Source organism: Thunnus thynnus, chromosome 7 (assembly GCF_963924715.1).
Source record: "Thunnus thynnus chromosome 7, fThuThy2.1, whole genome shotgun sequence".
Taxonomy (NCBI): domain Eukaryota; kingdom Metazoa; phylum Chordata; class Actinopteri; order Scombriformes; family Scombridae; genus Thunnus; species Thunnus thynnus.
This window is the reverse complement of record NC_089523.1, coordinates 7,537,013-7,675,059: the sequence shown is the minus strand read 5'-3', so window position 1 is coordinate 7,675,059 and position 138,047 is coordinate 7,537,013. Positions and strand designations below refer to the sequence as shown.

At 39.5% G+C, this 138,047-nt stretch overlaps 15 protein-coding genes and 2 pseudogenes across 19 annotated transcripts; 13 read left to right on the top strand and 4 right to left on the bottom strand.

Moving 5' to 3' along the window:
- Positions 1-17,548: 17,548 nt before the first annotated feature.
- Positions 17,549-21,557, top strand: dmac2 (distal membrane arm assembly component 2). 2 transcript variants are annotated; one of them, XM_067594066.1, is made up of 6 exons: positions 17,549-17,654; positions 18,437-18,627; positions 19,046-19,126; positions 20,085-20,224; positions 20,409-20,571; positions 20,677-21,557. In XM_067594066.1, exons 1-6 carry the CDS (start codon positions 17,637-17,639, stop codon positions 20,849-20,851), a joined length of 768 nt encoding a protein of 255 aa, XP_067450167.1. In that variant the 5' UTR covers positions 17,549-17,636; the 3' UTR covers positions 20,852-21,557. The 2 variants fall into 2 exon arrangements, with proteins under 2 accessions (XP_067450167.1, XP_067450168.1); XM_067594067.1 differs by lacking the exon at positions 17,549-17,654 and adding an exon at positions 17,700-17,834.
- A 736-nt stretch (positions 21,558-22,293) lies between these two features.
- sirt2 (sirtuin 2 (silent mating type information regulation 2, homolog) 2 (S. cerevisiae)) lies at positions 22,294-28,491 on the top strand. Its single transcript, XM_067594065.1, has 16 exons — positions 22,294-22,489; positions 22,632-22,678; positions 22,857-22,899; positions 23,049-23,159; positions 23,303-23,344; positions 23,473-23,579; positions 23,958-24,014; positions 24,179-24,247; positions 24,335-24,464; positions 24,572-24,631; positions 24,765-24,820; positions 24,926-25,002; positions 25,112-25,163; positions 25,283-25,350; positions 26,234-26,300; positions 27,218-28,491. The coding sequence occupies exons 1-16, from the start codon at positions 22,474-22,476 to the stop codon at positions 27,356-27,358; spliced, it is 1,143 nt and encodes a 380-aa protein (XP_067450166.1). The 5' UTR covers positions 22,294-22,473; the 3' UTR covers positions 27,359-28,491.
- Positions 28,492-28,641: 150 nt separating this feature from the next.
- On the top strand, positions 28,642-40,983 carry rinl (Ras and Rab interactor-like). Its single transcript, XM_067594064.1, has 11 exons — positions 28,642-29,965; positions 30,243-30,408; positions 33,914-34,025; positions 34,648-34,720; positions 35,087-35,175; positions 35,374-35,456; positions 36,090-36,321; positions 37,159-37,845; positions 38,022-38,339; positions 38,453-38,584; positions 39,366-40,983. Coding segments are annotated over exons 1-11 (2,289 nt in total). The 5' UTR covers positions 28,642-29,963; the 3' UTR covers positions 39,761-40,983.
- Positions 40,984-51,018: 10,035 nt separating this feature from the next.
- Positions 51,019-63,255, bottom strand: meis3 (myeloid ecotropic viral integration site 3). Of its 2 annotated transcripts, none has more exons than XM_067594063.1 (13): positions 62,598-63,255; positions 62,101-62,202; positions 57,596-57,735; positions 57,081-57,255; positions 56,935-56,985; positions 56,790-56,840; positions 56,453-56,602; positions 56,139-56,247; positions 55,502-55,647; positions 54,781-54,857; positions 53,797-53,855; positions 53,600-53,686; positions 51,019-52,256 (listed from the first exon to the last, which is right to left on the bottom strand). In XM_067594063.1, exons 2-13 carry the CDS (start codon positions 62,110-62,112, stop codon positions 52,057-52,059), a joined length of 1,257 nt encoding a protein of 418 aa, XP_067450164.1. In that variant the 5' UTR covers positions 62,113-62,202; positions 62,598-63,255; the 3' UTR covers positions 51,019-52,056. The 2 variants fall into 2 exon arrangements, with proteins under 2 accessions (XP_067450164.1, XP_067450163.1); XM_067594062.1 differs by having other exon boundaries at positions 62,101-62,199.
- Positions 63,256-70,671: 7,416 nt separating this feature from the next.
- On the bottom strand, positions 70,672-78,643 carry prss16 (serine protease 16). The gene is made up of 13 exons (XM_067595882.1): positions 78,254-78,643; positions 77,490-77,839; positions 76,593-76,727; positions 75,932-76,061; positions 74,731-74,854; positions 73,447-73,524; positions 73,098-73,145; positions 72,892-73,011; positions 72,557-72,721; positions 72,154-72,295; positions 71,855-72,034; positions 71,469-71,623; positions 70,672-71,234 (listed from the first exon to the last, which is right to left on the bottom strand). The coding sequence occupies exons 1-13, from the start codon at positions 78,316-78,318 to the stop codon at positions 71,163-71,165; spliced, it is 1,764 nt and encodes a 587-aa protein (XP_067451983.1). The 5' UTR covers positions 78,319-78,643; the 3' UTR covers positions 70,672-71,162.
- Positions 78,644-79,707: 1,064 nt separating this feature from the next.
- On the top strand, positions 79,708-81,407 carry LOC137186705 (lysophosphatidic acid receptor 6-like). The gene has a single exon (XM_067595759.1). The coding sequence runs from the start codon at positions 80,131-80,133 to the stop codon at positions 80,977-80,979; it is 849 nt and encodes a 282-aa protein (XP_067451860.1). The 5' UTR covers positions 79,708-80,130; the 3' UTR covers positions 80,980-81,407.
- A 4,806-nt stretch (positions 81,408-86,213) lies between these two features.
- On the top strand, positions 86,214-88,098 carry LOC137186703 (lysophosphatidic acid receptor 6-like). The gene has a single exon (XM_067595757.1). The coding sequence runs from the start codon at positions 86,413-86,415 to the stop codon at positions 87,271-87,273; it is 861 nt and encodes a 286-aa protein (XP_067451858.1). The 5' UTR covers positions 86,214-86,412; the 3' UTR covers positions 87,274-88,098.
- Positions 88,099-91,989: 3,891 nt separating this feature from the next.
- Positions 91,990-93,489, top strand: LOC137186847 (lysophosphatidic acid receptor 4-like). The gene has a single exon (XM_067595881.1). It carries the CDS (start codon positions 91,990-91,992, stop codon positions 92,869-92,871), a length of 882 nt encoding a protein of 293 aa, XP_067451982.1. The 3' UTR covers positions 92,872-93,489.
- Positions 92,990-94,634, top strand: LOC137186846 (lysophosphatidic acid receptor 4-like; annotated as a pseudogene).
- Positions 94,635-94,960: 326 nt separating this feature from the next.
- Positions 94,961-95,913, top strand: LOC137185731 (lysophosphatidic acid receptor 4-like; annotated as a pseudogene).
- A 1,417-nt stretch (positions 95,914-97,330) lies between these two features.
- On the top strand, positions 97,331-98,393 carry LOC137186702 (lysophosphatidic acid receptor 4-like). Its single transcript, XM_067595756.1, has one exon. The coding sequence runs from the start codon at positions 97,437-97,439 to the stop codon at positions 98,292-98,294; it is 858 nt and encodes a 285-aa protein (XP_067451857.1). The 5' UTR covers positions 97,331-97,436; the 3' UTR covers positions 98,295-98,393.
- A 3,708-nt stretch (positions 98,394-102,101) lies between these two features.
- Positions 102,102-103,375, top strand: LOC137186701 (lysophosphatidic acid receptor 4-like). The gene has a single exon (XM_067595755.1). It carries the CDS (start codon positions 102,144-102,146, stop codon positions 102,945-102,947), a length of 804 nt encoding a protein of 267 aa, XP_067451856.1. The 5' UTR covers positions 102,102-102,143; the 3' UTR covers positions 102,948-103,375.
- A 1,079-nt stretch (positions 103,376-104,454) lies between these two features.
- On the top strand, positions 104,455-106,774 carry LOC137185730 (lysophosphatidic acid receptor 4-like). Its single transcript, XM_067594060.1, has one exon. The coding sequence runs from the start codon at positions 104,856-104,858 to the stop codon at positions 105,759-105,761; it is 906 nt and encodes a 301-aa protein (XP_067450161.1). The 5' UTR covers positions 104,455-104,855; the 3' UTR covers positions 105,762-106,774.
- A 1,552-nt stretch (positions 106,775-108,326) lies between these two features.
- itm2ca (integral membrane protein 2Ca) lies at positions 108,327-113,450 on the bottom strand. Its single transcript, XM_067594059.1, has 6 exons — positions 113,134-113,450; positions 111,364-111,507; positions 110,891-111,076; positions 110,084-110,194; positions 109,702-109,852; positions 108,327-109,520 (listed from the first exon to the last, which is right to left on the bottom strand). Exons 1-6 carry the CDS (start codon positions 113,224-113,226, stop codon positions 109,429-109,431), a joined length of 777 nt encoding a protein of 258 aa, XP_067450160.1. The 5' UTR covers positions 113,227-113,450; the 3' UTR covers positions 108,327-109,428.
- A 1,580-nt stretch (positions 113,451-115,030) lies between these two features.
- Positions 115,031-126,470, bottom strand: cab39 (calcium binding protein 39). Of its 2 annotated transcripts, XM_067594058.1 has the most exons (10): positions 126,257-126,470; positions 124,702-124,766; positions 122,957-123,112; positions 122,652-122,816; positions 121,666-121,784; positions 120,839-121,007; positions 118,984-119,043; positions 118,331-118,396; positions 117,479-117,622; positions 115,031-117,118 (listed from the first exon to the last, which is right to left on the bottom strand). In XM_067594058.1, the coding sequence occupies exons 3-10, from the start codon at positions 123,068-123,070 to the stop codon at positions 116,930-116,932; spliced, it is 1,026 nt and encodes a 341-aa protein (XP_067450159.1). In that variant the 5' UTR covers positions 123,071-123,112; positions 124,702-124,766; positions 126,257-126,470; the 3' UTR covers positions 115,031-116,929. The 2 variants fall into 2 exon arrangements, with proteins under 2 accessions (XP_067450159.1, XP_067450158.1); XM_067594057.1 differs by lacking the exon at positions 124,702-124,766 and having other exon boundaries at positions 126,257-126,469.
- Positions 126,471-127,853: 1,383 nt separating this feature from the next.
- LOC137185725 (C-type mannose receptor 2-like) lies at positions 127,854-132,379 on the top strand. Of its 2 annotated transcripts, XR_010928903.1 has the most exons (6): positions 127,854-127,946; positions 128,615-128,998; positions 130,049-130,375; positions 130,488-130,582; positions 130,899-130,980; positions 131,231-132,379. XR_010928903.1 is itself a non-coding variant. In XM_067594055.1 (5 exons), the coding sequence occupies exons 1-5, from the start codon at positions 127,916-127,918 to the stop codon at positions 131,354-131,356; spliced, it is 963 nt and encodes a 320-aa protein (XP_067450156.1). In that variant the 5' UTR covers positions 127,854-127,915; the 3' UTR covers positions 131,357-132,379. The 2 variants fall into 2 exon arrangements, 1 of the variants encoding a protein (XP_067450156.1); XM_067594055.1 differs by lacking the exon at positions 130,899-130,980.
- A 921-nt stretch (positions 132,380-133,300) lies between these two features.
- Positions 133,301-135,410, top strand: her8.2 (hairy-related 8.2). The gene is made up of 4 exons (XM_067594056.1): positions 133,301-133,763; positions 133,901-133,996; positions 134,087-134,165; positions 134,664-135,410. The coding sequence occupies exons 1-4, from the start codon at positions 133,701-133,703 to the stop codon at positions 135,032-135,034; spliced, it is 609 nt and encodes a 202-aa protein (XP_067450157.1). The 5' UTR covers positions 133,301-133,700; the 3' UTR covers positions 135,035-135,410.
- The last annotated feature ends 2,637 nt before the right edge of the window (positions 135,411-138,047 follow it).

Below are 138,047 nucleotides of genomic sequence, written 5' to 3'. Positions count from 1 at the left end.
TATTTACATTCCTCAGATGGCCAAAAACTCTCACTGAATGTTAATGTTGCTCTATATCTGCTGAATGACTGAGCAGGCAAACGTTTGCTAACAAGTTTAATCCTAAAAGGTGATATTATGTCAGCGGTGTGTTTCCACACATTAAAAAAACATCATTTAATGTAAGTTTGTAAGTTTGTTTCCATTGCTGTTGGCCAGGCTGAATTGAATCTTTCTAACATTTCAGATGAGAAGTTTGGATTTTAACAATGTATTCATTTTTATACATAAGGTGGTACAGAACTCATTTTTGAAAGGTGCAACATAGAAAATATTATTATTGTATATTATTAGTAGTTACTCACCAACAGTGATTCATAATGTTAGCCACAGTGAACTGGAAATCTCTCGGCTAGCTGCTGATCGACTGTTCAAAAAACAACAGCAGCTAATATTGATGAACTAACGTAAAGAGACTGAGAAGGATTTAAGCAATATTTTCTGTTAATGTTGAATTAAATGATGTCCTGTAATGTGAGGCTGATATTAAGAACCAACACGCTCTATACTTTATGACACTTAACTAGTTGAACTGTTAGAACAAAACCACGCTACTGTATGTATAAAACCCTGGACAGCTACTCTCAACACATGAGCTTGTTAGCAAAGCCACGGCAGGCAGATATTTATTTTTAGGAGTTAAAAAATTGAAATGAGGAATAGTACCCAAAGTGAATATTGTACTTACATTTAACAAGTGCTCATGCCTCACATTGTATTTCTACAACTACAATATATATGATTTAATATCAATAAAGTGTCTGAACAGCAGCTTTTTTCCCTGCTAACTGCTAACTGATGTTGCCTGACAGGACACTACATGCTCGTTCAGCACTAACACTCTTTTTCACAGAGGAAGGAAGGATTTAACATGTCACAGGTAGAAAAGCATAGATGTAAATAATAAAATGAATTATTACTGAATTCAATTTAGCTGCTTACTGACTCACTGTGATACTGCCATAGCCATCATCAATGTTATTAGTAACACCTGTGCTTTTCTTAAAATGTCTGCTGTGACATGGGCCTATTTTATCCTGTGAGTTAGTTAACTTTTAATGTCCTGCATGGATGTTTTCAGTTATTGAGGTTGATTAGGCTGAAACTGGGTGGATTTGAGGGGACCAAAGTTCACGTAAGAAAGAAAGAAAGAAAGAAAGAAAGAAAGAAAAAAAGAAAGAAAGAAAGAAAGAAAGAAAGAAAGAAGGAAGGAAGGAAGGAAGGAAGGAAGGAAGGAAGGAAGGAAAGAAAGAAAGAAGGAAGGAAAGAGGATAAGTACTGTGAGACACAGACCAACACCACATCAGAAAGGTTAACATATGCACGGTGGTATTTCATATCATGTATACAGAACATTGTTGAGACTATGTCATGCACAGGAAAACGTGAGGCAGTGACTAACATTTTATTATGTACAGAGGATGTGATAGTAAAAAAAAACTGTCGGACACCAAAGACTAAACTAAAGGAAGTTTGTGCTGACAGTGGCAACATTTAATAATTTGTGACGAAATAACCAGAAATTCCACTTCCACAAATAGTCGTAAAGATCGGTCAGCAATATACAACCTGTTCATCATGGAGCAGGAACATAAATGTATCCAAGACAACGTGCCAGGTCCCATCACACTTTCTAAACACTATGTAAACCACCAGGAATACCTTCTGTTGTCACATGGAAGCATTGTGACTGTGATTTCATTTTTTTTTACTCATGCTTATTGGCCTAAAGTTTTGATTTGCATACAGACTTAAAAACTATACCATAATATTCACACTGGATATGAAAGAAGTACTTTAACTTGCTTATCCCATTAAACCCCCTTATGCAACCTTCAGGGTCTTATATAGGCTTCAAATGGCAGGTTGTAATGCATTGCACAAATATGGCATATTCAACCTGACATGCCCTTTGAAACAGCCTGATTCTAAATGTCTCCAACAGGCCCTTATGATACATACTGTTCAAGTCATGAACATGAATACATTTCTGTGATTTATGAGCTTTTTCTGGTCTTATTTTAGAGAACTGACTCTACACTGCTTTTAAAAACAATAGATATTTGACAATAGCCATAATTATGATCGTTCAACTGACGCCCTGCTCTCTATGTCTTCAAATCATTTCATTATAAAAAAGTGTTTCAGTGAATTATTGACCATGTCCGAGGGAGTGCATCTATCATATTGGCTGTAATGTCACCACTCCTCAGACTTAAGATTTACCATTTCTCCCCTTTTGTGGACTTTACACAATGGGCCTCACTGATAAAATGTTATAATTCATGCTTATAATCTCAATCAGTCCCAGGATAAGAATAATTTAAAAAAACTCATCATGTGATGGTGATTTAAAGGAGAGAGCTAATGTAATTTACAGCTATGAATGGCAAATTAAGAAAAGGCTTTTTAATAGACTTTTGCAGTGCCTTTGATCTTTTTACTTCCCACACTGTTTCCGGGAGCCTTTGCACTTCCAAAAGCTCGCAGTACATTATGTTTACAATTGATATCTTTTTTGTCATCACAGTTGTTGAAATGATTGCACAATGAAATCCAGGATAAAGTCAAAGAGCATGTTTTATAAATGAGGCCCCAGTGTTTCCTTACATAATGCCCAGGAACAGAGGGACAGTGGACATTAGACAGGAGCTCTTTACAGGGCTGCTGGACTGTGTCTATAAGTGCTTTCAGAGAGACAGCAGCAGGGTGATTTACACTGACAAGCACACATATACAAGCGTACACACAGACATACAGTACATATATATATATATATATATATATATATATCTATGTACAAGTACACGTGCATGCACCCATCCCTGTCCCCATTGAATGTACCCTCCTCCCTCTCCACACATACACAAACCAGAGAGATCCACCATCCATCTACACGACACACTCTCCTTATATAATCCTCACCACTAGAGATCATTACAGAGATTTTAAACCTCCAATCCGTCACTTTAACAGCATCTCGAGCCCCTGCCACTTTGTTTAGGGTAAGCTGAGGGATCTGGCACAGGCAAAAAATCTTGGAAGCTGGTGCTACTGACTGTGCCAGGAAAAGTTGCTCTCATGACATTACGCACACAGTGAAGTTTAATGCATTACAACCCTGAGTGAGAACAAAGAGATGAAAACCTGAAGGGTAATCTCTCATCACTGCATATTTTAATTACAGCATCCCATCAGACCAATCAGAGTAAGTTTTTTAGCAGCGCTAGCTGGCGAAGTTAGTCAGTTGGACTGTTGGATTTTGATCCAGACTAAAATATCTCAATAATCATTTAATGGATTGCCATGAAATTTTGTAGAAACATTAATGTTCCCCTGGGGATCAATCCCACTGACTTTGGTGATCTCCTGACTTCTCATCTATTTGAAGGGTTTCCTTTGAATTTGGTTCAGGCTTTCATGTTCCTCTCAGGATGAACTGTAATAACTTTGGTGTTATATGGTGTTGGTATGTTTGCAAAAATACTGACATTCCCATCAGCCTCAACTGAATGAGGATGAATGCTAATTATCAAATGTTAGCATGATCAATATAAGATGGTGAACATGGTAAACATTATACCTGCTGAACATCAGCACGTTAACATTGCATTGTTAGCATGTTAGCATACTCTTATGCTGGTATTATGCTTATGTAGGTGAATGTGCACAGGGATCGTTCTGAGATGTTCGCATGGTTGTTTATTTAATGCTTGTATTTAATATGTTTTCATTTGTTTTCGTCGTCCTACAGCTACCCATAACACCCTTCTCTTCATAGGTTCACAGAGATGTTTACGTGCATCTTCAGAGAAGCGTAATTTCAACTTTATTCTTGTTAACATCAAAGCACAGAGCCAACATACAGATCTAATGGTGTCATCAATATGAGAGTATAGCTGTCTGTGGTGTCACCTGAAGTATTACATTTGAGTGATGAACACAAGTTTTTGCATTAGCCCCACATTCATAACAAAATGGATCAAACTTTCACAGCAGATACCTAGCAGTTATGTATAATCACAAAGAAACTATTGACTTGTCCTGATTTATTTGAATAATTTTGTTCCTAAAGTGGTTGGTTGTGAATGTTTTCTCCTGAAAATTTCAAAAAGTAAGGACACCAGTGGTGTCTTTCTTTCTCTGTAAATTCACAGTTAGTCATCTGACTTTGGATGTAGCTATAAGCCAAACCACTATCAATAATTCTTCCCTTTTAGGGCGATATAAGTAAGACTGGATATGAAGACATGGTCAGATGAGTCAGCTGCCTCTTCAACAGGAAAAAGCTGAATATCAGGAAGAACTGGGAGAGCTATTAATGATATATGTCTGGGGTTGACCTGAACTCTGAGATGATGAAGGTGAAACAAGTCCATGTAAATCACTCATGCAACACTCAATCTGTCAGCATACATTCCACACACGTTATACATTTATACATATTCATCTCCAAATGCTTGTCAGACCTGAGGATGATTCAAGAGTCACTTCAACTGAACAAAAATGACACTGTAAACGCACTGGACACGTTGCATTACATTATATCAGTGTGCAAGGTATATAAATATATTCAGTATTTAACAGATACGGTAATTTGAAGCGGCAAGAAATGATTGACCTTCCTACTGCAGTCTGCTCCAGCATATGCTGGCCTTCCATCCTCTTCTGAATCACAGGGCACACTATAGGCCACCAGCAAGGACAATGCAGCACCACAGTCTGACTCTACTGTCGGTCTGTGGTACACATCTTCAGCATGTGTCTGCTCGTCCAGCAGATGGTGTGTGTGTGTGTGTGTGTGTGTGTGTGTGTGTGATTGTGTTTGTGTGTGTATGTGAGGTTAAAGAGCTGGAGATGTGGGAGTATATGCATGGATGCACGCACAAGCATGTGCTGTCATCTGTGTGTGTGTGTGTGTTTGTGTGTGTTGCCTCATGATTATTCTTACTCAGTAAGGTTTGGTTTTGCATTCACCATTTATAATATTGTTTTTTCATGAATATTTTATACATTTACATCACATTTCGACTTCGAATTTCCCCTCGTCATGTATTATTAACAGAAGTGATGTTCTTAGGATTCAGCTTGGTTCATTTTTAAGTCACTGTATATACTGAGTGCACTCTTGTTTGACACGAAAAGATATACTGACATATTAGATAGACTACATCATCTGTGGAGTGAGTGGGCAGCCATACCCGCATGGCTTATGTTCGTCTAATTGTTTAGACTGTGTGAAAGTTGCAGGGACAAGTATAAGGGAAATGCAAGGCTCTGGCAAACTTCAATTTTAAACTGTGACAATACATATGTATGATATGTGGTACAATATCAGGCTGTTTCTATTGCTGTACATACATACATATATGTGCTGGATGAAATTTGTTTTTCAGTGATATTTGAAATTGTAAGGTAAATATACTATTTGCTGCAGCTGTGGCCAGTGGTGTGGTGGGCTACAGCTATCAAGATGAGGGTGGCTACGACGAAACTGAAGGGAAGTCACAATAGCTTCTTATGGAAAACAATAAGAAATCAAAGAACAACAACACTAAGAATTAATCAGAAAAAAACCTGTTTGAAAACACCAGTGAAAAACAGGAGAAGAGGATGGGACTTACACTATACCACCCCTTGTATAATGCAGTTTTAACGGTTAAAGCCGATAACGGTGATTCTTACAAAACAATTTCACCTATTGCATGGTCAGAGAAAATAGGCTGCCTCTGAGAAAAGCAATTTCCTCTTCTATGTAAATTTACATCAAGCCACATATGTTTAGAGGAGACAAGCATCCATTTAAATCAGCGGGGGAGTGTGCTCCTCCTTTTATTTTATTTCTCTCTACTGTATGAACACTCTGATGGCTACTGTGAAAAAAGGTTGAATAGATTTTAGCTCCCAGATTGACATTAATAACCAAATCAATAGCCAAGTGCACAGAGAGAGTTCAAACTGTAAAAGACAGCCAACACTGATCGGCTGTTTTTGATGTTTTTCCCCCTTGACTCCAGGTGGTATATAATTCAATTGACCTTTTACTTTTTTTTACAAGGCCAGTCACACCTAATGAGAGCCAAGCAGGTCATTGTATGGTCTTTGTTTAAAAGAGTGCACAGGGATAGAGAATCAGTCAGTTTGCTATATGTGTTTGACAAGCAAATAGCATCATGTGCTCGTCCCTGCAGGAGAGAGGGATATGAGATGAGGGAGCTGGGAAGAAATAGATGATAAGCAGAAAAAGGGACGATAAAATCACAAAAATCAAAAAGCGGATCAACTCAGACCATCAGAAATCATCCCAAGGCCAATGAAAACCAGTTGGAATTAATTATATTTTGGGAAAAGCATTTCTCCGTTGTAAAACATATCATCATAAAACTTATTCTATTTTCTATTGTGCGTATGAAGCATTGTTATAAAGAGATTTGTCTACAAAATCAGCAGAAACCCCTCAACATAAAACAGGTGGTTAAAGTCAGCTCATGTCTTTTCAGGTTTATGGAAAGCAGGAAGAGTGGAGGAAAGAAGTACAGAGCACAGAACTAATGTAACTTCTAGAGACAGGCAGGACAGGAAGGACAGATGGAGGTGACGGGAGATCGGGATAAAGCGAAGGACGACAAAGATGAGTAGGAAGGCCGATGGCTGCAATATGTGCTTCCTCCGTTCTGCTGTCCAACTCCTAGCTGGTGCTCGCATGACATGATGATCCTCGCTGAGCATGTATTACGTATGAGCCTCATTAATTAGCTTTCAACCTCTGTGCTTCAACATGATGAAGTAGGCTCTGATGGCACGCATGGACGGAGCATGGGAGAGACGGGAATAAGAGAAGCAGAGCAGTGGTGAGGGGGAAAGAGAGACAGAGATGCTGTGCAGTGATGCTGAATTTGCAAGCACAAAGCTGTTTCTTCACTTCTGTGTTATGACTTTAATTGAACTCTTGAACTGATTTTTTAGACATGCTTGCGCTACTATCTGATTTCAATATGAAGAAGTGAGGCAGGGAGAGTAATGAAGAAGAGGGTGAAGCAGATTAGTAAGGTTGAACTGCATGGATGGATGGGTGCATGGGTGGGTGAAGGGTGAAAGAGTAAATTGAAGAGACATTATGGATATGTCAGAGGAAATAAATGAGGAGAGGAAGAGGAGAAAAGGACGATGATAAAACTGTGAGGTAGGGGTACGAAGGACAAAGAGAGGCAGATAGAGAGTGATATTGAGAAGTGGGTCTGCGCCATAGATAAAGATTGACTTTGTTTGCATTGCAATCTGTTTGCACAAGTCCAGTCGTATCCTGCAACCATCATAATGAGCAATGTTGCGATGCAGAGTTGTTTTTAGTGTCAGAATAAGAATAAGTATGAGATAGTCTATATAATCTAGAAACATTAATTTGATGTATTATGTTTCAGAGAGAGTTCACCCAGAAGTCACACAAGAATCAGTGAATCACAAAATGACTTCTTGAAGAGTAAAAATAACAAATTGCTCTCCTCCTGGCTAATATTTTCTCTCCTTCCCACTGTTTGTCTTTCTGCATTAAAAAACAAACACACACAGCAGTATCTCAGCAGTATATGAACTGTAAATCCCCTACTGATTTCTTATCCCATGAACTGAAGATCAAGCTCTGAATGAAAATAGACAAGATATCATCAGGCTGTGAATGGATTCACTTGAGGCCAGATCTAAAGAGTTAGGCTAGTCTTAGTTTAGACTTCTTGAAAGTGAGTTGCATCAAAAGAGACTATTTTTAAACAAGGAGCTTTTCTACCCACAGTGTAGGACTATCAACTGTTTCTATCACTGTCGGTGGTTGTGTCTCAAATTACATCCAATTTCAGTAGAAAATCACATCAGAGTGAAGTGGATTTTGGAAAATAAAAAATCAGCCGCTCATATCAGCAGACATTATCAGCCATGCAGTCACACCAGATAAATGGAGCTCTAGCCTAAATTATCTTTATAAGTTGTAGTGTTGTTGTAATATTTTGGTCACCTAAAAAAGTCTTGTTCAGTGTTTGGTTGTACTAAAAGACCCTCTAAGGAGTCGGATATTCAGTTTTTCTGGTAAGTAGGCTATATTTTGTTTTGATGGTTTTAGGCCTGTTTTTCGCTAGCGAAAATTCACATTAGCATTATCATAATTTAACCATAGATGTTAAATGCACTGTGCTAACCATGCTAGCAGCTAGCGCTAGAGTCAGCTCTTCCTGCTTGTCCAAATATGGTCACTTCTGGCTCCAAAAATCAAAGATGGCGACAGTCAAATCGCTAAACTTGAGGTCTCAAAATGGGAGCCCACAAACCAATAGGTGACATCACAGTGACTATGTCCATATTTTTTGCAGTCTATGGTCTCACCCCAACTCTCATCAGTAAAACAGCTCTGATAAACCCACAGAAAACTACCTGCCCAGCACCAAATGACAGACAAAGTTAGCAAAGAGCTGGTGAACGTGGTGAAGTATTTAGCATCTAAGGAGCCAGAGCTTTCCCTCAGGAGTTGGGAGGAGAGCAAAACTGAGCTAAAAGGAGAGTGAATGTTGGACTTACATTCCCTAAATGGCCAGGAACATGACTCCAAAATGAATGCTAATGATGCTCTGATGCTCTGTTTGCTAACGTGTTCGCCATATAAACTTTATAAGATGATTATATGTCAGTACTTTTTATAGCTTGCTCCACTGGCCCCATAGCGGCCAAAAAAAAAAAAAAAAAAATCATGCAGGTTTAACAAGTAAAGCCAGGTTCAAACCCAAGCAGCAACTATTACTGCATGAGGCTGAAGTTAATGTGGAATTACCTGAAAGTGTAATGCCCCTGATGGCCACACCGACCATAAGCAGCAACTTTGGGCTTCAAACCAACTCCAATGCAAACCAGATGGTGATGTCACACCTCGCTACGTCTATCTTTATATACAGTCTATAATTTAAACAGTACATAGCTGATTTTTAAGTAGCTGAATCAATTGTATCAGTGGGATTTTATTTAGCTGAAACTGCCAGCAAAGGTGGCTTTGCATCCATGTTGCTTCAGGTTATTTGACACTTTTAGTAGGTTTTTTTTTATGTCTTAGCTTTGAGAAATTCTTGACCTCTCTTACTCAGAATTACAGCTGAACCAGATGCTTGCAATTTTGGTCCGCATGATATGTCATGAACCTGGCATAATAAAATGGAGTGAGACATTGATGAGTTAATGGCCCATGATACTGTCATCACATCAGCAACATTTAATTCCAAATTTAGGCAGGCTACAGTACAAACATAACAATAATAAAGAATTAACTGTCAAACTGTCAACATTTGTTGCTGTGAAAATAGTTACATTTATATCTCAGGGGACTCTTCACAGAATTGTCATAGCGTAGAAAATTCAACTGCAATAAATTAATCTAATTACCTAAACATTCTGATAAGTCTTTCTTATCGTTAGTGTACATAAGTAGTACATGTCAAACTTACTCATCAGCTGCAGCTGTGTTTACCCTTCTGTGACACTGTGAAAAGGGTCTGTTAGTGTGGAAAAGCAGAAGTGTACTGACATGTCGAGTCAGTGTTATTTATAAAGCCCAAAATCACAAGGTTGTCTCAGAGGGTTTACTGACGTCACTTCCAGTCAGTGAGCAAAGATCTTGTTGCTTTTACATTATGAGTGATGGAAGGTAGTGATGGGAAACATTCAAACAGTTATAGCTCAAACATTTTTGCCATTGGATTGCTCCAGATGGCGAATGCCAGATTAACCTTCGCAACTGAATGAATATTTATTAAGCTATGGCTTTGCTGCTGGTCGTGTGTATGTATGAACTGTGGTTAGAGATACACCCAGTAACACTGCTAAGCTGTTGCAGTCAGCTACATTATGTCTGGATATTTACCCAACATACAACTTGTTCAACAACTAGACAGTTTTGTGTGACCAGTAAATATATTTGTGAAGTCACCTTTAAGCCGTATATCTTAATGAGACCAACCTTAGGACAGAATAACAGTATTATAATGAATATTTTATGTTATCACAGGCAACAAATGCCAGTTTAATCTATAAAAACAGATGCAAAAAGAATTGCTTTATTCTAGTCATCTCCAAGAATTTATTTGATGTCATCATTAAAATGATTTTTTGGAAAACTACAGCTGGATAATCTCCACCAGATTTTCTCAGACTTGTGTGGAGTAGACAGCAGAATCAATCAGTGTTTCAGACAGGGGTTCGGCTCAGCTTCAACAGACCTCCCGCTGTGACAAGAGGTTGTCAACTCAGTTGTAATCAGCTTATCACCTGAGAGAGCAAAGGGTCCCGATTTAGGTGAGGGGTGGGGGGTTATGGGAGGAGACAGAAAGATTGGTAGATTATGTAACAGCTCACAGTCTCCCCAGAAGAGATTTAATGCATTTATCAATGACAGTTTCAATGTTCATGACTCTGATCACATTTTACCATAAACACCAGCACAGCTCCTACTTGTTTCTGGTTCCTCTTACTTATCAGTTCCCAGTACTCAGAAATAATCAGCTGGTCTCAGGGCATTTTCACATTGTGGTCTCTTCCTATTGAACATTCATATAGATCCTTCTCTGGAAGGCCAGACGTAAAACTGTTTGCTCTGTCCTACAATGTGTTGTAACCTTCCGGTTGGTTCAAAAAATGGGTTTGTTTTAACCATCTCTTGGCATGCAGTTGGTTTTATTCTTATTGTTTTCAATGTCTTATGTCTGTTTTATATCTATTTCAATTTATGATTTAAATCACTTTTTTCTTTTCGTGTTCTGTTGTGTGTGTTGAGACAATTTTGTGTTATAAAGAAATCTTGACTTGACTATCACCAAAGTTACGCTTCAAAGGTTTTATTGTAAAATTAGATTAAAAAAAATATAAAATTCAGTGGTAGGGAGTGGAGACTTGTGGGTCTAGAGCTGAGTTTTGGTGTTCACCAATCCTTTTCTCATTTTGAAATCTTGAGTACTGTAGATTCACAATTTACATTTTAACTTGTCAGAGCAGAAAAAGCACAGGTGGCATTAATAAAATTAACGATGGCACAGTTCTATTAAAGTGCCACTGAGCCGTAATGCACGTGTGGTCCTGTAATAGGAAAAGCTAATGCCTTCATTAATATTATTAATTACACATTACGCATTTTCAGCTATGCCATGTCTAAATCCACCTGCACATATTGGGCCTAAATGCTTGTGGTATCATTTAGTGTGCATATACAATAACAACAATATAGTACATATAGTACAAAGTTTTCAAAGCCAAAAAAACTACACATCACAATTCAGTATTACACATATCTTTTAAAAGATGTTAAAAGTTATAAGATTTTACTTCACAATCACTTATCTTGGTCAGTATTTGGGATATCTCTGAAGTCAGGCTTGAGAAACTGCAGCAGTGTGAAGTATATCACCCCTGCTTGTAGCAATGAAAAGGCATTTATCAGCTAGATTATATGAAGGAAAACACAGGCCAGAGTTAGTTGGGCTGCTCAGAGAGGTTATTTAATCATAGGTTGAATGGAAGCAGATATTGCCTGGTTGACATGCAGCCCAGAGTCCATTATCAGCTTAATGAAGCTATAGCTAGCAGAATGAAGACAGGGCCGTGATTGATGACAGCAAGAACCGACAGCCAGAATATGAACATGTTATTAGTTATTCATGATTTGCAGCTCAATCTTGGAGTCGTTTTTAAACGGTCTCTTCTCTTTCCCGCTCTTGTCTTTTTGACATTCAAGCACTCATGTATGTATATCTATGTGTGTTTGTATGTGTGTGTGTGTGTGTGTGTGTGCTTTTGAGCTGAATGTGTGCTTATACGCACCACAGACTCATCTGAATATTCTGCTGACAAAGACAGAGAGAGCGAAAGATTAGGGAAGAATGTGAGCGGAAATGATAACAAATGAGCTGAATTTATACATAAAAAACCTGACTCGCAAGTGCTGTTAAAGAGGGAGGCTGTAAAATACAGATGAAGGAGGAAAAAGATCGCTCTGGGTATGAAGGTGAAGAACAACAAAGGAAGAGAGGAAGTTTTTTTTGTTTTAAAGGATGTGGGAAGCGAGGGAAAATGAGAGAAGAATGAGCTGGAAAAGAAAATCCTGACAGGATATAAAATTACTGAAATGTATAATAGATTAACCCTTTTTTAGATACATCTATTTATAACCTTGATGTATTAGACGTTCATTATTTTCTTACAACAGTGAATGAATGTATCATACAAACTGCTACATTACGTGTAATATAATGGTTCATAGATTTTCAAATTGGCCTATACCATCTTGGTAATCTCTCATAAATACACTTATATTTACTTCCAATTAAATGAAATTACTCATCAAAACGACCCATAACACACACACAACAGATGCCTATATGTGAATTCAAAGTGTCATTCAAAAGTCGAACAGAGATGGCAAGTCAAGCAGAAGATTTGAGGTTAGCGTCAGTTTACAACTTGCATATGATGTATCATAGCTCATGTAGCTGCTGTGCAGAAAAAGGCCCTTTATTTCCTTTGCATTATTCATCTGCTGCTATGTAGCTGACACTTTGAAAACTCTCTCCAACCTAATGGGAATACTCATACAGTGTGTACATGTGTACAGTCTCTGTCTTACAGAGAGAGAGACAAGAGAGGAAGGAAAAAGATTCAGAGACCTCTTTTTATGTGAGGGTTTATATACAGTCATTATTTTGTAATTATTTCAATAAATTTAACACAGACTGTGCAATTTACAGTGTGTGTGTGTGTGTGTGTGTGTGTGTGTGTGTGTGTGTGTGTGTGTGTGTGCCTGTGTACACATCAGTATCTTCAAAGGATTTGGAGCAGCAGGCAATAACTTTTATTTCTGGAATGAGGTCTCAGAGGAAAATCCAACCCTAACCTTGCTCTGGTTTTTTTTTTAATGGTCACACATATGGGAGAGTGCTGATCTCCAAAACAGCAACCTTTAATGGTGTTTACACCAATGTCCGCATGTGCACAAGATCAATTTTGTGCCTGTCCAGTATGTATGTCCTCAACACCACCTGATGATCTGAGTGAACAGCTGTGATTTCAGGTGTATCAGCATTTTCCAGTCAAATGCAGTTTCTATGCTCTGACATGCGTTGCCAGCTTATGCTATTTTTGGCTGAAGTGCTATTCTGAGTGACGTCTCCCTACAAGATAATGGTGCTGTATAATTGAGCGGCATGTATAAGGATGGGCCGGGTGAGCGTGCTGTTCGTCACCATGGTAATTAATTCTGTCAATGGAAATTAGCTCAGATGTGTGGAAAAGAGAGATAACAAGATGATGATCATGAGCTCACATGCAGGCACATGCTTGCACGAGCACATCCGGTATACAAAGGTGTTTGAATAATGAGTGAATGTACAAAAGATAAGAGGACACACATCACATTAATAGTCCAGCATTGGTATGCACATTTAGCCGGTCTGGCCTGACAATTCGTTATGCTACAAACACTGCATTGTGTTTGTAGATGATGAGGAATGAGACGAGGACAACTGCTGTTTATTCTCTCAGGTGCTGTGTAAAATACAGAAATTGCCACTGGTGGGTTGGAAAATAGCTTTTAAAGAGACATTTTAAGTATACAATCAGAATGAGATGATATTGTTTTACTGATTTAAAGGAAAACTGAATGCAGTAAATGTAGTGGCACACAAGTCATACAGTCTTCCGGCTACAGGCCCTGCTGAGGAGATGTCATGTGAAGTTGCTGTACTGATATTATTGTGTCTTATAGAGCCCCTTAGAGAATAAATCTCCTCCGGCTGGAAAGACAGCAGTTGTCCCCGTCTCATTCCTTATCATCCACAAACACAACGCAGAGTTGGTAGCAAAATGAAGTGTCAGGCCAGACTGGCTACACACACTTAACTACAGAAGACATGTGTGTGTGTGTGTGTGTGTGTGTGTGTGTGTGTGCATAAAGCAATTAGGCTATGCTGTGAGTAACTTAAGCCTCAGCATAGGAAAATTAGTTCCTTCATGACAGCACTGCACCTATTAATCCTATTAAATCATATCAATTTGACATCACATTTTCCATGAAATTCAATTTCAAGCAGGTCAACAAAGTGTTTGCACAAATCAAATCAAGAAAATCATTTTTAGTTTGCTTGTTATGCCCTTCAGTGCCCTCCAGTTGCCCTCCCAGTGACTGTCCCTGTCCCTGAATGTGAGCATTAAGCAACTGGCCCAGTATGACCGCCTACTAATGGCTTTCCTGCCAAGACTGTAGAGATTTACAGACTCCACTGGCCTTATGGGAACTGGTCAAAACAAAACAACCCTGACAGCCGCTAACCGTCTTGGGAATACTGCAGTAGTTGTGCATGTGTGTATGTGAATACGTGTGTGTGTGTGTCTTTAGTAGGTCTCTGCAGAAACAGGGGGAAGAGGTGGGAGCAGAGAGAAAGAATGAGAGAGACAACCAGTGGCTAATGGCTTTCCCACAGGGCCATCACTTACTGCAACTCACAGTAAAAAGTGGGGAGCCACAGGGGAGCAGCTATTAGGAAACATCAGACTTCATCTGCTAACAAGACTGTGGAAGTAGCTCTGCTTTTTCTGCTTAAGAGAAATAAAATAGTCTTAGTGATGAGCATATAACAAGAGCGGGCTAATATCATCTGTTCATAATTGTTTAAGCGTTAAGCTCAGCGTGGTGTGATGCTGCCAATGTGCCTCCACTGACGCTCAGCAAGCATTTGAATGTGGTTTAAACCAAAAACTATCAAATAGAACAGCAAATCCTCATAAAAATTGATGTTTGATGTTGACTGATGAATTTCTGGTCAATTAACTGATCCTAAACTAATCGTTTCAGCTGTAATATCACCACCTGAAAGCCTCATGTCCAAGCAAAACTACCTGCTCTCGGTCTGCTCCTATTTAACCAAGTAACAAGATACATTTACTCCAGTACTACACTTAAGTACAATTTTGAGGTATTTGCGCTTTATTTGAATATTTCCATGCTATGCTACTTTATATTTCCACTTAACCTCATTTTACAATGAAATATTGTAGTTTTTACTTCACTACATTTATATATTTAACTATAGTTAATACTTTACTTTTCAGATTAAGATTCTACATTAAAAAAATCCTATGATCTGTTTGTAAAATAGTATAGAAAATATTATTAAAACTCCACATCAACATGAAAGTGCTGCTGACATGAGTACTTTTACTTTTTATACCTGGCATACGTTTGTTGCTAACTATTTTCACTTAAGAGCAATTTTAAATGCAGGACTTTCACTTGTAATGGACTATTTTTACGGTGTGCAATTGGTACTTTTATCCAAATAAATAATCTGAATAGTTCCCCGCCACCCCTGACCTCACTGTGGAGGGAAGAATGAGAAAGATCAGCAGAGCACAAAATGTACAGCCATTTTTAGAAACAAGTCACGATCCTCTGGTTTTGCTGTGTTAACAAACCCCTAATTGGGTGGTTTTGAGGAACTGGATCACTGCTTTTGCATTGGATGTGGATGTAAGTGGGTAATCCTTTAAAGAAAGAATTTAACCCTCTCAATGCTTTGGGCTCAGTGTTAGTTGTTTACTTAGGAAAGGATAGGAAAGCCATATCTGATGTTATTCCCCAATTCTTTGCTTTTTAACAATACTGTTAGTGATGTTTAAGATGTTACAGTAAAGTTACAGCAGCAGAACTTTTTGCTTAACATTTGACAGACTACTTTCTTTATTCTGCAGAATAGCAATCTATGTTTGTAGACTCTCCGCTTTGTTGACTTCAAACTTCATGCTACTGCATGGTCATGGCTTGCTTTTCAAAAGTCCATTAAGGCGCAATCAAAAATTCATGAGCATAAACAAACACATGTGGCTATGAATACAGCACATCAAACCACATATAAACGATAGGAACAAAAATGCCATCAATAATACAGGAAGTTGAATTTCAAAGAGAAATACTTTTGATCTAACAGCAGTAATATTCTTGAGTGTTGATAAAATAAAATAAATTGTCATCTCGTGCTGACAAAGACTGATCGGTTTAGAGGTGTTCCCAACCAGAACTGCATACGGAAAATTTAATTTTTCAAGCTCAAACAGATCAGAATCGATGATCATCAATCTCAATGTATAGAGGAGTCAAGACACACAAAAACACCCAGAAACATACCTGTACTCACACACACAGGCACACACACACGTACACAAACACACTATAGGTACTATCTGCTGCTGCTGTTAAACCATTAAAATTCTAGTCCAGTAAGCAATCCATCTATACCACAACCCATCCCCTAATCAATTCATTCATCCCCTCTGCCACTTATTCTTTACTTCATTGGTCCATATGTTCATTCAACCAACCCTTCAGTAATGTGATTTGCTCAGACTCCACAGACCGCGCAGACCTTGGTTCTTTCACTGCCTCTCCCTCAATCTTTCCATCACATTGTCAATAACTCCAGCTAATACCAGGGAAGTAGTGAATTGTTAAGTTTTCTTGACTTTATATTTGCCATGTTACTTTTAAATGTCATACAAATCTTTATGGTTTTTCAATAAAATATTAACATTTTTCTGACTGTGTTTACTTTATGTTGGTTACTGTTGCATTATATGGCCTACTCACTGGGAACACATTCAGAGTTTAACATTGTGCATATACGTGATCACTATACCAAACGCCTCTGTTTTGCTCACCATCCAATTGCTGCTTCTTTTCTCTGCCACTCTTCTGCAAACAAACATGAGAAGTGTGAGCCGTGATCTCATTTGCTAATTGTTTGTACTAGCAAGTGTGAGCCGTCTGTCACATCACACTCGGTGTGAGTGTGGGAGCTTGGGGAGGTCTATGCATGTGTGTGTGTGTGAGAGAGAGAGAGATAGAAGCAGGATGGGTGTGGTGTTGGTGTGCTTGTTTTTCAGTGACACATCTGTCAGATAAGTGGTGTTTCAACCTGTCTTGTCTCCCAAAGGTATTGAAGAGAAGGTCCAGATCATGCTTGAAGGAAAATTGAACAAACAAGCAATATGGGCCTAGAGATGTAATATAAGATTTTAAAAAAAGGCAGCAGGCGAGGGCTACAACCTTATAAGAGTTGACTGATTCAGTTAGTGCATGATATTTATTGTGCTACCCCAAATAAAGCTGAAATAAAATTATTTCAGTAGTGGCATGTTAGTTGTTGTGTTTACTCTGAATCTATAGGCGCCAGATGATCATCTTTATGATACAGGTTATAGTCTTGACCATGCTGAAATGCCTTTGAGCAAGACACTTAATCCCTACCAGCTGCTTGGACAGTATTCATGACTGCTGACCTTTCCCTGTGGAGGAGAGCAAATGAAAAGAGAATATTGATGCTGACTTATTTAAACTACAGTACACAAACACTACTCCACTTCATCATAATAACCAAACCAGATCAGGATAGATCAGGTTCACCTGGTCAGGATCAGAGACGTGCGTGGAGAGACACCTTGTGGTGAAAATGATGAACAACAACTGACGTACTAAATGCGCAAGGAGGACGTTTGTCCCTTACGGGTTACTGTTGAACGGCGCTATCATGTCGGCACCCTTGGTGGTAAGTTACCCTTCAAATTTTGACAAATTACTTGAGTAACCAGACGAGTTAATAACAGTTAACGTGTCTTTATTAAGTGTCAGTGTATAGTCTGTTACATGGCAATGTTTACAGGCTCCAGCGTTTACTAAAACGTAACTAGTGTTAGCTTGAAGACTGTATAGATCCAGCATGCTGAAGGTATCATGCTATTCGTTAATAGTTAAAGTTTAACGACATATTTTTATTGGATGTTTTAGTGTGTATTTTTTAAGTGAAAAATCAATAACATCTATTTTCAGACATTCGTTGGTATAAATCAGTCTCTCAAGGCTTTAGCATCGACTAATATCTGTTTCTCTGACAGGATTTGTTAGAATAAAAGGGTCAGACAGGAGCACCGTTGACATGAGGGCTTGAATGTTTTTACAGATAGCTGGTGACTCCTGTATCTTATATTTTCCACCTGGACTTTACCTGACAAGCGCTGGGAGACAGTATTCGCCTTTATCTGTTTCTGTTTCTGTCCTCTCCTCTTTGTCTCTGTCCCCCCTGTTTCTGTCTTCGTCTCTGTGTCTCTGTCCTCTCTTCTCTGTCTTCTCCTCTGTGTCTCCTTCCTCTCATCTCTGTCTCTGTCTTCTCCTCTGTGTCTCCTTCCTCTCATCTCTGTCTCTGTCCTCTGTGTCTCTGTCCTCTCCTCTGTGTCTCTGTCCTCTCTTCTCTGTCCTCTCCTCTGTGTCTCTGTCCTCTCCTCTGTGTCTCTGTCCTCTCTTCTCTGTCCTCTCCTCTGTGTCTCTGTCCAGTCTCTACGCAGGTGCTGCGAGCGGTCAGCTCTCCTCCTTGTTGCTAGGCGACCATGGAGCTCCAGCTCGGTGAGCCCGCCTCCTCTACACACCAGACTCCTGCTGTTCCTCACCCAGCGTTTCTATGACGTAGAGATGCTCCTGAGCTGGAGGTCCAAGCTGAGGAGTAGAGGGCTTCAGAAGAAGAACATGTAAGAAACATTATGGCTGATTCGATTCAAGATATGAACTCATATCACTGCTGCTGGTGTCTGTTGCAGGGTAGACTCTAGTTGAAACAGCATTAATGAAATGGATAGCTGCAGTCCTCAATGCACTAAAACAAAAGGTTCCCATAAGCATCATCTATTGCACTACAAAAAATGTATGATTCTTAAAATATAATGTTAATAACAGAAGAAGCATGCAAAGTAGACTGAAATTATTCTATTTTTCTGATTTAGCAGACGTATAGTCTCTAATGGAAACAATTGTATATATTTCTGTCATCCAGGGGTCCTTCACTTCTGGTCTATTGTAAATCAAAGTGGATTAGTGTGGGTTATCATATAATATATCTTATCTGAAACCGTCAGGGACCATCACTGACTTCCCTTCTGTCTTTCACAGTTACTTTGGCTACACTCAGAAGTTTTATGGAGCAGACATAGCAGCAGCATATTATATCTTGAGTCTGAAGGGAGGATTTAGGTAAGTGCCCTCTTCACTGGCCTCTACATATTTTGTCATATGGAGCACAGCAGATTTAAGATGATTTTTTCTTTTTAAAATTATTGTTCATGTCAGCTGTCAGGCTGCACTTGGAAATATGGGGTGACTTGTTTCACCCAACTTATTTTACGAGTCTTAAAGTCTTAAAGATATCATGACAAGTACAAAGGTACTGCTGTACTCCTGTTGTTTATGGGTCTGGTATTGTTTTTCTGTATAAATTCTGATTATTTTCAGTATCTTCGGATGATAATCTTGATTCATTAATTACATAGCTGTGTGGTTTATAAAATGTCCAAAAAATGAAAAATATCCATAAATAGGTCCCAGAGCACATGGTGACATCTTGAAATGTTTTTTTTTTTTTTTTGAAGAACCGTCCAAAATCCCCCAAATTAGAATTTACATAACAGCAAAGCTGCAGATCGAATAAACTAATCTTTGGAGTTTTTGACTAACAAAATGACTTGAATGATTAATCAGTTACTAAAATAGTTTGAACATTTTCTGTTGATCAACTAATTGGAAAACTTTCTACATTCATGATATGTGAAAACCAGATTGGTGTCATATATATAAACTTACACAGGACTTGATGACATATGTGTTGTGACAAACCAACCAGACTAAGATTTAGAGCAGCAGCTGAGCTCCGAGGGTCAAGGTGGCAGAGTTGTGCAATAGTTCCTACATAATACGTTACTTTTTTCTTTGTAACTTTTCAGAACTAAAGCCCCAACCGACTGACTTCCAATATACTTTCACATACATAAATCCATATATTTTTCATATGCAGCATCAGTGTCTTGTAACATGTTTTCATATAATCTGCTGTGATGCACTTTAGATGTAAAGATGACATTTTCAGAGTCATGTTCCAGATGTGCTGCTGTGATCCAGTTTTCATGTGATTGTCTATGCTGCATCATGTCCTCAGGTTTGTTGGCCAGCCAGCCTGGTTCCGCGCAGACGAGAGGGGCAGGTTCAATTGGGACTTCTTGAATCACAAAGATACCCCTCTAGAGGAAATAGACATGAGCTACACAGTCATCAACTACACTGGACTGGGGAACCTGGGTACTGAGCTCCAACTCAGACTTGTTTGTCTTTATTTCAGTTTCTTTTTTTCTTTCCTCTCAAAATCACTTTCTCCTGCTGTAACTTAATTTTCTTACTCTGTCAGACACATGTACTGTTAATTCATTTCAATCATATTCAGCACAGGAGTCCAGTGTTTTTCATCTGCTTTGTCCTCCCTCAGAGAACCAGAGATCTTTACGGAGTCTGTCCCTGCGAGGATGTTCTGAAGTGGACGACTGGTTCCTGGCCAGGCTCCACATGTTCCAGGACTCTCTGGAGGAACTGGACATATCACATTGTCCACGCATCACCACAGGCGGTCTGGCTGCCCTGAGAAATCTCAAGTAATTCAATTATCCAAACCTTCACAGCGTAGTCTAGTTGATGTCACCAATCGCCTCTGTTGTATTAAGTTCTCCCTTTTTGTGTAATGTGTGTGTGTGCTGTAGGGGACTGCGGCGTCTGGACATATCGTCCCTCCCAGGGATTTCCAGTCCTGGATTGGTCATCATCCTGCTGGAGGAGATGTTACCACAATGCCAGATCACCGCCACTGGATACGACCACAGCCTGAGGCAGGAGGAGGGAGAGGAAAAGGAGGAGCAGATGCAAGCACAGAGGTAGGGCATGGACCAAGACAGGAATCAGAAGAATCAAGGGATACAATGCAGAAAGAGGAAAAAGTCCTCTAAGAGAGCTCTGCTGCCTGATCATATACTAGTCTGAGAGAGAGAGGGTGATGATGGAGCAAAGAGAGGTGCAGAGGACACAACTGACATGAAAAGAAGAGAGGCGATTCTCCTCTGCGAGTCTGATTATTGCAGCAATTCAGCCATCAAGGATCTTTTTTCAGTACTGTACCAAGCCAAGTTTAGGGTTATCACACAGAAAGTCAAGCTAGCATTTAGAATTTTACATCTGCATCTGCAAGTCTTGGCACACTCCTCCAGAATGAGCCTTTTATATACCCAAATTGGACACTGGAAACGTCTAACCAGATATGAACATGGGAAAAAGAAAAAATACAGCAATGTGGAAGAACAAATGTACTACCTTAAATTTGTGGGATTATTTGGCATAATCCTTCAAAGTATACAGTTTGTTATCACAGTCTGCTTGGTATAGTGTGTTGTTTTCCCATCAACTTGCTGTCAAGAGTGCGTACATTTATAATATCAAATGCACATTCTGAAATATTTACAATGCAATATCATGTCTCTGTCTCAAGCAAAATGCACATTGTCTGCCTATGTGGCAGTAATTTTATTTGTTGCCGAAATGTAAATATAATTGTAAATGTTGTGAATAAAGATTTTATTGTTCAGAATCACAGTTCTTGTAAATTTATGACATTTACCTGTGAATCTTCAAGCCATGTTTAACACAATGAAAACACATCATAGTGTCTGTATATATTTCTAATCTTCAGTGTAGAAGCTTATATGGGGAAACGTAAGCCCATAATCCTGTGTGAGCCTTGTACTGCTGCAGTGTCAGACTTCACAGAGGGTAGATGAAGACACCAGTTGGACTCAGAGAAGAAAGTGAATGGGGATGAAGGAATCACTGCAGCTTTTGTATGTAAAGACACCATCTACATTGACTTCGGTGTTTGTTTTAATGAGAACAGGACTTACAGGAAATCTATGAGCTATTTCCACACCCCACGTTGGATAGCATTATTATTGCCTAACTTTTAGTAGTAGGATAAATGTTATTCATACATTTCTTATGTTACGCATATTTGTTTTCAACGTGTATTTATTTACAATGCTCAATGGACGCTGGAGCATGCTCACTAGAGACTTCCGCCGGCCGAGACGACTAACTTCCGGTTTAGCCCTCCGGCTAACTTGAATGGGGATAAAACAGTTCGATCGTGCGGCTATAGACTTTCCAAATGTTGTCGGACCGAATGGGTCAAATTCTGATAGTGAAACGTGTCATTTTGCGGGGTTGTGACATTCAAAAAACCGGTTTGGCCACTATGTCAAATTGGCTTCAATGCCCGGCGCACTTCCTGAGGGCTCGAGTAAAACCAAAGAAGAAGAAGAAGAAAAAGAACCAATCATGTCACGGGAACTGGGTCACAACAAACACGGACCGTGTTTTTGACGGACAACAACAAAACGGGCCAGTTGAGTGTTAGCTGTGTAGCGAATACCTGTCACAACTTAGTAAAATAACGAAATTAAATACGGTGCTAGTTGGACCCGTGTGTTTGAAGGGTGTCAGTAGACGGATAAATGTCTGATGCATCAGGTAGGATGACTGTCTGATGTCACTGAGTCACAACTGTGTCACAATTTGACGGTCTGACTATGCTTCACCACTCTAGCTATGTGACATTTACACGGAGAAACATTTGTTTAAGCAGACTTGTGTTTGAATTCTGCATTTATAGAACTCCCTAAAAGAGAAGAAGAGGACGAGGTTACTCCTGAACCGGAGGTAAGGAAAAGTGTTTACATAGAGCAGCGAGTTAATTTTAGCAGGTAGATGCTGGCTGTCAGCCTGGTTATTACACAACAAACTCAACATCTGTCACCCTTTGACACAGCACAATGACTTTGCACTGCTGCTCAATATATGGACACTGATTACATGTCGGTATTGTTTCCTTTTGTAGGAACAATCCGACGACAGCAGTGAGGACGAGGCTGCGGGAGAGAGTACGTGAAAACAGCAATAACACATCTGTAACATCATATATATGATAATAATGATCCTGAATGGAGTTTGGAATTATTTTCTGTCCACATATGAGTGAATTATTCATCTTCCACTACTCTCATCTGATTCTCCTCTGTGTTCCTGCCAGTGGACTTCCTGCGCAACCTCTTTTCCAGCACCCTGGGCCTCGGCTCAGCAGAAAAAGTTCTGGATGAACTAACTCTGGATGGAGTGGCACAATACATCAAGAGTGGCAAATGTGAGTCTTTGGCCGCTTCTCATGCTGCATCCATTCGGCTCATCTATCAGGGCTGACTATGGTGGATTGATTTACTGCTTACAAGCCTGCTGTCATACTGCAGTTATATTGATTGAGTCAAAAGTTGCTCTGCTTCCACACAGGTAAAAACATCCTCTGCATGGTTGGAGCAGGTATATCCACATGTGAGTATCACAGCCTTAACATCACAGTACAAAAAAGTATTTCAAAGTATCAAACAACTTGTACTGTCTTTTTATGTTTCTAAATTTGTTTTCAAACCTGTAACTCTGAACATCATCTCTCTCCACAGCGGCTGGGATCCCTGATTTCCGCTCACCTGGAACTGGCCTGTATGCAAACCTGCAGAAATATAACCTGCCCTACCCAGAGGCCATCTTCCAGATAGATTACTTCAAGGTTTGTTAAAGATTAAAGGATGATACGGTATATAAAGGTTCTTTCAGGGGCCTCAAAAAACCTTGACAGTTTTTTAATTATTTGAAGTTAAATTATATTGTTAATATTCGAACATTAATTGTATCCTAATCAATCAAAAGTTTAATAAAGAAGTGAGGTCTTTTGGATTCATACTTTTCACCAGCTTATTGTCACAAATGAACAGTTAGTGTCAGCTCCACATTAAATCAAAGCCCATATTTCAGTCAGACAACTGTAATATTTTGTACAAGTCTACCTCTTACTGCCATAAGAAACTAAGGTTTTATGACCTGTCAGCATTACTTTTCCAGTCCTCACTGCAACCTCTAAAATGTTTTTCTCCATCTTCTATCTCAGAAACATCCGGAGCCGTTCTTTGCCTTGGCCAAGGAGCTTTACCCAGGACAGTTTAAGGTATGATACACTTCCTGCTGCCAAGTAGGCCACATATTAAATGTTGAAAATGTATTCGCATTAAAAGCATATCGCAACATTTTTGTGTAAAATGTAACTTCATGAAAGAGTGAACTGCTTCACATGTGTTTGTTCTCATGTGGTTGACTTTTATTGGTGTTTAGCCGACAATCTGTCACTACTTCATGAAGCTGTTGAAGGACAAGGGGCTCCTGAGACGCTGCTACACACAGGTATGAAAAACACACAGCCAGACTCTCTGCTTCACATACTGTACATAAAGTCACTCGACATTGACGTCTGTGTGTGTGATCATTCAGAATATTGACACCTTGGAGCGTGTGGCCGGGCTTGAAGGAGAGGATCTAATTGAAGCTCACGGAACATTTTACACATCCCACTGTGTCAGCTTCTGTTGCCGCAAGGAGTACAACCTGGACTGGATGAAAGGTGTCTTTTGCGTTTGTTAACGTTTACATGTAACAACAACAGCCTGGGATTATTGAGCTGTTTTTTCTTGCCATTTGGGACTTTAACATCCTCCTTCTGCCCTCTAGAAAAAATCTTTTCTGATGACATTCCCAGATGTGACAAATGCAACAGTCTTGTCAAGCCAGGTCAGTCACACCATTTATTCTCTTTCTTCCTTAACAAACCCAACTGCATAATATCAGTATTACCATATACCTCAGTGTTATACAATCATCATCATATCACCATCATCTGTGTCCCTCACTTCCGTTCACCCAGATATCGTCTTCTTTGGAGAGAATCTACCCGTCCGGTTCTTCACTTCGATGAAAATGGTGAGCAAATTGTGGTAGTTTGAAAGTATACATGTGTGTTTGGAGGGGATGTGATGTAATGTCTCTGCAGTAATAAACTCTGTTCACTCTGCTTTTAACTTTCAGGACTTTCCTCGTTGTGATCTTCTCATCATCATGGGGACGTCTCTGCAAGTGCAACCGTTCGCAAGTCTGGTCAGCAGGTACCGCAGATTAAATTTCATGTTCCTGAAATCTACCGCTGAGCACAGACAGCTGAGTTACTAAAATATCGCGTAAATGATTGTGTGTTTCTGTTTTTGTGGCATTCAGGGTTTCAAAAAGTTGCCCCAGGCTGCTCATCAACATGGAGAAGGCCGGGCAGGTAAGCTTCCAAGCCTCCATCAACTAATTTATCTCTCATTTATGTTCACTCCTATTTTCTGGTGTAGGTGTGTTTCTTGGATTCTCTGTGCAGGATTGTGTCTGTGTTTGTCTGTGCAGGCTGACCCTATGCTCGGGTTGCTTGGTTTTGGAGGAGGGATGGACTTCGACTCAGACAAGGCTTACAGGTGATACAGTGATGCTGCTACTTCTAATTTCCAGTTATATTTATCCTCCCGTTGCAGCTTTTATCTTATGTGAAAACAGGTCTGTATTCAGATGATGAGAGATGTGCCAGTGCAATATACACAATATAATGTTTGCCAAATACACTGGATCACATATTGGGGGGAAAAGGTTAGGTCTGTGATGATGAGAAGTTTTTAAAATTGATAAACTGGGTCAAAATGATCAATATTATTTGATATATAAACGTGCATGCTTATATGCACCACCAGAGGGCGTCTAATCATTATCCATGACGCTGATCGAGCAAAATACTTTTATTCTATCCTGCATTCTTGCGACACTTACCATTGAACTTAACTCATACTTAAAGTAGTTGCTCAGTAACTTACTTCAACTTACTCAATAATTACCCAATCACTCAAGAGTCATCATGATATTCAAAAATAGTTGTTGCCAATTCATGGTAGCAATGACAAACTGTCCAGCCATTTCTGAAAATATATGTCAGTAAAATTCTTTAAAACCACCAGGAAGTTGAAACTGTTAATATGCAGCAGCACTGCAGTTTTGGTGCTCAAATATGTGTCTAATGTGATAAACATAACAGCACACTAAATAAACTGTAGCTTTGAACTGTAAACATGTCACTACAGTCCAAAAAAAATATGAATCATATTTTTATAAGGCTATCTTTAGCAAAGTGCATATGACTGGTGCATTAAATGGTTTTAAAGAGGAAAAAATAAAAATGAGATTTGTATCAGTTTTGGCGGTCAGTCAGTGTTGAGATATTGGTATGTGCATCGGTATCAGAAATGAAGTAGTAGTACAGTATGGAGCCTGTCCAGATTCTAACACAGTGGTCTTTACTTCTGTCTCCAGAGATGTAGCTCACATCAGTGCATGTGATGATGGTTGTTTGGCTCTAGCTGACCTGCTGGGATGGAAGGTAAGTTACAGAATCATCTTATGTGAATCCTGTGCACATTTAGGTTGACACTTCTCTCTTCGTTGCTTGGGCACAGTCTACATCGACCATATCGACTACAGGCGCATCGCACGGTTCAGTAGAGCAGTTAATACTGTCGTCACTTCTCAGTCAAGAGTTAATGAGGCCAAGTTAACCATTGCAGTAATTCAGTCACAATAGAATATCACAGTTTTCCTCATGGGAGTCACTTAAATTTGAATTTCCTTACAGATACCACATCATTAAAACATCATTTAATATTTTCTTATTTGATCCTGCACATACTTTATAAAGTATGTATGATTGAAATGAAATATGTTGTACAAATTAACATACAAACAGGACATCTTAAGAATTTCTTCCATGTAAAGTTGGATTATTTTTTCTGTAAACCAAAATGTAGTATTGTACTAGTATTTTACTGCTGGTAGATTTATTGGACACTATATTTGGCATGAAAATTGAAAATATTTTTAACTTATTGAATATCAGTATTAAGTATTGGTTATTGGCTTTGTCTATAGAGCTCTACTAAGACGTCAGTGCAAAACCACACTCATAAACCTTTATATGAAGGAGACAGTTTAACACGTGTCCTTTGCTGCATGCAGAAAGTTTTGTTTGTACAACTGCAGCAGAAACAAAAAGGTGAGAGATATGAAATGTGAAGGAAGCCTATTTTTGATTTTCCTGTGTGATATTGTCATTGCATGTGAGGTCGTGAAAGGGCTTCTTCTAAATGCACAGCATGATCTTTTTTACTTAAATCTTTTTTTTTTTTTTTTTTTTTTTTTTTTTTAAACCATAGCCATGCTATCACCAGTCTGTCCTCCATCTGTCACACATTAGTCACGTTCTTTGTTTTGCCTTCTTTCCTCTCTGTCTCGTCTCTCCAGGCGGAGCTGGAAAACCTGGTGAAGCAGGAGCACGCCAGGATTGACAGTCAGGACAAGGAGGAAAAGGCCGGCGACAGCAAAGGAGCTGCAGCCAAGGCGAGCTCCTCATTGGTGGCACCAGAGCCCAAAAAGGAAGAGTAACTAATTTAGAAAGCTCCCTTTTTATTAAAAGCCACTATTGTGATGTCACAGCTTGGAGACAGCCCTGAAAGGGAGAATATGATACCAGAGTTTGTGTTTGCAGCTGAAGCTTCGGGTGCTGGGTGTCTGTGAAACAGAGAAAGACGCTCATTATTCATCAGCGGACATTTAATTCTTCTGAATAAGCACATGACATCTGACATCCCATGATTTTGTTTATATCAGTTATTTGCACTTTACAGACTTTAATATACTTAGATGTTTCTTTTCACAAGCACACATCAATCTTTGTCTGAGGCAGTTAACTCTGTGCATGGGCAAACTTTGCTGCAGTAGACTGTGGCATTTTTTAAGTATATCTACATTTCAGCCTTAGAGAAAAAATGTCATCAACAAAAGTTTGCAGATCTCGCTGAGCGGAGGTGGTGGTTATAATGTCTAAAACCTCAGCAGCGTGATCATGAATCTGCTGCGTTGTGGGCAAGCTGGCATATTACCTCCAGACCAATTGAGTACAGATTAACTCATGAACAAGCTTCTTCAAAAGATAACCAGGCTGTATTACATTTAAAAATCGATTTGCCTGATTGGCCAGCGACCAAATTACATTAACATATGTACTAAAAATGAACTTTCTGGTTGGTAAACTAGAGGTAGTTGTAAATATAACAGTAAGTTAATATGCGAGGGGTTATGTAGAACTTTTAAAATGTCTTGATTTTTAATTAATTGCTTTTCATGTGACCTTCTACTCCTGTTTGAGTTCATTTGTGTAATTTCCTTTAATACAATGTTCCCAGATGTTTATGAAACAAATGATGTTTTCTTAATCTTATGGAACAACAAATTGTACATGATGCGAAAAATAACCAGGTGAAAACATTGGTCATTAGTTAATTTTGCCGTTTAAATCTTTGGAGATACATAAAAAGCTAACAAGCACGGAATGCTGAAATTTGGGGTAACTTAGTAAAAGTCGCTACAGTTTCACTGGAAACTGTGCAGACTTAATGAGCATGAATTGTGGCATCATCAAATAAAAAATACTGGGGGTGGACACAATATTACTAACATCTGTATAATACTAATGGACACTAATGCAAAAGTCCTGCAATAAATTATACCTTTGTAAAGCTCATAATGTTTACTTTTGTTGAAACTGTGTCAGAGAGTTCATTTATCTTCGTGTAAGACCAACATTTAATGAGTTGATTCCTTTGAAATTTTTACTTGTGACTGGTAGCTACTGTACCACCATCTGAAGTGATTGCTGTCATAATTAATCCCCCATATTTTCCCTCTTAGAGTGGTTGCACAATTGAGAAGTTGAGTGTTAATGGCCACTTTGGTGCTACTTTGCAGCTGTATAACCTACTTTTTGCACATTGAAATGTGCTAACAAAGTGTTTGCCTGGTGACAGGTCTTTATTACATGTTTTAAATTGTATTTTCAAGTCAATGTGTATTTTACATCTCAATCTCATTTTTTTAAAATAACGAACTGGTTGCAACAAATGTCATAAAGAAAAAAATGGCAACAAAGTTGTTCACCTCTTCAGCTCACGGATTAAGGCCTGTGATTCCAACTAATATCATGTTTTTCCACTGGTTTTATTAATTTTAAAGTGATCATTCCTGTCCAACACTTCAAAGGTTAATAGTTGGTTCTGGTTTGGCTTCTTGGAACCAGCTGTATTGGTTATTGCCCTCTGTTGATAACATTGTTGGCAGAATGTGGTTCAAACAGAAAGTGGAACAGTGCTGCATGTAAAAGGAAGACCATGACACTTGTTGCCACGGAAATGTTGACCAATCATCAACACCTCTAACTGTGGTTTCCGTGATAGGCAGGACTGTTGGACAGTCAGCAAACCAACCTGCAAGTGCATGCGATAAAATTAAGACATGAAACCCCCTTCATGAATACAAGACATCCAACTGTCTCTCTGTCTCTCAACTCATTTTTCTGTGTATTTACACCTCTAACTGATGGACTCAAATTTGCATCTTTGTGTTTTTCTACAGCTGCAAGATAAAATCTGCAACACATGAGAAACACAGATAATCTCAGAGTTGCATTTTCAGGACCGCTGTCTGATCTCAACTTTGAAGTCTTTACCATTCATCATTTCAGAGTAGAAGACAGACGGCGCTGCAGAGAGAAAAAATAGGCACTGCTCTGTCTTTCCATTGTTCATAATGTGCACAGAGCTGGGTTAACCACATGCACACTTGAGGGGAGGGCGAGGACTGCAGTGATCAAAGATCAGCTGAGCAGTTTCACATGAAAATTGAAAGTGCATTAAAAGCCAGCATGTGCGGGAGATAGATAGAAGGAGACAAACGTGGCATCCGTACAGCAGTGACCTGAAATGTGAAATACTGAATATTTTAAAGAATACAGAACATATAACAGTGAACGCCTTGGGGATGTTTTTGAGGAACATGTGAGCTTCCTATTTAAGCCCCATTTGAGCTCTTAAGCAACTTTTTGTGCCGCGCAGAAAGCAGGAGTTCAAGACAGACAAGATTGCAACATGTGGAGAAGTTTTCACATAGTGTAGAGGAGAGAAGGAGATTCACATGAACTGAACCAGCCCAACACATGTAAGTATCAACCATTGTCATGCCATCCATTAGCTTGTGTTGAGTGTTTTTTTAATTTATTTTTTGTTATTATTAAAAATGAATGTCCAAAAAAGCCTAATCTTAAATGAATCTATAAACTTCTACCTACCTGATAAATCAACATTTTAACCCCATGATTTTTTGTCTCAAATCATGAGGGCATCAGCAGTTTTATTCTGTTTTGTTGCTAATTGGCTACTGTTTAAGTACATGTGGTTGTACATGAATGTAAATGTGTCCATATGTTTGTGTCCAGGGCGGTTCACAGTGCAGTTAATGGGACGACAGCCATCCCATGGAGGAGCAGCAGGAGGAGGCTGACCCTCCTGGAGCAGCTGAAGGGCTGTCAGGAGGCCTGGTGTCCTGGGCCACCCTGGGACAGAGAGGCGGCCCACGCTGCTATCTGTGGAACACCTGCTGGGGTGAGCTGTCCTCCTCCTCAATACAAAGATCAATCAATCAAGGAGTGTTACCCTTGACATGATAAATTATGTCTAATGCCGTTTCACTACTTTAGGGAATTCATTGAAATGAGTGAGATCACTTGATCCACACATTCAAGTGAATTCTTGGCTTTTCCAAACTTTTGCCTTTAAATTTAGAATTTTTAAGATAAATTAGCTGGTGAGTGGAATATAAAAATTGATCTTCAGTGTCTGAGTTTTCACACACTTGAGGGCATTTGGTAGAGTTCAAACCTCCTCCAACACTGAATAATTCTCAGCTTTTTAGAAAAAGGTGCAGCCTACACGCTGGGTGTTTTCTATCGCAATCCAGTGAAGTTGCAGATTTTGGGTTTTGCCTGAACCACGAAGTATTATGACCAAAATTCCAAATTCAGATCATCATGGAAATCTAATGAACTGGCCTTTGGGCTAAGGGCTCACTGTCCACATCCAATCTTTCTACTTTCCCATCTCTCTGTGTGTCCTCTTTTTCCTCCCTTTTACTTTCTCACCCTGTTCCCTTCATTCATTAAATTTATATCATCCTGTCATCGCTTGGTCAGTTTGCTACTTATCCATCCATCCAGCTGTTATATGAAACTAAGAGTCTCAGTTACATTTGCAATCCTTATTTTTCAATCAGCAAACATATTGTATGGATGTCTGTGTGCTTCACTTCAATTTTCTGTAACAGCAGATGTGCCCTTAGTCTGACTGAGTGCTGACATGCACATATCTGCGAAACAAAACTAGTTCCTTTTTCTATTTGACATCTGACAATGAAAAAAAAACACTACTTTTGGGGCTAAATGCAGAAGTAGTTTAGAATAAAAGCGTGTGCATATCAGGGAAATGACATTACAAAATGAACTGCAAAGTGTGAAAAACTCCCGCAAAGAGAGAACGTGAGTAGGAAAGACAAAGGTAGATTGTGTATATACTGTATTGATGATGCTTTTTTTTGTTGATTTGAAAGCGTGACACGCAAATAATTAGCCAGAAATGCAAAACTCTAACTGGCAGAGTTAACACATTGACTTGGGAGTATGTGATCACAGCGAATGGGAAAGAGTCTGTTTTTTAGTGCAAATACTCTCAAAGGGAAGCTAAGAGTTTTAACAATGTCCTTATGTACATCACAGTTGTTTCAGTACAGCTGAGTTTTCTGAGTTCAAATACTAAGCTAAACAAAAAAGTTCATTTGTTCATTTCTGCTTGAATGGTTTCCGACACGTCTTCCTATTAATCGAGTCTATGAGTGACTAAAAGTTGCCTCTATGAGTCAACGGAGAAATATTTGTTCGTATAAACATGTTCAGATGCCATGATGTGTTTCTGTGTGTGTTCAAAGTTTGGTGACTTGCAGTGAACTTGTCTCTATTTCTGTGCAAGCTGAGCATAAAAGCCACTTCCTCTGTTTGTGTATAAATGCGTGCTGGTGTTTGAGAACACTCTGAATTCAGTTGTGGTGATGTAACTCTATGAGTGAGCCGTTGGTTTGCTGTACTTTGGATTGCATGTGCTTTGTTTTACCCAAGTTAATTATGTCTAAATTTACAGTTTATTCTGTTTTAGTCGCCGTTTCCAAAAAGGCAATCTGATAAGATCATGATCGTGTGAAGATATTCAGACCATTTGACTTCAAAAACTCAGATAAGAATTGATTGATGTCGGGCAACACACCCAAACGACCCCACAACTGTCATTAGATTGTAATTCAAATGTTGCAAAATTGAGATTGGTGCATGGAAACATGTGACTTTTTTTTTTCACTTTTTTCCAAGTGAGCTCCTCCCACCTCAAACCTGTGTGAAGAGCACAGAGGAAAACAAAACCAAAGAGATCTTTCATGTGAAATAACCAAGTGTTGTAACTTTGACAGAAAATTGTGTTATTGTGTTTTCTTGTAGAACCCCGTCACTCATAGTAAGATGCTGATTGAGAAAATAGATTTTAGGGGCCTTTTATTTAAAATAGATTAAGTTTCTTCCTATATCTATATCCAGATATCTAAAAATATCTATTTGGAGTAGCCCTTAATTATTCAGTGAAAACATTATTGCAAGAATCTTTGCAAATGTATTACAAATTGAAGTACAGATGCAACCATGCCAGTGGCTTTGTGAGGCTGTATTTAGATACAGTGGTGCTTTGAGCTCAATACTAAAGTCAGCATGCTAACATGCTCGCAGTGACAAACAATTTGATGTTTAGCATGTTCACCATCTTAGTGCTTGTTAGCATGCTAACATTTGCTAACAAGCACTTAACAGAGGCTTATGGTATTTGTTCATAAACCATAGTATTGGACAAATTAAAATGTTGACCTGATGATGGCACTAGATGAAAACTTAAGGTATCATTACTATTAATTCTGAGGGGAATGTTCATTTCTGTAGCAAATTTCATGGCAATCCATCCAATAATTGTTGAGACATTTCACTCAGAACCTCAAATTTCAAACTCATGGTGGTATGAGAGGAAAGACAGGGGAATCACCAAAGTCAGTAGGCTTCTTTGACTGGAGACCATGAATGTTTGAACCAAATTTCATGACAATCCATTTAAGTAGTTGCTGAGATATTTCAGCCTGGACCAAAGTAGCGGACAGAGCGACCGGCTGACAGACTGATATTGCCACCCCTGGAGCTAGCATGGCTAAAAGCAGGTACTGCTGATTTCATAGTTATAACCATTCCTAGCAAGCATGCCGGCAGCGTGGCAATGGGGATGCTTCTCAGCAGCAGGTATCAGCCAACCGGTTACAGATTTGGTAACGCTGAACAGAGGAACCCTAAAAAGACTCAGACTTTAACTCCACTTTAACTCCACACAAGAGATGTTAAAAATAGTTTGAGGGCATCTCTATGAAGACTTAAAGAAACTGATCACATCCTAAACATCAAGTATATTCTTGACCTTGTAAAAAGCAGTTTGACATAACAATTTCCACTCAAGGTCCACTTACTAGCTAGCTTTTCCCTTAGTTTTCAATTATATCACATGAGATATAAATATAGATGCAGTTGTCATACAGATGGATCAAATCAATCAAACCCTGCTGTGAAAAGTTGGTAGGGGCATCCTCAAGTGGACTCGAAACTGTCATTACTGCCACTGACAAAGGTTTTAATTGTATAATTAATAGTTTAGTTATTTTAATATATTTGCAAAAGAAACACCTATAACACAACAAAAGCCACTGTGGGTCCAAACTCAGATAGTATTAACCAGCCACTATAGAGTCATATTTCTCAAGCCCCTTATTATTTCTCAGCACTTATGAACCCTTGGAAATTTGTGGTGTATGTGACGTTGAGGTTGGTCATATCAACAACCTGCTATGACTAACTTTCAAAATCAGACCTCTCTACCCTGCTGTGTAGTTGCCAGTATGAACATTTAGGAGAAAACGGCTTCCTGCTCAACAAGCTTCCGTAACACTTCTGATACTGAAATGAGTCACTGTGTCTCCCTTCAGAGTTTCCTGGTTGTGCGGGACTCTGCGACATCTCAGCCCAGCCTTCTGTGCGTGTCTGCTGGAGGAGAGCATGAAGCAGTTCTTGATTATGATATCAAATGCACAGAAACAGGTATGGACTGACTACATGCAAATATATTTCTTTCTGTATGTGTGCGTGCGTGCATGTGGGCATGGTTCAGTTACCAACTTCCTTATATTTTACATTTAGTGGTTATTTAATGAATCATTACTTCTGCCAAAACGGACAGACTGATAAGACAGATAAACAATTGCAGTAACCCAGCAATGTCATAGTTTTCCTTTCTGCTGTTGAATGTGAGTGTAAATACAGCACAGATCACAGAAACAGGCAAAGTTTCTACAGGTAATCAGATATGAATTAAACCAAACACGCCTCCAGGGAACTTTCAAACTGCAAATTCTGGTTCTTAAAGTGTTTATTCCCATCTTTGTTACTTATCTGATCTACAGCCAGATTTACTCCTACTTCTCTGCAGAAGCAACCTGCTCAGCTTTAGAAACCACAAGGTATCAGAAAATAACAGATGTAATTGTTGGTGTGAAAATAAAACTGATGCAACGGTTGGTCACACTGGCTAATTTTTTAGAAGTCCCCTTTTAGGTTTCCTGGTTCAAGTGTCAGTATGTTTCCAGGAATGTCATTTTTCGACTAAACATTTTAGACTGAGAGCACAGTAATGCTACCCACTCTCTCTCTGTTTCTCTCTTAGTCTTCCAGTTGTCTGAGTCTCGTCTGTCTTTCTCGGACTTGGCTCAGCTGGTGATCTTCTACTCTCTGACCAGGTAAGGACCTGCTGTATCACTGATACCTTTTTATTTGTTGAGTGTAATTAAAACGTCCACATTGACCCTAGGTACAGTATATCATAGAGCTAACAAGCAAACAAGCCTTTAGTAAACATGTGATATTGAATTGCTGATATATTGCTATGATTATATGTTTGTTTTTTTACTATGACTAACCACATTATAAAAGCTCCCTAAAATATCCCAATTTTTATTATTTTTTTCATATTTTAAAGTTAGTTGAAAAGCTAATCAGCAAATGCTTGGACTGCAACAGAACTGTGACCATTTCAACGTCTATGCAAACTTGTAAGATTAGCCATTTAATATATCTAATCTCCCTCATCTCTTCCTCTGTGTCAGGGACGTGTTGGCTCTTTGTCTATCCTTTCCTCAGTGGATCTCCAGTGTAACCGGGAGGAACAAAGATCGTCTCTCTCAGCTTGAACCTCGTGAGTCCTTCCATATCTGTGTCTTACTCTTGATCCTCTCCCAGGAGAAGTATTTCAAAAATCTGAAAAGTATATTTGAGTTTTCTATGAATCAGTGATCCTTTTTTACTGTTTGATTTGTTGCCATTGACCAACCGACTTAGCTAAAGTGCATTGGGAATCATGTTGTTTGATAGAAAACTGTCTTATTTAATGCAGAAACCTGGCTTTGTACACCACCTGACCTGCAGACTGATGAAATGACCCAAAGGGAGCCAAGCACTGTAATGTGCTCCATACAGGTTTGTGTATAGTGGTGCAACAACTTCCTTATTTCCTTGTGCTTGCAAGTGAGGCAGCTTGTTTCTCAATACCTTAAAGCTGCATCTATCAATATTTTTGTATTAATCATGGATTAAATGACTATGTTTAATGTGGAAGGGGTCATTTGTAGTGCTGACCTCACAGAGAATTATCACTCGTCTCTGCAGTTTTACTCAGTTCTGTGAAGCATTTAAGCATTTCTAAAGTTCATTGTTTAGTTTTGTTGGGCCCACATATTCCTCTCTCATCAACTAATTTCTAGTCGATAAACAGCAGCCAGACAAAGTTAATGGCTAGCTGGAAAATGTAGTGGAGCATTTAGCAGTTAAAGAGCCACACAGAACTACATTCATCTACATTCAGGTCTCCAGAAACAAGACTCAAAATGAAAGCTAATGTTGGTCTCTGTCTGCTGGATGTGTAAATAGGCTTCTATTTGCTAACAACTTTGCCATATCAGCTTTATAAGGTAGATAATATGTCAATGCTGTGCTTAAAGCTTGTCCAGCTGCCCCCAAGTGGCCCAAAAAATAAATTAATACAGCTTTAAATTGATGGAGTACAGTGTTGTCACACCATCTTAATTCATTACTGTTTGTGTGTTTCTGTAGTTGACGTCCACCAACGGAGCCCTGTGTGTCATCAATCCTCTCTATCTTCGTGAACATGGAGATGAGTGGCTGACAAACCGGACAGCTGGTGTTCAGTCCCCCACACAGCCATCAAATTACAGGCGAGAGCGACGCCTCAGCACCACCCGTACATGGGCAGGGGCAGGGATACAGAGTAAACGAGCCATCTCATTGGACCAGGAACTTTCTGCTGCCATTATTGAGAGCTCAGGTCAGGATGTGTTACTTTTGTGCATAAATGTAGAATTTATTTAGAACTCTGCTGTTACTGCTGCTCTTAAGGGCCAGTCCACCCAAATTACAAAAAAAAGTACTTTCTCACCTACATGTAGTGATGTTTGACTATGCACGTAGTAATAATAATTTGGAAAAACTCAACAGCAACAGCACCCTTTGATAGAGAGAATGATACCACTTATAAATCTTTACACTAAATATGAAGCTAAACAAAACAAAGCAATTAACCTAGCTTAGCATAAAGACTGGAAGCAACAGCTTGCCTGGTTCTGTCTGAAATTTTAAAAAATCCACCAGCACCTAATTTCTGTATATTCTGTAAAATTTTCAATTTTTGTTTGTGTGAAGATCAGACAAACTAGATATAATGTATTCATTAACAAAATATAGAAGTGCTGGTAGTGGATTGCTTTCAGTGTTTGTGCTAAGCTAATCGTCTTGTGGCTGTAGCTTCATTTTTAGCAAACAGACACAGGAGTTGTTGCATTCTGCAAGAAAACAAATAAGCAAAAATCTCTGAAATGGGGATCATTTCTTCACTATTTCAAAACAGATAAAACGGAAACAGTCTTTGTATAATTTAGGTGAACTGACCCTTAAATACAACGGTAAATCACATGTACAGTTTCACTTTATGTGGAAAATTTTGAAAAAAATGGGTAAGAGTTGGTCCCACAGTGTGTTTCTGTGCTCCAAAACATTATTGATTCTGTCATATATGTATATATCAGTTACTCTGTCCAGGTTTTTATGTGGGTTCAGTTAAGTCACTGCCCATGTGGTGTTCATAATCTCTGTTTGCTATGTCCAGGTCTAATCAGAGCCCAATCAGCAGATTCACCACCATTCTCCTCAACATCAGCTGCCTCAGCAGGGGTGGTCCTCAGGAGACCCAGCCGAGATTCTGTCTCCAGCTTCTCCGACAGAGAGAGCATTGAGAGCTTGCCCTCCATGCCTGTCAGTTTTGACAGCCCAGCATCTGAGCTGCAGTACCATGGCAGCCCAGTTCCTCAGTCTCCTCACAGGGTGTCCTGGATCGAGGATGGAGTCTGGCTGCCTCCACCCAGGCCTTCCTCCTTTCTTCAGCCCCCATCACTGGAGCTCGATTCATTGTCAATCAGCAGCATAGAGGAGGAACAGGAGATTCAGACGCCAAGCCCCACACCCCACCACCCGTCGGCGCACCGGTTGGCTGACAAAGTCATACATCGCCTCTCAGCGGTGGGTCAGGCTCTTGGCGGGCTGGTATGTCAGAAGAAAAGACTAATCAATCGTGTGCAGGAGCTGAGCGAGCGGAGAGGTGGGGCGTTTGCAGAGGCTGTAAAAGGATTTGCAGAGATGACACTGAAAAAAGGGGCTGATCCTGGGGGGGTCACGGGGTCAGAGTTCTTACAGGAAGTGAGGTCATCGCTCACATCATTGAGGGAGACACTGTTGGACTATCCAGAAATCCAGGCAATATTGGATGGCATAACTGACTTAAATGACTCAGAGATTGGTGAGTGAGCTGACAATCACTTTGACAATACATTAATATAAATGTACGTTTCAATACAGTGTTCATTAATATAATGACAGAACATATGTTGTTATCTTGCAACTCAGTGGATCATTGGTTAGTACTGTTGGCTCTCATCAAGAGGCCTCTAACTTACTTACGTACCTTTTCTTTAGACTCCTTGGTGGAGCTCTCCCTGCACAAGGTGGCTCTGAAACCCGTGTCCACACACCTCTACTCCTGCATTTACATCTCCCGTACCAATGACGGCAGTCTTGAGGGACTCCAGAACAACCTGCGTGTGCTCGAGGAGAACGGGGTGAAGGAGCTAGGGGGGTCAGCAGGAGTCGGAGTTCCTGACTCTGTGACCCTGGAGCGGATCCAGCAGAGGTGGGCTAGTATGCATGAAGCCTACTCCCCGAACAAGAAGGTCCAGATCCTGCTCAAAGTCTGCAAGAGCATCTACCACAGCATGAATGCTAATGCAACCGCAGGTAGCCCAGAAGAGAGAACCTCTCTTCATATGCTAAATGTGGAAATCACAGTAAAGTCAAAGTCTCCTCTTCTCTTTCTATCCTAAACTATCCTGTCCTCTCCTCTCACACAGGTGTGGTGTTTGGAGCAGATGACTTCCTGCCCTGCCTGACATGGGTGCTGCTGCGTAGTGAAGTGGTCACCTTACAGCAAGACACAGACTACATGATGGAGCTGCTGGACCCCACACAGCTACAGGGAGAGGGTACGGCAGATGCACTCATCCTGCTGCTTATACACAAATGACCACCAAAATACACTGTAGTGGATAGGTTGGTTGATTCATAAGCTGGCTTGAACTTAACTGTAAGTGCTAGTGTTGTGGAGATTTACGCATCACCAAATCAAAACAGTTTGCAACACACAAACTAGTTCTAAAGATTAGCTGGTAATAAATGTTTACACCCAGTAACTGCTACATAGTTGTAACTTTTGCATAGCTGACTGAACCAGCTGACAAAACTAACATAACTACGACCAGTTTATCTGACCTGACATTTGCAATGCAGTTTAATAATGATGTAAAGTGGGAAGATTTTAAATGACATTTAAAACAAAAATAACTCAACATATCTCAAATGACAAAATATGGCAATGATGGTTTGCTAATAACCAAATAATGTCAGCTAGATTAGCTTAATCAGATATTTCTCACTCAAACCGCTTGAATATCACTAACTTCTTAACTCACATACTTCTTAATGTGTACATAAAAACATCTCCAAGCTAATACATTGCTTAAAATGTAATGGTCCAACCAGTTTAAGTAAATCACTAGATTAAAACTAGCTAGTAATCATTTAGAAATTAGAAAGGACTTTACATACAAACTTGGTGAAGTGTTTACGAATAGCCAGTGCAAATCAATCCTTTCTAAATTGCTCATTTAGTAGATGGTTTCCCACTGATTATAGAGATTTAGCTACTGCTAAGTTACAATTAGAACTCACAGACCATCCCTCTTTCTGTATTCCCCATGTCAACAGGAGGCTACTACCTTACAACTCTATACGCCTCTCTCTACTACATCAGCAGCTTCCGGCCACGCTTGGCTGCCCGTCAGCTCAGCGTTGAAGCCCAACACTCTCTCAATCAATGGCATCGCAGGCGCACCCTGCACTGCAACCAATCTCGTCGCAGCAAGAACCGACGGACCATTCGCAGGCAGGTGTGCCGTGACAGGGGCTCACAGGACTCTGAAACAGAGACTGGGAGTAAAGAGGAGAGTAAGAAAGAAAAAGATTGTGTTGATGTTGAGTCTCAGCAGCAGACAGAAAGCAGCACAAATGCTCTGCATACGCTGAGGGAGGAGACAGCGAAAGGACAGCAGCAGCAGACTCTGCTGGAGCAGGAGATGAGGACAAAGGAGGGCCTGAGATAAAAAACATTATGACCTTTGGACCACACATTTGAAGATGGTGAAATTACCTCAGCATTTTCTCACTGGGTTGAACCCTCCCTGAAGCTTCCACATAAACTCCCAGCATATCCCATCATGCCCATCATTCCTCTTCTAAAGAGGCCAAAGAAAGCTAAAGATCAGTGTCATTATCACACTGGTGTCAGTGAATTATCAAAATGTCTGTTACTTATTATACTGTGGTATTAGTGTGAGGATCCCAACCTGGCAGTCGGGAGGTCACAAAATCTAAAAGGGACAAAGAAAGAGGAAAAAAAATCTGCTTAATTTTTCAGACTTTTCTCAAACTTTTTTCTTGTCAGGTACTGGATATTTATATCTCTTCAGGGTTCTAAAAACCTTTCAAATTCAACAATCTGAGTAGGAAAAATCACCCAATTCATGTCCACACTTAGGGCCATAACCTGAAATGGGGGGTCACAAGTAGATACTGCATCAGTTTGAGACGTCACAAGCCAAAGAAGTTGGGCAGTGTGTGTGAGTTGAACTGTAAAGAAGAGAAGTGTTCGTGTGTTGTTGAAACCACATAAAAAAAATGTATTGTTCCTTTTTAGCTGATAATTTGGTGACTTTTGTACATCAAATAATTGATCACATTGATCCATTAATAGTATATTCCCAGTCATCAGCCATCAATCCACTTTTTCCCAGATATGCATAGATATGCAAGCAAGCTTAAATGTTATTTGATGCAGGAGATTTGTCAAACCTTATTCAGAATACTGATAACGCTCATATTTAGGTTACATTTTGTAAGGTGCAAAATCATTTGGGATTTTTTAATATGCTTATTAATTTAATCTAATGCAATTTTTGACTTGTTAATATATTAATATGAAAGTAACAACAGCTAATAAACACAATTTCAAAATGAATGTGAAAGTGTCTGCGTGTCAGCTGGATGTATAATTAGGCAACTGTTTGTGTTAGCCATTATACCTCATGTGAAAGGTATGTTTTTTCTGTTTTCTTTCTTCTGCCTCAAGGACGCCTAGAAAATCTAGTATCTAAATTAAAAAATTTAAATAATCTTCACCATAACGACTTGATATTAGGTATGCTTGTATAAGTGTTGTACAACCTTTTATTGCAAGAGCATGCCCTTTGTGTTGACTCCGTTCCTCCCTCACTTAGTGAAGTCTTTCTTATTAATCAAGATTAAATTTAATACTGTTGAAATACCACCTGAGCTTTGGCCTTTTCTAAATTTATATATATGTACTGCTCCATCCTTGTAAATTTATTTAAAAAACAAAAGTGCATATCAAAGGTTTTACCAAGACAAGCTCACCTAGAAGTAATCCACAAATATGTGTTTTCCCTTTTGACCACTAGAGAGCAGTATAAACCCTCTTGTGAGTAGTACAGCCTGTAACCTCTTAAAATGTTTTCATTCACAGTCTGTAGGATAAAGAACACAAGTTATGTTTTAATTGAAGCACCATATTTGTACTGGGAAATATGTGACACAGAGCCAAGAATAAAATCTGGTTGATATATACGGTTTTAAAATATGCTGACAAACAATATCAGTCTGTGTTGTAACTCCTGTCCAGCTGGTAGATCCCAGTAGATTTGTTTTTTGAGATTCCTTCTCACATGTGAGTTATAGGTGCACATACACATGTAGCCTACACAACACACACACACACACACACACACACACACACACATGCCTAGATTTATTGGCATTCCTAAACTCAATTAGGACTCCAGCAGTTTATCAACCAATTTGTGAAACACTATACTGTCAGCACAGGTCAGTGTCTCTGTTTGTCAAGCTGTGGAGCAGAATCGTCTAAGTAAAAGTCCATTATGCTGATCTTACTCAAGTTAAGTTCTCACAATATCTATGCATAATATCTGAAATATTTAAGCAGTTGTTTTAGGTTGAAATTTCAATGTGAAATGCAACCAAGAGTTTGTAAAATTTACTGTAATTTATTTTGGTCGACACACTCTTGCAGAGTATTGAGTCACTTTTGTAAAATCTATAAGGCTAAGAAGGATGTGGAGATTGTGGTCAGACATCAAGATAAAAAACAAACCTGATAATATGCAAAGTGCGATAAGGGTTATTGCAACTGGCTCACCTTTACAGGTACTGTGCCATCTGTTAGCCAGTGGCATTGCTCTCTCCTTCTTTACCTCCCTCAAGGCATCTCCTTCCAAACTGGTCTGAGTTGAGTGGCTTCTGCTGGTTTTCATATGGGCACCCCCTTTCCTTGATGTTTTGTCGATTTAAGTCCATGACATCTCGGGGGGGCCTGACAGTAAAACCAGCATTCTGGTACCAGCCCCACTGTCCACCACTCAACTCTATGATGCTGTTAATCTGTCGCCAGGTTAGTTCCACCACCACTCATTCTGCTTAATCCAGATCCACTGGAATGCTGCCTCTACCTGCTTGGTGATGTTGGCTACAAGCTGCTTTCTAGCCAAGCAGTCCAAGAGCTCTCCAGACCGACTGCCTTACAAAGCCCCCTGCAGCCACCTTCCATCTGTTCTGTTGGCTCTTGAAGACGAAGGCCTGATATTTCTTTAGCTTGCGTTCATGTGCCTCCTCCATCCTCTCCTCTCAGGGAACTGAAGCTCAATAAGAACCACCTGCTTGGTACCTTTGAACCAAAGGACAATATATGGTCTGAGGCTAGTGTGGGTTCTCTCTTCTGGGAATTTGAGCTGCTTCTTAAGGTCTGTCCACATCTCCCAGTTGCTTGCCATGGCCAAGATCCCTTTGCTTCTCATCTCTACTGCTGCACTGATCCCCTGACCTGAGAAATTGGATGAAACAAGGGCCATTACAAAGTTGTTTTGGCTTCTTTCTTGCCTGCTCCACCCCAGCAGCCAAATGTATTAGATTCTGGTCATGTCGCTACCGGAATTTCCCATCCGCCAGACTTGACTGCCACAAGAAGAGGACATGCTCAAGGTTGGCTGGCCTTCCGCAGACTGTGCGGCTGGGGCTCTCTGCCAACCCCCATGTTTGGAAGGTTGATGGCGCAGGCAGGACCTCATACACGTAACACAACAGAAACTTGATTCGGTGCCCTTCTATGCTCCAGATGTCTTGCCAGGTCAGTGCTGACTGTTCATAAGACTACACTGTGCAAAATTAACAACTTACAACAATAAAACACATTACATCATACTTTCAAATCAGGTCGAACTAGATACCAATGAATGCATCAGTCAAGAAATAAACAAAACATTTGTAATAGTTGAAATGTCTTAATTTACCTGCATTTAAGAAGTTGGAGCACTAAAGAGTGATGAAGAAGCAGGTCATTAAAGAAAGAAAGAAGTAGCAGCTGAAGTTGAGGCAGTTACTGTAAAGGAGTTAGATGTCACGTTTATTATTTTACTTTCCTATTGTTTATCAAATGTATTTTAATATTTAAACTAGCTAAAAAAAATTTTTGTTTTATTTCAAAAAGCACTTTGAGCTGCATTTTGTGCATGAAAGGTGTTACATAGATAAAGTTTGCACAGAGAGAAGGTAAACTGGCAGTTGAGGTCTTACAAGTGGCATCTCTCAAGCCTGAGAGATGAAAGATGAAACACAAAACATAGTTGAAGATGAATTTTTGAAGTCTGTCTGTAAAACAACAGTCAGGTAAGTAAGTGATGGGGGAGAAAATCCACAGCATGTCCACACAGTCATTTTGTGCAAAAATATATTTAAGTTGATCTGAAGCTTATATGAGGCTTCAGCAGTCTGAGTTAGTCATATCAAGCGGATATCTGCCACATTTACAGTCTTTTTAGCATCAAATTCCCTCTTTGTGTTTCCCTGTTGACATGCTGTGGAAGTATAGTAACAAAAAGAGGAACTGTGGCACTAAAAAGAATAACCTTGAAAGATATCTACTTAATTTGACTCATTTGGATGACTGAAGCTTCATATTAACTTTTAAACTTTTAACTTTTTCTTTTAAATACATTTTTGCACAGAAGGAGGCTTGTGGATTTTGTCCCCCATCACTTACATTGTAATATATATATATGAAGGGATCTTCTAATGGTCAGTATGAACAGGAGGAATGATTACAGCAAAAAAAAACCCAAAACATTTCCAGTGTTCATTTGAGCATAGACTTGAAAAATTGTGAACCTATCCTTTAAGTAACAGTGTAATACTAAGAACTTGAAGCAGTTGAAGTGGCAGTAGGAGTTGAAGGATGTTAAAGATTTTAAGTGTGAGCATATACAAGTGGAAGCGACAGTAGTAGTGAAGCACTTAAAGGTAACAGTTGAGTTGAGTTGTAGTGTCGTGTGAGATGTAGTAGCAACTGAAGCTGAGGCGTTTGTAGAGACAGATGTAGGTAAGGCCTTTGAAAAACTTGTGGCAGAAGGAGTGAAGGATGAAAGTAGTTGAAGTGACAGAGAAAGGTGAATTACTGACAAGAGATGAAGCAGCAGTTTAACTGGAAATTAAAGTTCAGTGCCACAGCTTGCCATTTCATCTGACTTGATTAGCACTTATTTTTTGTCATTAGATAATATTTCCAGCTCCGTAATTTCCTGTTATATTGATTTTTTTTATTATGTAATCAACAGCATGTAGATTTAAAGACGTTACCAGAATACTTAATAAATGCACATACATCGGGCATGTACACATGTAAATAGTTATACAGGGGGCCTCTTATGTAAATGTGCACACACACAGCTTCATGTACACACATATGGAACCGTCTCATCGCTGCATTCTAAATGACCGAGCCAATCAAATTTGCCTAATGAGACATCTGGCATTCTGCCTGCATGTGGATGTCAAGCCCAGAAACAGCTGGGCCTTTACACACACACACAAACACACACACACACACACACACATACACACACACACTCACATGCACACACTCTCTTTCTCTTCTCACACTTTATCAGTGCTGTTAGATCTGGTGGAAGACTGAGAAAGAAACAGAGTGATACTCGCTGAATCACACATTTAATGAACACACACACACACACACAAACATTACATGCGCATGCAGCAAAATTTAGGGAAATGTCGAGGAGTTTCGAAGGAACTGTGGTCAGGACTATATGCTGGCCAGCGCATAGTGTCACAGACTCGCTCTCCCACACGCAATTCTTTCACACGTGATATATTATGCATACATGAGTGTGTGTAACACACTCACCATGGCCATAAATTAGATATATGGCAGTGGCGGAGGCAGTAGAGGAGGGGGTGCACAAGGAAGAAGAGAAGAGGAGTGTGTGTGTCTGTGTGTATGTGTGTGTGTGTGTGTGAAATGAGGAGGGGGGGCACAGATGGCTGTGGCCTGAGGCATTCGAGGTACATGGAGACTGCAAAACACACACACACACACACAGAAGATTAAGTGTGGGGGGGCTGCTCATGTATACAAATGCAAACACTCAAACATATACAGTATAGGAAGGAAAAGGGGCAACATGGAGTCACATACAGTACAATCACACAGTGGCAATATTTCCACACTGTTTCCATTTCCTGAGTAAAGAAAAATTCAGAACTCTTATGAATCAATAAACTAATAAAAAAAAATAGGAAGAAGAGCTCCTGTAATGCTATATATGTGTTAGTTTTAAAGTGCAATATATAGAACCCTGCACAAAATAAAATATATCATAAACATAATGATTATTCACCTTTTTAAAGGGCCACTCCCCTGATTTTATATGTTGTTTATAGCATACCTGCCCTCCAGAACAATGCATGTAAGCTTTTTCTGATATGACAGCTCTATCAGCAGGATGACATAATTTGTCAATGCTTCTGAAACTGTTACAAATCACTGTTGAAAAACACAGTATATTCCTTTATGATGTGACAGCGCTACTGTGGTTAAAATTTGTGTAGGTTTGGTTTTGGAAAACAGCTTGGTACCTCCTACATCACTACTTTGTTAAGGTTAGGGGACTATCATTGTCGTGGTTACAATAATAACCATGTGGTTAAGGTTAGGGGATGACCATGGTCATGGTTAAAAGAAACCAATGTTGACTGTTGGTAGGAAACAGGAGACGAACAGCGGTTTTGTTGACCCATCCATCCATCTTGATGTGCTCCCTATGTGGAGCCATTGTGGCTCCGTAATATCTTCATCTAACTTCCTCTTCTGCTCCCAACTTACAGGAGTCATATAATTCCTACACCCTGCTAGGCTTTGTCACATGATTGTAAAAAAAATGTCATTTTTGGGCATTTACCGAAATGATGAATGTTCTAATTTTTCTCGGAAGGAATGGTGATGTCATCAACGTTATCTCTGATTTTAGCAGAAAGCTTGAATTAAAAAAACTGGAGGTGTTGAGTTTGAAAGAAGTGGGCATTTGGACGACAAGGAGGGCTCATGAGTCTTGAGTTGCATTATGGGAAATATAGGATCCAGTGTTTTTGGATTTTGTCCCATAAAAGGGACTAAAATTCAGAAGATCTCGGCCTCTGCTGGTCTGATTTAGATTTTTTTTTCTTTTGATTTTTTTTTATCTGTCTCTTGTGTAAATTCAATACTTAATTTCTGTAGGAGCCCTTTAAATGAACTTCACTTTAAAGCATTTGGATGGTGAGCATAGCTTGGAGGCTTTGTATCTGACCATTTTAAAATCATTACTCAACATAAAATAACAAAATTACATTTGCTTTTATATGTCATGTTAAACTTGTTGTGCTTCTAATGCACTAAAGATGCCTGCCTCACTTTAAGCTAAGTAATCATGTTAAATCAGTTTGGCTGTGTCTTTATTGTCCTGTCCTGTCTTGTCTTCATCTGTCACTCGTCTCCCTATAATACATATAAGTGTCTTTGTCTTTACTGCGGCCTTTCAGCGGCTGTCACCATCCGACAGCTTGCCTCTGTCACGGGCCGTTCACACGCCCACAATAAAACTTACACCCTTTCTCTTTCTCTTTTTAACCCTCCCGGTGTTTTTTCATTCCCTCTCTCCATCATTCAGCTCCTCTCTGCTCTCTTCCTCCTTTCCCCGCTGCATTCCTCTCTTCCTTTCTCTCTCTCCTTTACTCCCCCCTGCAGCCTCCCTCCCTTGCCCTCTCTCCCACTTGTCTGAACTCTGACAGGTGCGTAATTGAATGATTAATGACCACCAGAGTACACCCCCTCCCACACACACACACACACACACACACACACACACACACAGACACACACTTTATGTTAAAATGGAATTGTACATATTTATGTGCACACATATTTGTGCCCCGACACACACAGGCGTGCACTTTTGTACATTACACACGTGTATTCATTTTGCCTCAATAGGCCAACGCTCAAATGGTCAAATTCAAACCAGTAGGAGTCTTGAAATGATGGAAACATTATCAGGAAGGTAGCAATACTCAGTGAAATGTATATTAAGCAGCAGTGACAATCACACTTTTGTCATTTTATAAAATTGTTTCAGGTTATGTGAATTTAAAAAAATACATTTCCCACAAAAATGTGCCATTTACTTTAATCATTTTCTCAAAATTCGGCCAAAACCTCGCACTTCTTTAAGGCAGAATGATCTACTGCAGTGCCACATATGCTACACGCTACAGTACATTACATATTCTCCTCTAACCACAGTACACACATATAGTGTAAATACATTCGAACACTTTCTCCCTTCCGTATACTCCCTGCCATTTGTCAACATAAAGGTTGATTTTATGCAATGTAATTCCCACCGTCTAATGGAGGCTGTGTTGGTGAGACAAGAAGCTGGCAGCAGACTCAATCTATGTGAAGCAATCATAAGCTGACTATGAATTATACTGTGTGAGTGAGAGCTGTACTGATGTATGAATAAAGCCTGTATGCAGCTGATTCTCTGCTTAGATCCCGGCCTGGGGTGTGATGTTACAGGATCAGGATCATTGTTGTCAAACAGCTGGAGAGGAAAAAGAAGAAAAGACTAGTGACTGACATGATACTATTTGAGAGTTAAAACATCTGATAACGATAGAGCTGCTAACATGTGTTTCTTAACATATCCAAGCATAATTTTTATAAACGCTTTGGATAAGGATACCTTCATTTTGATTATTAAAAATAAACAAGATATGTACTGAGAGGGACATTTTGCAGATAAACTCTTCCTGTGAATAAACAATGTAATGGCATCATCGCTTCTATATTACTGCAGACATATATTTCATTTGCATTTCTGTACTGCAATTTCTTGTAACTTATCAACAGGTATATAAAGAAGAGAAGTATGGGAAGAAGTCAAAGAGTTTTAGTTAAGTCTGTTTGGAATATGTTGGTGCCTATAAATATTTGGGTTCTTCTCTTGATGAATTTAGGACTTACAAGGATGAAGTTGGCTGGAAGAGCTCTAAATCCAGTCATTAACAAACTGAAATTATGTAGTAATCTTGGTTATTTTCCAACTTTATGTTGCATGTGTCTCTACTATACTGACCCATACAGGGTTATGGGGCTTTAAAGAATCTGGTATTGCAGATTACAGAATAGTGCTATACAGTGTTTTCTGGGGGTTCACGGATTTGTTCCTATAATTCAATGAGACGTGGGCTGGGTGCCAGTACAAGGGAAAAATGTGTGAAATGAGTCAACTGTGTAATCGTCTTATTAAAATGGCAGAGGATAGAATAAATAAGGTGTTGCTGTGGGGTCTCTATGGGCAACAGAGGTTTACTCAATATTTGAAGAGATATTCTGTTTATCTACAGGAGACATTTGTGTTGACATGTAAGCTTTTACTGAAGTTTGAAGAAAAATGGTTTGAAAATATCTTGTTAAAGCCAGAATTAAGGATATATATCAAACAAAAAAGTGGCCCTGAATCATATATTACATCTTGCTGTGTTTGAGTTGCTTTTTAAAGTTTGTTATTTAAAGTTCAATGTATTCAAAGTTCTCTGAACCTGCCTTATATGAATCTGGATGAATCAATTCTTTCATTTATATACGCTAATAACAATATATCTAATCTAATAATGGGTCAATAATATTGGCAGGTCAGTTTATTGATTGGGCTTTAATGTAAACAAGAAATTAATTAACTTTACTTGTAAAACTTTGAATTTAATTTATATTATAATGCTTTGTTGAAAAATTACATCCCTTTTTTGTCTTGCTTTTAAGAACAGATGGTAGAATTCTGGTCTAAAGAAACATGCTAACATACATTCATACATCTTAGACAGTGTATGTGTGTAGCATTACATGTGAGCACATTGATAACTTGGAATTAGTGTTTAGTTGTTTTAGAACATCATGGAAAAAAAAGAAAATGATTTAGGTTTATCTATATTGTTTCACTTTGTGGTAAACCAGAGTTTTAACATTACAATAATGTCAGAGATCAGGATGTAAAAACAGAGTTTGGATTGACACAGAAAACAAAACAAAACACTGTTGGACATGACAGTGCTGTAGCAAAGACCAGCAAGCAAACAGGACCTTGAGGAGGTGAAAGAGTAAGTGAGGGTCCATCCTGACCAACATGGCCTACAGGAGATAGTGTGTGGAGGGACAAAGAGAAATGAAAAGTGGTGCTGAGGTCAGGACCCGGGTGCCAGGGAGAACAGCCATTTCCTGTTGACCTCCGTTTGAACTCTGGCCCCTGACCCTCCCTCCTGCCCCGGGCCGAATGGCGGGCAGGGTGAGGGGGGTGTTCAGCGTTTTTTGTGAGTTTGAGGTGCTATTAGTGGCTGTTGGATGCCCAAAGGTGGAGTTATGCATTGATGTTTGATTTAGAGCTGGAGGAGAGGTGAAAGTTATGTGCTTCTTGACAAATAATGTTGCCTTTAATTTAGATGATGAACAAGTAGGGATGAAGAATGTGAGGAGTGGAAGAGATTATTTTTATTTTACATAAATGTGTGATAACTTAAATTATACAGGTGGTGCTGCTGTTCTAAAAACATGATCCTGTCTACAACCCCTGACAGATCTGACGTTCAGCTCTAAAGCACACATCTGAACTTTGGTTCTGTCTAGACAGGGAGTGTTCCTTTTTTTTTCTTCCACACTTCACACAACTACAAGCAGCTCTGCTCTGCGCTTTGAGGCATAAAAAAGTCGGACTTCTTTCCACCCTGTGATAATCTAGCTTGTGTGACAGATCGCTGCGGCTGCAGCCTGAGGCCTCAGGCAGAGTTAAACAGATAGTCATAGGAGGGGACGGAGTGACGTGACTTATGATTGGAGGGAAAAGGAGAAAGATTACATTACTTTTTTCAAGATAAGGTCCCATGGAAGTGAATGGCTTCGATCAGGGTTTATTTTGTGTGTTTGAACTTCTCTGACATATTAGATATCGTTTTTCACTTATGTTTTTGACTTTATAGTTAATTGCACATAATCAGAATAGAGGCTAGGAATAGAGAATGGTGAAAGAATACAGAAAAACACACCATATATAGGTTGATTAAGACTTCAAGGCTGAGTAGACAAAGTAAGCAACTGAGGATTTCAAACAGAGTTTAAAGGAAGGAATGTGTCCTGCAACATTTTTGCTGATAATTAACGACTTCTGTGTCATATTTGTGCTGAACTGACCTTCAGTTTCTACATTTTCTGTCAGTTCAGAGCAGAAAGCCTAGACATTGACACTTTGTATCCAAATTCCATATTAAATACAATACTCTATACTAATTGCTAATCCACATAGTTATGAAGATAATGAAAACCTTGACCTGCATTCAAGGAAGAGAATATTTTAAGTACATTTAATTTTCCATCTTGGGACAGATGACGTTCTTTGTTTGCAATCTAACATTATATGTAAGAAGTTCATGTCTGACAAATGTTTCACCGCTACAACTATATTTATGGTGTCTTATAAGTGCTGGGAACTAGTGTGCATAAATAGCTAAATAACTGGTGTTAGTTTAGTTTTGCAGTTAGTGCACAAGAAATAAATGTACACCTTTTGTACTAATAGGGAATTTTTTAAAAACACTTTTATTCCCCAGATTTACGGATGCTGATGTCTTTAACTATATATAATATAAAATCACTTTTTGAGTGTGAACACACAAAACCTAGTTTAAAATAATATGTAGTAATATGTGGGACACAATAACCTGTGGCCTGTAGTTTCTGGTTCTTTATATTAATTAGCAGCTCCTCTATTTACTCCAAACTCTTGCTACATCAACTCCTGCACCAGAGGATTGAAGTAACCACAGGTAGAATCACAAAACACAAACACACACACACACACACACACAGATGACCCGTCGACAAGTCTTACAAAAAAACATTTTAATACTTTTATCATAACTGTATTTCCCATCATCATTCAGAAATGTTTCAGCAGTCCGAGCAGAGCGGAGAGGGAGCAGAATGTTTAAAGAGTCCTTTGGCTGCAGCTCCCCTCATACTGCTATGACAGACAAAAATGTACTAGAAATGCTTACAGAAGTTTGTGTGTGTGTGTACAGTGTACAGTGTGTGTAGATGTGTGTTTGCATGTGTGTAGGAAAGATCCTAAGGTAACGGACACCTGTTGGCATCTTAAGGAGGTCAGTGGTACGAGAGCGAGGCAGACTGGAAGTCATTCATAGTGTTTAGCTTCATGCTGAGGAAGAGCACTAACATTTCAACAAGCTCACGTGAAGCTGCATCCGCCTGGAGTGGCACACATAAATATAAAAATAGAATAAGAAAAAACTCAAATCAGCTTTAAATAAAGTGTGTGTGAGGGTGTGTGTATCTTTGACAGTCACGTGTGCAGGAAGACAGGGAGTAGTGAAGAAGGCGAGGTCACAGGATAAAGTCCCATCCAGTAACGTCCATGTGCTGTGGTAAAAAGTCTGGGCATAAATATTCTCCGGTCAACCATCTTACTGTGGGTCAGCAGGCATGATGGGAAGTGTAGTTTAAAGCATGTGTCTCACCCACAGGACACAGTGGAGACATTTGGAGAGGAGGAAGCACTTCTACTCTGAAAGAGGTATGGCTTAAACCTGTGGGTCCAGACTGTGTGTGTGTATGTATGTGTGTGTAAGTGTACTGCTTATGTCTTCAAATGTGTGTGTGTGTGTGTGTGTTAGTGAGTGGAACAGCTACATTGAGGTCACTGTCTTTCAGTGGGGAATGTAAACTTTCGGAGCAATGTGTCTTTTTTTCTTTAAATAGTGTACTGTATGCGTCATTACACATACACAGCCATGCACACACACACACACACACACACACACACACACACACACACACACCCACACACACAGACATATCCCACCATACACACACAGACACACACACACATCCCGACTCCCCCCCCAGCTAGTGTGCATGTATGTCCAGTCCCTGCGCGAGGAGCGGCTCTGCGGGGTGTGCGTGTGGCGGCGGGTGGAGCAGCATGGCGGGGTGGGGGTGTGGGCCCGGGTAGGGGTGGAGAGAGGGTCCCGGGTGGGGAGGGTAGCCTGGCTGGGACAGCAGAGCGCCGGGGTAGTCACCCTGCAGAGAGGACATCCCTTGGAGACCTAGTGGGAGAGAAGTTGGGAGACAGAGAGGATGGATTTACATTTTCAACGCAGATAAAGTGGAATCAATTTTGGGATTTGGCAATGTTGAAAAGAGTGAGGAGGTATTTTTTTCTTCAATCGGTAATTTCTACTTTTACAAAATCATGTTTTGATCTGTAATACAGCGTACAGACTTTGTGCTGGAAACCGAAAATTACTCACTAAATTACTACTTCATTTTTTTTTTTTACTTACAGAAGCAAATTCTGCATTTTGTGTGTTTTCAACTGATCATAAACTTTAACTCCTTAACTTACTATTTCTCCCTTTGTTTTTCCTTAAGTAGCTTAAACTTTAATAATAAGCTCATATACAGTATATTTTTTATCTGCTTGTACCAGTTCTTAATTGAAGCTATATACTGTTTACACTGAGTGAAATATTCAAACCCTTGAATTATGAATTATTTTATACGCATAATCCTAAAATTCAGCTTGACATATTTAGTATTTTTGGAAACTTTGGGAACTCTGTTATATTTAAAACAAAGTTCTATGAGTTTAAACAATGTTTGGCTGCATGGTATTAATTTAACACACTGCTTGTTGTTTTACACAGTGTCAGAAAACACAAAAATTGTCCTGTGTTACATATTAAAGAAATGTCTGTTAAATTGTGAGGTTCTGGTATTTTGTAGTGATTTTTGGTAGCAGGCAATCCTTTTGTTTACATTTGGATCACAGATTTTTCCTTTAAAGCCACAATCCATAACTGTCCTCACAATGCTGCCCTTTCCAGCATAAGTGTAAAATACTCTAAACTAATTTAAAAGCATAGTGAGGGTTAAACAGCGAGTGTATGTTCTTATATATTATCTTTTATTGAAGATTTCAAAGTTAATTCTGTCCACTTAAGAGCATATTCATTCTTGTTCTGCAAGTCACTGTAATGTGTTGTTTTGATCCAAATATTGTCTTTAGCTTAAGTGTACTTAAAGAATATGATACATTCTTATATGTAGAGCACTCAGCCCTAAGTGCATTTGTTCTTACTTAAGACATAAATCCTAAAAATACATAATTTAATTTTCCAAAAAGGCTTGAAAATTTCTGGAAAACAGCTGGACACTGTAGTTTTTAGAAAACATTACTTAAAGAGGATTTTTTGGGACAACTTTCATCAACACATTTGGTGAATAATGAATATTTACAGCAGCAGCATCTTTCATGTAGTTTCTTTTTATAGGATTTATTGAACATTTAAAAAAAATATAGAATACCAGCAGCCTTGTCCTAGAGTAGTATATTTTGTATTCTCTCAGTCTATGATAGTGAGCAGTATGTCCCTGCAGGCGACTGTACCTGCTGTTCGAAGCCCAAGGTGGGCCTGTCCGTCAAGCCCGTAGCCCCCAAGAGCTGCTCCCTCTGGGCTGTAGGGACCACCCTGACCTGCGGGACAACACGTAGCGTCAGACACAGTGTACAATAAACTCAGACTCATATATATACAGAGGTTTTTACTGAGCAACCGGCCAGCTGACTGACTTATAAACACTGACCTGAGCGATTTGACTGGTCGATCATCGGCTGAACAATTCTCCTCCTGGCGTTGATGAACCTGCGCAGGAGAGAGAGACATAAAGAAAGAGTGTGAACAGAGAGAGAGAGAGACGGACGAGGCCACCCGTTAATGGAGAAAAAGGCTGACCGGGAGACTATTAACCTTTTCGCTTTTACAACCACTTAACCCTTTCAGAGGGCAGAGTAAATCAACGTTAGGGCAGAGCAGGTATTGATCACCCTGTGATAATTGATTGATCTCCATTGATTGGGTCACTGTGTGTGTGTGTGTGTGTGTGTGTGTGCCGCAGCAGGGGTATAAATAAAAACACCTAAGTTATCATATTACAAAATCTATTTTTTAACATGTGACAGACACACACGTCATATGTTTGAGTTAGAGTGTATGTGTTTGTGTATCTTTGATGGAGGTACAGAAAATCAAGAAGAAACTAATTGATCAACAACATTTAAATGCTTGGTTTATGTGTGTGTATTTTGCCTGTGCAGATACATGTGTGCCTAGGGAATTTGGGTGCAGTAAATAATCTAATTATTGGATATTGATTTGCTATTCTGTTTTATGAACATGGTGCAAGTGGATTTTACTGCCTTGCACCTTCTGAAAAAAATGCTTAGTAGGACGTTTCTCCCTCTTTTATAAGCTGCTTTCTTATAAAGTAGATTACCGTTTTCTCTCTAAGTCTTGTAAAAGCGCTGCCTTTTATTCAATTGGCCTTTATTCACACAACATGCACAATAAAGAGTTAACAAAAAAAAAAGCGACTTAAGCGAGTTGTAAACTGAGATAAGTAAAGACACTTCTCATTTCTGCACAGGACTGTCACGCCAATACATTATTGACGTGGCAACAGCCACAATGTTAATTTGGAAGTTGACGCTTTACATTTAAACAAGACTGTTTAACTGATTATTGATAAGCCAGGGGGCAGAATTAGTGTATTGATCGGGAGTGCACTGACCAGTTGTTGACCTGTAAGATGGTCAGTCCCGTGTCCTGTGACAGCTGCTTCTTCTGCTCCTCAGACGGGTACGGGTGCTGGGAGAGGACACACAGAGCTACAGTTTAAAAGACTCTCAGGTGTGACATTTCCAGCTTTCTTCATAAATGTGAATAAATTCTTGTGGATCAATAGCAGAATCATGTGAGGGTTACTTGAAGCTTTAACTGAAATCTAAAATAAAGTCATGTATGTGAAATCTCAGGATGAATACTGATGACCTTACATCTGAATTCACATCTGCGCTCACATTTCAACCTCAGCAACCCCCCTCACTCTCCCTTATTGCATTTCTTTCTCTCTCACACACACACACTGCAATAATTGGAGTGAAGCAACATTTGACCTGCCTCATTTAGTAGCTAATTACCAATCTAACCAACGCACCAACAATTACTCACTCCATTTCTACCACTTCCACAATTATTCAATAGCGAGCATATTCACATAATCACATAATCCCCCGATTTTTCATTTAATTTAATTGACTTCCATTACACACTCGGTTCACCTCTCTGTCTATTCTTGTCAGGGATGTTTTGCCTCACACTAAATCCTCTCTTTCAGCAATTATCCTCTCATCCAGCACTATACAAAGGCTTTCTTTGTTTTCTTACAGCGTGTGGGATGGTTTAATTACTGTCCAAATTATGAGAACATGAAAAAGTTGTGTCTCTCTCACCGACAGGTGCTGGAAGAGCCATGCTCTCATGATGTTTGTGGCCACTTTGGGGAAGATGCCTCTCTTCTTGTTATTCCTCCTCTCTCTGTCGGACTCGTCCTCCTCTCCTGTACTGGGGGAGGCCACTCCTCCGTCCAGACCATCGCCTGCAGGGAGAACATGCACATATTGTATCCGAGCGACTGTGTATGTGTGTCTGTGTCAATTAGGGTCCAAATGATGCATGCTCAATATGGTGTTTTTGCTGATATTTTGTACATTTGACCTTTTTCAAGCCATGAAATTATAACAACTCTTAGGATTTATCCAAGAATTTCCATTCCATTCAGAAATTGAATGAAATCTCTATTTAAGCTATGTTTATGTGGAATCATATCAATATGATGCAATACACTTAATTTTGGTTGAGTAACAACTACTATGATGATGATCAGTTCTGCAACCAACAGTATCATATTGATCATAACAACACAGACTGGCACAAGGTAAATATCAGCTATGGGTCTCACCATATTATTATCTACAGTGTTATAACACACTTTGCATGTACGTAGGCTCTGTATGAAAGTTGTCTGTATGTGTTTTTGCAGATGTGGCTGATGTGTTTGTTCTCACACAAACAGTATTTTCCATGTACCTGTGTCACTACAGTTGTCTGCTGTGCTGAGTGAAGGCAGGCCACAGGTGCCTGGTGTTCCCAGAGGAGTTGTGGCACATTCATCTGGCTCCCGTAACCATGATGCATTCTGCAGGGAGCAACAGAGGGAGAGGAGGTTGGAGGTAGTGTAATAGGAAGATGGGGAATTCCCAGCAGGAGGAGAGAGAACAAGAAGTCATGAAGCATGGGGCCATTATTCAGACATTCAGTGGATGGAGTTGGGTAGGTGAATGAACACTACATACTGTTACTGCTCAATGTTTGACATTCTGTAACTTGGCAGCTTGTCTCACCTGCTCTGACAGACTGGTGCAGGATCCAGTGAAGTCCTCCATGTCAGACTTGGAGCCGCCCTCCCGTTCATCCAGGACGAGGTCTGTGGGCATTTTGCCCTTCAGACAGGTGATGTAGCGATGGCAGAAGTTATCACACAGGTCATGCACCTTAGAAGACAGATATAAACTTATTAGTGCATGCTTTAACGCCACATCCTAATCAGTACCGTCATAGAAAATTTGGGTATTTTTCCTTTTTTGGAAAAAAAATTGCGTGCTTAACATATCAAGATGTGCTTGTGATGCAAAGTAGTTGAAATTTTGAATGAGCAAAGAGTGCTTTTGTCCCACCAACCTTCTCTAACTCCAGTAAATGAAAGCGAAGAACCTGTATGGCCTGGATCATCTGTGGAGAGAAGAACGTGGATTAATTATCAATATAATCTATGAGAAAAAAGTATGTTTCTTATACTATCGTGATGTCAGTTGGTGCATCATACCAAGTTGTCCAGCTCAGGATTAGAAGAAAATATGGGCTTCTCTGAACGAATCTGCAACACAAATAAAACAAATTATTAAAAAAAAACAAAAAACGTAAAAACAAACGTTGATTGTTCTGTGATTGGCTCTCACAGCTGTCAGTCACCTGTTTAGCGAACATGGCGATGTCATCGTTAAAGGATTCGGAGGAGCAGACATCGCTGTGATTGGCCATGCCGGGGAGGTGGGAGGTGGCAGAGAGGGAGGTGGAGTCTCGAGGGGAGCAGGTGGCCAGCTCACACTTCTCAAACACTAAGGCCAGCAGTGGGAATAGTGGGTGACTGCACGCACACACACACACACACACAAATACACACACACACATATATATACAGTTAACATACTAAACATAAACACAGTAACAGTTGACATATAGTGCACACATGATACATTCACAGAAGGTGTTACACAAGACTCTTTATAGCACAGTATTTATAAAACTGACAGCTATAAACACTTCACATATATCTTCATATACAGAATACAAATGTATGCTGTATGTTAATTTGCTAAAAGTGCACATGTAGTTTAAACTGTTTTCTGCCACTGACAGGCTCCATAAATCATTGTGTCCACCACATCTAGGGTTTCAAACACACACACACACACACACACACTCACCCATAGATCTGGTCTTTGTGGTGTTTGAGGGAGTCGGGAATGGGGGCTCCATACTGTGGGGGAGGAAGCGGCCTGACATCGTCCCCGTACCCCCCCATCGACATGCCCTCCGACCCTGAGTAGTGCACCAGCTCTTCATACTGAAACACAATTAGATAGAAAGACAGAAAACATGAGACACGTCTGACATCTGCGCTGTCTGACATCAAATCTTATTGTGATTTTATTACGTGGCTGAGCTGTCAGGGGGCTTCAGCGACTCGGCTTACTGGACAGATCTGCTGCTGTGGTTTTGCATCCACAGCAGAGATTGTGTTTTCTAAACTGCTGAAGATACCGTGTGCTGTAGTTTAAAATGATTATTGATTGTTGCATGTTTGTCTGTCTGGATGTATTTGTGTATATGTGTGTCAGGACTGCAGCTAACAATTATTTTTAATTACCAATAAATCTGTTAATTCTTTTCTGGATTAAACAGTTAATCATTTGATGTTTAAAAGGTCAGAAAATAGTGGAAAAACATCCAGGTTGTATATTCAATTATCTTGTTTTGTCTAAAACCCAAAGATATTCAATTGACTATCGTGGAGGACTAAAAAAAAACCCCAGAAAATAATCACATTCATTTATGGCCTTTTTGCTTAAAGAATTACTGAATCGATTATTAAAATTTGTTCCTGATTAATTTTCTGTCAGTCTACTAATGAATTATTCAACTAATCGTTTCAGCTCTAATGTGTGCACATGCATATGTATTTGTAGTCATTCATGGCAGTAATGTTGCAGTGGGAAAACCATAACCTCTAGTAATCCAATCATTGCAAGCACAACAAAACACATTGTCAACAAAAATCAATATTCAGAATTTACTTACAATACTGTGGCTATATATTCCCAAGGTGTGTGTGTGTGTGTGTGTATGTGTGTGTGTGCGTGCATGGACTAATGTCACTGCAGCTTTGTCTACTGTACAATCCAGTTGTGTGTTTATAAGATGTTCCCTCATGAGAATGGTGATTTTTTTTGTTGTCACTTCAGCTGAACCGTTCCGTGCTGCTGGAATTTCTTCCACTTTTAGGATTATGAAACTCTTTCAAACACACTCTGATAACCTCGATTTCTTAAAAAGTCTTGTGTCTGTTTGTTGACTACACACTGGTGCTTCGAAGACGAGCAGAGGAGGAGACAGGAAAAGCGGGGGAGATGAGATCCTTGGAGGAAGATGGAGAGCCTGTAGCAGCTAATATCGTCTCCTCCTTCCTAAACTCAGGCTAGACAGGAGCTGTGCTGAGACGTCCCTCACAACCCGCTGTGACAGCCTCCCTGGGGCCCGCTCACACACACACACACACAAACACACACGTACTGCACTCTCACAGACACAATGACACATATGCACAGATATACAGCCAAAGACAAACATACTCTCAGTAGCACTTACACACATAGCATCATGAATATACATGTCTGGCTCCCTTGTTTCACTCTCTCACACTCTTTCTCTGTGTTACAGAGCTAATTTGTGCTACACTGCGGCTTCTGTCTCTGAGGCAACGTTGCTCAGGTCAGCAGATCTGCTTCTGTTTCTCTTTCTGCTGGATTAAAGAGACTCCTGTCGCAGTCTCACAGGGCCACTAGGATCACAGACAGACAGCACCTGCTTGATGGCCTGGCCCGGACACCTTCTAGTTCAGTGTTATTTTAACCATGCCATAAAAGTTATGATCTGCTTAGCCTAGTTTTTCTGTGGATACTATTCCCTGCAGGCTACCACAAGAGGTTATGATTTACTACAGAAGTGTGTGACTGTTCCCACTGTTGGTGGAGAGGTAACAGCGAGGAAAGTGATTCCTTTACATTCACTTAAATATTTTTTTTTATTCTTGACAATTTATTATATTGACAGAAATCCAAATAGTGTCTAATTTATGATGTTTTTTATTGTTATTTGTGGAGTGCATACATATTGTGAGACAGTGAAAGTGGTGAGACAGAAACTGTGATAAATGCAATTATTTTTTACAGATTCTCTCTGTGCTGACCTCTGGGAATTAAATAATAGAGAAATTAAATTATTCCTCTTCATGTGCCTGCACTGCCTTCCCGGAAACCCCTCTGCAGGACCCCTGGAGGTCTCCGGACCCCACTTTGGGAACCACTGTCCTAAATGGCTTATCAAATTGTTGTATTTCAGAGTCCCATATGGCCACCGGGATCACAGAAAGCACCTGCTCTGAGGCCCTGGTCCGGGACACCTTCTAGTTTTATGGAGGCTGGCTATTAACACAATCACCGATATCGGATTGCGCGTCTCTCTTTACGCACGGGCCCTATCGGGTTTCTATGCGTCAAGCGGATCAAAGCGCACAAGTTCCACAAGACAAATTCCGCGAATTTACCCTTTTTTTAAAAGTCACGGAGCTGGTAAACAGGCTTCAGATGGCAGGACAACATATTCATTACAGGTTTTAATTGCGTTATTTCAACCGACGCAGAAAAAGTTATTAGAGGCCTAACAGGAGTGTGTAAGTTACCTCTGACTGGAGGACAAATAATCAGAAGAGACAACATGAGCTGCATGAATAACGTCTTCCAGTTCTGTGAGTTTATGTTCGACAAAACCAAAGAAAAAGTAAAGAATGAAGACAAAATTGGGTAAAATTGCTTCGTTTTGTATTTCAGACTTTCTTCAAATAACTGAATTAATAAACTTCCTTTACTATTAATTAAGAATGACAAGTCTCTTCAACTTTGGACACATCTAAACTCGATGGATATCATGTAAAAGTTCTGCCCTTTTTTCTACATTAATAATAGTTATGCAGAAATCAACAAACTCATTCGTTTTCTCAGTGCGTCGGTTTAGAAAAATAAAACGGTGAAAGTGTGTTTGAGGATTATTTTACTTCAGGAAATAGTTAAAATGTCGAACATGCACCTCGATATATTTGTCTAAAGTGTCCTAATTTTCAGTAAACAAGGCTGAGAAAAACAAGAAGTTGACACAAACTTAAAGAAAAAGGCGATTGCCTTCACATCAAATGGATACAAGGTATTTTTTTACGAAGATAATGAATTTAAAGGGCAATTGCGCAAGTTGCTTGAAGTTCAAAACATTTGGAGATACGGGCAGACCGATTGAAAAAGTCAAACTACGCTAAACAAAACAAATAAAGCTGGACCTGTTGCAGATTTCACTTCGACTGTTGCAGTGCCACAAACAACTTTTTCAACTCTCAAACTCAGTGTCCACACATGTTTTCAGCACACATTACACCACCTATCTCCATTTGATTTTCTTAAAATTTTGCACAATGTAACTGAAGGATTGGAAGCATTATACCTTTCAAGATAATGCAGCAATATAGAGTTGAATGGGACTGTGAAATATTTAGAAACATCAGTGCCTCTCTTTTAACAGCCAGTAATCCCTTTACACAACCTATAACTGTGTAAATGACCAGTATGTTAATTTATATTATTATTTCTTCTTTTTGGTTTTTAAATATATTTAAATATTCAAATTCAGTTTTTTAAGCTTTGGTGTTGCGTGTGTGTGTGTGTGTGTGTGTGTGTGTGTGTGTGTGTGTGTGTGTGTGTGTGTGTGTGTGTGTGTGTGCGTGCGTGCGTGCGCGTGTGTATGTGTGTGTGTGTATGTGTGTGTGTGTGAGAGTGTGTGTGTAGACCCTTCCTCAGCTCCTCAGCCTTCTCTCTCTGCTCTGTTTTCGTACAGCAGTGATTTTCTGTACATTTCTAATTGCTCTCTTCCACTCACAGGTCTCAGTCCGCCTGCTGCCCGTCAGCCTCTGCCCGTTTCTCCTCCACCACCACCACCATGCCTCTGAATCACTGTAGCAAAAAAACTGACCTACTTACCGAGTTGAAGAGCTGCTTCTCCTCTCCTCTCCTCTCCTCTTAATGACCTACACTTCTCTCTAACCCGTATGTGCCATTATAACGCCTGACTGACATTACACAACAACAAATTATTTTCAGGAGAGGAGGAAATCTCAGATCCAAACCAACAGTTCCTAATCAGTTGCTTTGAGAGACTGCTGCTGGCATATTGCAAGTTCTGAACTGCACTTATGAAAGCATGAATGCCTTAAAAAGGCTAAAAGTTCTTTCTCATCGTTTGCAGCTCCATAAATGGACAACAAATAGAAACATTTGATATCATATGGAGAATATTTATGAATAGTTCTTTAGATTAGCCTACCAAAAATGATGCTTTATGCAGCCTACATGCTGGCATGTTTTTGTTGTGATTCCCTAAACATAAAAGTCCGTGCTAGTACGGTCCACTGGTCTGTTTCATTGGGCCTTGCGGTTTTGTGCGTCTGATAAACCCGACCAGAGACCCAGCAGTGCAAAGAGGATCCCCAACCTTAATGTTGATGTTTTTCTAATGAAGTTTAGCTCTTCTGCTCAGTAATATGAAATCAGTTATCTCAAACAGGCGCTAGTTTAAATCGTTCTCTAAAATCAACACACAGCAGACCTACCCTCTTCTCCATGCGACTCGACAGCCAGTCCTACACCGGAGATGATGATGCGCTGCTCGGCTAGTCCAGCGAGCTGTGCTCCCTTCCTCTGTCCCTGGGCTGCTGGAAATAAAAGTAAACATTCTTTGTTATATTCATTAGTAATTATGTTACAAACATGGTGGACATCAAGCAAAGGCTTTCAACAAAAACAGAAGGCTGAGAGAAAACAGTCAAGACCTGCTCATCCTGTGTGTGTGTGTGTGTATGTGTGTGTGTGTGCGTGTGTTTACTCCGAGCCCATCGCTTTTTATATTACAATATCATGATGGGATTGGAAATTTTATGGACTTCTTTTATCCTTAAATACCCTATTGCCTCTGTAAGCTTAGTGGTTTATAATACGCTTAGCGGTAATAAACGCTATAATAAAGCTCGCAGCCTATTAAATGCTATTGGTTGATGGGCACATTGTTGGTAATAAACGAGGCTCCAGTAAATGGTATAAAATGTCCCACCGAAACGTAAATATTGGCCGTCTCCAGTCCTGTTCGGGCCGTGTCCGGTGTAGTCCAGAAATCTGGTGAAAGGGAGCAGCGGCTTCCTGCAGCGCCTCGCCTCCGCCTGGTGCGCCTCTCTGTCCGGCTCGAAGCCGTCGGGATGCTCGGTGCTGTGGAAGACAGATAGAAAGCGTCCTTCCTTTTTGGCTCCTTGTGCTCGCTGTCCGCGCAGCGTACGGCGACAGGCTGGAAAATGTCACTGCTGGGAATGAACGATGGTGTTTTCAGTCTCAAGAAGGGAGAAGAAGGAGGAGGAGGAGGAGGAGGAGTGATGGTGGCGGTGTGCGGGGAGGTTTCGGAGGGTCAAAACGCGACGGGGTCTCTTGCCCCCCCTCCATCCATCCCTCCTCCTCCTCCTCTTCCTCCTTTATACTCCTCCTCCTCCTTATCACACTCAAACGCCAGAGAAGAAGACCCCCTTGCTTGTTTTTTTTTTTTTTTTTAAATCTCGGTTCTCCTGCGAGCTCCGCGCTGTTATCACTCCTCCATCATCCCTCCATCATTCCCTCCTTTCTCCTCACCCTTGCTGCAGCTGCGCTATTATCATCTTGGGATACCTCGGGAGAAGAATCGTGATAACTCTCACTCTAGTGGGATGGAGCATGTCCAACAGAATTAAACTCTGGACAATCAATTAAGACGATACGAATATGTTATGCATGAAATCCCTCACACACACACACACACACACACACACACACACACACACAGACACACACACACACACATACACAAGTGTCTGCAGCTTGCAAAACAGATGTTTTTAACATGACTGGCAGTGATCCTTCGCGTGACTTCAAATACAGCACATTGAAATTATGCAATTTGAATGCTATCAACAAGAGAAAATTGCACAAAGAAAATCCATCAAATATGTTGTTTTGCCTGCATGAGAGTTAATTTAAAGGTTAATTGGAGGGCTAACTACAGTAAAAATGAAGAGTTTTAATCAAGTTGACGCTCATGTCGGGCCATAAATAAGTTTGAAGCGTGCTTAATGACAAGAAATTTACTGGCTGATAATAGCTTTCAAAGTGTTTTATTGTTTTTGTCGACATCTATATAGGCCAGCCTTTTGACACAGCCCAAATGTCCCCCTCTGCCCCCTTTTTGTTGATTGGGAGAAGTGAGGAAACAAAATCATTATCGTGAGAAAGTTTAATTTTAACCAGAGAGAGAAAAGGCTTTCACATGTCGGTGGAATAGCTAACTCCCAGTCTTGTGTTGTAAATGACACCTAAGTAACATAATAATTATTCAAAATGCGTCTCTTCCCCCGGTCCCGCTGCGAGGGGCCAACAGGCGGCTGCACTTCAATCAGCAGCGGCTTGGCGGGGAACAGCGGGCCGGGGCAGGCGTCTCCGTGGGCGGCATGGAGTTTGAGCGTGGGGCCGCTTGTGAGGGCCCGCACCGCTCCTGCAGACAGGGGTCTTTCAACTCTGCAGGGTGCTGGTTTCCTACAGGGGTGATCACAGAGCTCAACCCCCCGCCTACACTGAGCCGGTAATACAGCCATGAAACAGCGTCAATGGGCTGGAAAAGGCGATCCAAGGCTTGTTTTCACTTTGTTAACAGTTTGAATAGAAACGGATTAACATTTGAGTGTGCATCATCTGACGAATTCATGTTTACACGAAGGGATTTTCTTTTGGAAAACCTTTACAACAACTTAGTCTGCTTTCTGTGTTATTTAGAAAGACTTCCTGAACCGATTTCAATGTTTTTCTTCAGGTTGCTTCAGCTTGTTGCCTGGATTGAACCATAAATTATCAGTCTCTCTCTAACACTGATGTAACAGACCATTATCTAAACGTCCACTCATTTACATCACAAACACTTAAAGGATCTGTCATTTTTATCACATCACTGTCTGTGAGACAACATCAGCATAATGACAACACGTTTTAACACAACATATGTTGTTAAGTTTGTGCTGAAAGGTAACAAAAGTGATTTATATTGTCTCAAAGAATACACACAGATGTCTTAAAACAACACAAGATTTGATCAAAATACAGACATCAGGCATAAGTCTTTAGAAACAAGGAGGTAGAATAAGACTTCAAATTTAAAGTGGAATAAGATAAAGAGCAAAATATTTAAACTGTCTCACTGATCAGAGATGTAATCATTAGTTTGTTCTCAGTGTCTTTTCCTTTTCTATTGATTATATTGCTTCAGGAGTCCTTTCACAGCTCAAAGACATGGATTGCTTGATGCTGCATGACTTTTCTTAATTTCATGAGAATTGCATATAAACATGATTTTGAACTGGTGACATCTTTTAGAAGTCTGCTAGAGCAAAAAAAAAAAAAGGTCTCAGAGACCACAGCTGTAAAACATGTTTGAATACAATATATTTTCATATACTCGAGTTAGTCGAGCTAGTTTAATAGCTGTTTGCTCAAGAAGCCAGAAAGTCTCAGGGGTATATATATATATATATATATATATATATATATACATATATATTTGTTCATGCATGGCCTATAACTTATAAAACCTGAAATATTTCCTTGTTGAGTGTGATAACAACACTTTATGGTCATGTACATATTTTGTCATCACTTCAATTCTTGTCTAAATATTGGGAAAATAATGTCAGAAAGAAGGAAAAAAACGAGGAGAAAAAAAGGTTGATTTTGCATCTATTATTATTATTATGTATACATACATAATAATAATTTATTTGCTCCAGTGTGAAACAGAGTTTTATTGATGCTTTTAGAAGATTTTCTCGTTGTCTTCAACGACACAGTGTTCTGATGAATAAAGTTTTCCAAACGAATGATCTAAATTCTGTAACTTTAGTATCATGTCATATGTTTTCAGCAGCATATCCCTTGTGTGCTTTCAGACTGTTTACAACATTTACACTCTGTTTCATTGACAGTAAAAATGCTTGTATGGTGGCTGATTAAAATCATAAAGAAAAGGCTTATTGTTTAAGGGATAACTTCCACATTAATTAAGCTTCACAGTAAGAACAGGCTCTTTTCCTGCACCACACAGCTGAATATCAGTCAGGCATGTTCGCTGTCGGGCCATTCTGCATGTCAAGGCTGCTGCAGTTATTTGTCACTCCCTGTCAAGGCCTGTTGAGTGTGTGTGCTTGGACTAGCATGGAAGTGTGTTCATGACAGCGGGCACAGTGATGTGTGTATGTGTGTGTGTGTCTTACTTGTTCACTTGCATGCTGGAGGTTCAGTGTCAAGGTGGTCCTCCTCTAAGTCGGGCCTCAGAACAGGTGATACCAAGGGCTAGAAAACAGCAAACAACAAGCAGAGAGGAAATATGAGTGTGTATGTGGATTTTTACCTGCAAGATTGCATGTGTGTGTTGGTGTGCAGTATCGTCCTGGGTGTAATTAGAGATAGAGTTGTCAAACAGAAAATGTCAGACTTTATTCTACTACAAACAGCTCTTCTGTATCTTTGCCCAACGTGATGCTGTTGCTGCAAACAAATACAACAGTTGACAAGTTGAAATGGTATTCAATTATCTGCATGGTGAAAAACAACCACCTCTAGAAACCACTGCTGCCCTCAGTTCGGTCACCTTGCCACACAAGTCTAGTTTATTTGACTCTACCAGAGAGAGCGATGGAGGGAGGCTAGAAGGCCACCCAGCCTTGTTGACTTCGGTGACTCCGCCATTAAGAAAATGTGGCTGCCGTGACCTCTGGAAAACCTCACACAACCACCCAAAACATCAGAGAGCTGTGACCCTCCACCGCCTGCATGAGAGAGCGAGGGAGCAGAGGGATGAAGGGAAGTAAAGGGTGAAAGAGAGGATGAGGGAAAGAAACACAGAGGGGTAAAAGTGAAGGGTAGTCGGGGAGGGGGTGCAGAGTGCATTTTTATGAGCCTGTGCCTCTCCAGTTTCTGGGTCGTCTGGCCGTGTAGACATAAATTTTCTCCCTCTCCCTCCCTCCCTCCCTCCATCTCTCCTGCTTTCTTCTGGCACGCTCGCCAAGCAAATCCACCCTTATCGACCTGCTTCTGCAGCCTGTTTGCAAACTTTTCCTCCAGTTTCTCTCCCCACCTGGGCCATTCTTCTTCCTTTATTTCCCCCGCTGTTTCTACCTGCTTGGGCAAGGACTCTCACTTCATTCAGCTCACCACTATCTTTCCATCCTCCCTTCCAGCTTCCAGCTTCCCCTCTGCATCTCCTTTTGTTTATAGTAAGCCAACACTACCTTTCTCCCTTCTGTTATTTTCTTCCTCTCCACCCCCCACCCCCCACCCCCCTCCACCCTTATAGATGGAGATTAACTGGGGAGCTCAGCGCCATCCGTCCTTGTGACTGTTTGTTGTTAAGGAGATGGATGGAGGCTCCCTCTGCCAGCCCCACGCAGCCGCAATTACACCAGCCGCCATGATGGATGGAGGGGAGGGAAAGGGGGGTGGGGGGGAGGATGGAGAGAGGGAGATACGGAGAGGGGCATCTATCACGCCCCTTAATCTACCTGTCACTGCACAGGCTTGGATGGAGAGGGGGGGTTGGGGGGGCAGTAGGGTGAATGTGTGTGAGGGGAGGAGAGTCGGCTTTACTCTGACTGCTGGTCAAAGGTTTATTTCTTTTCTTTGCACTGAATTTGTTCCTTCACTTTTTTTCTTTTTGGAGAATAAGGCCTGCAAGGACTGGATTCATTAAATGTCCTGATGTTTCCAATTGATTTCCCAGAGTTTATTGGATTGGGATTGTGTATGTGTGTGTGTTTGTGTGTGTGTGTGTGTGTGTGTGTGTGTGTGTGTGACAGGCATCAACAGGTACATAAGATGGAGTTGCCCTCTTGCAGAAATGCACGATTTCCATGGGGACAAATTTTTGCACAAGCTCCATTATAAACACTTTTACAAATATACACACAACCACTTGCTCCATAAATATGCAAACAACCCGCAAACACACACGCACATAAACACACACACACTCCTACACTAAGTTGTTTATCATCTCATCTGCAGTTATTGCCCTCCACCCACGCACACGCACCTCTGCAGCATCTTCAGCTCATCCTCATACCTGTTGAAGGCATCAAAGACACCGGCGTCAGTGACCTATGATTGAGTAAATCTGCATACATTACCTGTAATGCCACTCCATTTTTTCCACAATGCTGCAGAAATATTATGAAAAGTAATCTGATGTCCCCTTCCCTCTACCCCTCCTCCTCCTCCTTTTTCTCCCATCCCCATCTTCCTTCTCCACCTCCTCATCTGTCCAGAGGAGTGAGAGATGGGATGGAGGGATTAATACTCTTCCGCCCAGCCCTGGGAATGATAGATGGACAGATGCAGGAAGGGAGCAAAGGAGGAGGAGGAGAGAGATTAAAGGAGAGAAGTCTGAGGGTTCATAAATCCAAAGTGGGAGACCTGGTCCGCATCACACACTAATAAGATCTGCAAGAAATCCATGATCAGGGAGAGAGTGGGAGTGAGGAGGAGAGAGAGAGCGATGGGCAGTGGTGTAATAGCATTAGATGTAATCTAATCATGGCAATAAGATGTGAATGGATGAGTGTGAGCATGGTGATTATGCAGAAGAGAGATGGCAGTGCGTTGATGAAGCTTTGAGGCGTGAGGACGGGCCTCGTTATTGGACAACAGATCAACAGTCTTCACTGGGGTGTCATGCTTTCTGCTGCAAAGACTCCATAAAAAACACTGTGTTCATTAAACTTTTTGTGTCTTTCTGTCTCTCTGACCACCAGCGAATGAAAGCAGGACAGTTTCTAACAGTGGAGGGTGAAGCTGGTTTATTCTGAAGGTGCAGAGGTGATGCAAAGGCTGCTACATTTGTGCAAAAAGCTTTAATTTGATTTGAAGAAAATGTGTTCATTGAGTCTTCTTCCTTTATTCATTCATGCACTTGTGCACTCAGTCGTGTGTGTGGTCCAGGTATTCCTCATGTTTGGGGAAGTAAATCTGTTTACATAGTCATGTTGTGGGGACTCGCCTCCCTCATGGAGACAAAAAGCAAGTCGCCTCAACGTAAATCATTAATTTAAGGGTGAAGATTTGGTTTAAAGTTAAGGTAAGTTTAGGATTATGGTAGGTTAGGATAAGAGTTAGGGTTGTAGAGATCATAGTGGTTATGGTTAAGGTTAGTAAGTCTCCAAGAAATTAATGTATGTCAATGTAATGTCCTCTGAAGTGATTGAAACATGAGTGTGTGTGTGTGTGTGTGTGTGTGCGTGGTGGTCATCACGATGCTAAGAATCAACTGTAAAGTGCATAAAGTGCAGTTGTGCAGCCGTGACCTGACTCGGATCTGATAGAGTGCTCGTTCACCTCCCTCCTCTCCTCCACGACCCCGCCACCCCTCCACTCCAACCTCCCCGTCCACCAGGCCACATTTTTCATGGCCCAGCTGTCTGAGGGCCGTGATTGGTTGGCTCAGTAGACAGATAGCCGATAGGCTCTGATTAATAGTTGAGGCCCAAGAACTTCCTCATTGATCAACAGGACAGGCTGGAGGAGGAGGAGAAGGAGGAGGGGGAATGGTGAAGAGAGAAAAAGCATGCCCTGTCGCTCTGCAAGTGCTGGCTGATAACCCTGATAGTGGCTCTTGGAGTGTGTGTACGCATGTTAGTGTAGGTGTGCTTGTTTGCAATAGCGAAAAAAGATGGGAGATGCTAGAAACAGGATAAACTGGAAGTACTGCAGTGAAAAAGTGCTTCAGATTTACTTTCTTTCCATCTGTCCCACTCTGACTTTTCAATGAATAAGAAAGTATTCCTGGAACGTATATTATCAAACAAAAAACACACATGGCAAATATATGAGAGGCCATTATGCAAGTATTTGAGTATATGTTTGTATGTGTGTGTTTATGTGTGGCCTGAAACATAAAATACATTTTTTATTCTATTGTATTCATCATTACTTTCATTCAAATGAGCTTTTAATGTATTTTAGTAGAAAATATTCATTTTCCTGGTATGTGTGAGAGTGTATGTATTACAGTATCTAGAAGTATCTAGGTGTATGTGTGTGTGTGTGTGTGTGTGTGTGTGTGTGTGTGTGTAAATGTGTGTGTGCGCGCATGTGTGTCCCCTCCTGCTGCTCTGTCCAGCCTCTAGTTGATTGATGATCTCCACTCCCACGGGGTTAGCGGGGTCATGACCTCCCACTTCTGACCCCCCTACTGAGAGGGTCACTCACTCTCTCTCTCTCTCTCTCTCTCTCACTCTGTCACACACACACACACACACACACATATGGAAACAGATGGCTTTAGGACAACTGGTGCTTCTTCACCTTTCCTTTCTCTCGGTAACTCTTCATGATTTCACAACAACATAACTATCTCACATCCACAGATGACATATTCAATTTCCCCAAATAAATCACCAACTGATAGAAATATATCTGCAATAAATGTTTCTTTACCTGATCAAAGGAACTTGCTGCCTTTCATCAAAATCCAAAGCTATTACCAGTATACGTTATGTAAATAATGTATATACAGTATGGTAAACTATTCTAGACTTTGCTTTAAATCTGCCTATTTAGCATTTATATGCAGTATACAAGTATTTAATAAATGGTTTATAACACACTATAATGTAAGCAGATATAAGGACATTTATAAGGACAAGTATTTATCAATGTACAATATTTGTCAGCAGTTCTAATATCTCCTATGAAGACATTTTTGTATCATTACAATTGTGTTTTACTATATCATCATTCATTATCTGCTAGCTTCCACTTATAGGTGCTCACAGGAGGACTTCTAGTTGTTACCAAATACATTAATAAACACTTAGTTGCTTGAAAGTTCATTATTGACCTTGGACATAGTAGCTTGAATAAAATTCTTAGCACAAGGTCCACTTACTAGAGATTTTCAGGACCTTTCAGTCATTTCTGGTGGCCTCAGCAGATGGAGTTTGTTCAGATATACAGTATATCTGCTAACAACTACACTGTGGTGTGTTATGAGCCATTTATTAAATGTTTGCATACTGCTTATAAAAGTAAAGTGTTACCCTATCCTGAGTTTTGATGTGAAGCGCAAGAAACCTGTTTGACATATATGCAGCAATATCACACCCTAGTGGTACAAAGAGGTCATGATGACTGATGAACATTATAAAAACCACAGCCAAACCATAAGATTATATTTTAATGGTGGCACACAAAAGCAGCCATCAAATCATAGTGTGAAGCACACTAACAAATCTGTTAAACTCGAAAGGTGTAAACCCTAAAAATCCCTGTAAACTTCCAATCTAAGGAGGTCAAAAAAAAAAGAAAAGCAGATAGCAAAGAAATAGCAGCACATAGGAAACTCTTTCAGCTTTCCCAGAATATTGGTAAATGCAAAAACGTCAATCATATATAACAAGAAATCCTAAAAAATGATACAAGACATTCACAGGTTGAGTGTGCCGTGGTATGAGATGGTTGAACACAGATAGTGAGGGGTGGTAAACAGGAGGAGCTTAGGGAGGAAATGGAGTCTTATCAGTTTTAGTGAGGAGTGATAAGAGCTCATCAGGTAATCACCTGATCACACTGTTCTTTTCTCCATCTTCTCCTCGGCAGCCGTCTTCAGCCAGCTGGCCACATGCTTCTCAATCTCCTGAGAGGTGAAAAAATGGGAAAACAATGCGTTAAAGATCACCAAATATATATACTTCAATTTTCTTTTATGTTGCAACAACAAAAAGAAATGTTACAGTATTTGTATTGTTACTGTATGTACCTATGCAGCAAGTGGACTTTGTGCTTAGGGTTTTTGGACAAAGATTTTGGACTTTATGATCTACATCTTTGTTATGCAGTACATAATGACATGTCATTGAAGCATACATACCTGTTTGGCCTTCTTGAGTGAGACGCGGTCTGTAATTCTTCTACTGGTCATGTCAGCACAATGAGCAGTGTCCTTAATGAAGACAGTTTGGGCCTCCTCTGCTTCCCCAGTCCTCTCCTGGACAACTGACAGCTCCTGCCAGGGGTCTATTCCACCTGTGGCAACAATGACAGAGATTTTTCAGTGAGTCAATAAAATCCTGCACTACTATTATCCTATCAGGGATATCTTGTTACCATCAGGGAACAAGAGGCACTCTTTAACTTAGATGACTTGGACACCTACCATACATTTTAACATATGTACCCATTTTACTTAACTTTATTCCTTAGGTTCAGTCATTTGCCAAAAAGTAACAATTCTCGGATGGTGAAACCTAGTCTCACCATTGACGTAGAGCACCCTGTGTGTGTGTGGGTTGTCTCCTCCATAGCAAGTGTTTGTGAAGGCGATGCGTCTAGGCAGGGAATGCTGGGAAATGCCAAACAGCACGGGACAGAGCCTAGTTTCTCTCTGCAGCGTCACCATCCCAGAGAATGGACAGGTGGCATCCTCACAAGTCTGGTCTGTGCACACATGCACACACACATGGAAGAGGTTCAGGATATGATAATAATGATAGCTGACTGTGTGTGTATCTCTGTTTGTATATGTGTGCGTGTGTGTGTGTGTGTGTGTATCCTACAGAAGCCAAACTCGGTGCAGGTCTGGTACATCCACTGTCTCTCTGTTTTCCTGCCTGATTGAAGTGATGTGTCCATCAGATGCTTCACTGTCTTCTCATAAGACACATCCAGACAGGGTTCCTCACTGGTGGAAAGGTAGATCTGGAGAGCACACACACACACACACACACAAACAGACACACACACACACACACACACACACACACACACACACATGCACAAAACATAGAAAACACTTCCTTGGCTTGCACCTTTTCAATTTAACATCCAGGGCGTCCAGAAGTCTGTCTCTCACTCTATGAGGAATATATATATAGCTCAACAGCGACATCTGGTGGATGTAAACTGTGCATCATGTGCACCAGAAATGGAAAACTGTCTGAGGAAGTGTGTCTACCATACCTGTGCGAGTTTAACAAGGCGGTTGTAAGCCTCCATCTCTTCCTCATATGCCTCACTCCTATTGGTCATAACATCACAGACCTCATGAATAGACATGAGCACACCTTCCTCGTTGTACTGCACCGTTCCCATGAAGATGTCAGCCAAGCTTTGCATGAGCTCAATCTTGAGTGAAAGTGTATAAGAGTTATTGTCCACTCAAAAATTATATCTAAAAACCTCCAAAAATAAAATAATGTAAAATAGGGAAGATCTGCCCTATAAAGAGATGCTACAGATGATGCTCAAGCCTAATATCCACCTCTCCTCTAAAACATAAAAACCAAAGCCGTCACCTGATCATCAGGATCCTTGGCGATCTGACAGCAGCCAAAGTCCTCGGCCACCTGGCTGGTATTACCGCCCATCAGCGCTGCTTCTACAGCAGCAAAGGCTTTCCGCACGGCAGCCAGACACTGCAGGAAGAGGATGAGGGTGAATTTAAAATGTGACAGACATCATGTCTTTCAGATAATTCACAGACAAGTGGCTGCCTTCACACCTTTACTGAGCCACCAACCGCCTCATTCATCAGACTCAAACCCACGATCTGAAACAGAAGTAATAAGAGATGTGTGAGAGAGAATTATGGTTATTTAAAGGAAACATGTAGCACTTGTGTAAACACGGTAAATTAACAATTGTGTATATATAATATGCAGGGCCATAGCTACCACTGATGTTATCAGTAATATTTCTAGCAATTTAGGGGTGTTTTAATGACCTTGAGAAGGGGTTTTATGATTAGTCAAATATCATATATGTTGGGTTTATAAGACTAATTCTGATCATTTTTAGACTTAATTATTATTATTATGCTGATATTGTGATAATGGATTATGCCAGTTTACATTGTTGTAGGCCGAGAAGTCCAACTTTGCCTTGACAGGAGCAGAGGAGGCCACAGCTCCATACACCAGATGGGGAAACTGCACAAGGATACAAGAATGACATAGATAGATGAATGACAAGAGCTAAAGATGAATTAATACATAGTTAGTTACATTCATATAAGGTCAAATGTGTTGTGACTTGTGTGTCAAATCCAGAAAAGAGAAGGCATTTAGTACCTTTGACAAAGTAGGGGATTCGATACAAAACTGGGTTTTAGGCCCCTTTTTTTAAAGCAGTCATACATGAGATGTGCATTATTAAAAGACAAGACTGGCAATATTCTATATTTTTCACAGTAAGCCACCCTGTTGCACTGGCACATGAAAATGGGCACCAGTTTATTTTAAGCTGATCCCACCTATACCATTCTGCTGCCGAAAATACTCACTTGAGTACCAAATCAGCAAAAATAACCCCTAACAAATAAACTATTTACTCCAGTTTGAGTAACATTTGTCACAAACTACAATACTCTGCTGTTTTAGGAAATTATTTAGCCTTTTCAAAATATGAAAGTATATATTTGCGACAAACGCTGAAGATTTTCATCTTATTTAGGAACAAAAGCCTACAGACAGGAACATTGAGACAGACAAACATGCTGCTGGTTGTGGTCTTTTCATGGGATTTGAAATAGAAAAATATAGAATAACACCTGCCTCATCCTTTAAATCTGAACAAACAGGGTAGACTATAAGTCATCTGCATCCCCAGAAGGGTCCTGCATCAACTGTTTGTCTCATTTGCTGGAAAATGTTTAAACCTTCACACTTAGGATCACTTCAGGGACTATGAATCAAAGCCAGACATCCTATAATGTCTTAGCAATAAATTAAACGTATTTTTTTAGTTTGTGGACCTGGAAGTATCTTAATGGCAGACATGATGGATGGTTGTAGATTCACTAAATGATAAGAAAGGAGCCTCAGTTTGTCCTTTCTTATCTCTGTTAGGGTATGAACAAAAGAGCCTTTATGACAGAAAAGGAAATACTGCAGTCCCACAATTCTCTAGCAACACTGAGTTATCAGTGGATTTCAAAACAAAGATTTGGGTTTGATATGTTTTTGTAAAATGACAAAGAACCAATAGAAAATCTCTGTAAACACACTGTCTGACATAAATCAGTGCTGTTTTTATGTTCAAAGATTCATTCATTCTTAAAACCGCATAATCTCTTAAAAATGATTGTTAAAACTTAATGTTTGTTAGGTGACATATTTTAAGTGAGGAGCTTTCACCTTTCCTCTGAACCAGGCGGACAGAGCTCCAGAGTAGGAGCCTCCGAAGCTGATCCAGGTGTTCCTGTGGCTCAGATTGAAGCTTTGGCTGATGTAGTCATGGAATACAGCCAAGTCTGCTACCCTGGAGCAAGAAGGAAGAAACACAAAAGTGTAATGTTTTTAACACAAACTCTTGACACAGATGAATGTATATTACAGTACATGTTTACTTTAATGTGTTTGACTTAGCTCAGTTTTTGTTGGATGCTTATCATCAACGTACAAAGAATTGTATGTTTAATTTGTTAAGTTATATTCCATACAAGTGTGTTTGATATGTTCGTTTGACACATATGTATACACTATGAGGTATTGGCTTGTTTTCTTTTTGTTGTGTCCCTCTTGACTCTGTAGGTACCTTGTAAGCCAATGAGGGCTGGGCACCTTTGGGTGTATGATGAATAAAATAAATATTCATTCATTTATATACATTCATGCACAGTTATACAGACAAACGGAGATCGCGAGATAGAGGAAAAAAGAGTCATAAATGGAAATTACACGTAAAAACACTAGCTTTCAGACATTTATGTAAAGTATATACACATAGAAAATGAATGAGTGAGGAGAAAGAGACAGTGTCAGAGACAGATTCACATACAGTATTTAATAAGGTTGACACATGTCCTGGTTTTACCTTGAATGTCCTTGTTTTTGACCGACTGTCCTGGAAAATGTATTTTGGTTTCCTGGGACAGAAAATGTTCCAGTTTTTTATGATTTTTTCCTTCAAAGTAGCTTATAGCGCCATTACTATGAAATGTGCAGAGGCAAGGCCGTTAAATATACTTGAATCTGATTAGTTGGGTGTTGTCTGTAATGCACAGTATGTTGGGAAACCTCTGTTACAAGTGTTTGATCATTATTTTAAATGACGGTGACCGGTCACAAGATGTCAAGTGTGTAAAGACCAAATACTCAAACACAAATATACTCATTCTCTCTCTCTCATACACATATAACTAGCAATGAGGGAGGGAAAGTGAGTAATCTGACTGAAAGACATATTTATAACCATAGATGTACACACACACACACACACACACACACACACAGACACACACACACACACACACACACACACACACACACACACACACACACACAGACACACACACACACACACACACACACACACTGGTAGAGAGCCAACACTAACGCCTGCTGGCTGCTAAGGTCTGCCAGGCTCTCCGTTTTGAGGCCATCAGGGTTGATGCTGTCACCATAGAAACGGTGCTCTAGAGCCAATAGCAGAGCCCCGTGCTCTTCAGCCATGTCAACATGGTGACCTGGGAAAACATGGTTAAAGCAGATAAGATTCAGTATGCAGCAAGGTTTAAGTGTGACTACAGTATATGAGGGGATTAAAAGTGAATGCAATTTTTAAAGAAGGCAAAAATGTTTGATGGAGTGATGATGGACAACAATATGATTTTCCCTCACAACCAGGCTAGAAATTTTCTATATTTTCCCAAGAGGTCTGACAATATTCTTATTTAAAATGATGGAAAAGTGATGGAAACATACAATGAAATGAATGTGAGGATGATGCAGACGGTGTGAGAGAATATGTGTTATGAGAGATCAAAGTTTAGAGCAGGAAAGCAGCAGGAAAGATGAAAAAATATGCTTGCAGATGAGAGTCATCTTACTAACACACGGCATGATGCTTCACTTATCTTATTTCCACTTTCGCATCCAAACCCTGAGTGTGTGTCAGCCAGGTCGATTTCTAGTCCTGATTCAGGGATTTCTGTATCTCATCTGTTTGACCAATCTGCTGTTTGAAAATGTGTGTTATGTGCTGCATCCTACTGCACCTGCCAGAACATCGAACTCAAAGATGGGCCCTTCTCCTCCGATGAAGAGAAACACTGGACCATCAGGATGCTGCCAGTACGCCTCGTTCACAAAGAACCTCTGGAAGAAAGACAGACAGAAAGAATGAGAGGAAGAAAAATAGAAAAAAGAAAAGAATGAAAGGTTTTATTCACATTCACACAAACCAACAGCAGCGCACATTCATAGGCTCAGTGTGAGTAATCCTTTATTTAACACTGCAATGGATAAATTTGCACATTGGCAGCATCTAATGGAGCGAGAGCTAAATGAAGTAAAACATTTCAATACATGCTGTCAGGAAACGTCATCTTGTCAGTGTCTGCTGGAGCTGGGGAGGTGAAAAGGTTCAACTAGTTTAGATTTCTCTGGATGAAGCACATTCACTGCTACTTAAGAGCTGCTGTTGGATTTTTCTCAGTTAAGCTCTTTTCTGCAGGGAAAATGTTCCACCTGGGATCATTGCAAACTCCAGAAATCAAATTGAGCAAACAGGACAAACCTACAGCAGCACAGTTTAGTGGAACAAGAGAATTATTTTTGCTGCAGCTCCATTTTTGGTTTTGTTTAAAGCTGATAGGCTGTTTTTTTTTTTTTTTTTATCAGTTTAACTGTATTAGGAAAATATTGAAAGATCCTCAGAAATAGCATGTTACTTGATGCCTTAAAATGCTGTAAATAAAATGTTGCCTTTTGTAGGTTATGAAATCACAGAGAGGGGTTCAGATGTAACTTAACTTTTAGTATAACCAAAACTTTTCAAATTCAAGAGTACAAATGCTCTTTATCTCACAAACATCAGGCCGTTATCATGTAATAATCTGCGTCACACACTTGCACTGGATAGGTCAACGCCAAGAATTGAAACATAAATGTTTAAAGCATTATTTCATCTACCTGAGGGAGGGTGCTAACATCCTGTCGGTTGAAGTGGTTCAGCTGCTGGTGAATCCTGCCCTCCCTTACATGTTGGAGAGGCTGGTGACTGCTGCCTGTCTCCGTCAGTAGATGCTGCTTGGCTTTCTGCAGCTGGAGATTACGCACACTCTTCTTGATCTTCCTCAGAACCTGGCCTGCCATTGAAAAATAGAAATATATTCGTAGAAATATGGCTGAGTCCTCTGTGATGTGAACCATTAACAGCAAACCTGCTGGCCTCCATGCAATACCAGAGCTAAGAAGCTCTATAAGAAGACTCCTATGTGGCTCAATAAATAGATAAAAACAGCTGAACCATATTTTTTATATTTACACAGGGGTTGATGTTTGTGTCATCTGACAAAATACTGAAAACTAGACCTTTGAAATCTATCATCTATTTCAGGAACACTCAACATCCAACATTATTTTCCCAAGAGATTCGCTGTCACCACCAGCATCTGTTTTGTTTTTGCTTCCAGTTCAAATTTGACAACTGCAAACATTGAAAAATAAATCTGCCTGAAATGATGAGCAAAGGATTTCACCTCAGCTTTTTTGTGCTACCAGTTCAAGTTTCCAAGCACCTTGGCAAGTCCTGCATTTTTCTTTTAATTTTGATTGTTAAAAAGCTCTGAAGTTATCAATTTCAGGACAATGGATAAAACCAAACAGAAATCAAGAAGTAAAAGTCACTATTGTTTTCAGCGGAGCATTAATCAACTCACCAGTGTCAACAAAGTTCAAGACGACCAGAAAGATGAGAAAGCATGTTGGTGACAAAAGCATCTTTACCACTAAATAAGAAGACTTCAAGGTCAAATTTATGCATATCCAAGACCTCCACCACTCCTCTGCTCTCTATATACTGCCTGGAAGAGGCTGCATAATGAGGTGATCCCTGAAAAATGACCTGTGCATTATTATGCTTTGCGTTTGGCACATCATGAGAACAGTGTGTGTGTGTGTGTGTGTGTGTGTCTACCATATATACACTGCTCAGCAGAAAAGAGCGTCAGCTTGGTGATGTAATGAGATCTCTGCCTTGTAATGGCTTTTTTGGTGTGGTTAAGTTACAGGAGCAGATTTTGTCTTTTCTTCCTCCTGTGCTGCATCAGTGTGTATAAGCAGTGAGAAGGACTGTCATGCAACACACACACACACACACACACACACACACACACACACACACACACACACACACACACACACACACACAGCAACACTTACTGTGTAATAGTATTGACTAAATGCTTAAAATGTAATAAAGGTCTTATTTTCCTATAATATTTTGAGACAATCAATTGTTAGAGCAGAAAAATAGGATTATGGTAAACTCTTTTTCATATCTCACTTATGTTATATATCAACACTGAATAATAAACATCTCTTGCTAAAACATCAAAATTTCCCCAGCAGGAATCAACAAGTTATCTTGATCTTATCTGAAGGCATAGTTTGATAGTTTTACAACAACTACAAATGTTTTAAAACAACATAATACTATTGGATTGATTTTTTTTGATCAACATAATGATAAAACATTGTTAATCTATGTATTCCTACAGCATTATTGAACTTTTTATGGTCATGTTTAAGCACTCAAAGAGCTTGGTAAAGGTTAGGGAAAGATTGTGGTTGTGGTTAAATATTGAATTATTCAAGCTCGACCTGAAGCACAGGATGTGACATGTTTACCATATAAACATTTAACTGAAACCAAAAACTTTACCTCAAACGTTAGTGCCTAAACCTAACCACACACAGGGCTCAGGATGCAAGCAGCAGTATCTGGTGACAAACTCATATACTGAAAAAACATTGCAAATAAACATAATCCAGGTAGCAATTAATGCTTCCCTTCAACATGTTATTGGCAAAACAAATTAATAGTATATGGAGGTAATTTCTTGGAGACAAGATTGTGCTGTTTTGTCTTTACACTTAAACAACAGAACTGGCGTACTCAACCCACAGTCTTTACAGAGTAATGGATGCCCGCCACAAAAATAACAAAAGGAGTCGTCAGCACTCACAGATAAGTCTACATCACTTCTTTAATGATGCACAGCAGCTAAAAAACGGACACATTTCAGCCCTAAGCATTCCTCAGCAAAAGTGACGCTAACTGACCACTGACTCTAGCTTCATAATTAGCGCACAGTCAGTGATGTCTCTGCAAGAGACAAGTGAATAAGCATATTTTGTAGAACTGTTCCTTTATAATGAATAGAAACAATATATACAATATACTGAGATCAAGTATCTTGATTATCATCAGTATTACATTAAAATGGAGGCACATATGCTGTTTCCTCTATGTGAGCTGTGATGGCTAACCCACATCCTGATAGGAGAGGTCTATGTCCGTAAGACATTTCCTCAACATAGGCCTAACAGGTACATTTTCTCACCATACAACTTATCATCATAATCATGATTATGATCACAGTTCCTGAGTTGAGTCACACAGCTTTCTTGTTACATTTCTCACCAGCCTACTTCACCCAGATAAAGAGCAGAGGGAGGAACTAATGTGTCGTGTTTGGCTGCAGTGTTCAATAAAGCACACACAAACATCGTTTTTCTCATCAGGTAGACATGAACAACAGTGTGGATTATAGACCTGAGCCAAATCTGGCTTATGCTGTGGTGTTTGGATCTGTTATGATGCTGGGTTTGCCTCTCAATGCTGTGTCACTGTGGATTCTGCTTCGCCGCCACAGCCTCAAATCCTCCAATGCCATCTTCATGGTCAACCTGGCGATCTCAGACCTGCTGCTGGTCATCTCCTTGCCCATGAGGGTCTACTTTTACACCACAGGAACCTGGCCTCTGAGCTCAAAGGCATGCATATATATCACAATGCTCTTTCGCAACAACATCCGCTCGAGCTCCATCTTCATCACCCTCATCAGCGTGGATCGGCTGCTGGCTGTGGTTTATCCTCTGAGGTCACGCCATCTGCGAACTGCTTCCAACGCCTGGAAATCTGTTGCTCTTGTTTGGCTGTTTGTGCTCGTGGTGAACATACCAGAAGGACTGGTCCTTGCAGGAAACTTGAAACGTGTCAATGAATCTATCTGTTTTAAAATTCATAGGATGCAATCAGCACAGGCTTATCTTCATCTTGTGCTACTGGTCACCCTGCTGACAGTCAACCTTGTGTCCACTGCTTTGGTGTCTTGCACTCTACACAGACGTCTCAAGGACTCTGCAAAGGTCAACAACAAGGTGAATGTCATGCTGATTTTTGCCATGAACTTGGTGATGTTCACCATATGTTTCTTGCCTGTATCGGTTGGTTTACTTATACTTGAGACACATGAGATTACGCCTTTGGTATGTCTTGCTTCTGTGAACTGCTGTCTGGATCCGCTGTTGTACTACTTTTCTTTGGATGCCTTCTGGAAGAAAAAAGAGGATGTGGATCTTGCAAGAGAACAGTAGACAAGGGACAATCTATTTTCATGAGATGGCATAAATTTCCCAAAGGATCTATATCAGTCTCATGAATCTTTATATGAATTGTTTGACATTTTGGGAAATATGCTTGCTTTCTTGGTGAGAGTTAGATGAGAAGATTGATAACATGCTCATGTCTGTAGGATAAATCTGTAGTTGGAGCAAGCAGCTGGTTTGCTTAGCTTAGAACAAAGACTGAAAGTAGGGGGAAACAGCTAGTCTGGTTCTGTCCAAAGGTAACAAAATTTGTGTACCAGTACTTCTAAAGCTCGCTAATTAACTATTCCCATAACATGATAACTTAATGTTTTATCATTATGACAACAAGGGTCTACAAAGCTAGTGTCTGGAACTTTGAAGCATCGTTTTATTCCTTTTTTTCAATAAACTGTAATTGAAGGTAGCGGATTAAATTCTTGTGATGGCTCTTTTTTTAAGAAATTGTTCAACATTGAAGATATACACTTATTTACTTTCTTGCCAAGAATTTTGCCACTTTCATGTCTATATGCTAAATATGAAGTTACCGCTTATCTAAGTACAAACCCTGGAAACAGAGGGAAACAGCTAGCCTGGCTCTGTCCAAAGGTAAAAAAAATCCACCTACCAGCACCTCCAACAAGACTCCAGAAAGTCACTGCACACGACCAAGAAATACATAACAGCACATAACACGACAACTTGTAAAACCACAATTTGAAGTTTTGACACATTTACCAAGTGGCAGAATGTCAACACTAAACGTGTTCATTGACAACATATTAATTTTTTCCTCCAATATCCACTTGTGTGATACAAAATCCACTTAGGCTACTGAAAAAACATTGCAAATAAACATAATCCAGGCAGCAATTAATGCTTCTCTTCAAAATATTATTGGCAAAACAAATTAACAGTATATGGAGGTAATTTCTTGGAGACCAGATTGTGCTGTTTTGTCTTTACACTTAAACAACAGAACTGGCGTACTCAACTCACAGTCTTTACAGAGTAATGGATGCCCACCACAAAAATAACAAAAGGAGTCGTCAACACTCACAGATAAGTCTACATCACTTCTTTAATGATGCACGCGTTTCAGTCCTAAGCTTTTCTCAGCAAAAGTAACGCTGAGGAAAGCCTGAAGTGAGCTTTAGATGTGCTGGTAGCTTCAGACAGAGCCTGGCTAGCTGCTCTGAACTAAACTAACTGACGACTGACTCTAGCTTCATATTTAACGCACAGTCAGTGATGTCTCTGCAAGAAAGTGAATAAGCATATTTTGAAGAACTGTTCCTTTAAAATGAATAGAAAACATGGGTTGATTTTTTCATCTTAAATACAGAAATGAGGAAATTCAACTGCTATTTTAAAGTTTAGTACATACAGTATGTTTGAGGAGAACTTTCTTGTGTGTCTCTTCTGTAAATCTTACATTATTTTTTGTTGAGACAAGCATTGCAAATATCAATTGTATTAAGTATCAATTAAATATAGATTTAAATACTAAATATAGATTCGGTCCACCTCCGACAAGAAAAAAACTCTTCAAGACAGTGAGATCAAGTATTTTGATTATCTTCAGTGTTACATTAAAATGGAGACACAGATGCAGTTTCCTCTATGTGAGCTGTGATGGTTAACCCACATCCTGATAAGAGGGGTCTATGTGCATAAGACATTTCCTCAACATAGGCCTAATAGGTACATATTCTCATCATACTAGTCACTATAAATCTCAGGGGTATTTTCAAATGTTCACATTTAGATCGTGTGACCTTTAAAATTTTCAGCATAATAACTGATTATTTTGATGCTGTTGGTAAGAAATCACCAGAGATGTGCTTAAACATTACACCTGTTACCATGAACTTCAATAAATCATTTACTGATTAACCATAAATGTCAATTCTCTCCAAACTACTAAGGTCATATGATTACATGATAACATGATAACTTAATGTTTGTCATTATGACAACAAGGGTCTACAAAGCTAGTGTCTGGAACTTTGAAGCATTATTTTATTAAATAATTCAATTCAATTCAAATTTTCAATAAACTGTAATTGAAGATAGCTGGTTAAATTCTTGTGATGGCTCTTTTTTAAGAAATTGTTCAACATTTTAAGATATACACTTATTTACTTTCTTGCCAAGAATTTTGCCTCTTTCATGTCTGTATGCTAAATATGAAGTTACCGCTTTGTCAGCACAAACATTGGAAACAGAGAGAAACAGCTAGCCTGGCTCTGCCCAAAGGTAAAAAAAACAATCCAAGACTGCAGAAAGTCACTGCACATGACCAAGAAATACATTACAGCACATAACACGACAACTTGAAGTTTTGACACATTTACCAAGTGGCAGAATGTCAACCCTGAACATGTTCATTGACAACATATTAATTTTTTTGACTACAATATCCACTTGTGTGATACAAAATCCACTTAGGCTACTGAAAAAACATTGCAAATAAACATAATCCAGGCAGCAATTAATGCTTCTCTTCAAAATATTATTGGCAAAACAAATTAACAGTATATGGAGGTAATTTCTTGGAGACCAGATTGTGCTGTTTTGTCTTTACACTTAAACAACAGAACTGGCGTACTCAACTCACAGTCTTTACAGAGTAATGGATGCCCACCACAAAAATAACAAAAGGAGTCGTCAACACTCACAAATAAGTCTACATCACTTCTTTAATGATGCACGCGTTTCAGCCCTAAGCTTTTCTCAGCAAAAGTAACGCTGAGGAAAGGCTAAAGTGAGCTTTAGATGTGCTGGTAGCTTCAGACAGAGCCTGGCTAGCTGCTCTGAACTAAACTAACTGACGACTGACTCTAGCTTCATATTTAACGCACAGTCAGTGATGTCTCTGCAAGAAAGTGAATAAGCATATTTTGAAGAACTGTTCCTTTAAAATGAATAGAAAACATGGGTTGATTTTTTCATCTTAAATACAGAAATGAGGAAATTCAACTGCTATTTTAAAGTTTAGTACATACAGTATGTTTGAGGAGAACTTTCTTGTGTGTCTCTTCTGTAAATCTTACATTATTTTTTGTTGAGACAAGCATTGCAAATATCAATTGTATTAAGTATCAATTAAATATAGATTTAAATACTAAATATAGATTCGGTCCACCTCCGACAAGAAAAAAACTCTTCAAGACAGTGAGATCAAGTATCTTGATTATCTTCAGTGTTACATTAAAATGGAGACACAGATGCAGTTTCCTCTATGTGAGCTGTGATGGTTAACCCACATCCTGATAAGAGGGGTCTATGTGCATAAGACATTTCCTCAACATAGGCCTAATAGGTACATATTCTCATCATACTAGTCACTATAAATCTCAGGGGTATTTTCAAATGTTCACATTTAGATCGTGTGACCTTTAAAATTTTCAGCATAATAACTGATTATTTTGATGCTGTTGGTAAGAAATCACCAGAGATGTGCTTAAACATTACACCTGTTACCATGAACTTCAATAAATCATTTACTGATTAACCATAAATGTCAATTCTCTCCAAACTACTAAGGTCATATGATTACATGATAACATGATAACTTAATGTTTGTCATTATGACAACAAGGGTCTACAAAGCTAGTGTCTGGAACTTTGAAGCATTATTTTATTAAATAATTCAATTCAATTCAAATTTTCAATAAACTGTAATTGAAGATAGCTGGTTAAATTCTTGTGATGGCTCTTTTTTAAGAAATTGTTCAACATTTTAAGATATACACTTATTTACTTTCTTGCCAAGAATTTTGCCTCTTTCATGTCTGTATGCTAAATATGAAGTTACCGCTTTGTCAGCACAAACATTGGAAACAGAGAGAAACAGCTAGCCTGGCTCTGCCCAAAGGTAAAAAAAACAATCCAAGACTGCAGAAAGTCACTGCACATGACCAAGAAATACATTACAGCACATAACACGACAACTTGAAGTTTTGACACATTTACCAAGTGGCAGAATGTCAACCCTGAACATGTTCATTGACAACATATTAATTTTTTTGACTACAATATCCACTTGTGTGATACAAAATCCACTTAGGCTACTGAAAAAACATTGCAAATAAACATAATCCAGGCAGCAATTAATGCTTCTCTTCAAAATATTATTGGCAAAACAAATTAACAGTATATGGAGGTAATTTCTTGGAGACCAGATTGTGCTGTTTTGTCTTTACACTTAAACAACAGAACTGGCGTACTCAACTCACAGTCTTTACAGAGTAATGGATGCCCACCACAAAAATAACAAAAGGAGTCGTCAACACTCACAAATAAGTCTACATCACTTCTTTAATGATGCACGCGTTTCAGCCCTAAGCTTTTCTCAGCAAAAGTAACGCTGAGGAAAGGCTAAAGTGAGCTTTAGATGTGCTGGTAGCTTCAGACAGAGCCTGGCTAGCTGCTCTGAACTAAACTAACTGACGACTGACTCTAGCTTCATATTTAACGCACAGTCAGTGATGTCTCTGCAAGAAAGTGAATAAGCATATTTTGTAGAACTGTTCCTTTAAAATGAATAGAAAACATGGGCTGTTTTTTTCATCTTAAATGCAGAAATAAGGAAATTCGACTGCTATTTTAAAGTTTTATTACACACAGTATATTTGAGGAGAACTTTCTTGTGTGTCTCTTCTGTAAATCTTACATTATTTTTTGTTGAGACAAGCATTACAAATATCAATTGTATTAAGTATCCATTAAATATAGGTTTAAATACTAAATATAAATTCGGTCCACCTCTGACAATAAAAAAACTCTTCAATATACTGAGATCAAGTATCTTGATTATCTTTAGTGTTACATTAAAATGGACACACAGATGCAGTTTCTTCTATGTGAGCTGTGATGGTTAACCCACATCCTGATAAGAGGGGTCTATGTGCATAAGACATTTCCTCAACATAGGCCTAATAGATACATATTCTCATCATACTAGTCACTGTAAATCTCAGGGGTATTTTCAAATGTACACATTTAGATCGTGTCACCTTTAAAATTTTCAGCATAATAACGGATTATTTTGATGCTGTTGGTAAGAAATCATCACAGATGTGCTTAAACATTACACCTGTTACCATGAACTTCAATAAATCATTTACTGATTAACCATAAATGTCAATTCTCTCCAAACTACTAAGGTCATATGATTAAAAACATATATCTTTATTTAGGTAGTAACAAGGTATTACATTTTAAAATTGCACTAAACATACAGAATATAAACTGTTCCATTTTTTAAAACCACAGTGATCACAGTTTCTAAATTGAGTCGCGCAGCTTTCCTGTTACGTTTCTCACCAGCCTCATTTCAACCAGAACAAGAGCAGAGGGAGGAACTAACGTGTTGTGTTTGGCTGCAGTGTTCAATAAAGCACACACAAACATTGTTTTTCTCATCAGGTAGACATGAACAACAGTGAGGAACCTGGGCCAAAGCTGGCTTATGCTGTGGTGTTTGGATCTGTTATGGTGCTGGGTTTGCCTCTCAATGCTGTGTCACTGTGGATTCTGCTTCGCCGCCACAGCCTCAAATCCTCCAATGCCATCTTCATGGTCAACTTGGCGATCTCAGACCTGCTGCTGGTCATCTCCTTTCCCATGAGGGTCTACTTATACGCCACAGGAACCTGGCCTCTGAGCTCAAAGGCATGCGACTGTATCACGATGCTGTTTCGCAACAACATCCGCTCGAGCGCCATCTTCATCACCTTCATCAGTGTGGATCGGCTGCTGGCTGTGGTTTATCCTCTGAGGTCACGCCATCTGCGAACTGCTTCCAACGCCTGGAAATCTGTTGCTCTTGTTTGGCTGTTTGTGCTCGTGGTGAACATACCAGAGGGACTGGTCCTTGCAGGAAACTTGAAACGTGTCAATGAATCTACCTGTTTTGAATTTCGTGGACAGCAGCAGGAGCAGCAGCCTGGATCAGCACTGTCATACTTTCAGCTTGTGCTAGTGGTCACCCTGCTGACAGTAAACCTTGTGTCCACTGCTTTGGTGTCTTGCACTCTACACAGACGTCTCAATGACTCTGCAAAGGTCAACAACAAGGTGAATGTCATGCTGATTTTTGCCATGAACTTGGTGATGTTCACCATATGTTTCTTGCCTGTGTCGATTGGTGTGCTTACAATTAAGAGAGATAAGATTACGCCTTTGGTATGTCTTGCTTCTGTGAACTGCTGTCTGGATCCGCTGTTGTACTACTTTTCTTTGGATGCCTTCTGGAAGAAAAAAGAGGATGTGGATCTTGCAAGAGAACAGTAGACAAGGGACAATCTATTTTCATGAGATGGCATAAATTTCCCAAAGGATCTATATCAGTCTCATGAATCTTTATATGAATTGTTTGACATTTTGGGAAATATGCTTGCTTTCTTGGTGGGAGTTAGATGAGAAGATTGATAACATGCTCATATCTGTAGGATAAATCTGTAGTTGGAGCAAGCAGCTGGTTAGCTTAGCTTAGCACAAAGACTGAAAGTAGGGGGAAACAGCTAGTGTGGTTTTGTCCAAAGGTAACAAAATTTGTGTACCAGTACTTCTAAAGTTCACTAATTAACTATTCCCATAACATGATAACTTAATGTTTTATCATTATGACAACAAGGGTCCACAAAGCTAATGTCTGGAACTTTGAAGCATTATTTTATTAAATAATTCAATTCAATTCAAATTTTCAATAAACTGTAATTGAAGATAGCTGGTTAAATTCTTGTGATGGCTCTTTTTTAAGAAATTGTTCAACATTTTAAGATATACACTTATTTACTTTCTTGCCAAGAATTTTGCCACTTTCATGTCTATATGCTAAATATGAAGTTACCGCTTATCTAAGTACAAACCCTGGAAACAGAGGGAAACAGCTAGCCTGGCTCTGTCCAAAGGTAAAAGAAATCCACCTACCAGCACCTCCAACAAGACTCCAGAAAGTCACTGCACATGACCAAGAAATACATAACAGCACATAACACGACAACTTGTAAAACCACAATTTGAAGTTTTGACACATTTACCAAGTGGCAGAATGTCAACACTAAACATGTTCATTGACAACATATTAATTTCTTTGACTACAATATCCGCTTGTGTGATACAAAATCCACTTAGGCTACTGAAAAAAAATTGCAAATAAACATAATCCAGGGAGCAATTAATGCTTCTCTTCAAAATATTATTGGCAAAACAAATTAACAGTATATGGAGGTAATTTCTTGGAGACCAGATTGTGCTGTTTTGTCTTTACACTTAAACAACAGAACTGGCGTACTCAACTCACAGTCTTTACAGAGTAATGGATGCCCACCACAAAAATAACAAAAGGAGTCGTCAACACTCACAGATAAGTGTATATCACTTCTTTAATGACGCACGCGTTTCAGCCCTAAGCTTTTCTCAGCAAAAGTAACGCTGAGGAAAGGCTAAAGTGAGCTTTAGATGTGCTGGTAGCTTCAGACAGAGCCTGGCTAGCTGCTCTGAACTAAACTAACTGACGACTGACTCTAGCTTCATATTTAGCGCACAGTCAGTGATGTCTCTGCAAGAAAGTGAATAAGCATATTTTGAAGAACTGTTCCTTTAAAATGAATAGAAAACATGGGTTGATTTTTTCATCTTAAATACAGAAATAAGGAAATTCAACTGCTATTTTAAAGTTTTATTACATACAGTATGTTTGAGGAGAACTTTCTTGTGTGTCTCTTCTGTAAATCTTACATTATTTTTTGTTGAGACAAGCATTACAAATATCAATTGTATTAAGTATCCATTAAATATAGATTTAAATACTAAATATAGATTCGGTCCACCTCTGACAAGAAAAAAACTCTTCAATATACTGAGATCAAGTATCTTGATTATCTTCAGTGTTACATTAAAATGGACACACAGATGCAGTTTCTTCTATGTGAGCTGTGATGGTTAACCCACATCCTGATAAGAGGGGTCTATGTGCATAAGACATTTCCTCAACATAGGCCTAATAGATACATATTCTCATCATACTAGTCACTGTAAATCTCAGGGGTATTTTCAAATGTACACATTTAGATCGTGTGACCTTTAAAATTTTCAGCATAATAACTGATTATTTTGATGCTGTTGGTAAGAAATCGTCACAGATGTGCTTAAACATTACACCTGTTACCATGAACTTCAATAAATCATTTACTGATTAACCATAAATGTCAATTCTCTCCAAACTACTAAGGTCATATGATTAAAAATATATATCTTTATTTAGGTAGTAACAAGGTATTACATTTTAAAATTGCACTAAACATGCAGAATATAAACTGTTCCATTTTTTAATACCACAGTGACCACAGTTTCTGGGTTGAGTCGCACAGCTTTCCTGTTACGTTTCTCACCAGCCTCATTTCAACCAGAACAAGAGCAGAAGGAGGAACTAATGTGTTGTGTTTGGCTGCAGTGTTCAATAAAGCACACACAAACATTGTTTTTCTTATCAGGTAGACATGAACAACAGTGTTCAATTCATCATGTTGCTAAAGTTATCAGTCTTGTATCTTAATTGCAATAGATAAGTTTTGGACATTGTTACATGTTAATTTAAGGCAGTGTAAGCTACCAAACAATGTCATAAACTTAGCGTAATTGTGGATCTGAGCCACTGTGTGAAACAGTTTTGTGGGGTAAAACGTGCCAGAGATGTTGGGGCAAGTTGAGTCAAAGCTTAATTTACCCCCCAAATTATTTTCTGATATTCTAGAGAATAGAGATAATGTTCATGTTAATGTTTGATCACTGTTACAAGTATTACAATGTTGATGAATAAATACCTAATTGTTGACTAATGTTAAGTTTAAGCCACACATAAACATGCTCTACATACAGACGGGTGACAAATTAAAAGAAAAGCCAACATAAAGTGTCTTAGTAAGGTGTTGGGCCACCATGTGCTGCCAGAAAAACTTCAATACACCTTAGCATTGATTCTACAAATCTCTGAACTCTTCTGGAGGGATGAACATCAATCTTCAAAAAGATATTCCCTCATTTTGATGATGGTGGTGGAGAGCGCTGTCTAACACCTCAGTCCAAAATCTCCCATAGTTTTCGATTGGGTTGAGATCTGGTGACTGTGAGGGCCATAGCATATGATTCGCATCATTTTCATACCCATCAAACCATTCAGTGACCTCTCGTGCCCCTATGGATGGGGGCATTGTCATCCTGGAAGAGACCACTCCCATCAGGATAGAAATGTTTCATCATAGGATAAAGGTGATCACTCACAACAACTTTGTATTGATCAGCAGTGATCCTTCCCACTAAGTGGACAAATGGACCCAAACCATGCCAGCAAAATGCCCTCCACAGCATAACAGAGTCACCAGATCCCCTCACTGTAGGGGTCAAGCATTCAGACCTGGACCAGTTTTTCCTTTAATTTGTCACCTGTCTGTACATTTACACACACATTCTTTCTGTATCTAACACACAAAGATCACAGTTTAATCTTTACTGAAAATGTTGAGGTAACATGTTGAACAACAGGATACAAACATATAATTTATTTAAAAATATGTGTTTTTGCCTTTGTTAAATTGATGGCATAAATAAAGTTCAAAATTATCTCAAAAGTGTTTGATTTTGTGTCATTTTTATGTCAGTATTTAATGGTAGCACTATTCACTGCTAGAGTGCTCAATTTACCTCATTCCCATGCTCATTTTACTCCTACCTTGGTGTAAGTTGTGCCATAGGACTAACTTTTTTGATGAGTCATTGTTCTAAAATCATAATAATTAGATAAATTGTTTTAATTTCCATGGGTACACAACAACCTGAGGTATATATAGTTACTATTATTTGAAACAAACACACTTTTATTTTACAGTAAAATCATCAAATGTAAACATTGGCTCATGTTACCCTGTTCTCCCCTTCTGAAAAAACATTGCAAATAAACATAATCCAGGCAGCAATTAATGCTTCCCCTCAAAATGTTATTGGCAAAACAAATTAACAGTATATGGAGGTAATTTCTTGGAGACCAGATTGTGCTGTTTTGTCTTTACACTTAAACAACAGAACTGGCGTACTCAACTCACAGTCTTTACAGAGTAATGGATGCCCACCACAAAAATAACAAAAGGAGTCGTCAACACTCACAGATAAGTCTACATCACTTCTTTAGTGATGCACACATTTCAGCCCTAAGCTTTTCTCAGCAAAAGTAACGCTGAGGAAAGGCTAAAGTGAGCTTTAGATATGCTGGTAGCTTCAGACAGAGCCTGGCTAGTTGCTCTGAACTAAACTAACTGACGACTGACTCTAGCTTCATATTTAGCGCACAGTCAGTGATGTCTCTGCAAGGAAGTGAATAAGCATATTTTGAAGAACTGTTCCTTTAAAATGAATAGAAAACATGGGTTGATTATTTCATCTTAAATGCAGAAATAAGGAAATTCAACTGCTATTTTAAAGTTTTATTACATACAATATATTTGAGGAGAACTTCCTTGTGTGTCTCCTCTGTAAATCTTACATTATTTTTTGTTGAGACAAGCATTGTAAATATTAATTGTATTAAGTATAGATTAAATATAGATTTAAATATTAAGTATAGATTCGGTCCACCTCCGACAATAATAAAACTCTTCAATATATTGAGATCAAGTATCTTGATTATCTTCAGTGTTACATTAAAATGGAGACACAGATGCAGTTTCCTCTATGTGAGTTGTGATGGTTAATCCACATCCTGATAAGAGGGGTCTATGTGCATGAGACATTTCCTCAACATAGGCCTAACAGGTACATTTTCTCACCATACAACTTATCATCATAATCATGATTATGATCACAGTTCCTGAGTTGGGTCACACAGCTTTCCTGTTGAATTTCTCAACAGCCTACTTCACCCAGAAAAAGGGCAGAGGGAGGAACTAATGTGTCGTGTTTGGGTGCAGTGTTCAATAAAGCACACACAAACATTGTTTTTCTCATCAGGTAGACATGAACAACAGTGAGGAGTATAGAACTGCGCCAAATCAGGCTTATGCTGTGGTGTTTGGATCTGTTATGGTGCTGGGTTTGCCTCTCAATGCTGTGTCACTGTGGATTCTGCTTCACCGCCACAGCCTCAAATCCCCCAATGCCATCTTCATGGTCAACCTGGCGATCTCAGACCTGCTGCTGGTCATCTCCTTGCCCATGAGGGTCTATTATTACGCCACAGGAACCTGGCCTCTGAGCTCAAAGGCATGCACATGTATCACAATGCTCTTTCTCAACAACATCCGCTCGAGCTCCATCTTCATCACCTTCATCAGCGTGGATCGGCTGCTGGCTGTGGTTTATCCTCTGAGGTCACGCCATCGGCGAACTGCTTCCAACGCCTGGAAATCTGTTGCTCTTGTTTGGCTGTTTGTGCTCGTGGTGAACATACCAGAGGGACTGGAGCTTGCAAAAAACTTAAAAAGTGTCAATGAATCTATCTGTTTTGAATTTAATAAGCAGCAGTGGCCTCAATCAGCAATGTCTTATCTTCATCTTGTGCTAGTGGTCACCCTGCTGACAGTCAACCTTGTGTCCACTGTTTTGGTGTCTTGCACTCTACACAGACGTCTCAATGACTCTGCAAAGGTCAACAACAAGGTGAATGTCATGCTGATTTTTGCCATGAACTTGGTGATGTTCACCATATGTTTCTTGCCTGTATCGGTTGGTTTACTTATACTTGAGACACATGAGATTACGCCTTTGGTATGTCTTGCTTCTGTGAACTGCTGTCTGGATCCGCTGTTGTACTACTTTTCTTTGGATGCCTTCTGGAAGAAAAAAGAGGATGTGGATCTTGCAAGAGAACAGCAGACAAGGGACAATCTATTTTCATGAGATGGCATAAATTTCCCAAAGGATCCATATCAATCTTATGAATCTTTATATGAATTGTTTGACATTTTGGGAAATATGCTTGCTTTCTTGGTGGGAGTTAGATGAGAAGATTGATAACATGCTCATATCTGTAGGATAAATCTGTAGTTGGAGCAAGCAGCTGGTTTGCTTAGCTTAGCACAAAGACTGAAAATAGGGGGAAACAGCTAGTGTGGTTCTGTCCAAAGGTAACAAAATTTGTGTACCAGTACTTCTAAAGTTCACTAATTAACTATTCCCATAACATGATGACTTGTGCCTAGAACTTTGAAGCATTATTTTATTCCTTTTTTTCAATAAACTGAAGGTAGCGGATTAAATTCTTGTGATGGCTCTTTTTTTAAGAAATTGTTCAACATTGAAGATATACACTTATTTACTTTCTTGCCAAGAATTTTGCCACTTTCATGTCTGTATGCTAAATATGAAGTTACCGCTTATCTAAGTACAAAACCTGGAAACAGAGGGAAACAGCTAGCCTGGCTCTGTCCAAAGGTAAAAGAAATCCACCTACCAGCACCTCCAACAAGACTCCAGAAAGTCACTGCACACGACCAAGAAATACATAACAGCACATAACACGACAACTTGTAAAACTACAATTTGAAGTTTTGACACATTTACCAAGTTGCAGAATGTCGACACTGAACATGTCTATTATTACGCCACAGGAACCTGGCCTCTGAGCTCAAAGGCATACACATGTATCACAATGCTCTTTCTCAAAAACATCCGCTCGAGCTCCATCTTCATCACCTTCATCAGCGTGGATCGGCTGCTGGCTGTGGTTTATCCTCTGAGGTCACGCCATCGGCGAACTGCTTCCAACGCCTGGAAATCTGTTGCTCTTGTTTGGCTGTTTGTGCTCGTGGTGAACATACCAAATGGACTGGAGCTTGCAAAAAACTTAAAAAGTGTCAATGAATCTATCTGTTTTGAATTTAATAAGCAGCAGTGGCCTCAATCAACAATGTCTTATCTTCATCTTGTGCTAGTGGTCACCCTGCTGACAGTCAACGTTGTGTCCACTGCTTTGGTGTCTTGCACTCTACACAGACGTCTCAATGACTCTGCAAAGGTCAACAACAAGGTGAATGTCATGCTGATTTTTGCCATGAACTTGGTGATGTTCATCATATGTTTCTTGCCTGTGTCGGTTGGTGTGCTTACAATTAAGTGACATGAGATTACGCCTTTGGTATGTCTTGCTTCTGTGAACTGCTGTCTGGATCCGCTGTTGTACTACTTTTCTTTGGATGCCTTCTGGAAGAAAAAAGAGGATGTGGATCTTGCAAGAGAACAGTAGACAAGGGACAATCTATTTTCATGAGATGGCATAAATTTCCCAATGGATCCATATCAATCTTATGAATCTTTATATGAATAGTTTGACATTTTGGGAAATATGCTTGCTTTCTTAGTGAGAGTTAGATGAGAAGATTGATAACATGCTCATGTCTGTAGGATAAATCTGTAGTTGGAGCAAGCAGCTGGTTAGCTTAGCTTAGAACAAAGACTGAAAATAGGGGGAAACAGCTAGTGTGGTTCTGTCCAAAGGTAACAAAATTTGTGTACCAGTACTTCTAAAGTTCACTAATTAACTATTCCCATAACATGATGACTTGTGCCTAGAACTTTGAAGCATTATTTTATTCCTTTTTTTCAATAAACTGAAGGTAGCGGATTAAATTCTTGTGATGGCTCTTTTTTTAAGAAATTGTTCAACATTGAAGATATACACTTATTTACTTTCTTGCCAAGAATTTTGCCACTTTCATGTCTGTATGCTAAATATGAAGTTACCGCTTATCTAAGTACAAAACCTGGAAACAGAGGGAAACAGCTAGCCTGGCTCTGTCCAAAGGTAAAAGAAATCCACCTACCAGCACCTCCAACAAGACTCCAGAAAGTCACTGCACACGACCAAGAAATACATAACAGCACATAACACGACAACTTGTAAAACTACAATTTGAAGTTTTGACACATTTACCAAGTTGCAGAATGTCGACACTGAACATGTCTATTATTACGCCACAGGAACCTGGCCTCTGAGCTCAAAGGCATACACATGTATCACAATGCTCTTTCTCAAAAACATCCGCTCGAGCTCCATCTTCATCACCTTCATCAGCGTGGATCGGCTGCTGGCTGTGGTTTATCCTCTGAGGTCACGCCATCGGCGAACTGCTTCCAACGCCTGGAAATCTGTTGCTCTTGTTTGGCTGTTTGTGCTCGTGGTGAACATACCAAATGGACTGGAGCTTGCAAAAAACTTAAAAAGTGTCAATGAATCTATCTGTTTTGAATTTAATAAGCAGCAGTGGCCTCAATCAACAATGTCTTATCTTCATCTTGTGCTAGTGGTCACCCTGCTGACAGTCAACGTTGTGTCCACTGCTTTGGTGTCTTGCACTCTACACAGACGTCTCAATGACTCTGCAAAGGTCAACAACAAGGTGAATGTCATGCTGATTTTTGCCATGAACTTGGTGATGTTCATCATATGTTTCTTGCCTGTGTCGGTTGGTGTGCTTACAATTAAGTGACATGAGATTACGCCTTTGGTATGTCTTGCTTCTGTGAACTGCTGTCTGGATCCGCTGTTGTACTACTTTTCTTTGGATGCCTTCTGGAAGAAAAAAGAGGATGTGGATCTTGCAAGAGAACAGCAGACATGGGACAATCTATTTTCATGAGATGGCATAAATTTCCCAATGGATCCATATCAATCTTATGAATCTTTATATGAATAGTTTGACATTTTGGGAAATATGCTTGCTTTCTTAGTGAGAGTTAGATGAGAAGATTGATAACATGCTCATGTCTGTAGGATAAATCTGTAGTTGGAGCAAGCAGCTGGTTAGCTTAGCTTAGAACAAAGACTGAAAATAGGGGGAAACAGCTAGTGTGGTTCTGTCCAAAGGTAACAAAATTTGTGTACCAGTACTTCTAAAGTTCACTAATTAACTATTCCCATAACATGATGACTTGTGCCTAGAACTTTGAAGCATTATTTTATTCCTTTTTTTCAATAAACTGAAGGTAGCGGATTAAATTCTTGTGATGGCTCTTTTTTTAAGAAATTGTTCAACATTGAAGATATACACTTATTTACTTTCTTGCCAAGAATTTTGCCACTTTCATGTCTGTATGCTAAATATGAAGTTACCGCTTATCTAAGTACAAAACCTGGAAACAGAGGGAAACAGCTAGCCTGGCTCTGTCCAAAGGTAAAAGAAATCCACCTACCAGCACCTCCAACAAGACTCCAGAAAGTCACTGCACACGACCAAGAAATACATAACAGCACATAACACGACAACTTGTAAAACCACAATTTGAAGTTTTGACACATTTACCAAGAATGTCGACACTGAACATGTTCATTGACAACATATTAATTTCTTTGACTACAATATCCACTTGTGTGATACAAAATCCACTTAGGCTACTGAAAAAACATTGCAAATAAACATAATCCAGGCAGCAATTAATGCTTCTCTTCAAAATATTATTGGCAAAACAAATTAACAGTATATGGAGGTAATTTCTTGGAGACAAGATTGTGCTGTTTTGTCTTTACACTTAAACAACAGAACTGGCGTACTCAACTCACAGTCTTTACAGAGTAATGGATGCCCACCACAAAAATAACAAAAGGAGTCGTCAACACTCACAGAAAAGTCTATATTACTTCTTTAATGATGCATGCGTTTCAGCCCTAAGCTTTTCTCAGCAAAAGTAACGCTGAGGAAAGGCTAAAGTGAGCTTTAGATGTGCTGGTAGCTTCAGACAGAGCCTGGCTAGCTGCTCTGAACTAAACTAACTGACGACTGACTCTAGCTTCATATTTAACGCACAGTCAGTGATGTCTCTGCAAGAAAGTGAATAAGCATATTTTGAAGAACTGTTCCTTTAAAATGAATAGAAAACATGGGTTAATTTTTTTCATCTTAAATACAGAAATAAGGAAATTCAACTGCTATTTTAAAGTATTATTACATACAGTAAATTTGAGGAGAACTTTCTTGTGTGTCTCTTCTGTAAATCTTACATTATTTTTTGTTGAGACAAGCATTACAAATATTAATTGTATTAAGTGTAGATTAAATATAGATTTAAATACTAAATATAGATTCGGTCCACCTCCGACAATAAAAAAACTCTTCAATATACTGAGATCAAGTATCTTGATTATCTTCAGTGTTACATTAAAATGGACACACAGATGCAGTTTCCTCTATGTGAGCTGTGATGGTTAATCCACATCCTGATAAGAGGGGTCTATGTGCATAAGACATTTCCTCAACATAGGCCTAATAGGTACATTTTCTCACCATACAACTTATCATCATAATCATGATTATGATCACAGTTCCTGAGTTGAGTCACACAGCTTTCTGTTGAATTTCTCAACAGCCTACTTCCTCCATAAAAAGAGCAGAGGGAGGAACTAATGTGTCGTGTTTGGCTGCAGTGTTCAATAAAGTACACACAAACATTGTTTTTCTCATCAGATAGACATGAACAACAGTGTGGATTATAGACCTGAGCCAAATCTGGCTTATGCTGTGGTGTTTGGATCTGTTATGGTTCTGGGTTTGCCTCTCAATGCTGTGTCACTGTGGATTCTGCTTCGCCGCCACAGCCTCAAATCCTCCAATGCCATCTTCATGGTCAACCTGGCGATCTCAGACCTGCTGCTGGTCATCTCCTTGCCCATGAGGGTCTATTATTACGCCACAGGAACCTGGCCTCTGAGCTCAAACGTATGCATATATATCACAATGCTCTTTCTCAACAACATCCGCTCGAGCTCCATCTTCATCACCTTCATCAGCGTGGATCGGCTGCTGGCTGTGGTTTATCCTCTGAGGTCACGCCATCGGCGAACTGCTTCCAACGCCTGGAAATCTGTTGCTCTTGTTTGGCTGTTTGTGCTCGTGGTGAACATACCAGAGGGACTGGTCCTTGCAAAAAACTTAAAAAGTGTCAATGAATCTACCTGTTTTGAATTTAATAAGCAGCAGTGGCCTCAATCAGCAATGTCTTATCTTCATCTTGTGCTAGTGGTCACCCTGCTGACAGTCAACGTTGTGTCCACTGCTTTGGTGTCTTGCACTCTACACAGACGTCTCAATGACTCTGCAAAGGTCAACAACAAGGTGAATGTCATGCTGATTTTTGCCATGAACTTGGTGATGTTCACCATATGTTTCTTGCCTGTGTCGGTTGGTGTGCTTACAATTAAGAGACATGAGATTACGCCTTTGGTATGTCTTGCTTCTGTGAACTGCTGTCTGGATCCGCTGTTGTACTACTTTTCTTTGGATGCCTTCTGGAAGAAAAAAGAGGATGTGGATCTTGCAAGAGAACAGTAGACAAGGGACAATCTATTTTCATGAGATGGCATAAATTTCCCAAAGGATCCATATCAATCTTATGAATCTTTATATGAATTGTTTGACATTTTGGGAAATATGCTTGCTTTCTTGGAGGGAGTTAGATGAGAAGATTGATAACATGCTCATGTCTGTAGGATAAATCTGTAGTTGGAGCAAGCAGCTGGTTAGCTTAGCTTAGAACAAAGACTGAAAGTAGGGGGAAACAGCTAGTGTGGTTCTGTCCAAAGGTAACAAAATTTGTGTACCAGTACTTCTAAAGCTCGCTAATTAACTATTGCCATAAAATGATCACTTAATGTTTTATCATTATGACAACAAGGGTCTACAAAGCTAATGTCTGGAACTTTGAAGCATCGTTTTATTCCTTTTTTTCAATAAACTGTAATTGAAGATAGCGGATTAAATTCTTGTGATGGCTCTTTTTTTAAGAAATTGTTTAACATTGAAGATATAAACTTATTTACTTTCTTGCCAAGAATTTTGCCACTTTCATGTCTATATGCTAAATATGAAGTTACCGCTTATCTAAGTACAAACCCTGGAAACGGAGGGAAACAGCTAGCCTGGCTCTGTCCAAAGGTAAAAGAAATCCACCTACCAGCACCTCCAACAAGACTCCAGAAAGTCACTGCACACGACCAAGAAATACATTACAGCACATAACACGACAACTTGTAAAACCACAATTTGAAGTTTTGACACATTTACCAAGTCGCAGAATGTCGATACTTAACATGTTCATTGACAACATTAATATTTTGACTACAATATCCACTTGTGTGATACAAAATCCACTTAGGGGAGAACAGGGTAAAATGAGCCACCCCATTTATCTAGGTAACCATAAACAAAAGTAATCATGTGACAACAAATTAAGAAAGTATAGTTCACATTACTCAATCCATCTTGGACTCAAGCACACGGAGAGAGTCGTCAACAAAACAGAACAAAAAAAATGTTATTTTTCATGCCAAGTGAATTCATCATGTTGCTAAAGTTATCAGTCTTGTATCTTAATTACAATAGATAAGTTTTGGACATTGTTACATGTTAATTTAAGGCAGTGTAAGCTACCAAACAATGTCATAAACTTAGCGTAATTGTGGATCTGAGCCACTGTGTGAAACAGTTTTGTGGGGTAAAACGTACCAGAGATGTTGGGGCAAGTTGAGTCAAAGCTTAATTTACCCCCCAAATTATTTTCTGATATTCTAGAGACTAGAGATAATGTTCATGTTAATGTTTGATCACTGTTACAAGTATTACAATGTTGATGAATAAATACCTTATTGTTGACTAATGTTAAGTTTAAGCCACACACAAACATGCTCTACATACAGATGGGTGACAAATTAAAAGAAACGCCAACATAAAGTGTCTTAGTAAGGTGTTGGGCCACCATGTGCTGCCAGAACAGCTTCAATACACCTTAGCATTGATTCTACAAATCTCTGAACTCTTCTGGAGGGATGAACATCAATCTTCAAAAAGATATTCCCTCATTTTGATGATGGTGGTGGAGAGCGCTGTCTAACACCTCAGTCCAAAATCTCCCATAGTTTTCGATTGGGTTGAGATCTGGTGACTGTGAGGGCCATAGCATATGATTCACATCATTTTCATACTCATCAAACCATTCAGTGACCTCTCGTGCCCCTATGGATGGGGGCATTGTCATCCTGGAAGAGACCACTCCCATCAGGATAGAAATGTTTCATCATAGGATAAAGGTGATCACTCACAACAACTTTGTATTGATCAGCAGTGATCCTTCCCTCTAAGTGGACAAATGGACCCAAACCATGCCAGCAAAATGGCCTCCACAGCATAACAGAGTCACCAGATCCCCTCACTGTAGGGGTCAAGCATTCAGACCTGGACCAGTTTTTCCTTTAATTTGTCACCTGTCTGTACATTTACACACACATTCTTTCTGTATCTAACACACAAAGATCACAGTTTAATCTTTACTGAAAATGTTGAGGTAAGATGTTGAATAACAGGATACAAACATATAATTTATTTAAAAATATGTGTTTTTGCCTTTGTTAAATTGATGGCATAAATAAAGTTCAAAATTATCTCAAAAGTGTTTGATTTTGTGTCATTTTTATGTCAGTATTTAATGGTAGCACTATTCACTGCTAGAGTGCTCAATTTACCTCATTCCCATGCTCATTTTACTCCTACCTTGGTGTAAGTTGTGCCATAGGACTAACTTTTTTGATGAGTCATTGTTCTAAAATCATAATAATTAGATAAATTGTTTTAATTTCCATGGGTACACAACAATCTGAGGTATATATAGTTGATATTATTTGAAACAAACACACTTTTATTTTACAGTAAAATCATCAAATGTAAACAGTAGCTCATGTTACCCCATTCTCCCCTTCTGAAAAAACATTGCAAATAAACATAATCCAGGCAGCAATTAATGCTTCTCTTCAAAATATTATTGGCAAAACAAATTAACAGTATATGGAGGTAATTTCTTGGAGACCAGATTGTGCTGTTTTGTCTTTACACTTAAACAACAGAACTGGCGTACTCAACTCACAGTCTTTACAGAGTAATGGATGCCCACCACAAAAATAACAAAAGGAGTCGTCAACACTCACAGATAAGTCTACATCACTTCTTTAGTGATGCACACATTTCAGCCCTAAGCTTTCCTCAGCAAAAGTAACGCTGAGGAAAGGCTAAAGTGAGCTTTAGATGTGCTGGTAGCTTCAGACAGAGCCTGGCTAGCTGCTCTGAACTAAACTAACTGACGACTGACTCTAGCTTCATATTTAGCGCACAGTCAGTGATGTCTCTGCAAGAAAGTGAATAAGCATTATTTATAGAACTGTTCCTTTAAAATGAATAGGAACCATGGGTTAATTTTTTTTCATCTTAAATACAGAAATATGGAAATTCAACTGCTATTTTAAAGTTTTATTGTATACAGTATGTTTGAGGAGAACTTTCTTGTGTGTCTCTTCTGTAAATCTTACATTATTTTTTGTTGAGACAAGCATTACAAATATCAATTGTATTAAGTATCCATTAAATATAGATATAAATACTAAATATAGATTCGGTCCACCTCTGACAAGAAAAAAACTCTTCAATATACTGAGATCAAGTATCTTGATTATCTTCAGTGTTACATTAAAATGGACACACAGATGCAGTTTCTTCTATGTGAGCTGTGATGGTTAATCCACATCCTGATAAGAGGGGTCTATGTGTGTAAGACATTTCCTCAACATAGGCCTAATAGATACATATTCTCATCATACTAGTCACTGTAAATCTCAGGGGTATTTTCAAATGTACACATTTAGATCGTGTGACCTTTAAAATTTTCAGCATAATAACTGATTATTTTGATGCTGTTGGTAAGAAATCATCACAGATGTGCTTAAACATTACACCTGTTACCATGAACTTCAATAAATCATTTACTGATTAACCATAAATGTCAATTCTCTCCAAACTACTAAGGTCATATGATTAAAAACATATATCTTTATTTAGGTAGTAACAAGGTATTACATTTTAAAATTACACTAAACATACAGAATATAAACTGTTCCATTTTTTAATACCACAGTGACCACAGTTTCTGGGTTGAGTCGCACAGCTTTCCTGTTACGTTTCTCACCAGCCTACTTCACCCAGAACAAGAGCAGAGGGAGGAACTAATGTGTCGTGTTTGGCTGCAGTGTTCAATAAAGCACACACAAACATTGTTTTTCTCATCAGGTAGACATGAACAACAGTGTGGAGTATAGACCTGAGCCGAATCTGGCTTATGCTGTGGTGTTTGGATCTGTTATGGTGCTGGGTTTGCCTCTCAATGCTGTGTCACTGTGGATTCTGCTTCGCCGCCACAGCCTCAAATCCTCCAATGCCATCTTCATGGTCAACCTGGCGATCTCAGACCTGCTGCTGGTCATCTCCTTGCCCATGAGGGTCTACTTATACGCCACAGGAACCTGGCCTCTGAGCTCAAAGGCATGCACATGTATCACGATGCTCTTTCGCAACAACATCCGCTCGAGCTCCATCTTCATCACCCTCATCAGCGTGGATCGGCTGCTGGCTGTGGTTTATCCTCTGAGGTCACGCCATCTGCGAACTGCTTCCAACACCTGGAAATCTGTTGCACTTGTTTGGCTGTTTGTGCTCATGGTGAACATACCAGAGGGACTGGCCCATGCAAGAAAATTAAACAACTCCAGTGAATCTACCTGTTTTGAATTTCATAGACAGCAGCAGGAGCAGCCTCAGCCTCAATCAGCACTGTCATACTTTCAGCTTGTGCTAGTGGTCACCCTGCTGACAGTCAACCTTGTGTCCACTGCTTTGGTGTCTTGCACTCTACACAGACGTCTCAATGACTCTGCAAAGGTCAACAACAAGGTGAATGTCATGCTGATGTTTGCCATGAACTTGGTGATGTTCATCATATGTTTCTTGCCTGTGTCGGTTGGTGTGCTTACAATTAAGAGAGATAAGATTACGCCTTTGGTATGGCTTGCTTCTGTGAACTGCTGTCTGGATCCGCTGTTGTACTACTTTTCTTTGGATGCCTTCTGGAAGAAAAAAGAGGATGTGGATCTTGCAAGAGAACAGTAGACAAGGGACAATCTATTTTCATGAGATGGCATAAATTTCCCAATGGATCCATATCAATCTTATGAATCTTTATATGAATAGTTTGACATTTTGGGAAATATGCTTGCTTTCTTAGTGAGAGTTAGATGAGAAGATTGATAACATGCTCATGTCTGTAGGATAAATCTGTAGTTGGAGCAAGCAGCTGGTTAGCTTAGCTTAGAACAAAGACTGAAAGTAGGGGGAAACAGCTAGTGTGGTTCTGTCCAAAGGTAACAAAATTTGTGTACCAGTACTTCTAAAGTTCACTAATTAACTATTCCCATAACATGATAACTTAATGTTTTATCATTATGACAACAAGGGTCTACAAAGCTAATGTCTGGAACTTTGAAGCATCATTTTATTCCTTTTTTTCAATAAGCTGTAATTAAAGGTAGCGGATTAAATTCTTGTGATGGCTCTTTTTTTAAGAAATTGTTCAACATTTTAAGATATACACTTATTTGCTTTTTGCCAGGAATTTGCCACTTTCATGTCTGTATGTTAAATATGAAGTTACCGCTTTGTAAGCACAAACCCTGGAAACAGAGAGAAACAGCTAGCCTGGCTCTGCCCAAAGGTAAAAAAAACAATCCAAGAAAATCCACCTACCAGCACCTCCAACAAGACTCCAGAAAGTCACTGCACATGACCAAGAAATACATAACAGCACATAACACGACAACTTGTAAAACCACAACTTGAGGTTTTGACACATTTGCCGAGTGGCAGAATGTCGACACTGAACGTGTTCATTGACAACATATTAATTTTTTTGACTACAGTATCCACTTCTGTGATACAAAATCCACTTAGGCTACTGAAAAAACATTGCAAATAAACATAATCCAGGCAGCAATTAATGCTTCTCTTCAAAATATTATTGGCAAAACAAATTAACAGTATATGGAGGTAATTTCTTGGAGACCAGATTGTGCTGTTTTGTCTTTACACTTAAACAACAGAACTGGCGTACTCAACTCACAGTCTTTACAGAGTAATGGATGCCCACCACAAAAATAACAAAAGGAATCGTCAACACTCACAGAAAAGTCTATATTACTTCTTTAATGATGCACGCGTTTCAGCCCTAAGCTTTTCTCAGCAAAAGTAACGCTGAGGAAAGGCTAAAGTGAGCTTTAGATATGCTGGTAGCTTCAGACAGAGCCTGGCTAGCTGCTCTGAACTAAACTAACTGACGACTGACTCTAGCTTCATATTTAGAGTCAGTGATGTCTCTGCAAGGAAGTGAATAAGCATATTTATAGAACTATTCCTTTAAAATGAATAGAAAACATGGGTTGATTTTTTCATCTTAAATGCAGAAATAAGGAAATTCAACTGCTAATTAAAGTTTTATTACATACAGTATATTTGAGGAGAACTTTCTTGTGTGTCTCTTCTGTAAATCTTACATTATTTTTTGTTGAGACAAGCATTGTAAATATTAATTGTATTAAGTATCAATTAAATATAGATTTAAATACTAAATATAGATTCGGTCCACCTCCGACAATAAAAAAACTCTTCAATATACTGAGATCAAGTATCTTGATTATCTTCAGTATTACATTAAAATGGAGACACAGTTGCAGTTTCCTCTATGTGAGCTGTGATGGTTAACCCACACCCTGATAAGAGAGGTCTATGTGCGTAAGACATTTCAGATCGTGTTACCTTTAAAATTGTCATCAAAATAATGACAGTCATCATCAATAATCATGATTATGATCACAGTTCCTGAGTTGAGTCGCACAGCTTTCCTGTTACATTTCTCACCAGCCTCATTTCACCCAGATAAAGAGCAGAGGGAGGAACTAATGTGTTGTGTTTGGCTGCAGTGTTCAATAAAGCACACACAAACATTGTTTTTCTCATCAGGTAGACATGAACAACAGTGTGGATTATAGACCTGAGCCAAAGCTGGCTTATGCTGTGGTGTTTGGATCTGTTATGGTGCTGGGTTTGCCTCTCAATGCTGTGTCACTGTGGATTCTGCTTCGCCGCCACAGCCTCAAATCCTCCAATGCCATCTTCATGGTCAACCTGGCGATCTCAGACCTGCTGCTGGTCATCTCCTTGCCCATGAAGGTCTACTTTTACACCACAGGAACCTGGCCTCTGAGCTCAAAGGCATGCAACTGTATCACGATGCTCTTTCGCAACAACATCCGCTCGAGCTCCATCTTCATCACCCTCATCAGCGTGGATCGGCTGCTGGCTGTGGTTTATCCTCTGAGGTCACGCCATCTGCGAACTGCTTCCAACGCCTGGAAATCTGTTGCACTTGTTTGGCTGTTTGTGCTCGTGGTGAACATACCAGAGGGACTGGTCCTTGCAAAAAACTTGAACAACTCCAGTGAATCTACCTGTTTTGAATTTCGTGGACAGCATCAGCAGCAGCAGCAGGAGCAGCCTCAGCCTCGATCAGCACTGTCATACTTTCATCTTGTGCTAGTGGTCACCCTGCTGACAGTCAACCTTGTGTCCACTGCTTTAGTGTCTTGCAGTCTACACAGACGTCTCAATGACTCTGCAAAGGTCAACAACAAGGTGAATGTCATGCTGATTTTTGCCATGAACTTGGTGATGTTCACCATATGTTTCTTGCCTGTGTCAATTGGTTTACTTATACTTGAGACACATGAGATTACGCCTTTGGTATGTCTTGCTTCTGTGAACTGCTGTCTGGATCCGCTGTTGTACTACTTTTCTTTGGATGCCTTCTGGAAGAAAAAAGATGATGTGGATCTTGCAAGAGAACAGCAGACATGGGACAATCTATTTTCATGAGATGGCATAAATTTCCCAAAGGATCCATATCAATCTTATGAATCTTTATATGAATTGTTTGACATTTTGGTAAATATGCTTGCTTTCTTAGTGAGAGTTAGATGAGAAGATTGATAACATGCTCATGTCTGTAGGATAAATCTGTATTTGCAGCAAGCAGCTGGTTAGCTTAGCTTAGCACAAAGACTGAAAGTAGGGGGAAACAGCTAGTGTGGTTCTGTCCAAAGGTAACAAAATTTGTGTACCAGTACTTCTAAAGTTCACTAATTAACTATTCCCATAACATGATGACTTAATGTTTTATCATTATGACAACAAGAGTCTACAAAGCTAGTGTCTGGAACTTTGAAGCATTATTTTATTTAATAATTCAATTCAATTCAAATTTTCAATAAACTGTAATTGAAGATAGCTGGTTAAATTCTTGTGATGGCTCTTTTCTAAAGAAATTGTTCAACATTTTAAGATATACACTTATTTACTTTCTTGCCAAGAATTTTGCCACTTTCATGTCTGTATGCTAAATATGAAGTTACCGCTTTGTCAGCACAAACATCGGAAACAGAGGGAAACAGCTAGCCTGGCTCTGTCTAAAGGTAAAAAAATCCACCTACCAGCACCTCCAACAAGACTCCAGAAAGTCACTGCACACGACCAAGAAATACATTACAGCACATAACACGACAACTTGTAAAACCACTACTTGAGGTTTTGACACTTTGTTTTTCGGACAGATGAAACAAATAAGATATAACATATGGCAGATTTTTTTTAAAACCTTCGGACAAATCCAATGTTTCTCCCTGCTTCCAGTCTTTGTCCTAAGCAAAGCTACCTGTCTCCTCACTGTAGCTTCATATTTAACAGACAGATATGAGAGTGGTATTGATCTTCTGATGTTAAACCTCCAAGATGACCTTTGTGCATTTGAGAAAGAAACAACACCAAAGATTTGAGGTGAGAATCATTACATGAGCACCTTCCTCCTCTCACTGTAGCTTGCTTAACATAATGTGCACTGTTTGACTTTATTCTTATATGTTATAAATCATTTGATGTTACTAAGGTTTTTGTCTTATTTGTGAGCACTTCAATTGCAGAGCGAGGAGCTCTCGAGTCCTAAGCCTTGCCAGATGGAAGGCTGTCGGTGTAAGCCTGCAGCAGACTGTAAGGATCTAGATTACCTCATCTGCAGATTTTAAATGATCTAAAAGTAAACACTGCAAATGCAATTAGCCATTGAGGAGTGGCAGAGTGGTCTATAGTAGGTATCATCTCTGACTGGCTTTATATTAACCTAATAGTACAAATCACCCTGTCAAATGAGGCCATGGTAGAACATGTACATATTTGTTTAATCTTTTTTCGTCTCCAAATCACTCATCAAACATCAACAGCGGAAACGTAGATAATAATATGACTGCTCTCACACGCTTTGTTGTAGCAAAGCGGTGTGATGCAAGAGCTAGATAAGGATGATGACATTAGAAAACAAGTTCAAGTTAGCTACTTATGCAATACCTTGCTGAAACCCATTTTACAACATAGAAGCCATAATCCACGTCAGAAAATTCAGAGTTATATTTTTCATTCATGGTTAATTAGTTTGTTATAGTGGCCCAAAAACTGACATGCTCATAATTCTTTTTGCTGAACAAATGGAATGTTTACTGTATAAAGCATGTTTGTAATCTATTCCGCAACCACATGCACAGTATTTTCCCTCTATGTTAACACAAGATGACAACATGTTTTTTTTGTGGCTTACCAAAATTATTCCATGTTGGAATCATGGAAATGTACTTCACATCTTCAAATAATCAAAACCTTTTGTAGAAATTTGAAAGGGTCAATTCACCGAAAACTTCAACTATGACCACTTGTTATCAGTGTAAATTGGCATTCTATACTCAGGTCATGTGATGACACAGGAGGATAGTTGAGAGATCACATTAAAGCATGTAAGTGGACCTCTGAGTTGAGATATTTTGTCACACAAACAGTTTTCAAGGTCAAGAATGAACCTTGAAAGTTCACTCAAGTTTAGCTTTTATTTGTCAGAGTGCGTGAAATATCCATCTCTGAGATTTTTCAATACAATGGAGGTGAATGCGACTTAATTTGTTTGCAGCATTGAAACTTCTCAACAAAAAAATTCAGCTGCAACGTCTTTCCAGAATTAATGTCCTTGATTCTCTGGATTGCAGATAAAGTTCTATTCATCTCTGTGACAGATATCTCAAAACTTTTGCAAAACTAAAACTACCACCAGATGTAAGTGAGAAGATACTGTATGTTTTTGTAATTTGGGTTAATAGAGCCTTTAATAACCAGCTGGATTATAATACATATTGTTGACTATTTAACAATAACATAAAGATGTTTTCAAATTCGATAATGCCTTTAGGAATAGACACATTTAAATAGTTGAATTCATTCTTGATCTTGAAAACAGTAGTTTGACAAAACAGCTAAACTCAAGGTCCACCTACCAGCTTCTTTCTGGAGCTATCAACCACATCTCACAGTCTTCATTAACTAAATTAAACATCAACAGGTACATAGTGATTTTCACTACTTTATTCACAGACAGATTTCATCGGCAGACAAAATATACAGATCAAAGTTGGTTTTGTTGAACTAACATGTCATATAATATGCTCCCTTTCAGTAGTATTGACGTTAGTCCAGTCTCTGACTCTGGACTAAGGCTTTAAACGTGGTTTTACAAAACATTCTAACAGTGCTCTCTTATAGATAAACACATGCAAGGGAAAAAAATTACATAACCTTAAAATGATTCACAAATGCATTGAAGTATGCAAAACACATAAGAGAAAAGCTGACAACAAATGAGAGCCTTAAAACTAAATATGGGTTTTCACCTCTTTCAATGATGATGAAATATACAAAAAGAAGTGGATGCAGTCTAACGCCTGATAATGTCTACTTCATTGCTAAAACATTGGTACATAAGTGACCAACGCAACCTTCTCGAACTTCTACTGTGTGATGCTTTTTAAGCAGAAAGGAGAGCAAGGAAGCGACAAGCAGGCAACAGGATAAAGATGCAAGCAAGCAACTAGTAATCAGCAGTTACATGTTTACATTACAGAGATCATGAGGGGGAAAAAAGATAATAATAGAAATCTATGGATAATGTTTGCTCAGAAAAGCAGGATTTCATGCTTTGCACAACTGGCTGTGTTACTAGAACACTTGACACAAAGTAATCTCCAGAGCAAGAGAAAAAAACAAGAGGACAGTCACCTTGACAACACATGGAGGCAGTCATCTCCCCCAACAACAGTAACCATCATACAAATCCCCAAAGAGGAGAGGTCTGGAAATTATAATTCATTATTGGCTTAAGGACTTTGCTACATGGAAAATCCTGTGATAGAACCAAAAGATTAGTATTGCATTACACTGGGGGATAAATATTACCTGTGGGAAATAGAAAAAAGAAAGAAAAACAGACAGGAAGTTATATTTAAAAAACAAAAACAAACAACAAAACTTTTCTTTTACAAAGGACATCAAACCAAATTCACATGTAAAGTGCAACTCAGACATGACCAGATCCACAGGAGGGTGCTACAGTGGCTGGGGAAGTGACTAGAGATGTGCCTTTGGGTAGATGGGATGACACGGATAACCGTCCTGTTTACGCTTCATCGCAGATAACCGTCTCCACCACAAATGTATTCTCAAAGTGACGGATGTGGTGGCAGTCCTTCGCCTCGCGCTTGTTGATGCCTGCGAGGGAGACAGGGTGAGATGCAGAGAGGGGATGAGAGATGTGACTTTGTGTGGTGCGTGCTAAACTTCTGATCATAACAGTTTGCAGCGTTAATGCTCCTTTTATCCCCAACTCAAAAAGGCACCAACGCCGCAGCCATCTATCAGGTGACTAATGAGTCTTTTAACCCCAACTTACGTCTGCGGGAGACACGACGGTTCAGGCGGTACGTGTCCTTCCCGTTGCACAGGCGGTAGATGAAGGGCCCCAGCTGACGCATGTTGTGCACTTTGCCGGTCACCACCATCTCTTCGTGGAGGATGTAGGTTTGAGGCAAGTATGTACCCTTCTGCAAGAGGCAAAGAGGTACTAGTACAAAAAACAGCAAGCTCACTGGAATATAACCAACACGAATGCCAACTCCTGACATCAGTGCTTCGTTTTTGGTTTTTTGTGCTTTTTTTTTTGTTACATTTAACTGTCAAATGTGAACATCTCAACCACTTCATGACATTTTCTTCAGAAGATTTCAAGAACAGTAGATGCTCATGAAGACTATCCGTGATTGGACTTGTGTTACCTTGACGTTGATGAGAAGCTCCCAAAGGTTGCGCGGAGGCATCACGATAGTGGTGTTGAGCTCTATAACGTAGCACTTGTCCAGAGCGATGTCATGGTAGGCTGTCAGTCCCTGGAAACATAACGCAGCTTAAGACTAAAAAGACTAAAGACTTAAAAAGACTAGATCAAAGGACGGGTGTAGTTTTGAAGTTATTATTTTTTCATCTACCGCCACAGTGAGGTTGAACTTTTTTTTTAATGAAATGCCTCATCAACTATTGGATGGATTGCCATGAAATTTGGTACAGACAGACATAGGGCTGCAGCTAACCATTATTTTCATTATTGATTACTCTGTCGATTATTTTCTCAATTAATTGATTAGTTGTTTGGTCTATAAATGTCAGAAAATTGTGAATAATGTCAATAAGTGTTTCCCAAAGCTCAAAGTGACGTCCTAAAACCTTCTTGTTTTGTCCAGACCAACAGTCCACAACCCAAAGATGTCTAGTTCACGGTCATAAAAGACTTGAAAAACCCAGAAAATACTCACATTTGAGAAGGTGGAATCAGAGAAATTGGAAATTTCCTTCTTAAAAATTACTCAAAACAATTTAGCGATTATCAAAATACCAACAGCCTCACAGAGCTGCTAGAATGATTACAGACTCTTCATATTAAACTTTCTCATTTTTGTTCTTTTTCTTTAGTGAGAAAAATCACTGTAATGAGTTACTTGTAGTAAATATTTAACTGGTTACTGCATTGTGTGTTCTCTACACAAGTTGGACATGTCAAGTGTGTGTGTGTGTGTGTGTGTCCTCACTCTGTGGAAGTCGTGGATGATATCAGCAGGGTCGCTGCCTCCAAAGTGAGGCACGGGCACAGTGATCTTCTCATAGTTGTCGGCCAAGTAGATGCTAACATTTTCCTCCAGTTCCTGACGCCCACGCAGCGGGGCGTACACTGAGTCTTCATAAAGCACCCTGCAGTGGAACGAGTTATCTGGGATCTGCACACACATGCACACACACACACACACACACACACACACACACACACACACACACACACACACACACACACACACACACACACACACACACACACATTGAGATCAACACCTCAGCTGGATTGCTCAGACACAAGTATATTGCAAGAATATCTTCTCATACTACAGGGATTTGAATTGAAACACTAAAAAGACATCATTTAATTTATGAATTACAGTACTTGCTGAAAAGCTCAATCAAAGACATTATGGCACACTGTGCAGTATAATGATGTGGCCTCTCTTACATGAGGTATGAAGTAGTAGCGATACACATAGATTGAGGCGAGGACCAGACCGGCCATGAACACAACCAGGCCAAACGTCAGGCAGCACAGGCCGTTCAGGGGAGACTTCTTGGGCCGCAGCGGCAGAACCAGCTCCTCCTCATCCTGGAAAATACACACACACACAAAGCACAAATTAAAAACTTCAAAAAAGGGCTTTGAAGGCAGCTTCAATTCAACCGAGTCCATCTTTTAACGTACTCATCTTCACTTTGACGAACAGCTGAAAATGACCTGAATTAACCAACAGCTGAAACAGAAGCTCATATAAATTAAAATGCCGCATTTCAAGCAGGAATTAGTAGCGCTGAGCCTGGCAAGAGGAAGAGATGACGGAGCGCTCGGTAATGAAAACTTGACTGAGATGGTGAGTAATCTCTTCCCAGACGCCTCCAGTCTCGCAGCCCATCTGCTGGTGCCACGCGCCCAACCTGCGTTGGCAGGGTGGCACTACACACAGATAGTAGCCTCTCGCTGTGCTCTTCCTTTTACAAAACAATGACTAACAGGAGAAGTGGCTCAGTGCTTATTGTAACTGCACTGCTGAGCTCTGTAAAGAAACAAAAGGTTGTTATTCTTAGCTGGAGCTTTGAAGGATAAAAAATAATGATTGTATGCAAGGGAAATGGCTCTTAGAAGAAACTTCAAAGGAAAACGAAGACAATCCTGTGTGAACATGTGCCATCAATTTAAAAAGGCGACAGCACAAAGCTGAAGTAGTGCATCTGTTTCACAATATCTGAAGTGTATTCTGAGTGTTTTTGTACCAACTATTGAGAGTGTCTATCCTGTAGATGCAGTTTTTCCATGTTGCAGCATTTATTTCTGTTCTTAGTTGGAGCATTTGGAGACAGAGGGTACATAAGGACAAGGAGACAACTGTGTATGTGCGAACACACACTTCTGTGAGACACAGTTCTTTGTGTTCTCCCACCCCACTGAGAAAGAGTGAGAGAGAGGCTCTTTCACACCAACTGAGAGTGTGACAGACCATGAGGCCTGTCTGTCTCCTGTTCAATACATTTGGTATGTCCAGATTTCAAAGTCAGATGGCCACTCCAGCTATTCTGTAATATTCACTTTATATGCATGCCTGATGTCCTATCTATATTCCATTATGGCTCATCATCTTCGGGGCTCAGCCATGTATGTTTGATAAGGGTTGAGGAGAGCTGGGATGCTGCTACAGCAAAGTTGAGGACTCCGCTGCTCTGCCTCCTCAGAGTAATCTTGCATCTTGCATGCAGCTGCAAGCCACAGCAACCCATCTGCCATTTTGTCAGCCAAAGCTCATGCATTTCTTGCATTCTACCTTTTCTTAAAATGAGGAGTTGTTTCTTTAAATGTGCATTAAAGGTAAAATCGTCAGAGGTCATGACACACATAAAGCAAAATCCAGTGCATTTCCCTTATATTGTTAAACTGATTTTTGCTTGTGGAGCTTTATACAATCATAAACATGCATTTGCACATTGTAATAACTTGCATCAAGCCTGCAATAAGCGCACTGGCGCAGAGGAAACAATCACAGAAATGACATGTTTTTAATGGCGACGTGCTGTGAAACATCCCCTGGTGTTGATGACTGTGCAGGTGCAGGCTGCCCTGCAGACACACCAGGCACGGAGAGCCTGGACACAGCAGGCATCACATTACATAAGTGTCATGTTAAGAAAACAATGACCAGCATTATTCACAAGAGAAATAACAATAAGCGAGGTGTTTACTCACCATTGGATGAGGGATGAGGATTTCGGTCTTGTCGCCATCATTCTCCTTTTCCACTTTCTGTCCCGCGACAGACTGGAAACTGATTTTCACCATGTTGCTCGGTGTGTGTTGTCTGCGCTCTCCGTCTGTGTTAACGACAGCTGGTCACCTTTCTAAAACTGGATCCCCTCACCTCGTCGACGGGCCGCCCTCTTCTCACCGCTGGGCTGCTTCTCTATCTGTTTTTGTCTTTATCCACCGGAAGTGTACTGTTTTGTTTTGTTTTTTTTAAATCAGCCCTTAAAGGACCAGTCCGCTGCTTTCTGTCCTGTCTACGGTAAGCGATTTTTTTTCCTAGAATGGCGAAGTCAAGTCATGAATATTTAATAAGCCCAAAGTATAATACCCGCCCCACTCTGCCTCTGATTGGCTCTGACCTTGATATTCGTACCCCCCTCTCACTCCTCGTCTAAATCTAACCAATCTAACCGAAGAAGGTAACGAGTACTAGCCAATCAGAGGCAAAGTAGGGCGGGTCATTCCGTCGCCGTCCTAGGAAAAACAAAATCACCTACTGTAGCGTTTAGCGTGGACAAACTCCATTCAAAAAACACGAATTTATTTCATGTCAGCTCCAATTTCATAAGTATGAATGAAATTATGATAAAATGTGTTGATTAAATAATGCATAAAATGTGTTAATTGTTTGTTTTATTGATAAGAAGCAGCGTAAAACACCTGATTCACGGTGGCCTGGAGCACAGGTGAATGGCTAAATGCTGCTAATGAACCCTGTTTGATTAAATTGATAGTAGTTATCGATTAAATTGATAAGTACTATCAATTTAATCAAACAGGGTTCAAACTGTCATTATGGTAAATGGCTGCTGCGTCCGCTTACTAAACCTCGAGGATGGAAAACAGACACTGCAATGTGAGTGTCTTATGAATGCCAGATTATATTTTGGTTACTGGATTCAAGTATTAGTCTTTAATTACACATTACAAGAAGTCTTTTTCACCACAGAAACGTTGACTTGTCATGGCAGGAAAAGTCTAGGTGAAACTAATATTGTTAATGATGCATTTAGTGTCCCAGTCAGGCCAGAGAGCACTAATGTTCCAATAATGTTTAATGTTTAAATAGCTTTTTTCTCTTTCTTTGGTCTTTGCTTTCTATTGTGATGGTAAAGTTATTTCAGCAGTGGTGGAGTAAGTGAGTACATTTACTCAGGCACTACACTTTAAGAGCAACTTAACACCTTGTTGACTTTGCAGATTAACATTTTTCATCCAACGCATAAAGAACTTCCGAACATGATGCACTGTTATAGAATAAACTTCCCAACAGTATTTAAGAAATTGGCTCCAACTCAACCAGCTGCAACATTCAAATGGTGGGTATCACTTTTTAATAATGCATATTTTATTACAAGCTGTAATTAATGGATTTATTTATTTATTAAGTTTATTAAAGTCAACACCTGGGTTGCAAATTTGTAAAAACTAAGTTTGGCTAGTATATATCCTCCTTTCAAAGGAGCCAATCTGTATGACAACTTTTTAAATATTTAAGTACATTTTACTGGTAACTTGAACTTTAACTTATACAAATGTGTGAATGCAAGACTTGCATTGAGTATTTTTACATTGTGGCATCTCTACATCAACCACTGGGGCAAAGGTCAAACATTAATATACCAAGCTGATGTACATCACCTTATGTTAACACATCTGACAGATGAGCTGTTAAACCTGAACAAAGGAAGAAAATGACAACAGCTTTATTTTATTCCAAATGTTTTTTTTTTTCTTTATTTCAATTGTAGGGCCCAGGCCTTTTGACACTTCTGAAAGCACCCACACGCTCTATGCTGAAACTGGAGTCAAAGTCAGCATACAGCCATACAGCTAAGAGTTCAATTTGACATTTCAATGTTGTTTAATACTTGGAAAGAAAAAAAACAATTCCAGTACAACATCTTTAGTACAGCATCATGCACAGCCAGTGGAGGATTCATGCATGTTCAATGCGCATGGAAGAATTGTGGGCTATCTGAGTAGTGCTGTCTTCTGTACTGAGATGGTTTATCTGCCTGTTTGAATCTATAAATATGTCTCAATATATGGACCGTGTTGTTCACTGCAATTCACAATTTCATCAGTTTATCTAAGCGCCATGAGGACAATCCAACATGCCCAAAGTACTCTGCTACCCACAATGCTTTACACTCATAATTGTACTGGAATTATAAACCCTCTGGGGAAAGGCTCAAACATGAGGAGAAGGGGGAAGTAAGAATGATGTGCCGAGTTGCCAATGTCCTGATGAGCTCACCCCTGAAACACACTCACTGTGGGGCCAACATAACACTCTCAGGCCACCAGCGAAATGGTGACAATGAAGAAATGAAATTGAAGAGTGGGGAAAATCCCCCACTGTCCTCGACTCCAGTTAGATGATGTTGATCGCTCAGCACCTCACAAAGTGCACAAACACACAGGCTTTAATGTTTTTGTTAATGCTCTCCCGATCTCCTCCCTCCCCTTCTGCACCGCTCACACCGCTGTTCCATCCACCCCTGCACATTTTAGCAGCCTGAAAGATGCTCAAAATGCAGATGGAGAATAAAAAGAGGATTAACAGATCCAGAGCTAATACCATGACATTCCTCCGCTGTACAAATTGTTAATATCCTATAGGTTAGCTAAATGTGAGCTGGCCCTTTAAGTTATGTACAAAGAAACCCACCAGCAACCATTTCAGCAGTAAAATGAAATGCAAAAACAATGTCACTTAACTTTTTTGTTTTCTCTTATGGTTTAGAAAGTAATTTGATTACAATTAACCAAAAACGTGATGTTTAAGGTAATATATATAATATATATTCATATGTCAAGGTTAAACAAAAATCTACAAAGCAAAAAAAGGCATATGTACATGTTCACCCTATCCCAGAAAACAACAAAGAGACCCAACTCTGGCATTACCAAATTCATACCTTGCATCCCTCCCTCCTTTCCTCATGTGCTTTAAGTGCTGTGTCGTAACAAAGCACACAGGAGGTAAATGGTTCTGTGTGATGGCATCTGAGAGCTCGTCCCCACAAATCAGTAAAATGAACCACGGTTGCTTTATTGGATGAAGGCATAGATGCAAACTGTAGCGGTTGCTGTGATGCACGTGCATTTCCGAGTCTGTGGCACTGAACATGGGAGCCAGACTGGGCAGGCCATCACAGAGCCGACGCCGGGTACAGCCATGGATCTGTCACATTTCAAGGCATGCAACAAACACACCAATGTTCAACTTGCTCGTACCATTTCCATCACAAGGTTTTTAGCTGATATTCTTGCAGTATGTGTGTATGCATGTTTTTTTTTTTAATGTAATACATATATGCGTGTACACTTGTGTCGATGTCTTTTGTTCCTCAGTGTGTGCATCTATCAGGAAGTCTGCCTTACTTTTAATGCATGGATGTCACTATGTTTGATGGACTGTTGTGTCATTAGAATATACCTTACATATTTCAATGTGCAAGAAAGCAGCAGCATCTATTATTTTCTCTTGTTTCTTTTGAAGGAAAAAGACTGAAAAAGGAAAAAAAAAAAATCAAATGTTCACTGAGGAGCAGAGGAGCTGGCGACTTCCTGATGAGTTGATATGGGTACGTTTGTTTTTCATTTGTTTCCTCGATTTTTGTTCAGAAACCAGAACAGCAGCTGCTGATGGGTCCGTTAAGCAGACGTTGTCTGGATGTTGTTCCAGACATGGTCCTGGTGGCTCCCCCCCCCTCCACCTCTGCACTCTTTCTCAGGCCTCCTGGGGGGCAGGCCTCTTGAGGTCCCTGATCTGTTTGACCAGGTATGTCTTTTCATCATTGAACTGTTCGTCCTCCGTTCTGTCATTCTGGAACTTGCTAAGAAACTCGATGAGTTTGGTCTGGTTCTTCAGCAGGATGTCCAGGATGGGCTGTGTCTTGTTGGGGTTGGCCACAAATACCTGGTAGTGGAGGAAAAGGACAAGGTTGTTAATGTGTGAAGATATTGTGTGTTATGTTTGATGCAGATCATTTCTTTGATACAACTCTGAGGACGTTTGTGTCAAACTTGGCTTTTGTTTCCGGTCGTTGCAGCAAAGCTCTTTTTACTGAGAGCTGTAAGTAAAAATTACTCAAACTTTATAAATACATGAATTAGCCAGTTTGTGTTTGTGCTTTTCTTCCATATATTTTCCTGTGTTAGCAGAAAACACAACATGTAAAAGTAGTGCAGCTGGCATGTTATGAGCCCCTGTTCTTTGCCTCTAAACACTTTTCTGCCCGTCACAGACACACACCTTAAACTGTGCTCTGACTTTTACCTTAAAAACATGGAAAGCCTCAAACTGGATGTTGCGGCTCTTGTCCCGTAGCAGATTCATCATTAGTTTGAGATTCTCTGGCTTGCTGATGTATTTCGTCATAATGGTGAAATTGTGCCGGTCAAGAAGCAACTCTCCCAGTAACTGGATCATTTCAGAGAGAGAAAGAGCAATGGATGTTAATTTCACTTAAATTCCTTATGATGACAGACAGATTTTACAGACTCACAAGCTGCACGCTTAAAGCCTCAATCTGTAGTTTCTTTTGCTTGCATTAATGTTAAGTGTAATTAATTTAACTTATAGATGAAATGTGCATAATAATTGAAAATATTGGCCTTTTTTTACTCATATTTACCAACATTTTTGGTGTCAACAACATTTAACAGCATCAGAAATAAATAATAAGCCAAATGAAAAGCTTGAAAGAGATTCAGTCATTCATGTCATTTTGACATTAGGGGACCAGTTTGTTGACATTTGGTACAGATTATGGCTTCAGTCTGTCATGTCTGTGCAACAGAGCCATTAAATACATAACATTCAGATTAGGGTGAAAGTAGGCACTAAATGTAGTCCAAAAAAAAACAAACAAAAAAAAAAAACCCAACAACAAAAAAAAAAACAAAAACAAAAAGCAAGTGAAGAAAAAACTAATAAACATTAATAGCAGCTTTAAAAAGACATGTCAAACACTGTGCTCCCATCACTAGATGGCGCTCACAACAAGGTTATGGAGATGGAGTGGTTTTTGAGAAACCCAATACTCAGAAAAGACCCACCTTAAAATAGCTCTCTGAATAGGGTTGCACCCCTAGACCTGTTTACTATAGGACAACCCAGGGTCCTTACCTTGAGGGACTGCCTTTTAGTCACGTAGTTTTCAGAGTGGAGTAACTTCTCATATTCACTAAAGAACTAGAAAGAGAGAGAAAGAGGTAGTGAGAGAGAGAAGACAGACAAAGTCGTCGGGGGCGAGAGGGAGTCATCTAAATGTGTCAAATAATGGTTTTTCACAATTGCATCTGTGTCTTGTATCAAAACACAATGACAAGAAAATGAGAGATTTTCCCTCGGAGACTGACAGCTAATTTGTATTCACAGCCTGCAAATGATGTCCCAAATGGCTGGTTTGATGCTGTTAGGAAAGAGACTGCCAGCATGCCAAAAACCCAAAGTGCCACCATATTAATTAACATGTAACTCATAAAAAGGAGACGGCTTTCAAGTTTTTAGAAAGAGTCTAACACATAGAAGTCCAATAATAGGCCTAAGCTTTAAAAAAAAAAACAATTCATATTTCCATAAAGCAGTGCAGACAGAGTAGTGAATGATTGATGAATCATTCTTTCTTCCATTAATTTGTTGATTAATATTTTCTCAAAATGGTAAAATAATGCTACATTTAGTGTTAACTGTTTTTAATGAAGGTCTGAGTCATCTATTATTTAACTTTCAATGGTAAAGATACATAATGAATGGATTTTAGTTTAGCATGGACTCACTCTGTCATAATGTTGCTCCAGAAACTCTGCACTCAGTAGCTTGTGTCTTGTGAGGAGGTCCTGGAAAAAGACAAAACAGAGTATGAGCAATAATTTAGACATAATGGTTATGACTTAGCCTTGGATACGACAAACTCAGCAAAGGCAGAAATAATCCTTAGAAACTGTGACGCCCCTCCCACCGTCTCAGAGGCTGCCTCCTGGATTTTGGCTGACAGTGAAGGGTCGTCAGTGTAATATGGTTCACCTGGCCCTGCCAAGCTATAAAAGCTGTACTGGAGGGGGGGGGGGCTGAACTGTACATTTACTGCCAGACTGACAACTTATTGCTAACCTTTTCCTCTGCTCCGCTTTCATTCACCGTTATTCTTCTGCCGCTCGCTCTCTCACTTAGCCACTCACTCGCTTACTCTCTGCCCTATTCCTTAAAAGGAGTTAAGCTACCTGCAGTTTCCCAGGCAACGACACAGACGTTAACTCACGTTTCGAGACAGCGCTGCTCAGAGGCTCCCAAACGCCATTGATTTGCAAATGAATGGATATTTGGCGTTATTTTTGACATTTAAAAAAATATTTTTTGGCCTGGCGGGGGTTCTCGTTGGCTTGGCGGCCCGCCTGGCCTGTACTATTGTAGGGGAAACAATGGACTTACCTCTTGAACCTGACAAATAAAATTTAGATTTTGTTTCAAGCTTTGAGTCAATCCATGATTTTAACAGATTTTTTTCCCCTGAAAAGTACACGGCTAAAATATAGCAGGAACATATTTTTTAGGACATCATGTGCAAGACAGTTGAGTAAGAATAATAAAAATCCTGCATCACCTGCAAAGCTGTCACTGTTATGCATATTCAAAAAGATAAGGGTTATCTATTACAGTTATGGACTGTCAGTGCCAGATGCTTCAACAGCAAAGACATCCAGTTCAATGATCAGTTTCAGCACAGACAGCAGAAAAGTCCACACACCAGTCCATCTGCTCCTGCTGGTATCTGCACTCAGCTGGCTAGTGTTAGCAACCTGGCAGTCATGACTCATGACAGCTAACGTGGTTAGCCATATTAAGCTTTTCACTCGAAGTAGTGTTTTTTATGCACATTGTAATACGTTGATTTTCACATTATAGACATTTTACACATTGTACAAAAACAAAAATTCAAAAATATAAAAAGATGATATGATATATCACCCAGCCCTACTACCAAATATCCTATGAACTATGACTCTCCTAACATCCTATGAACAGTTATTTAGTTTAAGTGTTGTGAATACTAAATGAAGCATGATTTAACGTCTGCATGGTCCATTTCTCATTTTATTTTTACTCAGAAACTAATTTTAGTGGAAAGTATGCAAGATGTTGACAAGGTTTTCACAACAGCCATCAGATTCATGACAGCTCAGTGGTGCGTTCAGGTCTCTAATTCTCAGTATAACACTGTGTTTCCCATTATAACAGCTAAATCCTTAGCCTCCAAGTCTGTTTGAGTTGTTATAATTGCAATATCAGCAGCAGCAGCAGCAGCAGGTACTTGCTGCCACTGCATTGTCTAACTTGCTGTTTGAGCTATCAGGTGACTTACAACATTTCAAATTATTCCATGTAAACAAACCATCAACAGAGAAGTCATAGGAAGTGGGAAAATGGGGAGACTGAGGAGAGATGTCATGAAACTATTAACAGCACTTCTGCTCATCACTTACAGTATGTCAGTTATTATTTTTGAAACAATGCTTTGGATTCTTTTGTAAGGTAGTCACCGGCCTTTAAATGTAAGGAGTAACAGGTGTTTCAAAGCATTACTCAAAACAGAATATACTCAACTCCAACAGCTGAGCAACTGAGACAACTTACTTTGAAAGTGGCAAATGCGTCTGAGGCAATGTCGAATGTGGACATTTCCACATATCTGAAGAAGTCATAGAACTGCTCGGACCACAGCGTGATTTTGGCCAGCGGTTCATGTCTGATGCACTCCCTCAACATGATACCACAGTTTAGGGCAATCTCTGGAGACTCATACCTGCAAGGAACAGCAAGCAGCACAGGACAAGGATTTATCATTTTATAGAGGCTGCTACAAAACACATTCATCTATTGATGGCAAAAAATTGACAAAGAGCAACTCGATAAAGAAATTAAATCCACAGTGCACTGCACAAGGCCAATCACAATGGGAGTATTTGCACATGGTGTAGCTTCTCTCAGATCACTGCTTTGTTACAAACTTTTAAAGGGCATCACTTAGGCTTTACTGAACAAACACAAAAGAAGAAAGTCACCAGTCGTGTAACATTGTGTCATATGACGTGTGTCTTAGCCAAGATGTGCCAATACAGGGAGTGAATGTGATCAAGTGACTGCTAGTTTAGAGCATCAACGTGTCAAAACAGGGAAAAAGGAAAGTCGTGCATGCTATCTTGACGCCGTTGGTGTGCATCACAGCATCACTAGCCACATGCTAAGTCCTCATGTGGTGGTTTAGCATCCTCCAAGCTGCAACATATACTGTAGCTGTGGTACGAGTAAAAGGTGTATAATTTCCTTTCACATTAGGAAGTTGCTAGGTCTTTTAAATATCTGGTTCATGTTTGTTTTCAACAATATTTTTAAGTCAAGAAAAAATGTCCTTAACTAGGTATAGAGAGGGGAGCATGATTACTCTGTGTGTGTCTCCTTACCCTTTAAGCAGCATGAAGAGTATATTCTGCTGGGTGCAGAGGTACTCCACCGTGGGTGTCCGAGTGCCAATCTGACGCCTCAGGATGTTGTTGAAGATCTGAGCCACATCTTTCTTACCCTGGTGGTAACAGAAAGAACACATAAAAGGGTTGATAAAGCTGAAAGTCATGTATACAATACAGGTTACAATACAGACACAAAATGTTTCCACAACACAAACTGTTTCCTCAAACTATTAATCTAGGTGCTTTCTAGGTCTGAGTGGAAAGATGCTGCTATAAACTTAAGCCAAGGTCCTTTTTGAAATGTGACAGTCAAACTAGTCGCTAAAGGTAATTGAAAAATTACTGCACTTTTAATTTTTCTATGCTGTTTCAATGAAATTTGCTTTTCATTTTAGGCGTTTCAAGAATAGATAGAGAAAAGATGTCCTCTTCGGATAATGACACAGATATTGAGAATTAGCTACAAAAAATGTCAAACAAAAATCAAACATGCACCAAATGTGTGCACACATTTCTAAAATATCTGTTGAATAATTTCCATATTTCTATGATGCAGTCTTGTGATTTGCAATTCTTCACCAGCTTTTTTTTTTTTTTTTTTTTTTTTTTTAAGAGAGAGGGAGGATGAGAGAGGGTAAAAGAGGAAGGGAGAGATCACACAACACAGTGAGTCATTCTGTAACAGGGTGAGTCAGGGAAGTCCACAGCAGCAGTTACCACACAGCACCAGTCTGACATATTGCAGGAAGACGTGAGTTTACCCACATATCAACATAGGCTTGTCACGAACATCCAACCATCCTCATTATGTAAGTCTCAAAGTTTCAAAGCATATGCATTTTTCTTTCATGTTCATAAGACACTGTGTGGACATGTACCACATATAAATTTAGACCACTTCACTACACACCTACTTAGTGTTAAATGTCTGCCACTATATTACCCCTTAACACACTTATCAAAGACACATTAGTTCTTACCTCAAAGTCGATGAGCTGCAGGTCCGCTATCAGGGTGCTGAGCAAGCCACTGTTGTAGAGTTCCTGGGCTAGCTGGGCCACTGCTTCTGTCTGGGGCTCCTTCTCATTAGTGCCATAGAGGATCTCCTTCATGGCCACCAGGCTCTTTGACACCTCCTCTGTGGCCTGAATATGCACAAATAAAACACCCAATAACAATATATCCTCACTCTCTACCCTTGGAGGAAATAATTGACATTTTACTGGTGGTTTATCCCTCAGTAGAGTGAAGAAAAAATAAAAAAAATGTACAAGATTCACCCTACCTTCTCTGCCTTTTTGTCAGAGATGTCATGTTTCTCAAGCACTGTCATGCTGTCCTTAAGGTTCTTGACGATGTCCGCCGGCGACTTGTGGGACTTGCCAAAGGGGAAAGGCATGGCGGAGAGTTACCACGAGCTACCAGGCAGCGGACTGTCCACCTGAGGGATGGAAATGTTAAATTGGATCAGAGCCCCTGAAAGATGGAGGAATGTAAATGTTGCTGCACTATACAAAATAAAATGCTAACTGGTGACCTACTATATCTAGGCTCTTTGACTCTATCCTCACAATATCTATGTAATACTCTGTTCAAGCTAACAAGATTTATGAAGCTATAGTAAAGTGCAGAAGTAGGTCATAGGAAAAGAAGGTGATAACAAATATACAGCCTATGACTTGCAAATGATTCATACTCATAGTCAGAAGTCATACTCATGCCAACATAACAACAGTATCATGCAAGTCTGGACAAAGGCTGACAAAACAGATTTTAGGGATGATAACAGTAGATACAAGACAAAACATATTATCACTAAAGGGTGAAGCTTCATCAAGAACCTCTGCAAAACACAAGTGTATAAGTTTACACCAACTGCAGGTATGTAATTAATATAAATGTCACCCTCTTTTCTCACTGAACTCTCACTTTAACTACCACTCCCCTACTTGTCACTCACTTCTAATGGGCTGAGTATCTTGTCAGGCCTTGTGTAGTTTCCATTTGTTTAGTCCATCTTTAAGACCTAATACTATTCTTGCTCTGGCGTGGTTATCTGGAGCAAAGCTGGCTTGAAGACAGGTGCATTCCAAGTATGCAACCATTTCTGGTCTTAGATGCTAGTTAAGTCCTGTGTCTCATTAAAATACAAACCCATCGGAGGAAAGGGGATTTATTTTTATGACTTGTGACCATCATATCTTGATCTGACCTTTACTGCGTCACTGAACAGTCGTATAATCTGGCGCAGACTTGTGGTCATTGTCAGTAAATGATTAACTAGGCAATGTTTACTGTGACATAGGCCTACTTACACCATGACATGATGTCGTCTCAGACCTTTGTCTGACCCACTCCCTGTACAGTGACTAACATATCTAAGTGAACACATCCTCACATTACTAAGCATACTGTACTTTCTTATTTATGTTATTTAGGTAAAAAAAAACACACCCTTTGAGTCTGCTCTCTCACCCCAGATGAAACTGAACTGAACTACACAGACCTTAACAAAGGCATTAGGACCAACAGATGTGACAACCATATCTCACAGCTGCTCATTTAACTGGGTTACTAAACAAGGACCCTTATCTACACCATTCCTTGACCCACCCATCCACCTTAGACACACTATGAGGCAAGAGCCAAAGTTTTCTGAGCAGATAAGTAGGCTGAGGAAGACTGAGCCATCACAACAAGCGTAATTAGCAACATGTCAGCCTAAATGTGCTTCTTTGCTCAAACAATGGGTCATGCGGCATGATTACATGACCTATTCAAAGTGCCGAAGACATGACAAAATATCAAAAATAGAATATCAGAAATATCAATAAAACCTACTCCCAACAATCTCAGTCTCATGATAATTTTAGCTCAAAAATGATTTTCATTAAGCAAGCTGCTACTAAAGACACATGTTTCCACTGTGGTACTAAACGTTTGCCACAAAACATTAACACTAGTCATATAGTCACTTAAGAGGAACCCATTAAACACTCAGAAGCTCTGGTCTAACAGTCTGTCACTAACCTCTTGTCTTGTAAGGATCTCTAACCTCTGAACCCAAACCCTGGAGCAGTCACAGTCTTCCTCTTCTGCTTTGACAGGGAGTCCACATTTAGAAAGCAATGCTGCAGCCAGGAATATAAACCAAGCAGCATCGAAGTGGGAGGTGCAGTCCACCATTCATATATGATGTGTCATGTGTGACTGCGCTGAAACACAAAACCTGTCCCCGGTTTCACTGGCGACCCGAGTTGTGCTTGCTCACATCTCCATTAATCTAGACGCACCTCAACTTCGCCAGGTGGCCAAATCCGTCTTTCGCACAGGTTAATGCTCGTTAATGTAGACAGCAGGCAGCAGAACCGCTTCAGTATCAGTGACCCAAATAGCAAGGCAACACATATGGCAGGTTCAAAATCAGCTGCTAACCCGTATCTTGATGTTAGGCCAACAAACGTCAGCGGTGTTTTGGGCCTCACTTATCAACAGAATGACCCAACATTGCCTAAAAGACAGAAAGAAAGTCCAAACCTTCCCGCCCGCCGATTTTCTCAAAGGAAATTACTGTCATCCTAGCCAGGATAGACTTTACCTACCCATGATGACAACAGCTATTGGAGCCTTAAATATTTTTACCCAGTAAAACAAACAAACAAAACAGTGTCTGAAGACCCCTCAAACGTCACCCCCACCCTTCAGCCCAGACAGCCGCAGATACTCTGCTATCATTTGACAGCAAGCTAGAGACCACTGCCAGCAGCTAGTATATTGCTAGTCCAGTCATCAAGCATATTTACAAGTGTCACAACATACTCCAAAGCCCTTTCTACCAACTGTTACAACTAGTATAACCTAAAAAAACCTCGTACAAGTTGCAACCCTGCGGCGCAGTAAGCTGGCCAACATGAAGCTGGCAGTGAGCACCGCCCCTCTGTATTATATCCATGCCTGGTTTGTGATGGTGTGAAGCCTGCCAACTTTGCGCAATGCTAACAAAATGGATACGTGCTCACTGAGTTATTATGTGTTTCGCAAATGCAAAACAACTTAAACTCTAAGCCGTAGTGATATTTGTGATTCAGTTATCGTTATCTTTACTTGACAGCTTACTATTTATCTATTTGTAAGCTAACGCGGCCTATATTTCAATCACTGTCCGCCTAACAACAGTGCTGCTGCTGGCTTGTAAAAGTGTGTGTGTGTGTGTGTGTTGTCGGCACACAGAAGGCCTCGACAGGCCTCATGCTTCCAAACAATTTTAGTTGCTTTTGCTTATTTTAAAATATCTACGGGTGTTGGACGTGCATTTATGACAGCTAGTTTTGTAACGTATCCAATATATGTAACGTTAGTTGGCTAACTTAGCATACCCAGGCCTGGCAGAGGCTCCCCGCGCTAGCCTGCACACTCAAACCCATGTCTGACTTTAGCACATCATCAACACCAGGCTCACTTCTGCTAAAACGTTTCTACTTACTGATATGCCAATCAAGCTAACATTACCAAATATAGCTAACTTAGCTTAAGTAGCCTTACACTACAATGCTTGCAAATATTGATTCATGATACAACATAATACCTTGTGAACGGCGTTTTCACTCGTTTCCCCCCGATTTGTCAAGATGGCAAAAGGCAACTCAGGTGCTCCTTAGAACAGAAAGTGCTTTGTTTTCCTTGCTCGTCGTCTCCCCGTGTTTCTACTGTGGATAAATGTGCGGATGTGTTTCCTAGTTCCTCCTCTGAGCCCGACTGGTAACGTTAGCAGCACAGTTGTTGTCACTGTAGCAGCGTCTACCGCCTCCTCTGGCCGTCTGGTGTCATGGCAACAGTGGTTTCACGTTACGTCACTGGAGCACGGACACAGTGTGACCACAAGGTGCTGCTCGAGTTATCTACACAAAACATGAACTGAGCAGACACACTACCCAATGTCACTTAATGTCTCCGTTGTATGTAAACCAAAATATTTGAATTTATCGGTCTATCGAGGAAAACTGATGTGGGGGGAAGCAGACACAGTGCCTCAGTATCCTAATCAAAGAAGCACCGTTACAAGGCAAGGCAAGCTTAACTTAGGCTATTTTAATGTAATTTTTAATTGAAGCACTTTAAATGTACTTTCCATGAATCTTAACTTTAAAAAGAATAACAAAAAAACTGTAGACTTGAACACAAATGATGCACATAATAGATACTACAAGCGTAATTACTGCTGTAAAACTTATTGTACTGTGACCTACTCATGGCCTGATTAACCTGCTGTAGGGGCCCACCCCCATTCTTCCTCCTCTCTGTGCATTGCATATATTACTACAGGCACATTGTGATAATTCAATTAAATGTGCATCATGTAAGCATTGTCAATTCTAGTTTTACTTTTAAGACTGTAATCTTTAAAGATAAATTTTGACACAAGGTGTTTAGATCAAGCCAAAATTTAAAATTGTGTATTTGTTTTGAGTTTAAAAAATTATTATTGATCTCCTTTATGTATGTTTTTATGTTTAAGTCTTTTTTTGTGAATATTGTTGATAGTTGCAGTACATTGATATATTCTGCAACTCTTGATATATAGTACAATGCAAATAAGATATAGTTGCCGCCTTCGTATATTTACTTTTTCCTCATGCAAAACAGAACCACATGCAAAATATAGGCTTTTGGATTTTTGTTTTACATGGTTTTGAATACTTGATCTGTACCTTATTTTATCATCAGAATCACAGAGATAATTGTAATATTATGTCATTTCATGACCAGAGGGAGGGAGTTAACCACTACACAGTCATGCTCTTTGTCAGCTTCCACGCAGGTTTATTTGAGAGTTGCATTGATCTGACTGACACTAGGTGTATTTACCGTATATTATGCTGACATTTCGTCCGTACTGCCAACACAGACTACAAGACTGGAGTGAGCAAAAGTTGATTTGTACTTTTTACACAACCAGGGTATGGCATCAGTTCTTCAAAATTATGCATTAGACATTAGATAAAGAGAGTTTACACTTACTTCTCTCAGATTATGATAATGTGAGGGTGCACTTTTACAGTTCACTGTATAAGTATTATTTGAATAATATGAATTTTGTCTCTCTGTTACTTTTTGTCTTATCAGAAAACAAGAGTAAAATTATTATAGTCTGTTCCAAAAACATTTTCAAACTGGTGTCTTCTGGTTTGATTAAGTCTTACTAGTTACTATTTGATTTTGAAGGCTAGCTGGAACATTATACATCATGGTGGGAAGCATCTTCATGGTCTTATCAGGTGAGTGTAATTTAGATTTTTTTTTAGTTTAAGAATTCTAACTGAAGTAAAGATTCAAATTTGAGTCACAATTTGCTTTTTAGTTGATGTTGGCTAATTTTTTTCTTGACTGACAAATATGAAAGTTTGAAGCAAACCAGGCAACAATCAAGTAGTGCAACTGAGTTACTCAATACAACCACTGCATGAAATCAAATCTATCATTTTCACATGTTTGTGTACATTTAAGGGTTTGAAACGATATCCATTCCTTTTCCAAATAAATCTGGTCTAATTATTTGGAAAATGACACAGTTTCCATTGTTTTAGCTCTGTATTCCAGCATATTGGATTTCAAATAAAAGAAAAAGCCTCATTCACAAATATGCACAAAATTTTGAGCTGAACTTGTGAATGTTTTTATATACTATGCGGTGTTAACACTGCAGCAATTACATCACCCATGACCCTCATTTATAATTCTGTACAGAGTACAGATCCAACCCAAAACAACTGTGTCACTGTCCAAATGTAGACTGTACCGTATCTTTCACTGTATCACAGGCTACATGATAGATAAATGGATATAATAATAAACATGTATTTGTTTAAATAGAGGCTTCATTGAACAACTGAGCTCATTAAATTCAACTATTTCATGAAATGTAACATCATTGTCATTATCACAGGACTGTGTATCCTCCCCTTATGCTCGTATCAACTTTACCACCTTGTTAAAGATGCAAAGAACTGGACTGAAGCCCAGCGTTACTGCAGGGAGAAGTACACAGACCTGGTTACCATAAACAGCGAGGAAGTCATGATCAGGCTGAGTCACATATTATGGGGTTCTGAGGATGAAGTCTGGATAGGTCTGTATGGTGATTTTAACAACTGGAAGTGGTCTCTGGACAGGAAGGGATTTTACAGAGAAGGAGAGGCTGAGCTCAGGTTGTGGGCCGCTTGGGAGCCCAATGCCTTTCACGGAAAATTTATGTGTGCTGACATTGGAACTGATGGTGGATGGTCGGATTATTGGTGTGATTCCAAACGCACATTCGTCTGCTACGATGGTAAGAGGAGAAAAACAAAATGAGTCAAAGTACAGTATTCATTATGATCATTATTATCACCTTCAATAGCTTATACTAATTCAGGTAAAAAAAAATCCCAAAAGCCATTGTCATCTATTTGGGGAAAATAGCTATATCTATATCTATATCTGTGTTTGTTAATTGCTGTGTGACATGTTCACCTTGTAAGCTAAAGTCTGTCTTTAAATGGACCAAATAGTTCATGTTAATTTATGCATGAGTGATTACTTACTGATGCTGTAATGTGTCATGCCCCTTCTCTCTTTCAATGTACAGACTAGTCAGTGTTGGCTAAATACTACAGCTTTAAACAAGTCACTGTATACTCTGTAAACCAGCATGGCAACATTTTTAGCCATGCAAGCAACATGGATCTGGGGATGGCAATGTAGGACTGTCGGACCAGCATTGGTCCATACTGATATATCTCAACAACTATTGGATGGTTTGCCATGGAGTTTTGGACTGACATTCATGGTCCCCAGAGGATGAATCTTACAGACTTTGGTGATCCCCTGATTTTTCCTCTAAAGCCACTCTGAAGTTGACATTTATGGTTTTGAGTGAAATATCTTGACAACTATTTGATGGTTTATATGAACTTTAGTGCAGATATTCATGTCCGTCTCAGGCTGAATTGCACTTTTCATATTGCACCACCACCAGGTCCAAATATCAGTTTGTCAAATACTTCAACTTACGATTTGCAAAATTAATGACAATCCCATCAGTCTCAGCTGTGCTTTGTATTTAGTGCTAATAAGTAAATGTTGTAAATTTTAGAATCCTAACATGCAAAACTAGTATAGTGAACATGGTAAACATTATACCTGCTAATCAGCATGTTAGCATCGTCTTTCTAATCATGTTAGTATACTGACATTAGCATTTAGCTCAAAGCAACACTGTGCCTATAGTAACAGCCTTCCACCACCAGCAGTTGTAAACTCTTAGTCTTGTTTCGCTGTTCTTGGTTATTGTATGAATGAAATTACTTGAGATTTCTACATCATGACTTTTATTTTACAGAATTTTCAAAGACTAGATTCATCTATGTAAAAACTCTCATGACTTGGACTGACGCTCAGAGGTACTGCAGGGCGAACTACACAGACCTTGCCAGTGTGAGGAACTCAACTGAGAATGAAGAAATCCGTAGGCTGGTGGATAATTATGCGTGGATCGGCCTGTATAGAGAGTCTTGGAAGTGGTCAGATGGTCAGCGGATGCAGATGACTTCATTCAGTAGCTGGAATTGGGGTCAACCAGATAAAATCATAGATTCCTGTGTGACTACAACTCACAGTAAATGGAATGCAAGGCTTTGTAACAACACATATGCTTTTGTGTGCAGTGGTGAGTTATGATCTATAGTTAAGTCAGTATGTTCAAAACCTGTTTGTGGCATGGCTTTCAATTTTACAGTTTACCACATAAACATAATATGATTTCAATATTTCTATCCCAGAATATGCAGTGCTCAAGCGGACTGTGAAGGTGATTCTGAGAAAATCTGACCCCTCAGTGGACCTGGAAGAGATGCAGGACTCCATCTTGCAGCAGGTAATGAATGATGTTGAATATAATGCAGAAGAATTATTTGCATTTTAGTATGTTAAGCATTTTTTTGGCCTCTTGGACAATAAGTGGATATATTTCTTCACTGATATGTGTTTGACCTCTCAGCTACTACAGTATGTGTAGAATTTTCATTTGTGGGGTGAGCAGCATGCATTGCTGTCTACCACAGAGTCTTTGTTAGTCACACACTAGCTGTGTGGCTCTAGTGATGGCAATGTCAGTCGCTCAGTCCAACACTTTCATCCAGATCAAATTTTTTCTACAACTATTGGATAGATTGTCATTAAATGTTGTCCAGATATTCATGTTTCCAAGAGGATGAAGATGACTGGTGATCCAATGACATTTCATCCACCATGAGGCTGACATTTGTATTTCAGGTATTAAATGTTAGTGTGCTAACATGCTAAACTAAGTTGGTGAACATGATAAACATGATGAACATGGTAAACATGGCAAACATACTGTACCTGCTCAGTTTTTTAGCATTTTCCTTGAGTGAATGTTGCCATGCTCATGTTAACCTCTAGCTAAAAGCACTGCTGTGCCTACGTAAAGCCTTATACAGCTGCTATAGCGTGACTGTACACTCTTAGTTCCTATGAAATTACAAAGATTTTTTCTGGTCAGTTCAACCAGAGACTGAAGGACCACGGCCTGGGTCAACAAGTCAAACTGAGATGGATGGTGCAGCCTGATGGAAAGATCTTCCATTCAACAGAAGCAGAAGAGGAAAAAGAGAAGAAGAAGTGCTGATACGTCTTCAAATTGTGATTTTATTTTTCCATGCTTCCATTATTTTTGATGAAGTTTTTGTTATTAGTTCATAAGAATTAATATCTAGCCTGCTTCAGAAATACAGTACATCATGGGGATCCTTCCCCTTGATCAGGAAAAGTCTCATTTTACTTTTAGCAGAGTTGGATGTTTTTCATGTAATAAATTTTTTCTTTAGCATTAAAGTGTGTTGGACTTAGTTTTGTTCATGGTTGATAGCAAACAATAGTGCAGTACTTGTTATATCTTTCAGGTTAAAAAAATTAAAGAACTTTGAGAGTAAGCAAATTTTATGATGACTTTGTTTCACGGCACACATACACACACTCACCACCATACTCTCATTTCCCTTTGATTTTTGTGTTTAAATTCATAGCATTTTTATTCATTATATATAATTGTACTTTGTTCTGCTTTATTATTTTACTTGGCTTGTCAGTTTGAGGTCAGATAGTTGTTGGTTTTTGGCCCTTGACAGTAATGAGCATGCAGTTACTGCAGGTGTTGTATAGCAGCAGTACATTATGAGATCATTATGCTGATCATTTTCTTCCCACATTGTACAGAACACTACAGCACATAGTTTGGTCATGTCTTATAAATTTAGTCTTCACTGTGTTGTGTTGGAATACAACACACCCATTATTTAGAAAACAAAATTACTGTTTTGTAAAGATTATTCAAATTTGCTTATCATACATTTCAATAATCTTTATCTTTTACTGTTTTATATCATTTGTGTCTTTTGTGAAGTGGTATATCACTAAATATTCCTTCTTCTCTTTTAACGGAAACATTCTGTGATATCTGACATTTTCACAAACACAAATTTATTTGCAGCATAAATTATCTCTGATACTGTTAGAAGCACATCCCACTAGTGCTGGTTAAGGCATATTAAAGTCCCACTACAATCAAAAAATTGTTTTGCTTGTTGTTACTGCACTTGAGATGAGCTTCTCTGTGCAGAATGATGTATGTGCAGATATTTTGACTGGACTTTTCAGTGAAGCAGGAACTAACTTGTGCCTAGCAGTAAAACTTTTGTCATGAAATATATTTGCATATTCATAGATTCTGGATTTTTTGGTGAGGGGGTAGAAGTAATAGAAGAATTTTAACAAGTTAATTTAACTTTTCTGTTGTAAAAGATACATATTAGACACAAATAATCTTTCGAAGTGGTATTTTTGACAGCACTGATGACAGTAAAAACAAAGACTGACATTCAGAGTTAATTAGTTGACGGCGTTTCCCATGGTAATGGCTACAAAGAAGAAGTTGACACCTACACCTGCCTGAGGCACTGGTTACCTGCCTAAGCCTCCGACCGCATCCTCCTCCTCCCCACTGGCCGGACTGTCCACCCTCTCTGGGCGTTATTACTCTCTTCATGCTGGTTAGGTTTGGATGAATAGTCGCCTTTGTTCGCCTGCGGTTCCCACGACCCGGCATTCGCCTGGCAGTCGCGTGGCTCTAAAACAAGGGCCTCCGCTTTAAGGGACCCAAAGGTGGGGGGACATCTGGTCAATCTGACATCTGCTCGCTAACAGTTAACAGCAGATGTCTGACACTTGAAAACACGGAGTGTGATCAAAGCCAGCTAAATACGCTGCAAGATGTGTTTCTTTAGACAAACAGCCGACATGTCCATCTATTTTTAAAAGAGAAGAGATGTGTGCTGCAGTCTCTCCTGCTGCAGCCAGCTGCTGAGCAAAAGTTTTGATATCATTACGACGAATGGGATTTAAGAATCAGGATTTAAATAATAGCTGATACAAATAATTTGAGATGAATGTCTTTAAAATGGATCTCATCTTCCATACAGGTAGACATTGGGCAGATATATTCTCTGGTGATTTGTCATCCTATTGTGTCTTCCTGTGAGCTTTGAGGAAATAGGTTTGGCCTTTTTGCAGGTATTGTAACGTTGCTCCTGAGAAGAATGGGCGAGGGGCTCCCCGGAGTAAAGCACGGTAACTGCACACTCTTGTTCATCCCTGGGAGAAGAGGAAACTGCAGTTTTTTTGTTGTGTGGAGGCTGGGGAGGGAGGGTAGTGCATGGTTTCAGGCTGGACATCTGTCGCTTGTGAGTATTTTTTTTTTTCTAGGCCGGGTCTCTCGGTTATTGAATGGAGCCAGTGACCTGTCAGTCTTGACTGATGGGACCCCGTGTGTGGGAAAATCCCACAGCCAAAGAGTTGGAGCATTCACATGCTAATTGCGCCCTATAAATAAGAGGGCCGCGCCGCGCCGAGGGCCCTAGAGACGCGCTGAGATCCAGAGGAGAAGAGACACAAGCGCACAGAAACCCGAGAAAAACATGACTGCTTCATCTATGGCGCACAATGTGGGAAAACATCCCAGTGCCAAGGAGGAGAGAAAGGTATTTTACACTTGGATATACTACGGATCATCTTCTCATTTATGTTATATTCACCACCTTCTGTGCTCCACTATGGTGCCTCAGCGTCTTGGCTGCCTTTAACCGAGCATTATTATTATTATTTTTACCTTTAACAGTTGAGAAAGCCGCTTATTGAGAGGAAACGACGGGAGAGGATAAACAATTGTTTGGATCAGCTGAAAGAAACTGTGATCGGAGCGTTCAGACTTGATGTGAGTATTTCCTCACGTGTCTCATCTCCTCTCCAAGTAAACAATGGAGGCTGAATCAAATTAACGTCAAAAATGCTCCTCTCTCAACAGCAATCAAAACTGGAGAAAGCTGATATTCTGGAGATGACAGTGAAACATCTGCAAAACATCCAGAGCAATAAACTCCACGGTAAGGAACTTGGCTCTGTGTACATGTCTTTGTGTGTCACATACGTATCTAATGCAAGATTACTTTTATTTATAGTTTGAATTCAACTATATAATGCTGGCTGTTATCTATGTAACTTAATGTGGTTTTTTGGGGTGCAAGTTGGGATTCATGATCTGATGAACGCCTGAGATCCTTCACATGAAATAATTTGAGATGCCTTGAGGAAGATGGCATTAGGCAGCAGAGGGCAGCATCAGCACATGAATATGTCATCACCATAGAAGTGTGTAAACGTGATCAGCTGTGAAATGATGCTTAGAGGAGTGTTTGTGGATACATTGTTTTTAATAGTGTAGTATAAATGTTTATTGGTCAGTTGTGAAAGATTCTGTGGTACTGAGCAGTTTCTTGATGGGAAAGCTTTATTTGAAGCTGGCTTACTGGACGCAGGTTGTGCAGTCACCAGTAGAGGCTGCTATGACACATGTAACCTCACTCCTCTCTTTCCCCCTGCAGACCCCACATTAGGCCTGGAGGCCCAGCAGAAATACAGCACGGGATACATCCAGTGCATGCACGAGGTGCACAACATGCTCCTCACCTGTGACTGGATGGACAAAACTCTCGGCTCTCGCCTGCTCAACCACCTCCTCAAGTCCCTGCCCAGGTCCACCTACGAGCACCCTCTTCAGCCTACACCCAGACATGATGTCCCTCCTCCAGCCAGCCAAGGCACAGGACTCCCCAGCACACCCCTCAGAGGGGACCCCTTGCCCGAGAGGCAGCTGCAGGTGGAGGGGCCCACCTGCCATGTGGCTGGACGTCAGGAGAGAGCCGCGCTCCACAGCTCCCACCTGGGGATGCTGGAGATGTGGAGGCCCTGGTGAACTGGTGGATTAATGATCTTGGTTCTCCATTTTGTTAGGCCATCCTCTGTTATGTATCTTATAGATATGCTGCTCAGAAGACAAACGTGTGGGGCAGTTTTGTTCCAGTGATTATTATTGTAGGTGTGCTATAATGATTCTATACAGACCTTTTCTCAGTACTTCCTTCAGAAGTCGACTTCTAGTAGCCTGCATTATAGAAGGCTCTTATTAATCTTTCATGTATTTATTGTATTAACAGCTTATTTATTTGATATTATAAAGCATGACTTTGCTTCTTAGACCACTCGCTTGGCATTGCATAGATTTGTATGTCTTCCTCCTTTGCTGTATGATTAACCCAAACATTAATAATAATAAAACTTATTGTACACTCTTGACATCTTATTCAGCTTTATGAACAGTTTTGTTCATGTACAACTGCTCTTGTCAGTCATGTTTTGACATTTCTGCTATAGTGGCCACACAGCGCAAAAGGACAGGACAAATGAGAAAGAGAGGGACCCTAACAAAACTCTCTCATGGTCTCAAACAGACTGTTAACCAAGTTTAATCAAGTTCTTTAAAAATACAATAGTAATATGCATATTGAAAGTGTTTATTATAAATTTATAATACTGTAATAAACAGTTAGCCTGGATTTTTACCATCGAAGGATTAGATCAAAGTCAGCATCAACAGTCCTGTACCTGATACACTGGCAACTTTTTAAAACTGCATCAATCAATATATTTTTATAAATATGACTCATGTAATCTAAAGATTGTGAAATGGGTTACTGGCAGTGACACAGCAAATTATGATCAGCAAATTCTGCAGCTCAATGCATCTTTTTAGCCTGTTTTGGCTCATTGTATGTACAGCATGCAAATAGTTCAGTCTCAACATGTTTCCAGCTGCAGCAGGCAGCTGCTTTCAGTAAACAAGCTCAGATAAACTAACCACCTTCCCAGCAAAACATGTCAGACTGACAAATTAGCGAGTAGCTGGTGGAGATATTCTAACAGCTAGCAGGTACAGACCACAGTCTCTGGTACTCTGTATTGGTCTTGATCGTTTTTACCTCTGTTTTGTTTCAGTGCTAAAAGGAGAGTGAAAATATCCATTTCTCACATATTTTTGACTTGTCATAGCCAGAAGAGCACAAGTGTTACTAATAACATTAACAATGGCTCTGTTCTGTTCAAGTGTCCCAGTGAGTCATGACAGTGTGACAGTGAGCCAGCATACACAATATCAGGACCCTGAAACTGAAGCAGCTAAATGGAATTCAGCCATTGTTAGTTTTATCATTTACACCTGTGCTTTTTAAACTATGACAAGTCAAATGTCTGTTATAATAAAGGCTTACTGGTCTTACATTTGTGTGGTGGCAAGCAACAAGTTGTTTCATGTCCATTTGCTAGCTAACGTTAGATATAACAACTTAATAAGGTGATTATATGTCAGGAGCTTTGGAGTTTTCTGCCCTCTAGTGACCAAAGTTGAAGCTTTGATTAAAGGGTCAGTGTTCCCAAATCCCAAAACAACATTCAACAGATTTTAGTTCTTTAGGTTTTCACATGTCCACCTCTGAAACTTTTGCTGCCCTGTCAATGCTATGAAAGTGAATGGATTTTTTTTTTTTTTGGTGCTTAAAGCATAGGACTTTTTCATAAGAGAACCTTTGACTTGTCACAGTAGGAAAAGCACAGGTGTAAATAGGTGGCCAAATTCCATTTAGCTACTTCAGTTTCAGGGTCCTGGTATTGTGCATGCCGTCACACTGTCGTTGCTTACTGGGACACTTGAATATAACAGAGCCATTGTTGATGTTATTCGTAACAATTGTGCTTTTCCTGCTATAACGAGTCAAGATGTCTGATACCTTCATAGGGTAGAAAGTGAAAACTGTTCACAGTGGATTAACCAGAGTAGCCAGGGCACTGAGACAGGTTGCCTTTCACATTTTCAAATTCATTTCTTGATTCTGTGGGCACAACAGTACAAAATCCCACTCACCTCCAGTGTACTGATGTGTGCCACTGGAGGTAAGTCAGAAAATATGTTTTTTTGTGATTTGAGGGAACAGACTCTTTAAAACCATGGCTTACCAACACATGTGTTTACATGGACATTTGATCATAAATAAATGAATGATCATCATAAATCATAACAATCCAAATAGTGTTGTTTTTTGTGATTTAGTAGACAAGATACCCATGTCAAGGTTGACCTACAGTAACTGAGTCATGATAATTTAATGCATGAATTAATGGAGGGTGTTGCTGACCATTAATAAATGATTAAGCCATTATGACTTTATGTGATAAGTCACTTAATCATCCATTAAGTAATGTTTATTCTCACTCTTAGTGGAAAGAGTTGCAGGCCCATCAACATGCTGCACACTGGTACATGTCATGGTATGAACACAGTCTGGATATCCACCGCCCACTAATATCAGGTGCAGCTCCATGACAATTAATTTTGTTTTGAGTCCACTCCAGTGTATTTCTAACTTCAATGACAAATGTGGACTTGTGTCCTCTAAAGTCATGTCATGTATACTCATTTGCAAATGATTACTTAATGTTTCGTTAATGTTTAATATTTGAAAACCTCATGTTCCACCCCTAGCGTGTATGACATAAAGACCATTGGGTCATGCAACATGTAGATGTTTGCATCTGATGAGCAGTTTGAATTAAAAAAAAAAAAAAACATTGCTTCATATAGTCATAGTGACTTGATCATTTGTTAATGGTCAGCAACAGGCATTCATGATACATCCTGCATTAATTCAGGCATTAAACCACTATGACTCATGCATTATTTATTTATTCATTTAGTGTTAACAATGAGTAAAGGGCGCCTGTGAGGGACTGTATGTTGCATATACTTTCCATAGTCGAGATAATCAGTAAACAAAAGTAATATTTTACCAAGATACATGACACTGTTTGAATTATGCTGATATGCTGGATTTTACCTCTCTAATGATAATTGCAATTGGAAATTGTTCTCACACCAT

Coding starts and splice junctions, on each gene's coding strand:
- dmac2 (XM_067594066.1), top strand. Junction 19,127..20,084: donor AGTCTGAAGGGAGGATTTAG/GTAAGTGCCCTC, acceptor TCATGTCCTCAG/GTTTGTTGGCCAGCCAGCCT. Junction 20,572..20,676: donor GCTGCCCTGAGAAATCTCAA/GTAATTCAATTA, acceptor TGTGTGCTGTAG/GGGACTGCGGCGTCTGGACA.
- sirt2 (XM_067594065.1), top strand. Junction 24,248..24,334: donor TGAGACGCTGCTACACACAG/GTATGAAAAACA, acceptor GTGATCATTCAG/AATATTGACACCTTGGAGCG. Junction 24,465..24,571: donor CAACCTGGACTGGATGAAAG/GTGTCTTTTGCG, acceptor TCTGCCCTCTAG/AAAAAATCTTTTCTGATGAC.
- rinl (XM_067594064.1), top strand. Junction 34,721..35,086: donor ATCTTCTACTCTCTGACCAG/GTAAGGACCTGC, acceptor CCTCTGTGTCAG/GGACGTGTTGGCTCTTTGTC. Junction 37,846..38,021: donor CTTAAATGACTCAGAGATTG/GTGAGTGAGCTG, acceptor CCTTTTCTTTAG/ACTCCTTGGTGGAGCTCTCC.
- meis3 (XM_067594063.1), bottom strand. Junction 57,256..57,595: donor CACAAAGACCAGATCTATGG/GTGAGTGTGTGT, acceptor GTGTGCGTGCAG/TCACCCACTATTCCCACTGC. Junction 56,248..56,452: donor GCACCAGTCTGTCAGAGCAG/GTGAGACAAGCT, acceptor TGCTCCCTGCAG/AATGCATCATGGTTACGGGA.
- prss16 (XM_067595882.1), bottom strand. CDS start 78,318: ATGCTTTTGTCACCAACATGCTTTCTCATCTTTCTGGTCGTCTTGAAC. Junction 73,012..73,097: donor CGGTTGGTGGCTCAGTAAAG/GTGTGAAGGCAG, acceptor CTCTTCCTGCAG/TGTCTGGCTGCCGTGCGGAA. Junction 71,235..71,468: donor CACTCAAGAAGGCCAAACAG/GTATGTATGCTT, acceptor TTCACCTCTCAG/GAGATTGAGAAGCATGTGGC.
- LOC137186705 (XM_067595759.1), top strand. CDS start 80,131: ATGAACAACAGTGTGGATTATAGACCTGAGCCAAATCTGGCTTATGCT.
- LOC137186703 (XM_067595757.1), top strand. CDS start 86,413: ATGAACAACAGTGAGGAACCTGGGCCAAAGCTGGCTTATGCTGTGGTG.
- LOC137186847 (XM_067595881.1), top strand. CDS start 91,990: ATGAACAACAGTGAGGAGTATAGAACTGCGCCAAATCAGGCTTATGCT.
- LOC137186702 (XM_067595756.1), top strand. CDS start 97,437: ATGAACAACAGTGTGGATTATAGACCTGAGCCAAATCTGGCTTATGCT.
- LOC137186701 (XM_067595755.1), top strand. CDS start 102,144: ATGGTGCTGGGTTTGCCTCTCAATGCTGTGTCACTGTGGATTCTGCTT.
- LOC137185730 (XM_067594060.1), top strand. CDS start 104,856: ATGAACAACAGTGTGGATTATAGACCTGAGCCAAAGCTGGCTTATGCT.
- itm2ca (XM_067594059.1), bottom strand. CDS start 113,226: ATGGTGAAAATCAGTTTCCAGTCTGTCGCGGGACAGAAAGTGGAAAAG. Junction 111,508..113,133: donor TCCTCATCCCTCATCCAATG/GTGAGTAAACAC, acceptor TGTATTTTCCAG/GATGAGGAGGAGCTGGTTCT. Junction 109,853..110,083: donor AGCTTCTCATCAACGTCAAG/GTAACACAAGTC, acceptor TGCCTCTTGCAG/AAGGGTACATACTTGCCTCA.
- cab39 (XM_067594058.1), bottom strand. CDS start 123,070: ATGCCTTTCCCCTTTGGCAAGTCCCACAAGTCGCCGGCGGACATCGTC. Junction 119,044..120,838: donor ACGCATTTGCCACTTTCAAA/GTAAGTTGTCTC, acceptor GTCTTTTTCCAG/GACCTCCTCACAAGACACAA. Junction 117,119..117,478: donor AGGCTTTCCATGTTTTTAAG/GTAAAAGTCAGA, acceptor CTCCACTACCAG/GTATTTGTGGCCAACCCCAA.
- LOC137185725 (XM_067594055.1), top strand. CDS start 127,916: ATGGTGGGAAGCATCTTCATGGTCTTATCAG. Junction 127,947..128,614: donor CATCTTCATGGTCTTATCAG/GTGAGTGTAATT, acceptor TCATTATCACAG/GACTGTGTATCCTCCCCTTA. Junction 130,583..131,230: donor AGGACTCCATCTTGCAGCAG/GTAATGAATGAT, acceptor TTTTCTGGTCAG/TTCAACCAGAGACTGAAGGA.
- her8.2 (XM_067594056.1), top strand. CDS start 133,701: ATGACTGCTTCATCTATGGCGCACAATGTGGGAAAACATCCCAGTGCC. Junction 133,764..133,900: donor GTGCCAAGGAGGAGAGAAAG/GTATTTTACACT, acceptor TACCTTTAACAG/TTGAGAAAGCCGCTTATTGA. Junction 134,166..134,663: donor CCAGAGCAATAAACTCCACG/GTAAGGAACTTG, acceptor TTCCCCCTGCAG/ACCCCACATTAGGCCTGGAG.